The sequence below is a fragment of the Periplaneta americana genome, chromosome 11, assembly GCF_040183065.1.
Source record: "Periplaneta americana isolate PAMFEO1 chromosome 11, P.americana_PAMFEO1_priV1, whole genome shotgun sequence".
In the NCBI taxonomy this organism is placed as follows: domain Eukaryota; kingdom Metazoa; phylum Arthropoda; class Insecta; order Blattodea; family Blattidae; genus Periplaneta; species Periplaneta americana.
Genome location: NC_091127.1, coordinates 478959 through 601926, shown reverse-complemented (window position 1 = coordinate 601926; position 122968 = coordinate 478959). Strand labels below are relative to the sequence as shown.

General features: G+C 36.4%; 4 protein-coding genes and 1 long non-coding RNA gene across 6 annotated transcripts in view; 2 read left to right on the top strand and 3 right to left on the bottom strand.

The window, feature by feature from the left end:
- Positions 1-1392: 1392 nt before the first annotated feature.
- Positions 1393-44670, top strand: LOC138708697 (uncharacterized). 2 transcript variants are annotated; one of them, XM_069838797.1, is made up of 5 exons: positions 1393-1471; positions 5016-5164; positions 33377-33580; positions 39213-39525; positions 43054-44670. In XM_069838797.1, the coding sequence occupies exons 3-5, from the start codon at positions 33406-33408 to the stop codon at positions 44621-44623; spliced, it is 2058 nt and encodes a 685-aa protein (XP_069694898.1). In that variant the 5' UTR covers positions 1393-1471; positions 5016-5164; positions 33377-33405; the 3' UTR covers positions 44624-44670. The 2 variants fall into 2 exon arrangements, with proteins under 2 accessions (XP_069694898.1, XP_069694897.1); XM_069838796.1 differs by lacking the exons at positions 1393-1471; positions 5016-5164 and adding an exon at positions 17110-17298.
- Positions 44671-60130: 15460 nt separating this feature from the next.
- LOC138708700 (probable methyltransferase-like protein 15 homolog) lies at positions 60131-61382 on the bottom strand. The gene has a single exon (XM_069838799.1). It carries the CDS (start codon positions 61380-61382, stop codon positions 60270-60272), a length of 1113 nt encoding a protein of 370 aa, XP_069694900.1. The 3' UTR covers positions 60131-60269.
- Positions 61383-61389: 7 nt separating this feature from the next.
- Positions 61390-67212, bottom strand: LOC138708701 (ubiquinol-cytochrome c reductase complex assembly factor 2). Its single transcript, XM_069838800.1, has 2 exons — positions 67071-67212; positions 61390-61666 (listed from the first exon to the last, which is right to left on the bottom strand). The coding sequence occupies exons 1-2, from the start codon at positions 67139-67141 to the stop codon at positions 61390-61392; spliced, it is 348 nt and encodes a 115-aa protein (XP_069694901.1). The 5' UTR covers positions 67142-67212.
- Positions 67213-71722: 4510 nt separating this feature from the next.
- On the top strand, positions 71723-83750 carry LOC138708581 (uncharacterized). Its single transcript, XM_069838699.1, has 11 exons — positions 71723-71838; positions 72032-72122; positions 74324-74408; positions 74735-74847; positions 76084-76141; positions 77492-77562; positions 77653-77701; positions 79265-79365; positions 80426-80477; positions 81227-81457; positions 83367-83750. Exons 2-11 carry the CDS (start codon positions 72033-72035, stop codon positions 83471-83473), a joined length of 957 nt encoding a protein of 318 aa, XP_069694800.1. The 5' UTR covers positions 71723-71838; position 72032; the 3' UTR covers positions 83474-83750.
- A 7832-nt stretch (positions 83751-91582) lies between these two features.
- LOC138708696 (uncharacterized) overlaps positions 91583-122968 on the bottom strand; it is a 67355-nt gene continuing 35969 nt past the window's right edge. The window contains exons 3-4 of the long non-coding RNA XR_011334751.1: positions 122363-122549; positions 91583-116867 (exon numbers count right to left, since the gene is read on the bottom strand). This is a non-coding gene — a long non-coding RNA (uncharacterized lncRNA). The remainder of the gene's footprint in view (positions 116868-122362; positions 122550-122968) is intronic.

Below are 122968 nucleotides of genomic sequence, written 5' to 3'. Positions count from 1 at the left end.
AAAAATTATCAGGAAACTTGGCTTTATCCACACAAAAGAACGACTCCGTCATCACAGGGATTCGAACGAGGATCCGCTGTTATCATAAGTCAGAGCTCTGTCAACTGACATGCCAAGACGAACTTAGGACTTATTATTACGAATATCCTTCAAATATTTAAATAATATCCTTCACATCTATATTAATACTAAATCTGTAGCCGAAATTTTTCTGGTAATTTTCGCTTTTCCAAAAATAATTGGTCCTAACATGTATAATTAACCATCCTGAAACCGAAAATTGCTTTTTTGAAATTTTTGTTTGTATATCTGTCTGTCTGTCTGGATAATAGTTGAACCGATTTATATGAAAATTGGAATATAAATTAAGTTCGTTGTAACTTAGATTTTAGGATATATAGCATTCAAAATACTTATTTAAAAGGGGGGTTATAAGGGGGGTTGAATTAAATCGAAATATCTCCCTTATTATTAATTTTCATGAAAAATGTTACATAATAAAGGTTTCATTAAAATGATTTCCGATAAGTTTTACTCTATACAAAATTTTGATAGGACTGATATTTACTGAGATAAATGGGTTTTAAAATTAAGATAACAACGCCATCTAAGGCGCTGTAATGAAATAAAAACAAGTGACTTCGTCTATAAGGGGCCTTGGACAACAATCGAAAGCTATTAAACATAGCCTACAGAGACTGTTTCTGTGTTTGTATGAAGTAATATCGGAAGCTAATTAATTACTAAATGATGTCAATATTTATTAAACTATGGTTGCATGTAATAACAATTAAGAAACATGTTAAAGGAATTGTCATTGCACCAAATGAGTGATCTCTGGACCAAAATAATCGCATATTAATTATTTAAATACAATTTAAATTAAGTAACATATTAAACGGTTTATCCTTCTATCAAACACGAATGTTCCCTGGATCAAACGTCCTATTTTAATTACGTAATTACTTTATATTTATTTCTAGCAGGTGCAGCGGAGCGCACGGGTACGGCTAGTATTTAAATAATAATAATTGACAAAAAAAATCTGTAAAATAGGTTAACCGGTACCGTACATCGGAGAATTCGATTTGTTAATAATGGTAATAATAATAATAATAATAATAATAATAATAATAATAATAATAATAAGTATGCAAATACACCACTATCTAATGCAATAAATAAAATAAAAAAGACTATGCGCGGACGAACTCCGGGACCGTATCTGCGTCTATTATTCCCTAACGGGGTTCCTAATGCTCCAAATTCCTGATTGTGAGATTATCTTCCTGCCTCTCACAGCGTGCAGAGGAGCGGAAATCGTCAGTAGCCGGAGAGCTGCTCTGCGGTAGCTGTAACCGCACTATCTTTGCGGAAATACAAGAAGATAGCGCACACACACGCTTGCACGCTGGCAACATGCACAGTGCTCTAGGCTCCACTCCAGAGTGAATCCAGCAAATCACACACGGTGAGTGCAGTACGAAGCTGATCTTTAATGTGCCTTAGCAGTGAATTCAGCAAATCACACACGGTGAGTGCTGTACGAGGCTGATCTTTAATGTGCCTTAGCAGTGAATTCAGCAAATCACACACGGTGAGTGCTGTACGAGGCTGATCTTTAATGTGCCTTAGCAGTGAATTCAGCAAATCACACACGGTGAGTGCAGTACGAGGCTGATCTTTAATGTGCCTTAGCAGTGAATTCAGCAAATCACACACGGTGAGTGCAGTACGAGGCTGATCTTTAATGTGCCTTAGCAGTGAATTCAGCAAATCACACACGGTGAGTGCAGTACGAGGCTGATCTTTAATGTGCCTTAGCAGTGAATTCAGCAAATCACACACGGTGAGTGCAGTACGAAGCTGATCTTTAATGTGCCTTAGCAGTGAATTCAGCAAATCACACACGGTGAGTGCAGTACGAGGCTGATCTTTAATGTGCCTTAGCAGTGAATTCAGCAAATCACACACGGTGAGTGCAGTACGAGGCTGATCTTTAATGTGCCTTAGCAGTGAATTCAGCAAATCACACACGGTGAGTGCAGTACGAGGCTGATCTTTAATGTGCCTTAGCAGTGAATTCAGCAAATCACACACGGTGAGTGCAGTACGAGGCTGATCTTTAATGTGCCTTAGCAGTGAATTCAGCAAATCACACACGGTGAGTGCAGTACGAGGCTGATCTTTAATGTGCCTTAGCAGTGAATTCAGCAAATCACACACGGTGAGTGCAGTACGAAGCTGATCTTTAATCCGCCTTGGCAATGAATTCAACAAATCACACACGGTGAGTGCAGTACGAGGCTGATCTTTAATGTGCCTTAGCAGTGAATTCAGCAAATCACACACGGTGAGTGCAGTACGAAGCTGATCTTTAATCCGCCTTGGCAATGAATTCAACAAATCACACACGGTGAGTGCAGTACGAGGCTGATCTTTAATGTGCCTTGGCAATGAATTCAACAAATCACACACGGTGAGTGCAGTACGAGGCTGATCTTTAATGTGCCTTGGCAATGAATTCAACAAATCACACACGGTGAGTGCAGTACGAGGCTGATCTTTAATCCGCCTTGGCAATGAATTCAACAAATCACACACAGTGAGTGCAGTACGAGGCTGATCTTTAATGTGCCTTAGCAGTGAATTCAGCAAATCACACACGGTGAGTGCAGTACGAGGCTGATCTTTAATGTGCCTTAGCAGTGAATTCAGCAAATCACACACGGTGAGTGCAGTACGAGGCTGATCTTTAATGTGCCTTAGCAGTGAATTCAGCAAATCACACACGGTGAGTGCAGTACGAGGCTGATCTTTAATGTGCCTTAGCAGTGAATTCAGCAAATCACACACGGTGAGTGCAGTACAAAGCTGATCTTTAATGTGCCTTAGCAGTGAATTCAGCAAATCACACACGGTGAGTGCAGTACGAAGCTGATCTTTAATGTGCCTTAGCAGTGAATTCAGCAAATCACACACGGTGAGTGCAGTACGAAGCTGATCTTTAATCCGCCTTGGCAATGAATTCAACAAATCACACACGGTGAGTGCAGTACGAGGCTGATCTTTAATGTGCCTTAGCAGTGAATTCAGCAAATCACACACGGTGAGTGCAGTACGAAGCTGATCTTTAATGTGCCTTAGCAGTGAATTCAGCAAATCACACACGGTGAGTGCAGTACGAAGCTGATCTTTAATGTGCCTTAGCAGTGAATTCAGCAAATCACACACGGTGAGTGCAGTACGAAGCTGATCTTTAATCCGCCTTGGCAATGAATTCAACAAATCACACACGGTGAGTGCAGTACGAGGCTGATCTTTAATGTGCCTTAGCAGTGAATTCAGCAAATCACACACGGTGAGTGCAGTACGAGGCTGATCTTTAATGTGCCTTAGCAGTGAATTCAGCAAATCACACACGGTGAGTGCAGTACAAAGCTGATCTTTAATGTGCCTTAGCAGTGAATTCAGCAAATCACACACGGTGAGTGCAGTACGAGGCTGATCTTTAATGTGCCTTAGCAGTGAATTCAGCAAATCACACACGGTGAGTGCAGTACGAGGCTGATCTTTAATGTGCCTTAGCAGTGAATTCAGCAAATCACACACGGTGAGTGCAGTACAAAGCTGATCTTTAATGTGCCTTGGCAGTGAATTCAGCAAATCACACACGGTGAGTGCAGTACGAAGCTGATCTTTAATCCGCCTTGGCAGTGAATTCAACAAATCACACACAGTGAGTGCAGTACGAGGCTGATCTTTAATCTGCCTTGACAGTTAATCCCCTGAAAGATAGCGGAGATAGTACTTTAAGGTCCATAACATTTACATGGCACATAATATGAAATTTTAAACACGTAGACCTATATTAAAAAATAACACTTCAAATCTAAGCTTTTTGTGTAACACCATAAAAAAAATTCGAAAAATCCAGAAACCTGTTGTCTGAAACAGTTAAGGAGGTGCGTGCCGTGGAAATTAAACTAGATTCGCTACCAGGTTCAGAAGTGCAAGTACTAAGGGACAAATTCCAGAATGTGTTTGGGAAAAACAGTGGATATAAAAAATGTGTAAAGTTGCTCAAATATTGGAGGGTGTGCCTGTAGGTGAAATTGACGGTATATGTGTTGTGACATTCCCCTCTTTAAATATGCACGTCTGACGTCCTGTGATGTGGAAAGATCGTTTTCACGGTATAAGTCGTTGTTCAGAGATAATCGGCATGCATTTGTGATGGAGAATTTGGAAATGACCTTTGTTGTTCACTGCAATTCTCGGCCAACTACTAACTGATACTCAAGTGTGGTTGGTGAGTACCTAGTAACACTTTTTTTTTCAAGGTAAGCAAGGTGTTTTTGTCATATTTAAAAAATACTTTTTTTTATTTTTAGCACATAAAAATAAATATATTTAAATATTTTAGCACATAAAAATCCGCTCCCTAGTAATAATGCCATACGCGGAGAGAATCTGCCTGACCTCAGCATGTCGTAATCTTGGAGGAATCGCATTACAGATTAAGCCTTAACTGAAGTGCGGCATGTCAGGTGAGCAGTTTAGTTTCAGCTGATAGGCCACTTTTATGAAGTGTTACGAATAATAAACTGAACTGTTATGAATTTGTGAATTGTGATAGATCTACTTATTGGAAAAAAATATTCATTTATCGATAAATTGTGGTATTATTATAGGAATGGAGTGAATTGTGTTCGGTGTTGTGAATTATGTGACCAGTACAATCTACAAAATGAATTGTGCTGTGTTATGATAATATATATTATGCTTTCAAGTAGTAGTGTATCGGTTTGGGATAGAATATTATGAAAGAAGTTGCAGGTTCATCTGTAATGAAACATACAACAAATGCGATAAGCCACTTAAAAGTGGGAAAAATATATTACAACACATTAAGACGTACAAAGTAGCTGAAGTGCGTAATTTTCTATTAACTAGGACGTAGGTTATCTGATGTTACGGCCTCAAAATGACAGTGTTATTGAACATGTTATCAGGAAGAAGATAAAATGTGGTAGCCGCAAGCTCTTGCAGACAATATTGTGAATGGAGTTACGACTACTATGGCAGACGATTATTTCGTGATAGCATCTCACCCTTCTGGTTCGAAAGGAATTGGCGTGCTGTTTGCCAGCGACTGAGTTACGTAAGTTCTATGATTTTTATTTAGCCTAACTACCTGAACCTGCCATCATCGCACCCAAAATACAATATACGGTACCGTTTGGCTATTAATAAACCAGACTAATATGCAGACAATGATTTAATAGTGAAGCTTTTTCATACTAATGGCGGTACTTGACTTCGTCATTCACCATATCAAGCCAGTTGTGTTAAAAATTTGCCCAGACCTCAATCATATCATCGCCATCTCTCCATGGATTAGGCGAGTTTTATCCATCCTCTGCAAATGATTTCTCCATCTATCTCTATATTGTTTTATTTTATCATTTATTGGATAAATGCCTAATTCTTCTCTTATTTCTTCATTTTTTATTTTATCCATTATTGTACATCCTTTAGTGGCTCTTAGGTATCTCACTTCTGCCGCATTTATCTTATCCCATTCTTTTTCTTTAATCGCCCATATTTTTACAATTATATGTTAACGTTGGAATCGCCACTGTTTTATAAAATTTTAAACTAATTTCCTTTCTTTGCTTTTCTTTTTAATGTTCTTGCTAATGTTCCACAATTGTTCTGGAATTTACTTACTTTATTATATAGATCTTGATTACATTGATAAGTTATGTTACATCCTAGGTAGTTAAATTTCTATACTTGTTCCAGTACTATATCGCTTATTACTATTTTGGATCTATAGGGGTACTTTCCTTGAAATGCCATTATTTTCGTTTCATTAATTGAAATTATAAGTCCACATTTTTCTAACACATTTCGCAATTCAAAACCATTTTTCTGCAAATTATTTTCTGTTTCTTATATTATAATAATGTCATCAGCGTTGAGTAGCATATTCATTTTATTATTTCTATTTATTCCAATTCCTGAAGGTATTTTCTCATTTGTTTCTCTCAAAATTTCATCCATATATATACCGGTATTTCAACATTGCGGAGACAAACTGCACTCTTGTCTTAGACCACTATTAACTTGCATTGCTTCTGAAAATCGTCCATTTCCTAATCTTATCATTATTTTATATGTTTCATATATATTTTGTAATACTCAAACATAATAATGTTTAATTAATAATTTATAATTTCATATTTATATTTACATACATTTGTATTTATAATGTTTCTACCATAATTTTATTAAGCCTATACTACTTTTAAATGCACGTCCATTTTCAACACTGACTTGCTTGTACTGTGCTATGTGTTACCACGTCCAGAAATGTTACGCACGAATGAACCACCAATAACATATCAGAAACGATCATGTGCGTTTGTTGATAGGAGGTACTATTCTAAGAGCTTGCCACGTTTACAACAATCTGCTAAATATGGCAGTCGAAGTGTTGCCGTGAGAATTGCAGTAGAAAATTGCAGATGTTATCCCTATTGAAGTGGACATAACATAAATAATAAAGTGTTATCTCTAATGAGTCTTTTCACTATACAATGTTTACTAATCCATGTCTGCTGTATTCAACAAACCACAACAACATGTTTAATATCGCCTTTAATGGCCTTCGTTCTAGCAATACTGCATAAGCTTCTGTGCCGAGAAATGTTGCCAACCGGACGGAAATTCCGTCAAAATTGACGGAATTTCAACGTAGCGGACGGGAAAAAAATGGCTCTAACGGGTGACGGATTTTCTGGCGGAAATTACAATTTACATCGTCTTTTGACATTTTTAGCTGCTGTAATTTTTAATTGTTTAATTTTTGGGAGGTTTTACTTTTTATTTGAACAGCCCTGCCAGTTCCGTACTATGTTTAAGAATTCCCTGTTTCAGATTTTCTCGTAATCAAGTCAGATGTTGACGAATGATTATTTTAATCAGAATTGGTAAGTTGTGTTAAAATTTGCATATATATATATATATATATATATATATAAGTGAATGTGGGTATGTATGTATGTTCTCTATACAAATCTACACGCTTTGACCGATATGTGCCAAAGTTTGCACATTTAACCCTCATAACCAGGAGAAAAACATAGGCTACATTAAAATTGTGCAAATGGACGTTAAATTAATTAAACAATAAAAAAATTAAAATAAGTACGATCAAACATTCATGTTTAATATTAAATTGCAATCCTCTATAGTCAATTGTTTTTTATTATTGTCTGTTGTATTCAACATCGACTTTCACGAGGCCATGGAAATTATAACACGAAATTAAATAACATTATTGACACAGCATGAAGGCTAAAATCTAGGCAATTCATACAATATATATCTTTACGCAGTCCAGGACCATATTATGAATTTCTCGATGTAGTTGTAGATAGTGAGCAAGCTGTGTTTTATTCAACTGAATTATTGAATTCTTTGAGACTACAAGGATTTCTACCATATAATTGTTTTAATACTTGATATTGAATCACCAATAGCACTATTGCGAAATATTGACCCACCAAAATCATGCAATGGAACAAGAATTGGTGTGAAAAAACTCATTCAAAACGTAGCAATAGAAGTGACAATATTAACTTGGAAAACGAAACGAGATGTTTTTATCTCACGTACTTCTATGATGCCCACTAACATCCCTTTCGATTTTAAGTAATTGCAATTTCAGTGCGACTAGCATTTGTAATGGTACTTTATTTATAGTTTGGTTTCTTTATTATTTTATTTGTACTTCTGGTGATGTGGAAGAGAAGGCCTGATGGCCTTAATTACGTCAGAATAAATAAATAAACACATATATGTATACACTATATATACATAAAATTAAAACTCATTTGAAAGTAAGGCAAGTGATGAAATGTTTCCTTTCGTTGCCTGATCTGTAATTGTTTAAGTTGAGTTAATCCTTTGAGGCATTTGGTTAAGAAGTTCATTAATTCATGTAAGTGACGCTATGTAAAGATTCATCTTCATGGACGAGGAAAGCTTATTGAAGACAATTCGTTTTGATTGTCTATAGTTGAGATTCTGAGATTTCCGAGAAGTCTAACAACCAGTTTAATTAAATAAAAGAAGCAAAAAGGACAACCCGGGCAACGCCGGGTGCTTTCAGCTAATATATAAGGGTCTTATTTTATTTTATTTTTTTTTTTAATTTTGACGGATTCTGACGGATTTCCAGGTGTTATACTGACGGGGATACAATTTATGTGTTGGCAACACTCGCCGCCGTCGAGAATGCGGCACAGTTCACAGGGCTAACGGCTTCGAAGCTGGGTACCTGGTTCTAATGAAGTGCACTGGTAGCAATATAACATGGGGGCATGAGATAGTTACTCTGCCTGCCATTAAAAATTCACTTCACTAAATCCCCAAGGTAAAAAAAGAGAGAGAATGCGGCACTCTCTGAACAAAACTGTAGAAATATTTGAAGGTATAGAAAACAAGGTATGTGTTACTAGCAACTACCAAGCACACTCGGATGTAGTGCGGCGTGCTGGCCGTCTATCTCACAAAGAAGTATCAGTGCGAGGGATTCCGTATTGTGCTGACCTAGCAGATAGCCTAGGTCCTAGGTCCTCACATTTCGCGGACGAGTAGCCCTTCCTGACAGCTGGGAAATATCACTGGCACCCATTGTCATTTGTGTTAGAGGCCGAGTGAACTTCAGAGCCACAGTGCGACTGGAAAGATTAGATAAAATCTGTAACTTCTTGAACCCGCGATCTCCCGGCTTGCAGCGAAACGCCTTAACCACGACGCTGCCGAGCTTGAAACTCTGTTCATCATTCAGGTAGAATCGGCTCGAGAACAATTGTATGAATAGCTAACGTACATGATTTTACTTTTTAAAGAGATAGCACTCGGCTTTTAGTATTTAATCGGTACTAATGCTACGTTCAATTTTTGTTTAGTGTGTTCATGAATCTGCAGCACACGTCTTCTATCAATTTTATTTTAAAAGCATTTTTCTTCTCATAACAATATTTCCCAATAGAATTAGTTTATCAGTTCTGTATACGCACCGCGCTCGAATGCTACAAAATTTGGTTCACAAATTCTTGTCGAAATATACGTGTGCACATTAGCTGTAATGTACACATGAGAAAGGTGCAGCTTTAAGGCTGTGTGGAAGTCACGGTTGTAAGTTCGGACCCCGCCTAGATATTTGTCCGTGATTTCCTGTGGCTGTCCTTCTGGTGACCTCAGTCATGTTAGATCATAGAAAATTTCCAGACGTGGATTTTGATCAAAGCTCACTCTGAACTGGAAAACAGAGAGCGACAGAGAGACAGGTGGGGGAGTAGAAGAAAGAAATAAAAACAAAGAGAAACAGAAAAAGAAAGAAAAATGCGAATTCTCGCAATTGTATAGTTCAGCAATTGAAACAATTCAGATATCTATTGAAATGCTTAATCTATAAGCTCTAGTTTAGAAATAAACACAGCACGATATTCAGCGATGCACTGTCACTTCGCTAGGAAGAGTAAAGAGCATTTTATTTTTGAAGACAATTGCATTTAACTGTACCATTTACGAAAAAAAAAAAAAAATGAAAATACTTCTTTCCTGGCAATATTGCTACGGGAAACCTGTATTATAATTTTCTATTTTATCTCAGACAGAAAGGCAGTCTTCCTAATTTCTGTATAGGATACATTACTAGTAGAAATGTTTAGTCTATTTCCCTTAATATGAAGTACTGTGATCGTTCACCTCCTCTGAGGCAAGTGGACGTGAAGCCAGCATCTGCTGGTAGGGCTTGGTGCTATATTATTATTATTATTATTATTATTATTATTATTATTATTATTATTATTATTATTACAGTATATGTATATGATAGGTGTGTTAATAATAAGTGACTGCAACATATGACTATGTATTTACTCGTTCTACAATGATGTCAATTGGAACTGAAATGCAGGCTTATGAAGCAATCAGTGGTTACGACATCAGAGCTTGGAGTAAGACCTTTAATATTTCGCAAACTAAAAGAGAGATGCGATAAACATCTATAATACAATCGAAATTTAGATTTTATCGCGGACTGCTTCTTACAAATGTTGCGAACTTTGATTACTTTGCACCTCATGCCTCGTAGTTAGACTTCTTGCCAAATCGTCTAAGTGCAAGCGAGAGATACGGATTTCGGAGAGTGATAAGCATTTCAACATGGCTCTGTATAGAAATATCTTAAAGTTAGGGTCCTTTTTCGTACATTTATGTCGTCTGAATAAGAGGGTCCGTGGTAAAATTCACTGGCAGTTCCTCGCCTATGTAATGTTTGTTCCTTATTAATATTGCGGCTCACACGTACCGTGAGGTTTATTTTAAACAATTTTGCTTATTCACTTTGCGAAGGAGCTGTGATGCTGCAGAGATTTTCATGAAAATGCACTATTTCTGCATGCCACTTAACGAAAAGTTACTTCTTGGCATTATGTCTATTTGCCATTGTGAGTGGTTTCTCCCAACCAGTGTTGCCAACACATAAATTATATCCCCGTCAGTCTAACACCTGGAAATCCGTTAGAATCTGCCAAATTAAAAAATAATAAGACCCACTCAGTATGTCTACATACAAACAGAAAGCAGATTTTACTCGTAACACAACTTACTTACAATCTTGTTTAAAATAATAATTCGCCAACCTCTGACTTGATTATAAGGAAATCTAAAACAGGGGGTTTCTGAACATGGCAGGGCACGGGCAGGGCTGTTCAAAGAAAAAGTAAAATCTCCCAAAAATTATACAATTATAAATGACAGCAGCTAAAAAAGTCAAAAGACAATGTAAATAGTAATTTCCGCCAGAAAATCCGTTACCCGTCAAAGCCATTGTTTTCCCGTCCGCTACGTTGAAATTCCGTCAGTTTTGACGGAATTTCCGTCCAGTTGTCAACAGTGCTCCCAACGTAACGGAAGACTTTTGTACGAGTCGTTCAATCGGGAACGAAGAACACACAAAGCAGAATGTCGATTTATGAGGAATCGACTCTAATCATATTTTCTTTATTTTTTTAAGAAAGATAAAATGATACATGAAATGTTTTCAAACATTTTGTAATGATATAATGTTTGTTTACAGTATGATTAAATGGAGGAATGAGTCTGTATTGTGTATGAATATAGGCCTACACATTATACTATTGCAAAGAAATAGGTTATGGCGTCATACAAATTGCGTTATAAAAGAGGGTACTAACCAAAATGTACGATGCATACAATCATAGAGGCACAGGCTGACATGCCCGAAACCATGTTTTTGTTGTCAAAGAATCTGGAAACGTGTAGTTCCGTGCGATAAAGCAAAGCTTCCTCTTTACTGATGTATATATAATAAGAGAATGAAAAGAAATTATAAGTAACACAAACAAGAACGTATGCTAATCTTCCCTGTCTGCAAGTCCCGGCAGCTTGGGCGTCCGGTTGCTCTCCTCGGTTATTTACTCCATCAAACGTTTAACTTATGAATGGCACTAAATTGATCCAGTGAAAGGACAGATGCATTAATGTCGTGGTACTTCCTGTTCCGTTGACGAGTACTATAAAGGACTAAGACCGATTCTTTTAGTGTCGGGCCTCGAGAAAATCTGTCCCAATACAAAATTCTTCTTCCAGCACAAAATTCCACTTGGACTCGCAACGCTTTGAGCTAATGGCGCATCTATTTAAAGGTAATACAAAGATTGGTAACAAATATTATTAGAAACAGAGATTGTTCGATATAAGTGAACTGAAAATCAAGAAAGGAATTGTAAAAGCGTCAATTTTTAAATGCACTGAATTTAGAATAGTGAATGAGTGTAAGGGAAAGTGCAGGATACAATAATGAGGGAATGTAAGTAAGAGGTATGAAGGTTGTAGGTTATTTTACGACGCTTTATCAACATCTAGGTTATTTAGCGTCTCAATGAGATGGTGATAATGCCGGTGAAATGAGTCCGGGGTCCAACACCGAAAGTTACCCAGCATTTGCTCATATTGGGTTGAGGGAAAACCCCGGAAAAAACCTCAACCAGGTAACTTGCCCCGACCGGGAATCGAACCCGGGCCACCTGGTTTCACGGCCAGACGCGCTAACCGTTACTCCACAGGTGTGGACAAGAGGTATGAATCTGAATTTTATTATAAGAGCGTCTACAAAAAAGGTACAGGCCTATAATTGTGGCACCGAATTCAACATTGAGAGGTCCACATTACATGGATATAATTGTTGACATTAAATATATATCATATATTATATCATATCATATATCATATATCATATATATCATATCATATATTATATCATATCATATCATATATATCACATATATCATATACCATATCATATCATATATTATATCATATCATATCATATATCAAGGGTAATACAAAATTTCTTGAATTCAAAGAAAAAATCGTGAGTATCCTGGACGGCATCCGAGCGACCAGCTCTTTCCGTTTTACAAAAATGCAAAGAAATTACGTAGAGGTCTTGCATACAGCGTTCTGAGTTCAGCACTACATGATCGGAATAGAGTGTTCTTCCAGTACAAAAAAAATGTTCGGTAAGATATTTTATACAGGATTAGGCAACGTTTTTCCGAACTTCTGTGGCGTTAATCAATGATTTGTCATTATCGAATCGAGGAGACAAACTGCCCAATCGGTTGTAATTATATTGGAAGCGTTATTGTCGTAACATAACGACCTGCGCAATTGGCTACAAGACTAACGCAGCTCCCCAGCTGAAAGTTGCCCGTGGTTTATTCGTCTCGAAACGTATGTTTCCTTTCCATATAAATATTTGAACACAAGTGGAAGGATCCACAGGGGAGCAGGACGAGAAAAGTCGGATCGATTTGTTCCTACGTCTAAATGTTGAGGAGGAAGTGATAGTTGAAAAATACATCTTGCGCAAAGAAATAATCTGCAAGTCGTCCTCTTCCGTATAGAACTGGATATATTAGAACTTAATTTTGTGTAAAAGCGCTAAGTCTATAAAACATAAAACAAAATTACGATCCTCAAAAAGACACATATTAGTGAAAATTACGAAAACACGCATTCTTTTTCAATTACGTTTTACGAGCTTCGGAACAAATCATGTGACAGGAATGGAATTACTTTATAGATAATGTGGTTGCATTATTGTACATTATATAATTTAGTGTACACACAAAGAAGAAAATTAACATTTATTTTCTGGATTGCACTTATAATCTTACATAAAACATTTGACTCCTCTTACAAACTGTACGATTTAAATAAACGCATGCTATCAAATTTGCAGAAAATCATATTTAAAAAAAATACTATTCCTACAAAGTATCAATTTCCCGAAGGATAGCACCGCAGCCCTGCTCCTTACCGCTCCTTCTATGTGGGAATGGTGTTTCTATTAGCTATCGTGACTCAACAATGTGGTGCCATCTGTCGATTCAGCCATGTAAGCTCCGGGTCCAGTAAAGTCCCTTCCAGCCCCTGAGATCGTACTGCACGCAATCCAGCTGTACCACTGTAGATGTTATGAGTATTGAAATGGAGACTCATGGCAGAGAACCCCGAGAAAAACCCTCAGCCTTGGCTTTGTCCACCACAAATAAGACTCCGCCATCGTCGGGATTTGAAGCCGGGTCCGCAGTCATCGGAAGCCAATACTCCAATTGAGCTGTCAAGACGGCAATATTTCTAATACCATTTTTATATCTACGAAAATTGGCATTTGAAGGCGATGTAAATTATGATAATGCATGTCAGCTGTGTATAATAAGACTGTTAAGTAGCCTATAATCCCTTATTTTTAAGGTACGTGAACTAATCTCCATGAAAGCAAAATTGTTTTACAACCAGTGACCATTAATCTTTAAGAAGAAAGGGGATTTACAACTAGCAACAGCCAATCCTTTAAGAAAATATCCCTATATGTGCCTGGGTGGCATTCGTGAATCCGACGCCGACAAGTGGGCCATCCTCCCTCAATTGACAAAGCCAGGTCCCATCCTCGAACGAATAGCTTGCCCGGAGTGGCGCACACTGCTAGCCTGTGTTGTATGCCCACATGTCATGCCAGCAGATATTCATGCGAAAAAAAAAAATGTCAGGAACGGAGAGAAAGACAACATCAACAGACTGATTACAAGACTCGGAACAGGAAACACCTACTTCATTCAACCACGTGTGTCGCGATGACAGCTGCATACTACTTGGTACTGAACTGATTAATGTCTTCATAATTTCAGTTTATTATTCTTCCAGACTTCCATGTTACAAATTTATACAAAAATACAGCCATGTTCATAACCTTTGTGCGAGATCGTGCGTATTTGCTTGGTTTCGGCACAAAACCAATCCGCGGAAAGTCTAAAATTCCACATTCAGTATTCCCAACCTAACACACATAACAATTTCCTTCTTCTTACCGCTTAAGTGACATATTGATTTTACTGCTTTAGGCTTCTAACATATTATTTTTAGAGACGTTCAAAATATAGTAATAATTATAAATTGGAAACTTATAACTGCAATTTCACCTAAATTGCAATGTTAATTATTGTTTTTAAATATTTGCAAAAATTAAGTAAACTCTACAACTCCACTAAAGTTACTGCATTCGTGATGCAAGTAACATTAAGGAAGCCGTGAAAAAATAAACAAGATTCCAGATGCCGATGTTATTACTGCAATATGTTATATAAATAATATTGTTAAAATATTAAAATGAAAAATAAATCATTACATAAACCTTACCGTTTGTTTTAAGTTCGCATTTATACACTGGGGGGAAAAAAAGACAGACGTATATCACGGCCTGCTGGAGTATAGTAAACACAGAAAACATTTTAAAGCAACAATGTTGAAGATAGATATTTTTGTTTTGCAAATTTACTGTCATTGAACAGAAACCAAGATGGAGATTTCATTGCAACTAATTAGAAATTCCTCTTCCAGGTATGTAATAAACGATCTTCGCACAAAATAATGTACGATACACGAGCGGTATGTTTTCTTTCAATTCTCAGAAATTAAAAAAGCTCAACTACGTTTCGCTTTTTCAAACCTTTCCTCGAACATGAAAACTTCAACATACCGCTCTTGTAACGCATATTACTATTAACGTCATCCATTGCATTGGATTGCAAAGAATGAGGTCTTTGACGTGCCGGAAAACTCCGATACGGGATACACAGCTTTAGTTCCTCTAGAAATAGTTGCGCTCCGGATTTTTGCGTCCTGAAAAATCGTCGGTTTCAGCGGGTTTGAACTCGAAACTCTTGGGTCTAGAGGCGACCGATTGAAGATATGTCAAGTAATAAAATATTAAAATTTTATCATAACTGTGGGACTATCTATAAAATATATACAAGTGCAGACAAATGACACACATCAAATCCTGCAAAACTATGATCGTATACAAAAAATATTCCTATGAAAGTGAAAACATAGATTTTAGAATCGAATAGTCAAAGAATGCTATACGCTGTCCGTCGGAGTGGTTATGTCGCACCCGGTTCTGCAAAGGCTTTTGGCTGACCTGTCTTAGCTATTTCCTGAAAATATTTTCTGTTTGGAAATGGACGTGTACGTAATATTATAGAACTGTTAAAATAATTTAAAGAAAATGGCCCCGTTAAGTAACTGTTAAGTGACTTTGATGACCTTGCGACATAACCACTCGGGCGGACAATAGATAGAGCAAAAACTTGCCTGTAAGATAATATCAAGAATATAGATATTAGAACTAAATTGAAAGTTAGCAATCTTAACGATATTGTAAAAAAGCTGTACACGAAATTAGCATGAACAAATTAAACAAATACGCACAAGCAGACTGACGAACAACAGGGAACGAAGTATACCGGCGTAGCTCAGGCGACAGGCGCATTTATATATTGATCCGAAGCTGTTTTCGAGTGTGGGTTCGATTCCCGCTTGGACTGATTACCTTTTGGGTTTTTAACGAGGTCTTCCCTACCTATAAGGCGAATGTCCGGTAATCCCATGGTGTATCCTCGGACTCGTCTTTCCAAATTCAATCTCGCTATCACAATCGATTCTAAATAACTTAGTAGTTCATACAGGATCATTAAATAAACGGCTAAAATAAAAGACAGGCTAAAACAAATACGTGAAGAAGTACAACACTAAACTTTGTCCATTTCCACATTAAAGTAAACAGAGATTTTTGATGGGAAGAGTACCTGTGTAAGAGATTCTGTAACCTCATTTACTAGATATTATACTATTTACTATTTATCAAAATAGTTTTGTCATTGGTTATTCTGATTACACAATGACCAGAAACGCAAATTCCTTACATATATAAAACGGTTAACTGTTTCAATACGGGAAATATAGCAATAATAATGAGTGGCGAGACAGCCCATGAAGTGCAGGCTGCTAGCCTCACGGCCACGTGCCTCACCAGAGGTGGACGATCATCCAACTAGAACGTAGCTATCGTGTGCTTAGCACGATCATCCTCCCATCCATTATAGCTGGTTTTCGTAACTGGATTTCGCTACCTATCGTAGCTTCCCAAATTGATCACGATGCTGGGTGGACACCGGCCCCGTACACTGACCGAAATTTCATTAGAAAATCCTTCCCCATGAGAACTCGAACCAGCGCGCGAGTCCTAGGCAGGATGGCGTAGATTACGACGCCACCGCGCGGAATATGACGTTGTACATGAAAGCAAGGTTTAGTGTTATTTAAAAACCCTGCTTTCAAAATGGCGTCACAGCGACTGACAAGGTCAAAAAGGCGCATTAAAATGTATGCAATGTATTTTTTTACATTTCAAAAGGCAAAAAAATATTTTTTTTTGAAAATTCACTGGTTTTGCATCATATTTAACCATCTTCTCTCATTCAGCATGTAGGGCATAATGATAAATTTATATTTAAAAAGTGCGTATGTAACAAAATGAATGGCAGTCGTTGGAATCCCTGGCCACGAAGCCGCGACTCGTCACAGCTTCTGTCGGCTGCCAGAATGAACGTCACTCTCCCCTACGGCGCAGGCGCAGTCGGTATTTCTGCGTCTTGGATGCGACGCAGCGGAGCGTCGGCTGGCGTCTGTTGCACGCTCCCCCCGTTTCTCTCACATCAATACCAGATCTGCGTGCCGTGCGCGAAGGGCACGCGTGCACGATGCTGAGATGTCTGCACAGATGAAACGTCCGTAAGCTGTGATGTCGGGCTGTTACGTGCCGTGCCGGAGCCACAAGCAAACCAGGTAACTACTGAGAGCACTCATTTTCTTTACCGCGATTCGTCCACCCTGAATGACAGTTTTTAACTTATTATTAGCAATGGACATACTTTCAAATAAGAGTACTTTTAGTTTTTAAGGTCAAGCACTAATTAACTGAACTAACTGTCCAGCAATACCGTCACACAAACCACACAAATATTAAAATAATCTAACTACAACTGTTTCGTGAAGTTCATACGTGACGTCAAATTATAAGTAGGCCTATACTAATTATTATTACTAATTGATACTATCTTGTCAACGTCAAAATATAAATCCATAACATATATATCGCAGATAATAATTAGTAGTTTTCATTATTATTATTATTATTATTATTATTATTATTATTATTATTATTATTATTTCACAGCCTTCCTGTTCTTGAATCTTTTAAGAGCATGTCTTCAATTTTATTGCTCGAATTCGATTCCCGCCAGGACAGTGAAGTGGAAATGTTCCTCCCTCCCTAATTTTCTTGCTTTCTGCCTGTCCTTTCATTTTCTTGGGTCACGTTGCGTACAAGAACGGGCAATCGCACGCAATACTTTTGATGTTTAATATTGGATTTGTGGTGAGGAAATATACGTTAATAAAAAGTAACAATATCAAAATAAATCTTAATTCTTCGATAAAATTACAAAAATTGTTCTATTCTATATCTCATTTTTAAATAACTTTTTTAAAGGAATAATGCCTTTCAGTCAGTGTGGGTTTTGTGTACGTTCTGTTTTAATAATTGCGCTTGTTATTAAACATAGCTGAGAATAAGAAGTGAAGTAGGAAATTAAGGGTGATAAATTAGAAGGAGGGATAAGTGAAAATCAAGGGGCGTGAAAGACATAGTTTTAAGAGTAGGTATTAAAGTCACGCGCGATACGTGTGTGTTTTAAGCTGTAAATAGTGTTAAGTAAAGGAGTGCTGGCCCGAATACAGAAACGTGAATGGTCAGCAGGGCCGAATGTGTTGTATCATACCATGTGATTGATTTCATTTATGTCGCGTTTAATTTAATCTAGGGATGTAAAGATAGCAGCATAAGCTTAGCAACATTGTATTCTAGAAACGCATCGTAATGTAATCCTTGTTCTGCAATAGTTTTGCTCAAAACTAAATTTGTTATAGCTCATGTGAAAACAGCAAAGATGACAGCTCAGTGATCTGAACGCATTAACAGCGGACTGAAATAAAAGTTCCTACTATTGTTTGCCAAATAATACTTGACCATCTAGCCAACTTTTTTCTTCTCGTAAACCAACTCTTTGGAATTTCAAAGTGATATCTGAACAAGTAGAAATTTACGATTCGTCACTTACCGCACGTCAAGGATCATATGTGCATTAAACTTTAATTCATATTTTGTGTCATTTAAGTTTCTTTTCTCTCTGAAATTGAGACGTCAACGTCAGCGCTATTTCTTATTTTTCTTTTGCGGTTATTTGCTCCGTGGAACATTCACAGTTTATCTTGTTCCGGTTTCTCGTTGCTTGGGGTACAGATCATAGTGATTATGACTTTCGAATTAGTGCATTTATGGCGAGAGAAATGTATGTCTAGAAACCCGGCTTCAAAATCCTTTTAATAATACACTGAGGTATAATTTATTAATTTTTGGTCAAAAATGACGATTTTCCGTTTTTATCATTAAAATTTGCTGAAGGTCTGAAATAGCCCTCCACCAATTTTCATGCCCACAGAGTTGTCCAATTACCAGTTAGAGTTAGAAGATACTGCAGGTACAGTATTTACTTTCATCTATGTACTTTCAAACTTTTAAACACATTTTTCTCGGCTTAGATATTTTGTACCCGATGGCGGGCTTATGTGAGGGCGGTAATGAACCTCCGGGTTCCTTAAAAGCCGTAAGTAAGATATTTTGTACATTTTCCTTTACTAACATGCTACTCTTTCTATAAATGCCGCAGTAGATGTAGGATTTTGGCGCGTTCTTGACGTGTGCTGAACATTAATTGCCATCAAGATTTCCTTTAGATCTCACATTTTATTTTTATATACTTGCAATTTTTCGGACAATTTTATGCTAGACTGCATTAAATGTTTTTCTTATTTTTTAAGTAAATGAAATGGAAACCCCTGACAGCAAGTTTTGTTTCTGAGAATCTGAAGAATGTATAGACAAAATTTCATATAAAATTTTGAAATTTGTACGAAAACTACCTAACTTATTTTTAGAAAATGCTATTTAAATTTACAAAAATGTTAACAATGCACACATACACACTCACTATTTATTGCAGCAGCACGCGCTTTGTCTCCAGTTTCAATAGCTTAGAAAATGAAATTTCACCTCCGTGTGCCCTTGCAGTTGAAAACTGGGTGAAACACAAGTGTTTTCAGAAGAAGCGAAGTTAAGTGACTTAATTATCTTATCGACGATAATATTAGACAGAAGAAGATAGTTACGCTCTCACTTGCACACAGTGTAGACATGGCTATTTTATAAGGAATGAGGAGGACGAATCCCAGAAAAGTGTGTATTTCATATGCTAGGAAGATGAGCTGAGAAGAAGGTAGAAGTTTTCTTGGAAAAACATTAAAACTTAGTAAGGGTTTCGCATTGTGTTTCAACTTTCAATAGAGGTAGACTAGGTCACTGTCCTCATATCTCCATCTCTTTCTGAAGTGTTTGTGCAGTTTTCCTACGTTACCTGGTTTACAGTTAAATAATAACTGTGCTTTTAAGTAAGCAATTTCCGAGAGAGAAATATTGTCGGAATTTTTAGTATGAATTTGTATTAACTAAATAACAATTAATATCAACTACAACCGATTAATTTTAATCGACTCGATAATTCGATTAAATATTTTTGATCGATTAATCTTACAACAGACATTGATCGATTAATCGATTAAATCCCACAACACTAATTACAACCATTATAAAATTTTAAAGACAAAATGCTTAAATTTAATAAAACAATTGCTGTCCTCATCATAAGAACTGAACAGATAAGAGAACAGAATAAACTACAATTATATGCAATTCCTGAGATATTTCTTACAAACGTAGTTAACAATGCAGATCAGAAAAAAATTAGAATATAGACATAATTTATACGAATACATTATACAGTAGATATGAATATAGAACCAGAATAATGCACTTCAAAGCAACGCATCTTGCAATGGTGGACGACGGAACACGGCCTATTATGTAGTAGTACTAGCAGTAGTAGTAGTAGTAGTAGTAGTAGTAGTAGTAGTAGTAGTAGTAGTAGTAGTAGTAGTAGTAGTAGTAGTAGTAGTAGGTTTATTTTGCCTGGCAGAGTTAAGGCCATGAGGCCTTCTCTTCCACTCAACCAGGTTTCAATAATATACATGAAATACAAAATTAGATTACAAAACAACACAAAAGAAGATACCTTAGAAATTACATAAAATATTATGTGGATGGCGAGGACGATGTAGTGTGAAATTGTATTATTTTAGCAAGTCTAAACTTCGTTCTCGAAAGGTCATGCTGTCACTCGCCTTTTAAAATTAATACTGATAGATAACATTGCGCTGTATTTGCATCATATTCTTAATGCAGACGTAGTCAGGAAAGAGGTTCCGTGCGGCACCATTGAAATGAACTGTCTAAATTTCACATGAGTGAAATCCCATTTTCTCTTGCTGACTAGGTAAATTTCTTTCGACTTTCACCATCATTATTAGCTTTTATGTGTTGGTAGACAATCTGATCAGTTTTCGTGACACGACACATAATAAAATGCGATTTTAAGATTATTTATTATCCAACGTTTGCTCTCTTGCAGGAGGCAACCTCCGTTTTATTGCCTCTGAAATATTTAACGCAACAATTAACGTGTTTCCAACCGACTTGGACACATTATTGAGTCGCTGTAGTCGCATTCATTATGTGAAAACAGATTTAATAAAAAAACGTACTTTATCGTATGTCGTATAACGAATTTTATTATTCTTATCTCCAAATCTTTTTGTTTTTGTCATCCTCGTCGGTCTTATAACATATTAAACTATAAATATGGGAAATGCCTGTTATTATTCGGTTGAGAAGCTTCTATCATTCAGTCTGCTGTCAAAAAATCTGAAAGTTAGAATTTATAAAACAGTTATATTACCGGTTGTTCTTTATGGTTGTGAAACTTGGACTCTCACTTTGAGACAGGAACATAGGTTAAGGGTGTTTGAGAATAAGGTACTTAGGAAAATATTTGGGGCTAAGAGGGATGAAGTTACAGGAGAATGGAGAAAGTTACACAATACAGAACTGCACGCATTGTATTCTTCACCTGACATAATTAGGAACATTAAATCCAGACGTTTGAGATGGACAGGGCATGTAGCACGTATGGGCGAATCCAGAAATGCATATAGAGTGTTAGTTGGGAGGCCGGAGGGAAAAATACCTTTAGGGAGGCTGAGACGTAGATGGGAAGAAAATATTAAAATTGATTTGAGGGAGGTGGGATATGATGATAGAGACTGGATTAATCTTGCTCAGGATAGGGACCGATGGCGGGCTTATGTGAGGACAGCAATGAACCTCCGGGTTCCTTAAAAGCCAGTAAGTATAAACGGTAGCGTAATATTATTTAAAACTCAACTGTCGCGAAACTTTTAAAATATGTAATGAGAAAGTATGCGTCACGTGACTTTTTTTCACTGACAGACTGTGCAGCAATTTCACGACTGTTAGCGTCGCGTACCGATTAACTAAAGAAAACCATAAAGAGGATACGCGTCATGTTCAATCGCTCCAGAATTATAAACTAAATGAGGTAGGAAATTAAGTAGCGCAGGCTACATCCTTAACGTTCAACTACTGCGTTACATCGAAGCACAATGTAAGAGTAGTTCCATCACTAGGCTGCGAAAGTGAACCTTCACGGTAATAAGTAGCTGCAAACGTAAGTGAAACTGATAATCATCATCATAACACTTTTCACGGATTTGGACCAAATGGTTGGTCCGTTCCGGTCTCAGTTGTCCAGCAGTCGTCTCAATGGTTGTCCCTGACGTCTTGTTCCTCAAGGTTGGTAAATTTTCATTATTCTTGGGGGACGATCTCGTGGCATCCATTTGACGTGTTCAAACCAGTTGTTTTTTTAATTTTATCCAGCAATGCAATCCATTTTTATTTCTTGTTATTCTTTTTATTTCTACTTTATCTAAAACATAACAATAACGCACAGAATGCGATGGTGGACTCTTCGTCACTGATTCCGTTTGCAGTTGGACTTTCAAGCAAGAAGGATCGCTCACTATTGGCACAACGATGGACCGGAAAAGCGTGATGGCAGAGTGAAAGAAAGGCAAAACAATTAGAGACGAAGCATCATCATTGCTAATGTAGGCATATCAGCGAAACATGCTTACGTATTGTACGTTATGAAACTGCACGACCTATGAAGAGAAAGCAGCGTGATAGTGCAACAAATGTATTTCTTATACCCATCATGCATTTGGCACGTCATCTGCGTGTTGTGCAGAGCAATTTCTACTGATTTCATATCTGTGAGATAATTAACCTGGCTACAATATAATGCAGCTTTCAATTCCAATAGTTAGTTTTGAGTAAATGCAGGATAAACATTTCAAAGTCGTATGAAAACTCAGGACTACCAAGTATCAGTATGAGCCCTGCAGACTTTGCACTTGAACTCAGTTCTACTGTTTGATAGAGGATCAAATAAAGATTACAAAACTGTCTGCAACGCTAAGTTCAATTTTTGGGATTTACGACTATTATTGTAGGAGTGTGATAATGAATATCACGTTTAATAAAGCGTCATATCAATAATGCATAAACCATAAAACAATTAAATTAATTTAGCATTTGCAAACTCACCAATTGAAACACGACATTAAGATACTTACCATGCATGCCTTACTGGAACAGAGATGTTCATCAAAATTGTAAAATTTACGCAACACATTGTAGCATTATTACAATACGAGAACCTCACTCCTTTCAGATATTTAAGGGGAAGGTACACCTTTCGCTAGCACAAGGTGCAGCAGTGTTTTGGCTCTCGTCTTACGACGTAATGCACCAATTCACATCAGGCGACCGACGGTAGCGTTCGTCAAAGAACTGCCATTTTGTTTGACAGTAGAGGCCTATTTTAACAACAATTCTGAAATTGCTACACAGTGTATATTAACTTGGATCGACATGGAGGAGGCCAGAAGCTCGCACCACTGCAAGACGGTAAGTTCCTTTACAAACACCGCACAGCAATCGTAAACCAGGACGGAGTGAAAAGAAGGTCCCGGTAAGATGTGAAAACCACTTGGATCTGACTGGCGACACTCTGGGACTTGGTGCACTTCTGATCGAGAATCAGGATGTCCACTGTCACTCTTACAAACTCCAAATCGTACAGGAAACGAAGCCCCAAGCGAACAGTTTTGTGTTCTCATAAATTTTAAACACATTGATTATGCCAGACGAAGTTTTGAACAAGCAGAATATTTAATATTAATATTAGAGGAGAAAAATTCGCTCCGGCGCCGGGGATCGAACCCGGATCCTTGGTTCTACGTACCAAGCGCTCTCACCATTGAGCTACGCCGAAGTTCAATCAACAGCACTGGATCGAACTCCTCTCCTCCAGTGTTTTCCCCTTGTGGCCTGACTCCAAGTTGGGCATGTATGTTGACATCTTACATTAAGTCAACTGCCATTATACAAGGAGCGCACTCAGTTGAGTGACTTGGTGGCCGGGATTCCACAGTAATATGCACTGTTGCTCGAAGAATATACGTAACAGAATATATCTGTTATGGTAACAGCTCCTCGTCACTGTCAACAGTCATCGCTGTTTCACAATGTTGCAAGACTTCTTTCTTTCTCAACTATGGATGTTAAACGTGGATATGAACAGTGTGTGGTTTCAACAGGCTGGCGCGATGCATGGGGTTGTTAAAACAGCTTTCCATACAAAGTCATTTCTCAATATGGTGACATCCCTGGCAATCCCAGTCTCCGGATCTCACATTTACTGATTTCTTCTTATGAGTTACCTCAAGCAAGAAGTCTTCCTACCACCATGTTGGAATTGAAGAACTGCATCAGGCGATGTTACGAAGAGTGATGGACAGCTTGCAAGAATGTATGGCGTGGCGTGGCAACCGTTCGCCAGGAGTCATCCTCAAACATTGACAGATAAATGGCATTCCTTTCTCTTGCATTTGACACTTACAAGGAGAGGACACGCTCTGTACATCACCGAATTAAATAAGATTGTGTGAGATGAAAGTACAAGACGTACTGTTTAAAGTCATAACTGGTATAGGTGGCCAATGACCCCTCGTTTTGGAAATATTGGCTATTGTTTGTGACTTACTTCCGTTAGGTGCCTAATAGGGAAGCATGACACTATGTAACAGCGTAGCTCATATGGTTGGATGCTGAGTTGTCATCCAGGCAACCCCAGTTCGAATCCTAATGCCTTCTCATTTTTTAAAACTTGATATTATTATTATTATTATTATTATTATTATTATTATTATTATTATTATTATTATTATTATTATTATTATTATTATAACCAAAAGAACAATTTGGCCCAAGAGTGCAACGTCAAGTAAATGAACTCACTTCTAAATTCGGAAATATATGTGTAACACGTTCTTCATCAGGAAAGCTGACATCTCAAATCCATAAGCAATACCTGGAAAAAGTAATAAAGACATATGTGAAAGAGCAGCCATTTCTTCTAATTCTGGACTCATGGGTAGGGCAGGTAAATCCTTCTTTGTATGATGAAATATTTACAAATGAAGAAAATGAAGTAACGTGCAACCTTAAAGTGATTTCACCCAAATGTGCTGGATGATGCCAGTCCTGTGATGTTTATCTTTTTAGACAGGTGAAGATTTTTTATCAAATATTTGCAAAATAGCTCTCCTTTTACAAACTGGACGACAAATTGCTTCAAGGGAGGATGCCCCCAAAATTCACTCCTTCATTCACTTTCAGTTGTGAGCTCCTATATTCAAAGCCATGTTGAAATATGCCTGGTATGCATCAAAATTAATAAACGAACGACAAGTGTTTGTGAATGTGAAGGATATCTGTTTCGCAGCAGAAGTGCGGAAAAATGTGTGTGACTGTGGACAACCTTCTTTCATTTGCTGTGCATGGTGCAGGAAATATGTATGTATTGTGTGTTTTTATCATATTTATCATAATGAAACATATACAAAATGAAGTGGAATAGAAACAGAGAGGGCAGCAGTGACCTGTCTACGTGAGCAGTATTTCCTTGTTTATCCTTTACAATACAATGTTAGTTAATTAGTAATTTGTTTAAAACACGATGAAGCGTTCAATACATTGAGAAATATGATATATGTAAATAGATTACTGTGATCACACTATTAATCATTCTTAAAAGAAACAAATGTAGGACCAGTTAAGATTCGAACTCAAGTTCCCTGAATAACAACTCAGCACCCAACCATATGAGCTACGCTTTTACACAGTCCAATGCTTCCCTATTAGGCACCTAACGGAAGTATGTCACAAATAATAGCCAATATTTCCAAAACGAGGGGTCATTGGCCACCTATACCAGGTATGACTTTAAAGAGTACTTCTTGTACTTTCATCTTACAAAATCTTATTTCATTCGGTGATATACAGAGCGTGTCCTCTCCTTATGAGAGAAATAAATGGAAGTTGCTCACTTACGCTGAGAGTTTAAAAATGCGATATCAACGCTGCCTCACCTGTATAATTTTATCATATTTCAACTTTTTTTTTTGCTATGTACAAGTATCAAGGTAGTGACAACGAAGAACTTATTTTCTGTGAAAACTTTGCACCCACACAAAAGCAGGAAGCTTTTTTAAGTGCTTAATTCGTAACTGATTATGGCACTGGGTGGACTAACTTCTGATGAGGGTCGAGCAATATGGTGCTTCTGCACGTGTTCGTAAAGTGGCATCACATGCTATTTGGGTACATTGCTTTAACATTGGCTGCTGAAACCATCCCATGTGACTTCAAGACAGTTTTTGACTCAATTAAGATTGTTAATTTTATAAAGGCTGTTGTTTTACCTATGTTGAGTGCTAGCAGATTAAAATCTAGTGTGTTAGTGGAATTGTTAATAAACTTGGTTATTATAGCCCATCATTCGTATACTACTATTAGGCACGACTTGGCCTGTATATAAAATTAATAGTTTATCTGCCTCCTCAAAAATCAGAAATAGGCTTAATTCTGTTTAGAGTGGTAACATGTTTTAATGTTGTAGTTAAACATATTTTTAAAAGCTATAAATCAAATTTAAACGCAGACAGGAGTGTTGCCCAGGGGACGGGTTGTGCTATTTACTAACATTCACTCGACTTCCACTTGGTACTTGTGTGAATGGTGTATATAAAACTTATTACCCGTATGATAAATTTGTAATGTAAAAAATTAGGACTAACGGAGATTCGAACGTACTACAACCAAAGCTATCTGGTTCAGACCCGTGCTTAAGCTACAACGACTCACACTTTAATCTGGCGTATTACGTAGTTTTCTCATTTATCTTCGTTTCGATAAATTTTGTACTCCATTTCGATAGATATAATATTATCAACAGTAATTTCACTAGAGGCTATGATTTATCTAGAGAAAATCAAAACCCGAGTGGGATTTAATTGACTATTACACGATTAGAAGAAAGTATATAAAGATTAGAAGTAACGAAGTACTCCAATACAATAAAATATTAATTGACTTACGAAAATACAACTGTCTTCAAATGTATTATTGTACCGTTTCAACATTACAAATATTACGCTAGATGGCAGTAGTGTTTTATGATTATGTTTTCTTGTTATTAGCTGTGCCAACTAAGGAATCTTCATTGAACTCTGTGGACGGTTACTAGTCAAGAAGGATTTGTTGATTCAGTTTCATTTTTATTAAAACATGGTGCTCTATAAGATAATTGGGATTTGCATTCCACTGCAATCATTCGGATCCCAGTAATCAACGTCACTTGACAGATGATTTTCAATAAATCTTAGTATTAAACAATCTCTGATACGTGACAATCCATAATATCATATAGCAGAAGCTACAGCATAACCTAAATAATATAAACAAGTGTTAGAAAACAATTTTAAAAGAAACAATTATTGAAAGTACAATTTTCAAATTTGAATGTTTTAGTGGTTGGTAGTTCAGCTCATGTTATATTTGACGTGTGCGTAAAAGAAGTGAACTCGTTGATGTACATGGTGTATCCCTCAACTTATTCAGGATTTCCGAATGGTGCTCTTCATATATGACCAGTGATCTTTATTAATTCTTGTTCTTGAATGCCAATGCGAGTCATATTTGAAAGTGCTGTGCATCGACTGGAGAGGTCAGGTCGATGGCATTTAAGTGTGCTTAAATGCCGCAGGCTCTTGTCAGTAGATTTACTGGCATGTAAAAGAACTCCTGCGGGACAAAATTCCGGCACATCCGGCGACGCTGATATAACCTCTGCAGTTGCGAGCGTCGTTAAATAAACCATAACATTTTCGACTGGAGTGGTTTGTAATTTTCTGTTTTTTGACGTCCAGACCAGTGCAGTTTGAAATGTTGGCAAAGAAACAAATGCTAGGGTAGTGATAAAAATAAACATATGCTAGGGACGCGATAAAATTAAACAAATGCTAGGGACGCGATAAAATTGTGCGATAAGCAGCCATGCTTGGTTGAAAGACGTCCTTTCGTACCGTTTTATTGGTCAAAAGTAGTATGACGTAGTAAAAGTGTAATAGTCTGTAGTAATGTCACGAGAGGTCTCAGACCTCGAGTGGCATTTATTAGGACTATTTCGTGAATAAAATAAAAATGTAAATAATATATCCCTAAAATTCGATCACAAAATGTTAATAATTGTATATTTACGAATACTTCACCTATTCAGACATTGTGAAGTTGAAATAGATGAATATCGATAACTGCAATAAAGAAATTCGATGTTATTATTCAGTAATGCCAATTGCGAAAAGCGAAATACAGGTTTAACAATGTTAATTACATGTACTGTACTTTTCTCTTATTATTATAATATAAATACATTTTCATTATCTGCTGAAATCATGATTTAATTTAAAATTTTATAATATAATTACAGTAACCTGATTAATACATTAATTAAACGAAGAATTGTTGAAAACGCAGTTATCTAATCTGAATGAAGGAATGTAATATTTTTCAGTTAGCCTACAATGGACATGGAATTAGAAGATGATGTATTTTATAGGCTACAGTTATAGGTTAGGTTACCTGTGTGAGCAAGACCAGTGTCAGCTGTGCCTTATTTCGACCGTTACTACGTGCTACAGGCAAGCATTTTTTATAGCTCGACAAACGCATTCTCGCTGTAGTGTGTTACGGAACTAAGGCTCCATCTACAGAGTTCAAATTTTCAATCGCTTATGCATGGAACCTGGGAAGAATATTGAAAGAATCAAGTTTAAAACGTACATTCAATTACGATGCATGAAGATTTTGTGTCTACATGGTGCGCCGTTTTGAACGTCGTCTTCACTGCGTAAATATATCATTTAATATTAAATATTAATCATGCATTCATTGCTTTAAAGTTGAAAGAAAAGTTTAACCGTGTAGTTGTATCTTAATGTATTCATGATCATCGATTTACGGAGGAACAGTTGGCGACAATGACTAAACAAAAGACCGACCATGCGATAAATTGATAGCGATAAATCTAGCTGCAAAAATTATCGCAAAGTGTGACTGTGATTGGTTGGAATTTAAAATTGCATTACACTTCATTGGTCGAAAATGAAATGACGTCATATAAACGAAATAGTCAATGTTATTTCTCTTTGTCTCTTCAGAGGCCCTGATGCAGCTAGAATAAGCCCTTCGGTTTATTTTATAACATATTTTAGAACAAAATACAGCACATTTACGTGGTTTAATTGTGTCGGTTTGTGACCTGGAGCTTCAAGGAGACAGGCATGCGCACTGTTCTGTTTCTGTTGTCGCCGGCCCATTCTTTCTGAACCTTATTGTACACGTTTTCGTATGTTTCAAGATAGAATAACATTGTCTTTGTGGACAGAATACGTCTTCAGTGACTGAATTCCTGAGCTGCCGTACCGCAGCTTGCTGTAGGAAAGGAGGCGGACAGTGTTGCATTTTGGGAAACATACCACCTGTGGTTTACAGTATAAATTGTTTATACCGTGACTTACAACGGACATACATAACGTAATTTTTTACGATTTCTTATGTAAGAAGAAAGAAATCGATGACAAGTATTAGAAAATCGTTATCAGCTGTTATTGTTACCAGCATATAAATTACTAGTACGTCCAGTAATGGAATATGGTGCTGCATGTTGGGATCCTTACAGATTAGAACATATTAAGACACTGGAAAAGATTCAAAAACGGGCTCTCAATTGTTGTCGGAAATATTCACCATTAAAATGGGACACACTCACGGACAGGAGAACACGAATTCGATTATACGCACTGTTCAAAACATACAGAGGTGAGCCTGCCTGGAGAGAAATAAAAAATAGGTTGCAGCCGCCAAATTACTCTTCAAGGAACGACCACTCATATAAATTGAGGGAAAGAAGACAGAGGACTGACACTGGAAAGTTTTCTTTTCTCAATCGTATTATCAGGGATTGCAATGCTTTACCTGCAGACTTACTAAAGGCTTTGCCAACAACCAAAAATGTATTTAAAAATAGACTTAAGGACCTTACTAATAGACGGTAATTATACACAGTATTTAAAGGGTGTAAATGATATTTTGTTATTGAAGTGTTGTATCAGTGAAGAATTATGTGTGTCAGTGAAGTCTGTTGTATCAGTGAAGAAGTATGTCGTGTCAGTGAAGTGTGCTGTGTAAGTGAAACGTGTTCCTGTCAGTGAAGCCTTTATAGTTTATAGTGGCAGTGCAAAGAATTTGAACAGTGAAATGTTTTTGAAGTGTTAGTGAAATCAGGATAGAATCAGTGAAATGTGTCGTAGTTCCAGTGCAATGAGTGAGTTGACAGCGAAATGAGTGTAGTGTTGAAATGTACTTGTGCAGATATGAACATATCATACTCGTGGGTTTTAGTTCGAACTTAGGTTTAAGATACAAATTAGCTTTACTTTAAATGTTATTTTAAGTGATGGTGCTTCATTTGATTTAGGATGTTCCCTGTTATTATTATTATTATTATTATTATTATTATTATTATTATTATTATTATTATTATTATTATAAATTATTGTTAGTATTATTATTAGTTGTATGTTTTATTAATTGTGTTTATTATTGTCATTACTGAGTGTAATTAGTTACCACTGCCACCGGTACCGTATATACCCATTGCAGTGTGAATAAATACATACATACCAACAGACTGAACTAATTTCGTCACATTTCCAATGAAAATTTGAATATTCGGATATGAGGACGGCCATGACATGAGTGTACATCCGAACACATTTCATCAGACAGTTACAGATTCTAGGACGTAGTATGTTCAGAGAGAGATGAAACTATGGCATGGCGAGTGCTTCTCCATCAGCCGGGCAATGGTAGACTTTGAACGAGGTGCAACAGTGACGTAGAATCTCAGAATCATAGTGTTCTGCCCAAGGGCAGGTTTTTTACAGCAAGCCCAACATTCTCCAATCTTTCCTCTTACCCGTCTTCCACTTAATCACCGAATACGATCCATACATCTTAATGCCATCACCTTCTTCTGCCCCAAACTTTTCTGTTCACCCCTCAGTAGGCAGTTTCGTCTCAGCCAGTGACCCAGCCAATTCCTTATTTATTTTCCTTAGTTCTTTTTTCAGAGGTCTGCAGAAGATGCTCCCTTTTCTATTAAAAGCTTGCTTTGCCATTGCTATCCACCTTATGAACAGCTCATGTTACTACTTATAGTACACCCCAAGTAGTTGAAGCTGTCCACTTGTTCCGCTGCCTCAGTTTAAACTCGCAGGTTTATCTTCTTTATTTTTGTTCCGATAACCATGATCTTCGTCTTGTTTGCATTTATCTTCATCCCATACTGCTCACAGCTGTCATTTAGCTCCAGTAGCAAATTCCTTAGTATAATATTCTCTTCTAGTAACGCCATATCAGGAAATCTTATGCACTTTATTCTTTTTCCTCCTACTATCACCTCTCGCATGTTCTGAAAATACTTCTTCACTAAATTCTCCAAGTACATGCTGAACATGGTAGGTAATAAAAGGCGTACTTGCTTTACTTCTCTCCCTATTTCACTCCCTTCTGACATTTCTTCTCTTATCCTGACTTTGATTAGTTTCATAAAAAATTACTGAACAGCCTCCCCTTTTTCAATCCACCCAATTTTCTTCAGAATCCCCATAACTTTATTTCAATTCATTCTGTCAAAATGTCCCTTATAGGTCCGCAAATATTGTATACACTTCTTTATTCTTCTCGAGATATTTTTCGCCCATTGTTCCTAGCAGTCCAATTGCATCTCTCGTACCTTTTCTCTTCAAACTCTCCTTCCATCTTAGAAAAACACGTCGTATTCGCAGGAAAATCTTCGCCGAGTGCGATATCAGGCTGATAGTCCTAACTCGTTACATTTCTTGGCATTATTTTTCTTCGGTACTGGCAGCAACACTGTGTCCGTAACATTTTCAGGTCATCCGCATTTCTCATATAGGCTACTGTATTTTGTTGTGTGATAGAACTTCCTTCTTGTCTCCACCCAAGCATTTCACTATTTCAATGAGGATTCCATCAACTCGTGTTGCTTTCCCATACTTCATTTTCCTAAGCGCTAGCTCAACTTCTTCCCTTACGACAGAATAGACTCAACAGAACATCCTTCTTCGTCTCCTGACACGGCTATTCCGTCTTCTACAACTAAGCCATCTGGACGATTAAAATGGTGGAAGAAAAAAATATATTTTTATCTGCCCTCATGAGAATGACTGTTAGACTTTCGCATTACCAAGAGTCGTCTCATTCCTTTTTTTTGGGGGGGGACTGTAGGGGAGACTGTTGTACCTTTAGCATACTGTACCTTTGAACATTTTTTGTTTTTAAATTTTTGCTGCTACCTAGAAGGCTCAAATTAAGTAGATTGCAGAGAAAGCCGCTAAGTAGCTCTGGTCGTAGTTTCAGTTTGATTTATTGCAAACTGTGAGTTCCGTGGACAAAAGAATTTTTTTTAATACCAAAAGTAAACATTTTGTTCATTGCTCTATATTTTCTAACACAAAACCGGATTGTATTTTGTTAATATCTTTCACGTACGGTGTGTTCCCTATCATCTGGTGAGTAATAACATATTTTAATTTCCATGATTTTTTCGAATCTCTAGTTTTGGGAGCCACGTTTGTTTAAGAGTGCACCTTCTTGTACCTTTGAACACAAAACATCATGTGGCATGGGACATGTTCCAGAGTACACGACACTATCGGTTTTTGTTTTTTATATTATTGTAAGATCAAGTCACGAAGTAAGTCTGGAGTTAAGAGGTCCCCAATTGATCCGGATGGCTTGAAGAAAGCTGTTGAAGCAGTTATTGCTCCTCCAGGAAATAAAATCTCAATCAGAGAAGCCTGCTCTGGTTTATGATGGCAAATACGTTTTAAATACAATTGTCAGTTTTTACAGCTATATTCCCACCTACATTCCATGTGTTCCAACTTACAAAAGGATATGTTCCAAGGTACACGAACCTGTTGTATCTTTGAACACATTACATATCAATTCATTTTATTTTTTTCATCCTTGTAAAACAGGAAAATACATACAGGAAGTTATAAAGGTATCTTCAATAATTATTTCAAGCATTTTTCATTTAAAAAATTACATTTCACAAAATTAAAAATAAAATAAAATAAAATGTGAAAAATGTTTAAAGGTACAACAGTCTCCCCTACAAACATACATACATACATACTATACGTAGGCCTACATACACACTATACATACATACACTTTTTCACATAATCTTTTCTTTCAGCATCCGAAGCTACACACGAAGGTATTTTTTCATATACAACGCAACGCGTAATCTGTATTATTTCACTTGGACAGGTGCGGTGGATGAAATCCATGTGATCGCCATGGTCGGACTCGGACTAGGGGCACAGATGAAGCCCTGCCTCCGCGTTGTGGCCCTCATCGCGTGTGTGACCCTGGTGTCCACGTTCTACCTGCTGGGACCCAACCAGCCCATCCAACTTATTCGCTCTCCCATTCTGCCAACCTTCATCGGGGGGAACAACACACTCACACCAGGTAAAACATCAACGAGTCGTTAGACCACATCACTTATTAATCTGGAATGATAGTTGTAACGGATCTATACAATACTTTTATCAAACTGACAGATTAACTATCTCATTATAGATTCAGTTATGAAATGAATGATTTATTTATATATTTATTCATTTATCTAATAAATCATGTATAAACATTTTCTTTTCATTTCTAATCCTGCAAATCGAAGTAGCATCCACTTTCAAAGATATGCACCAAGTGACGTAACGAATACCATTCAGATGAAAAAAGTGCAGCTTAACTTTACTGCGCTGCTCACTTAGTAAAATAATTTACATTTCTACCGACAACAGAATAATTGTTACAATGCAGAAAATGTTAAATTCGTAATGAAGTTGAGCAGGTACTACAAATCGTAGCTCTGATATTAATTATATGAGAACCTTTAAAGAACTCTGGACGTTACATAGACACGAAAGCCAGAATTTATCTATCTTTTCTGTAGGCTGCTCGTAAATACATTTTCCCACAACAGAAAACAGCATAACAAATTTTAGATAGCAAAATAACAAGATAATATTCCTATTTAGAGAACAAGGCAAGCGTTACAAAGAAATCGTGTAACAGACAGACCAGAGAGGGCTGGGACTGCAAGTATGCGTTGCCATGACAACCACTCTTGGCGCTACTATTTTTATACCACGGAAAGGCCGTTCATGGAGGAGACTGAGGTTTTCAAAGTTTCAATGCCTATCATTTCGGGTATTTACATAACTTACTCATGGAGATTAAACTACGCGTCATCGGAAAAAAGGAGATTTAAGGGTCATACATTCCATCTAGAAGGTATCTGCAACACCTCCAGTCTCCTGGAATTCATTGTCAAGGTCATGGATCAGAGAACATGCACAAGGGAATCTTTCCTGATATCGTCTTCCAACTTCATTTGTTAACACATAATTAATTAACGTACATGAACACTCGCAATGCAACAGTATGTAAGTATGTATCCCATTGTAAGCTAAAATTATAGGCCTAACCACAAACACACGACAGCAACTCAGATTCATGTGATAGGTAAGTAGCTGGATGGACGGACGGGCAGACAGACAGACAGACAGACAGACAGACAGACAGGCAGGCAGGCAGGCAGGCAGGCAGGCAGGCAGGCAGGCAGGCAGACAGACAGACAGACAGACAGACAGACAGACAGACAGACAGACAGACAGACAGACAGACAGACAGACAGATAGATAGATAGATAGATAGATAGATAGATAGATAGATAGATAGATAGATAGATAGATAGATAGATAGATAGATAGATAGGAGATTTATTCGTTCCATAATATTCTTACAGTTGCTTCACAGCATAGAATAAAGAACGGGTCCAATGTCCAATTCTTATGTTTAACACATAAAAATGCAAATGTGATGAGTGCCTTGGCCGAGACTGCTAGTGGCATACAGCCTATACTACACAATTATTATTGCTTGCTAACAAAAATGTCACGTTTCGATTTGGAGATAATTCACTCATCCAAAATAAAGAAAAAATTATGACTCCGCAAAAATTAGATTTCAAGATTTTCACGGAAGTATTTTCAGCATCACTGACACCGAAAAAATCGTTCTCACTAGCACACACTCCCAGCAATCTTTCTCTTCCTGTCTCCATAGCGATTTCTTTTAAGCTATTTTAAGTTCATATTCAATATCCAACAATTAATTCAAGCGGAAAAAAATCTGTTTTTTACTAGTTTCTAACATAAAGATATACAGTACTAGGTGGTGCAGCCAGTATCTCCTCGTATTCCTGAGTTTCTGACAAATTAATTATTTGCGTATTTATACCTACAACCAAAAACATCAAATAACAAATTTGGGGCTTAGAAATGTTTGAATAAATTACTTTGCAAGATTAGCGTAACCCTAATCGTTCTGAAAAGAGTCCAAGGAGGGCAGTTTGTTATGTATTTATTCACACTGCAAATGGGTGGCAGTGGTAACTAATTACACTCAATAATGACGATAATAAACACAATTAATAAAAATACAATTAATAATAATAATTACTACTACTACTACTACTAATAATAATAACAATAATAATAATGAGTAATAATAACACTTAAAGTAAATCTAATTTGTATCTTAAACCTAAGTTCGAACTAAAACCCACGAGTATGATATGTTCATACCTGCACAAGTACCTTTCAACACTACACTCATTTCGCTGTCAACTCACTCACTGCACTGGAACTACGACACATTTCACTGATTCTATCCTGATTTCACTAACACTTCAAAAACATTTCACTGTTCAAATACTTTGCACTGCCACTATAAACTATAAAGCTTCACTGACAGAAACACACTTCTTCACTGACACAACACTTCAGTAACAAATATAAATTACACCCTTTAAATAGCGTGTATAATATACTACCGTCTATTAGTAAAGTCCTTAAGCCTATTTTTAAATACATTTTTGGTTATTGGTAAAGCCTTTAGTAAGTCTGCAGGTAAAGCATTCCAGTCCCTGATAGTACGATTGAGAAAAGAGAAGTTTCCTGTGTCCGTCCTCTGTCTCCTTTCCCTCAATTTATATGAGTGGTCGTTCCTTGAAGAGTTTTCCTTGCGTCGTCTCCTCACATATTTATAAAATTCCCCCACCCGTTTTGTTCACCTTCGAAAAGTTTATTCAGATAATTTATTTTCCTGCGCTACCCTCTTCGTATTAAGCAGTTGTTTCGATAGTTTGTGAATTTTGTTTGTTTTGCAAGGCTTTCCTTGCGCTGGCTGTAGGATTTCCTTAGTTTTCTCTTCAGTTTCCGTATGTATTTATTACAATATTTCGGATCGGGATTGTTTGATAAGCGTTTAACCGGGATAAATTTCTGTATTCCTGTTAATATAATCTGCTTGAACTCCGCCCAGCATTCTTCTACACTACTGCCCTTCACTACCCATAATGAGTACTTTTCTCTAAGATAATTTTGGAAGCCTTCTCTGTCCGCTTTGTTATATTGCAAGATATTTTTGTTCTTTTTTCCGCTTTGCTTGTACTTAGCATTCCATAATATTTCAAGAATTACCGCGTCGTGGTCACTAATACCTGGAATCACTTCAATATCTGAGACTATTTCTGAGGGTCTTAAAAGAAATATGTCTAGTAAGGAATCTCCCCTTGTTGCCCTATCTGTTACTTGTATTAAGTTGTGTTTCCAGATGAGTGAGTTTACTACTGACTGAGCTTAACCCATCCCTCCCTCTATTGCACCCTGCCAGTTTACCTGGGGCAAGTTTAGGTCTCCCGCGACGATAACATATTGATTGTGAATGTGTCTAATTTCCAACATATCTCTTATTTTACGTAGTACGTTCAAGCCGTCTGTCTGAGTCCTGTATAAACCGATGATGTGTAATATGTTTCGCGAATAATCATATGCTATGTCTACACCCAACATTTCGAACTCTGAGTCTTTAAAATTTTCAGCGCTCTGCAGGCACTCCTCCCTCTGTTCCTACGTGGTCGCGTCTGTATCTTACATAATCGTTTCTAAATACTTCTGAGTCTGCTACTTCGCTGGAAAGCCATGATTCCGTTTCTATTACGACGTCAGGATTATGCGAATCTACTAGGTTCCCGAATTCAACTGATTTATTATAAACACTTCTACAACTGACCTGCAGCACTACTAAAGACTTACCATTACATGACATAATATTGCTGATCCCTGTTGGTTCCGCTGTGGCCGACGCTACCGCCTCCGTCTCTCCTGTTGCCGTCGCTGTCAATCCCGGTCGTTGCTCCTCTCCGTTGCCGCCGCCCTCGAGAACAGCGCTCCTAGTTCCGTCGCTCCTCTTCGATTTAGATGGACTCCGTCACGTCTCAGGTCCCCGTCACCGATCCACGAATGTTGCTCCCGTTCTATCTGCCACCCAGTCGAATGCCTCATTGATTCGCCCAATCCGAGTCCAGTGAAAATCTCTTCGCCGCACTATCCCGCTGATAATTATCTTTGCCTGGGGGTGCAGCTCCTTCGTCCTTACTGCCAAATCGTACATATGTCCCTTAACGTACCCAAATCGTCGCCTCAGGTCATTGGTCCCCACATGTAATATTACAGTTTTCTTGTCCCTTTTCTCCTGTTGCTCCAATTTGTGTCTCACTTCGTCGGCTCGTATCCCCGGGCAGCACAGCACTTCGAGGTCCTTATTTTCTGTCCCACATGTCGCACCATGGAATCTCCTATCACCAATATCTGCTTCTCTTCGCTCGCCTCCCCGTGTAGTTCCTCGCGTAGTCGCCTGTTCTCTGCTTCCATCTCTCTCAGCCGTTCTTCCGTCTGCTGCAGCTTTCCTTTCAGTTCCGCCATCTCGTTCTTCAGCGACTCAATCTCTGTATCCGTCCCTCATACATTCCCTACACCGCCAGTTCTCCTCAATATGCTGGTCCCTCTTGAGTTCTTGGCAGCTGAAATGAAACCACGTCGAACAGGTGCTGCACAGAAGACCAGACCTCAAATTGTTCCTGCATACTCCACACTTCACAGGTCCTGGGTTCAGTTCCACTCCTCCAATCATCAACAGCATGGCTAGTATCAGGATCACAAACCTGCTCAGTGTCGGTTCTGCACTCCCCTGGCCCGAAGCTGCCGGAATCCACTTCACCGCCCGCGCCGCCCAGGTACCGATCCTCGCCCGGTACACTGCCAGTTCACATCCCAATCTACCTGCTCTCTAAAGGAGCGTACACACTTAGCGAACGAACAACGAACGAATGATGAAGCGAAATTTCGTTGTTCGTTCGCTGATTATCCGCAATAATGGCAGACGAAAATATAATTATAGCAAGTGCAGCCGTTGTTATTATAGGCAGTTTAATAAAAGAAAGTTAAAAAACAAAATGCGATGGTGGCAGATGCCACTCTACGAAAGTCGCAATCAATATAATTTTAAATTTTTAAATTTTGCACGTGTTTGACTCGCCTACTTCACAGCTGAACATCTTTTCAATAGCTTCCCAAATATCATGTTTTCTTACTTTATTGGTGGTAAGTAGAATGCTTGGGATTCCATAAAGTTTCCTGCTCCCTATATGCATTAATAAGATTTATACCAGCGTCTTCCGTCCACTCGTTTCGACATCCTGTTGGTGAAATTGAACTAAGCGCTGCGTTCCGCTATGAACTACAAGCTAGTGGCAAATCTCGTCCACAACGAATACCAACTTCCTTTGATGTACTGACAAACGACGGATCACTTCCGAAGGCAAACCAAACGATTGGTTTGCCTTTGCTGCGACGTACACATGTTCCGATTTCAATCAGCGAATGTGTTCGTTTGTCGTTCGTTCGTTGTTCGTTCGCTAAGTGTGTACGCACCTTAAGACAACCTGCTCTCGAATCAACTGATAGTTATAATCTCATTATGAACACCCGATGCAGTTCCCTATTTCTATCATAAATAGAAAAGTAATAAAAGCGATTACAATACACGAAGACCGAACAGCTACAGCAGTATATTTTATTGAGAATTAATATTATAGAATCTACACAACTACTTAAATCGAATTTGAGTTTTACTAAAAATATTGATATAAAACATCTCTCATGCTCGTGCCCTTACAACAATTTAATTGCAGTTAAGGAAGGCTACTTGGTGTGGAGTCCAAGCTGTCAGATCCCAGACATGGACCCCCATCACGAATCAATCAGGAAACTGCTGAAGCCTGCGGCGTCCATAGTGTGTTCACCATACGGCCCACTCACGTACATCAGCACGCCCACCGCCGCCCACGCCGAGAGCAACTGGAGCGCTGCCTACGTCCTCAAGATCGACCCCGGGATGGTGCCGCACTACGTGCCGGACAAGCAGAACTACACGTGCTGCTACGCCGACGTCACCCGGGCGACGCCTGACACGAAGAACAACCGCACGGTTGACAACAAGTACAAGTAAGTATGATCAACATCAGCTTAGCCTTGGAGTATCACAACATTGCTTGGTAGGAGGTTGTTAACGTTTGTTATTTGTGCTTATAAACACCGCGCCTTGAATTTTGCGGATTTGAAGAAAGTTGGCTGAACACGTGTGAACTGCGCGGCAGAATTTGCAGGAGTTGAGCCATACTTTTTTGCCGCGAAGTGTACCTAGTGTTCTTGACAGCTACGGTACATTATTTTTCAAACGTAATTTGTCTTTGCGCTCATGTGTGAATCGAACAACTTCTTGGTAATGGTCCCTATTCGTGCTGCAGCATCCGACATGCAATGGAGCAATGTTTCCACTTTTGTGTGGTGAGCCAGGCAACTAGCGTTCGATCATAGACAATTATATAGTGATGCATTTATTTATACCAAATAACATGGCATTCCTCCTTAACTGTTTGGAATTCGACTCGTGTTCATGTGTTTTCTAAATCGCGAGAATTTTTTTTTAAGAATCCTATCCCAAAGTTATGACCTTTCTTTGACAAACACTCTGTATAATTATACAGAGCGTTCGCCTACGGATGGGGCCAGGAAAGCGGCCTGCCTGCGGTGTCGCTTGCGAGAATCATCTATCCGTAAGCTTCCGCTTTCTATACTAATAGCATGCACACGAGAATTTTTCTACATAGTACTAACCTTATTATAGGCGAAGTTGGAAGTGATGTCCATCTGAATCCACACATTTCTGGCATCTTTTAATAAAATTATCATTCACACGAATAAGTTCGTCTTCGGTAATTTTCCTAATCTCTCTTGTTATATTCGCCTTCAATTCATCTATGCTGTGAAGATTATTCCTATAGACATTATTTTTTAGAGTTCCCCACAAATAAAAATCGCACACTGTAAGGTCGGGGGAACGTGGCGGCCATAAGTCCTGAGAAATAATAAATACCATTGAGTTTCTCATCATCTGATAACATTTGGAAAAATGGCGCGAGTATTAGAGAGCGATATCTTTGTGCATTTACTGTGTCCTGAAAGAAAATGGGCCCAATAATTCGCTTCGCTGTAACAGCACACCAAACGCCAACCGTTTCGTCATGCAATGGAACCTCATGAATTAAATGGGAATTCTCTATATTTCAATACCTATTGTTTTGTGAGGCAACATGACCTCGTGAATGAAACCACGCCTCATCAGAAAAAATTATTAAATGAGGATCCACAATACTTTGTAAAATCCAATTTCAAAACTGAACTCGTTTTCCATCGTCTCTAGGCCGTAATTCATGCACGATACTCACTCTGTAATACTTTAATTTTAAAAGTTTAGCAGCAGTAAAGACTGATGTTTTTGAAACACTAACTTCCTGTGAAACACATCTTAGAGATTTATGAGAGCGTGTAAATGATGCACTGATTTCATCAATTTTTTCTTCTGTCAATACTCTTCGTTTTCGCTTAGGAATTGTAGCATTTATCGACCCTGTTGTCCTTAATTTGTTAACAAGACGTCTAACAGTTTCTCTACCCTGAATTGGAGCACCCGGATATTTCACTTCAAATTACCTACGCACCTCTCTACATGACTCTGTTTCACATGTGCATCATAGATAAAAACTCTCTGTTCAAGAGTGAATTTTGCATTGTTCACAAATTTTACACACACGCTGAATATTTAAGCAACTGTGTCAAGAAACACTGCAACAGCTGGCTCACAACTGATAACTTGTGAACATTGATTGCGCTTTCCTGGCCCCACCCATAGGCGAACGCTTTGTAATACAGCGGTTCTTGAACTTCGAGTTCGTGGACCCCTTTCATATGATTAGCATTTTGCCTTGCTCCTTAACACATTAACTTCATACTTTTATTTAGAGCCAAGATAATATTTTCATCTATATGATCTATTTACTTTTCACTTTAAAATTATTACAAACTCAAGTTTAGTTTACAAACTTTGCAAAATTGTTGTTGTTGTTGTTGTTTTCTAATGCCAGGCGTTTGACAAAGTCATTTGACCTCTTGCACTCCAATATTTTTCAAAGATATTATCATGACCAGCCACTGAAGCACAGATTTTGAGGTGTTCCGAATCCATTTCTTGGTTTGAGTTGCACAATGGACAGTTAGGGGACTGATATATTCCAATTCTATGCAGGTGTTTGGCCAAACAATCATGGCCTGTTGCCAATCTAAATGCAGCTACAGACGATTTTCGTGATAAATCGGGAATTAACTGTGAATTTTGATGCAGAGAGTTCCATTTTTTCCCTTGGGATTGTGTTATCAAATTTTGTTTGTTGAAGTCTAAGTATGTAGATTTAATAAATCTTTTCACAGAGTAATACGTAGATTTAGTAACAGGTCTGTAAGTAGCAGTGCTGCCCTTCTTTGCTAAAGCATCCGCATTCTCGTTTCCCAGGATTCCACAATGGGAAGGTATCCATTGGAATACAATTCTTTTATTGAGTGATATTAATTGAGAGAGCATTTTAGTTATTTCTGCTGTTTGAGATGAAGGTGTGTGTCTAGAGACTATTGATAGAATAGCTGCTTTGGAGTCTGACAATATAACTGCATTCTTAAATTTATTTATGTGGCATAGAAGATTCCTGAGACTTTCACTTATTGCAATGATTTCTCCATCAAAACTTGTTGTTCCATACCCAAGAGATCTATAAAGTGAGAAGAGACAGCATGTAACACCTGCACCGTCAGTGTATAAATGAAGCCAGTTTTGTGGAGGGTATCTAATATTAATTGTCTCTAAAGACAATTGTTTTAGTATTTCAGTGTTTACTTCTGATTTCAGTATTTCTTCTGTTAAATTTAGATTATATTCCATATTTAATAGAGTTAAAGGGTTTGGTTTAATTTGTAGGTTTTCTTTTAAATTCGGGATATTGATTTTCTGTTTTAATTCTTGAACAATGGATATGAAACTTTGAGTTTTCAATCTACAGAGAGGACTGTATGAATGCCAATTGTTCCCTGGTAATCTAATAAGTTTTTCATATTGAATCAGTGCTTTTTCTTCTATTGTCATTTTGATGCTGTTAATATTAGTGAGGAATCTCATAGAATCTATTGGAGTTGTTCTGATTCCACCAGTAATGAGTCTGAGAGCTTGGTTTTGAACATATTCTATTTCGTTTATGAAAGGTGAAGTAATTAAAATTTCTCCGCAGTATGTTTTGATTTCACTTTGCAAAATTAGATTTGTCAATAATATAAAAAAATTAGCTTACAACATTAATAAAATTAAGATACATTAATTTATTGGTGAGATTTCATAGTACGTACAGTATGTCTACCTTAAACTTTGTACAGAATTTTAGTTCACAATTCTTTGATATACATTACATTCGCATAACAAGAAACGTAATCGGACCTCCCTCTATCTACTTCATGTATGATAAATGGTAAAATGATGGCATGGGAAACATGAGTACCAAGTACTCTCAGGAAAACCTGGCTCAACACAATAGAAAAATACGTACGACGATTACTTGGCATTTCAGCTACTAACAATGAGTTTTGTTTCAGCATAGCCAACTGTGTGATCTTCGCCAAAGAAGTGGTCCTGAAGCCAGAATCAGAATTTATACTAGTCAAGTGCAACATCCAGAAGAAAGACCACACAGCAAAGGAGGTGTACAGCAACATGCATGCCACTGTGCCGATAAAACCCCAAGTAAAACATAAATTGCTGTCAAATCACATGGCTTCAACAGCAGACAGCAAGTTAAACCTCAGTGTTCTCTTCGTAGGCATTGATTCAATGTCTCGCCTCAACCTCATGCGAACGATGCCCAAAACAATCTCACACCTTCAGAGCAGTGGCTGGTTGGAGCTGCAAGGCTACAATAAGGTGGCCGATAACACTTTCCCCAATCTGATGGCCATTCTCACTGGACTTTCATTCGACCAAATAAAGAGCATGTGCTGGCAAACAAAAGATTCGCAACTAGATCTCTGCCCTTACATATGGAACGAGTTCAGCAAAGAGGGTTATATCACGGCTTTCGGAGAGGACGTAACTAAGATGTCAACATTTAATTACCATAAGACTGGGTTTATTAATCCTCCCACCGATTACTACCTCAGACCATACATTCTAGCTGCAGAAAAGAAACTGAAATTAAAGACCAGAGACCAACTAGACATATGTTTGGGCCCAACATCGACCACTGAACACATGCTAAGGTATACTACAGATTTCGCGTCCACTTTCAGACACGCTCTTTATTTCGCCCTTCTTTGGATCAACAATCTTAGTCATAACAACCACAACACACCAGCGGCCATGGACTACAGATTTTTGCAGTTTTTTAACGAACTAGCAGAAATCGGAACTCTTAATAATACGCTTGTGATTTTCCTCAGTGATCACGGTATGCGTTTTGGGAAAATTCGAGAGACTCTTGTAGGATGGTTCGAAGAACGTTTGCCCTTTTTCTACATTTGGATCCCGGAGCAGTTTAGACAAAAATATCCTGAAATGTACAAAAATATTATAACAAACAGGGATAGACTGACCTCACCATACGATGTTCACGAAACCCTCAAAGACATTCTAGTACCAAACCGTGATATTCCAGCAGTAAGAACTTCAAATTTCACACACAATGTAGCTAGCAAAAGTGTTGGGTGCCCGAAGTGTGTGAGTCTCTTTCAGGAAGTCAGTTACAACAGATCTTGCGATGATGCTGGAATAACTCCCCATTGGTGCACATGCAATCAGTATCAAACATTGTCCACTGATGGTGATGCAGTTCAAGAAGCTGCAAAATTTGTGTTAAACGAAATACAAAGTAGACTGCACAATGCAGTAAATAAAACACAAAAATCTAAAAAGTGTGCAGAGCTGCAGCTGCTGCGTACTGTGAACGTGCGTGGCAGAGTGCAGAGCGAATTGAAAAACAAAGACTATATCATGTTGATCGAGACAGTGCCAGGTAATGCACTGTATGAAGCAACTGTTAGAGAATTTGAAGGAAAAGATCACAAATATCAAATACTTGGTATTATCAGTAGGATAAATGCTTACTGGAGTACAAGTACATGTATAAGTGACCCTATTCTTAAAATGTATTGCTATTGTATTAATTCGTAATTTAATTAACATATTCTTATTAAAATATGATATTTAATATGTTCCTATCTCAGCCAACTATGATTGATCTGCCACTTCCTCCTCCCCTCAGCATACGAAGTTGTATCAGAGTTTTATATCAACTGCACCAAAGAGCCTTGTGGAAAAGTAACAAGTGATAGTTATTTGTAGTCCACACGTGTGGAGTAACGGTCAGCGCGTCTGGCCGCGAAACCAGGTGGCCCGGGTTCGATTCCCGGTCGGGGCAAGTTACCTGGTTGAGGTTTTTTCCAAGGTTTCCCTCAACCCAATATGAGCAAATGCTGGGTAACTTTCGGTGCTGGACCCCGGACTCATTTCACCAGCATTATCACCTTCATCTCATTCAGACGCTAAATAACCTAAGCTGTTGATAAAGCGTCGTAAAATAACCTACTAAAATAATATAAAAAAAATAGTTATTTGTAACTTTTTCTCATTTCATGTAGTTCCTATTTGAACACACAACACGGTATTTGAATAACAGCTTTCAGCTTCAGTGAGAAGTTCTTATGAATTTTACACCTACACTTGTCCTTTTAGAAAATAAAGTATCTCTCTGGTACTTTGCCAGCTCCGTACAGAGTTTGAAGGGTGCTCCTATCGTAATATTGTCGTTTCAATTATTTATTTATTCTGGTACAGTTAAGGCCACGAGGCCTTCTCTTCCACACTACCAGAAGTGAAATACACAATGAAACAATGACAAAAATAGTACCTAATATTAATAGTCATACTTTATATAAAAATAATTTTCATGCACATTAACAAGCTTACATAGGCCTATAAAGAAATACTGACTAAACATGATAAATAATTGATTTACAATTCATATCCTAATTCTACTTTATGATAGACCTAAATGACAATTTATACAAACACACAGAATAACCTATAAAAATCGTCTAACGCTCACAAATCAATTTCATGTAAAAGTATGTAATTCTTAATTTTTAATTTAAATTGATTAACCATTCGGCAATCCCTGACCTAACGAGGTAAGAAGTTCCACAGGCAACAAACTGACACTGTGAAAGAGGATGAACAGAAAGAGGTACGGTGACAAGGAATGGATAATAAGGCCTGATGTTAAGTCCGTAACATACAATATTCAAAGTGAGTTCTCAGATATTTTGGGGTAGAAGTGAATAATATTTTAAACAAAACAGTTAAAGAATGTTCTGTCCTACGCTCCTTTAGGCAGACCCATGAAAGAACTTCAAAAGATGGTCAAATTTACGAGTATTGCAGATGAAGTGGACACACACATTATGAACACGTTGTAGTCTTTCAACTAAATTGACAGTTATATTTGTCAAGAGAGAATCGCAGTAATCAAAATGGGGCATCACTACTGATTGAAAAATGTTTCTTTTTATGGAAAGGGGCAGACAATTTCGCAAATGATTTAGAGAGTGGAACAATGAAAATATTTTCTTACAGATGTGAGTTACTTGATTATTTCAGTTTAGATCTCTGTCCAATAATAATCCAAGGTTTTTTTACAGTGTCGCTATAATTAATGGTTTCATCGTTAATTGTACTGAGCAATCACTGTCCCATTACAATTACCTGCGATTTTCCTGGGTTTAACCTCAGTCCAAACTTTTGAGTAGGTAGACAGACAGACAGACAGACAGACAGACAGATAGATAGATAGTCGGATCAATGGATGGACGGAGAGACAGGCAGATACAGATAGATAGATAGATAGATAGGTAGGTAGGTAGGTAGGTAGGTAGGTAGGTAGGTAGGTAGGTAGATAGATAGATAGATAGATAGATAGATAGATAGATAGATAGATAGATAGATAGATAGATAGATAGATAGATAGATAGATAGATAGATAGATAGATAGATAGATAGATAGATAGATAGATAGATAGATAGATAGATAGATAGATAGATAGATAGATAGATAGATAGATAGATAGATAGATAGATAGATAGATAGATAGATAGATAGATAGATAGATAGATAGATAGATAGATAGATAGATAGATAGATATAGTCGGATCAATGGATGGATGGATTGATGGATGGATAGATGGATGGATGTATGAACGGAGAGACAGGCAGATATAGATACAGATAGATAGATAGATAGATAGATAGATAGATAGATAGATAGATAGATAGATAGATAGATAGATAGATAGATAGATAGATAGATAGATAGATAGATAGATAGATAGATAGATAGATAGATAGATAGATAGATAGATAGATAGATAGATAGATAGATAGATAGATAGATAGATAGATAGATAGTCGGATCAATGGATGGATGGATTGATGGATGGATAGATGGATGGATGTATGGACGGAGAGACAGGCAGATATAGATACAGATAGAAGATAGATAGATAGATAGATAGATAGATAGATAGATAGATAGATAGATAGATAGATAGATAGATAGATAGATAGATAGATAGATAGATAGATAGATAGATAGATAGATAGATAGGTAGACAGATAGAGAGGTAGGTAGGTAGGTAGGTAGGTAGGTAGGTAGGCAGACAGATAGAGTTTAGGTCTTCAGTCATTGTGGTCACTGCGTCAGTTAGTTCATCAGGACGAAAGTGTATATAGATCTGTAAATCGTCAGCAAACAAGTGGTATCTGCAGTGCTGTATGGTGTTTGCCACTTCGTTAATATATATCATAAATAGTAGAGGACCTAGCACCAACCCTTGAGGAATTCCAGACTTCGTGATGCGCCATTCAGAAGGGAAATCACCACCTAATGTACACTGCTGGTGGTCACAAGGTAGGATTAAAACCAAGCAACAGCATTATCCGATAAATTCAAGTTTTTCAGTTTACACGAAAGGAGGTCAACAACAACAGTATCAGAGGCCTTGCTGAAGTCAATAAAGTCAGTTTACTGTCACCTGTAGCTTAACGTATATCTTCATAGACTCTTCGTAACGCAATTAGATATTGTACAAACAATATCACAACAAAACAACAACTCTTACTGTAATACTATGTAATTGAACTCTTTCTTGTTATATACGCTTTAACATCTGTGGTCACAGCACGTGTTTTCAGGACCTTTGAGTATATCAGAAGGCATTTTGTTTTAACTATTGTTGAGTTCCTGATTCTATTGTCGTGCTATAGACTGTAACTGATTTTAGATTTCGATTAATGTTTATGATATTGATGACTGAGGCGGTGATGAATCATGGTACATAAATTTCCAATCTAGCATTTGCCTTTGTGACCGAGGAAAAACATGAAAAACCCCAATCAGATTGGTCTCCCACGGGGTTTGAACCCAGGACCTCTCGAATGGGAATTTCAAACATTACCGTCTGAGCCAACTTACTTGGTAATTAAACTCTTATTGGATTCTTCCTGAAAGGATTAATTTTTGTTCTAAGATAAAAAACATCTCCTCCTGTCTGCTATCCCATCAACAGATTATTTTCGAAGCTTTAGCAATGACATATCATTGTTTATTGCTTTACCAGCTGTTGTGATATTGCTAGTCACTAATATTTAAATTTTTGCTGCCACCAGTTTCACAGCACAGGCCACAGCGAGGAACATAATTATTATTTTAAGAACCCTACACAAATCTTAAACTGTTGCTTTTGTTTTCTAGTCGTAAGCATCTTCATTCAGAGTTTATTTTAGAATTTCGTTTCTTTTTTCTCATGAGGGGCTTATTCTTTCCTTTCATAATTCTAAATTTCATTATCTTCCCAGAAAAGAAAAACTCAGAAGTACACATTCATGTTTATTTAACTAGCCCCACGATACGGAACAGAACACCAGAAATTAACATCACATGCAAAAGAACAATAATAATAATAATAATAATAATAATAATAATAATAATAATAATAATAATAATAATAATAAAGAATTGGATTGAAGGATTCGCCGAAAAATAAACGCATAACATACCTGTTTGAGTTCCTTAACAAATTAAACATTTTTCAAGTTACTTACAAGAAAATAAAACTGCTCTAATTAGATAATGCATCAACAGTCCCCATAACGACACTTTCATTGTATTTAATGATTTGTAGTCAGTGTGTGAAGGTGCTGTACTAGAGTTTCTTTCTTTCTTTTTTTTTTTTTTTAATGTTGAATGACGCTGAATATAATATTAATGATTCATGTTCTCAGAAAGTTGGTGTAATATAATCCAACTGTTATTCTGAACATTATGTTATACCTCAGTCACTATAGGCAAGATAAAAGTTTTTTTTAATGCAGAGGCACTTGAAGTACGAGTACAATTCACTCGCCCAATAACAATGAAAACATACAACATACGAAAAAAAGCAAAGCAGTGTGAGCCATTTGGAACATTAGTTTCTCCCTTGCCTCCCAGTACAGGACAAGTAAACTTATCCCCTATGCACGCCACAGAGGTGCTTGAAGGGTATGAAAAAGGAGCTCTTCACTAGAATGAGGTCATGTGCACCGACCATAGTTTATCCCCAGGAAAAACCAGGCACTAGGAGGCTGAGTGAATCTCGAAGCTGTTCTACAAGTTTTGGACACGAGAAAACGCCACTGAACGCAAGACCTTTCAGTCCATAGTCAGTTACTCTACCAACTGAGCTACCAGCCACCCAAAGTTTCTGTAAACAAAAACTTATGTCATGATTATTAAGGTGTGAATATTTTAAACAAAGTGTTCACGTAAGGATTATTTTTGTTTTCATATAATTTCTGCAAAGGACATACTGCAATCTGATCCAGATCTAAAGCAGTATGGCCTGAGAAGCTCCAGGCAGAATGCACCACTACTCGGCATTAAGATCGTTGTTACATGCTTGGACAAACACTGAAATTAATAAGTAATATCCTACTACACTTTAAGACAGTAATTTTAGAAGTATAGAGGAGAAAATCTTATTTTTTAATATCAGCGACCTTTATTTTAGAAGCTGTTAAATATGGTCTTGCATTTTACTCTGAGCACTCTTATAAAGCACATTTTGTATCTGTGCAAGGACATATCTTCTAAGTTCTTTTAACTTTATTAGATTAATGTTATAGATGTATGTATGATATATTAGGAAACGAAATATGTTTAATAATTGTCCATTTAAGGATATACTCATCTATGTTCCTTGTTCTCTCTGATACTGCACAATTCTTGTCTCTCTGATATGCAGACATAACAAAAACATTCTCCCTCTCTCGTCTCTTTTATCACAGTTAGATCTTCCTTCATGCTTTGTGCATTATAATAGCTATGTGTTAATTAATTAAATCAATGACAAATGAGGGAGTTACTAATAATGAGAAAAAAAATTTCTATGCAGTTTCTCACAAAAATAATTCATGTAAATTAAAAAAATATTCGGGCTAAGAAGTGTCAGATCTTAACTTTTGAAACATGATGTGTACATGACCAATCACTCATCTAGAAAATATTACGAGACGAGAAGGCACAAATCGACAGGTACTCTGATGTTATTGCCATTTCAAAAAGACTCTAAGGACAAAATTCTATGCAAATATTCCACTTTATGGTCACTGAAAAATGTAGGTTTGAAGCTTATAAAAAAAAGAATAAGAAGACAGAATTGGAAGATGAGGAATGTTAGAATACAAGGGTATGGAAATTGTGAACTGAAAGATGATGACAGCAGCTATAAATAGGATATAACATTACTTAGGTATACAGAAGTTCAACATCTGAGGCAAATCTCCTGAAGAGCAAAAGCTGGCCAATGTACTATGTTGGTAATGAACTAATGATTCAACCCCTATATGAAGAGAGACCACTCGGCGGCCTCTAGTTTCAGATATATAATCTTAAAAAAAACACAGGGTGGATTCAAACTGGTGAAATTTTTTACGCTTTTGGTATGATCACATCCTAAGCAATAAACTGTACAAATATTGAAGTCCTGCATCAACTGGATCATGCTCAAATCACTGTCTGTATCTGAAATTAGAAGCCGCCGAGTGGTGCCTGCATACAGATAGCGATATTCAGTATAATTTACTGTAAGAAAAGGAGCTAAATCGCATATGCCAGCAGAAAAAGAAGATTATGATGATGACAATACACTTCATGGCAAAAAGAATGGGCCGCCGATAATTAAGAACTTCTAAATACATAACATTGCATATGCTTGTCTCGTCAAAGCTGACATTCACTAGATAACATAATTAAATCATTTAAATTTGCTGTATAAGCTATTGTTTAAGAGTCTGAAATATGTCATAAAATCGAATAGAGAATTGATTCTAGATATATCAGGCCTCTAAAGAAAGAAATAATAATAATAAAATTGATAAATACAAAATCAATTGAAACGAACATGAACTGGAAACCACGTATTATGCTGATGTGGTACTAGTTCATGGTTCGAGGTTCGAGTCTCTGACAATCTTAATTTTTTAAATGACAAATTTTCCCCATCGCACGTTTCGAAAAGCTAGATTTATGTGGCGACGTCTCTTACATCATATGCCCGAACTTTAGTAAATAATAAGCACTCTCTCTCCCAAGCAATACTCCTGTCTAAAAAAACAATCTGTCTCGGCACTATGACAGACACGCGAAAACTCCGTCAACAAATCACTGCCCTGGTTCACGTTGTGCATCGAGAGCAGCCAGAATGGTTGGAGTCCTATGATACACTCCCATACAATGGCTCCCTTCTTACCATCAAGACTGTCAGTTCTGTAATATTGTGATATAACTCCATACAATGCCTCCCTTCTTACCACCAAGACTGTCAGTTCTGTAATATTGTGATATAACTCCATACAATGCCTCCCTTCTTACCACCAAGACTGTCAGTTCTGTAATATTGTGATATAACTCCATACAATGCCTCCCTTCTTACCACTTAGACTGCCAGTCCTATGATGTGCCTCCATATAATGGCTCTCGTCTTACCACCTAGACTGCCAGTTCTGTGATATAGCCTACCTCCATACAATGGCTCACATAAGAGAAAAAGCAGCCGCCGCAATCAGAGGCATCTATGAAATAGAAAACATCATACAGCTATCCCTTAACACAGAATTTTGCTATTTCAGGCCAAGATAATCCCAATAATCAGCTACGGGACTGAATTAATATGGTAAAAGTTCACGCTTTACACCGGATAGTTATAAAGTAAAGTCACAGTCTACTATATACAGTCGCGAAGCTCAATATGTAGTAAAAATGCAAACATGGATAGTTGCCCACCACTAGGATCTCTACTATCACCTCATCATCGCAGATCTCTCTCCTAGCAGCCGACAAAATATGTTATACTTTCGTTGTCGTGTTCTTTTGGAAAAATTAACACCTTCCTTCCATTATTGAAATATTAAATGCATAAAGTTAATTTATTATTTTAATGAAGTATATTAAATTCCACCATAAACTCGAAGATACCTGCAAGAAATAAGTTAATATAATTTTTGGGTAATTTCCTAGAAGACGGGCAAAATCCAACATGGCTGACGAAAACTACCAAAACGTTCTGCCAACTATGAAGTTCAAATGTCACCAGACATCACAAAATCAAAGATGGAAAATCAAACATATATTCATATTTTTAAAGAAGAACAAGCCCTTCAAAAAATGAAAATATGTTTAATTTTTCATCTTTGATTTTTATGCAGTTTGGTGGGATTCGAACTTCATACTTGGTAGTACTTTTCTGGCAGTTTTCGTCCTCACTTTACCCCCACAAATCACTAAAACACAAAACAAAACAATAATTTATCACCTCATCAAACAAAATTCAATCCTCATTGACGTCTTCAATGACAACCACTTACTTCACTTCCATTATGACACAGGCTTTAAGGCAATCTAAACTTAAACCATGCAGCCAACAAAGAACTAAACCAACACTTTGTCGTACAGTCAAGTTCACATAAATAACCATGTATTGACACAAAATGAAATTCTCTTTGAACTCTTATTACACCTTAACTTGTACGGAAAATTCAGTAAATAATTCCTTGGAACCATAGCAACAGTTTTCTCCTCAACAATCGACACAATTCTTATTCACCAGCGAAAGAATAAACTAAAATCGACACAAAATTTAGTACTCTGTTCTATATTCACACATCTTTCACAGATATCATAAAATGACAAACTTTCAATAACTTTGGCCATCAAACACAATATAACACCACTCACGTCAAACAACCAAGAACAACTTACTGACGTCATTATCCATTCAAAATTAACGAAAATTCTAGAACAAATGATGACAATCAAATCGAAGGAAAATCACAAAATGACAAACTTCCAATAGCTTTAGCCATCAAAACAGTATAACACCACTCACGTCAAACAACCAAGAACAACTGACAACGTTATTACCCATTCAAAATTAACAAAAATTCAAGAACAAATGACAACTATAACCAATCAAATTGAACAACATCACGGCGACACCTCGTATAAAAACCTAGAACTAACAAATAAAAGTCACTAAAAATCACTAACATTTAACTCTAAAGTAAAAAAGTTGGTAATACTTAATACATCCAACCAGGTGCCCGTCTTCTATGAATTTACCAATTTTTGTTTGTGCAAAACGAACTGAAATTTACTATAATAGCTTCACTCATTTAAGATTATAGCGATAATTAACTATGAAACCAATAAATATTAATTTGCATTTCTCTTTACAACAATAATAATGGAAATATGAATTAATGGAGTAACTTACGCGTACCGGTACTTGTAGTGTAGGCTTACGTAGTTAACAAAGTGGGATGAGGTTAAGCAATAATAATCACACCAGAATTGGAAATAAAACGTGATCAATAAATTTTATTGTAACAGACTTTTTCTACGTCTCTAGTAAAGCAACAAATAAAAATAACAACAAAATTAACAGCTATAATTAAAAACATATCCTTTGAAGAAAAAAGTAGGCCTAAGCAATAATAATCCCACCAGAATTGAAAATAAAACGTGATCAATAAATTTCATTAAAACAAACTTAATTTTTCTAAGTCTCTAGTAAAATAACACATAAAAATAATAACAAAATTAATAGCTACAATTAAAAATATATCCTCTGAAAAAAAAAAAAAGTAGACCTAACCTTTATTTCTCTGGAAATTTAGCAGCCTAAGTGACAGAACTTTAACCTGTATCTAATGTCCTTTCGGTTAGACTGAAACATTTCATTGTGAAATTTAAGGATATAATGTATTCTAACAGTCACAAAGAACTTCAAATTAACAGTTTTGTTCCTGCACAGCATTCTTGTGGAAACCCAGGAACCTTTCTGAATCTTTCGGAAATCGGAAAAAGAATAACTCTGGCCTCTTTCTCTTACTGTTGCTACAATTTATAGCACTACAAACGTCTCCTCCTTGTCCCATATTATTATTCCATTAACATTTTCATTATAACCAATAACGAACATTTCACAAGCATCAATGTGAAATACGCAACGAGCTAGCACTCGATAGATATACGACACAGTCCAAAGTCGACCATGGACAGTCTATTGTTTCTAGTTGCTAACCGCTTGGAGCGCTTTATCACGAGATTTGCAAAAAAAACACCTCAAGCTTCGCGACTGTATATAGTAGACTGTGGTCAAGTCCCGATTCCTAGAAAGAGCACTCGGTGTACCAAAATCAGCCCCATCTAGATCAGTCTACGAACTTGCCAGGGAGTCCTTCTTCATAAAGGACCTGAAATTCAAGCTATTTCTGCTATCTATGTGTGAAGGGAAGAACTACTGCGGTTTAAGAATTTCGAAAAGAAAAATCTGGCAAGACTTCTATAGAACGGATCCAATGGTAAATAGAGAATGGACAGAAGAAAACAAAGATCTCAGATTTCTAATCAATAAATTAGCTATTCATGGATTCCACCACAATATATGCAAGAACACAAAATATCATGAATCAGGAAGTGAACGTATACGTTCGTTCTGCAACAGATTGTGCCGCAGTGTCACCACAGTCTAGTATATACAGTCACGAAGCTCAATACGTAGTAAATATGCAAACATTAGATAGTTGCTCACCACTAGGATCGCTAATATCGGCTCATTACATGGAATGCAAAATAGTACCGGCACAGTCTATTGTTTCTAGCACCCTCAAAACTCAACCTTCGTGACTGTATATAGTAAACTGTGGTGTCACCATGTGTCAGAACCGCGTAATGGACTGCAGCAAAGATGAGAAAACTCACTGCACAATTGTGTGTGTGTGCAGTTCTACAATTATTAAACCTACTATACCAACTATAACACATAAGCTATTATATCAAATAACCTACCTAAAGCGAGTCTACGTTATTCTCTCGGTAGAACGGAAGTGCGCTGAGGTTTTGCAGTATTCTTTCGTTTTTCAAATATGCTGTTCCTTAGAGGTCTCGCAGTCGGATACTAATGCAGCTCTAGAAAACAAATAAGTCAATGTTAATCATAAGTTAAGACTGCTATGGGGCATCCCTGCTGTGTAATTCTAATGATAAGTGCAACATAATTCACTAAATTAATCAGCCATTTCAAACCTGTATAATATTAATGAACACTTTGCTCCACTTCAACGCGTTCTGCCAAGTTTCGCTCACTTCATATCACTTTCAAGAATGTCAAAGCCACATTCTTCAGTATATCTCTTTATGTCCACCCCAGATGTTATTCCAGTATAAAATAAAACTCATTATTCATTAATAATCATTCCAAACTCGCTATTAAGCAAATGTATGAATATTATGGCACGAATTTCTCACACATTTCAAAATCAAATTGTTTCCAAGATCTAACACCTGTAGGCAGTGATATCAGATTGTCTTCTATTAATTTCCCTTTTGTAAGTAATATTTCCCTCTACTTCTCGTATCTACAGTGTCGCCAATTCAGTGGTTTTTCCCGCTAGAACTAGCGTTTTTCGGCGTTAGTTTAGCGGGTAAAATTTATGAAATTTGTATAGCTGATACCAGCCTTGAGCTGATACAGGGATTTAGCGGGTATTTTTAGCACGCACAGCGGCAAAATAATATAATTTTACATACAGCGGATTTTTAAGAATCTCCCAGTTGTCCCAGTACGTGGGCGCAGAATGGCTTAAAGAGACCTCGCTAGCGAGAAATGATCATCCGTACTCTGCCTTCATGCAGAGAGTATTTTTTTCTGATTGTAGTAATCATTCGTTGGGGGGGGGGGGGGGAAGATAGTACAGGTTATGTATTTAAGTATGTTACAAACAGTGTACGGATACCACTATGTTGAATCTTCAGATGACGACGAAATGAATGAACATATTTTGTTAATGAAAAGAAAAAGTAGGGCTAAAATTAAAGCCAAAAATATCTGGAAATCACATTGTATCTCCCGGAGATAAGGGAGAGTTTCGGTCACTGATTTAGATAGGTTTAGGAGTTATCTCAGCTTGAACAGACCTCAGTTTTTTGCCATTCATATGATGATAGGATTCTACAACAGTCTATGGGTAGTATATAGTCACAAAGCTCGAGTTATTGGGGGGGGGGGGGTAGGCCTACTAGGAACAAGGGCCTGTGCCGGTACTATTTCGCATTGTCTATGATGAAGCGATCCTAGTGGTTATAGGCACCCAACAAGAAAACTCAGTGCGCAGAAACCAGCGGGCATGACTGTCTCGCGCAGATGACGTATGCTCCCGTTCTCAGCATGCTCTCAAGCCTACTGCAGAGGGGGTAAGAGGGGTATATCATGCGCGGCGCGAGTTCGAGCTGAGTTTCGCTTGTAGGATACCTATAGCAACTATCTATGGCTGCATATTCGCTACGTATTGAGCTTCGTGACTTCATGTACTAGACTGTGATTCTACTCTATGTTCTGGTTAAAATTATATAAACTGTTAAAGCATATAGATACATTATTTCAAATGTTATAATTAATACTACTAAATCTCATCAAAATAAAATGTAGTCCTATTTATTGTAAGATCATCCGACATTAATCTCCAGATTTCGTGTTTTTATAGTTTTCATCCCGTGTATCGTATAAAATAGGTCTACAGGTGACATCGTAATACAAGTTCGGCAAGTTTCTGACTGCAATTATCAGCCATCTTTCCCCACTGTCAATAAAAAAAAATAAAAAATAATTCATCGCCATCTGTGATATCTTTTTCTACATTCAATCGTCATAAAGAGTATAAATGTCAAACATCTTTGATAAATGTGTCAAGAAAATTTGCTGAGCTACTGATCCCAGCGAGAAATTCGCTCGAGGTTTTCACCTTGAACAAGAATCTCTTCCAGTGTGTGGACGTCCATTTGAATCCATGTTATCAATGAATTTTCTCGCAACACATTTCTTGCTAGCAAGATCTCAAGTGTGTAACGGGCCTGAGTCATTCTTCCCATTTTAGCTGTATCTCTCAAACTACATCAAAACTAATTTCATATACCTTTGGTTTAATCAATCAGATTCATTATCACTGGGAAGTATATCATTTTACTTTACAAAGAATAGCAGGCCAGTTCATTTATTGCTGACATGATGGGTTAGTTCATTTCCCACAACCAGCAATGAATAGAATGCTGAAACAGCTAAAATGATTTTCTATAAATAATTTTACTTAGGATATATATTATACGATTTTACAACTCTGGTATAGAATGTCTTATTTTCAGTATCTCAACAATGGATTCCCCACAACAGCGTCTACTGTTGAAAATACGTGGTCAATAAATACGCATTGATTGAACATATTATTATGCTAACGTTTTAATGTGGTCGAAATTATGTCCAGCATTTATTAGTATCTAACACACTATAAAATGTCATATTCTTACCAACAATCCGTAATGACCTGAAATAGTTACTACTTTACTCCCACAAGAAAAAACCGCTGATCGCCTTGACATTGTTAATTGTTTTTTCTCATTGAAACCCAAAGAAACGAGTCCAAGAAAAAGCATGGCATAAAATCCATTCAGAGGGAAGTATTTTAAAAAAAGAGAAATTTTTTTAAAAGTTTACACTTCGTATTATTACGTTACTTTCAATGTTAAATCTTTCGTGGAGTATGTTTCATTATTAAGAAAAATATCTTATATTCTGCCTGGAAAATAAATCTGAAAAATCATTATTTAAACATCTAATGAACTTAGTCTGTAGCATTTGCTGCACAAGCCACTAGTTGTTTTATAATCCTGATGTACGAAAGAATAGTATATAAAACACGTTTTTGAATAGTATATAAAACACGTTTTTAATGTTATACAGTTATTGCATTCCTCAAAATTAGATTAACTGGCTTTGCTTGTTCCCTAAACTTTGACTCATGCAATAAAGTATACATTAGAAACTAGTTTCATAATATACTATTATAGAAACAAACTTTTGATGTAAGTGAAATATTTTCCTCAATTTCCACACTAAATTCTAATGAATTGTGCACTCTATTTTTCTTATCCATAAACAAAGCAACATAACTGTAATGGAAGATATCACTGTCAATTTAAAGTAACACAAAATCCTACAACAATAACATTTTCAGGAGGCACCAACTGAGCTAGTATGCATAAGTAATTCAATTCACTTTGCGCTAAAGGCAATGTTAGTTACAAACCTTACTTTTCTGTGATATACGAGTAATCACAAAGCAGTTTGTATTAGTTCTTCAAATATATCACATAATAATTTCAACAATACAGAATTACGGTACAAAGAATGTTTAAAATCATTGTCAGCTTTTAAATACAAATGGAGTGGGCTATTTTACAACTTTTCGTGAGCTTCAACTAAATCAAGATTATCAACTGGAGCTTCATAATATGTGAAGACGTTGATAGTATCTCCTGTAACAATGAAATATATTCAATACTGAAGTGAAGTTCATAATCTGAAGAAAAATATATTGCACTGAAGACTACAGATTAAGGCTGCTATGAGTATTCTGATATGTATCATTTTATAAAAGGAACCCTCTGCACGAACATAATTTGTAGTTTTTCGTTTCTAAAATTTCCATGAACCAGTTCTCTCAAGAAAAAAAAGTCAGAGTATTTTAGGAGATTTAGTATAACATTTCAATATGTTACTATTATGTGAGAGGGTAATTTGTACCCTTTGAAGGGGATGTCCCCTCCACTGGACATCACCTAAACTATACAATGACCTGACTTCTCAACTGACAAGCACATGGTTTGTTACTCAAGTTTCTACCTAAAGTTAAAGTATGTGGGTCTATTTTATTCATAAACACAATAATTGAACTGTTACATATGTACAGTACTTGTAATAAAGTGGAAGTTTCCTCTTCAGTTTTAGGATTCTTAAGTAACTTATCTACAATTTTATAAAAACATAAAATTACTTAGTCACACGTTAAAAAGTGTTAAAATTAAAAAAAAAAAAAGGTGTATACCTTCGACAGACTGCCCGTTTCGACGTGATGAAGACGTAACATCACATCGAAACGGGCCATCTGTCGAAGGTATACGTATTTTTTTTTAATTTTAACACTTTTTAACATGTGACTAAGTAATTTTATGTTTTTAACAAAGTGTAACGTGAACTTTAATCAATACAATTTTTTGTGCTCTGTCTGTATTTATCAGTTTAGAAATTTGTACTTGAGTGACTAACACTTCAAAACTTATAAAATTAACAATGGATCGACAATCTACTTGATGACCTCATCTAAGTGACAAACTGCACAATGCTGTATTTTCCTGGTTTGTCGCATAAGCACCAGGAATACATCCCTTAGCTGCTTGATGCTGAACTACATTTAGCATTTATATATATTTAGGTGCACAGCCATTTGATGCATAACTTTGGAGTCTCAGATTCGAGCAATGGCACTTACATTTTTATTTAATAATAAGGTTATTCGTGGATAACCTGCTAACACCTTAAAACTTAGTTTTGAGATATTTGAATTTAAAAGATTCTCCCTGTCAAGAATGTCATTTGTGGACTTAGAATATTTAACTATCTTCACAAGTAGGGACTGGTTAGAAATATTACTAAGCGGCTTCTCCCACATTATACAGCAAAAAATTCTGTACTTAGAAATGTTATAAACTAATTTTTTCTGAAAAGTGAAGTTAACATGTTTTCCTTGTAAGCCCAAGATATTTAAAGGAAAGGTGTCAAAAATGTGTGTGCACTTAATTTATCCTCCAGTGTAACGAGTGACATCAAAACCTTAATTTTTAAGAAACTGACACTTACCCATTGATACATAATGTCAAACATACCCAGATATACTGCAACTCTGTAAGCTGCATCAAGTAGAGGATTTGCAAACTAACATCGTTTTCCAGCAAAATGCAGCACTCAACATTGCAGTATGATATACTGGAGACTGTCTCCAGACACTGGACTGGACGGAGTAGACCAACATCTGGGCATCTCAAGAACTCAATTGGGCTTTGTAAAGGATTTGATTTCACAACACAAATTCCAAATTAAACATGTAGACGACGCAGTTAACTAGTAATGCTTGCAAAGCAATTGACAGGAACTGGAATACAAGTCGAATATTTCACAAATGACGAATGGTGCTCATGATGAGCCATGTCAGCTGTATTATTTGTTATTTCTGTACATTTTACACTTTCTGTAAAAAAAAAAAGTTACATTCAAATGAAATAGATCCATCAACTTGGGAAAATCCAATACTTCTATTTACATCAGTAATACAATCCTATGTATCTCCTACTTTAATGGCAGCTCTCAGTTTTGCTGATCGACTTCTTGGGTTGGTTTGCACTTCCTCAGCACTTGGTGTAAGAACATGCTTGTGAATGGGTTTCCAATTTGAATGCAGTAAGCTGTCAACATCTTCTTTATCATACCAAAGGGAAGAATCAGTGTACTGGAGAGGAAGTGGGTTTATAGCATTGTCAATAACATTTCCTTTTAAGTGACGTTTAACGATGCGATCTTCCAATGAATGAAATGTTAATGTCACTATTTTACCACCAATCTTCAGGTAGTTTTGAGCTACTATCATGCCATAATTCAATTCATTTATTTCATTGTTTACAAATATTCTAAGTGCCTGAAATGTCTTCGTTGCAGAGTGGGCATGTCTTTGCAGTTTGTCCAACCTCTGTTCATTAGAACAAACCGTTGCTACAAGATCACCCAACTCAGCAGTAGTTTCAAGTTTTTTGAAAGTATATTTGGTTTCTACGATAGCTCTTGCTATTTTCTTAGCTTTTTTCTCTTCTCCATACACTTTGAGAATTCTGACTAGATCCTCTTCGTCTACATGCATCAAAACATCTGCAGCAGTGGGCTGATCTGGAAAGCGATTCCCATCCATTCTCATATCTAACGGTCCATTTTTACTAACAGAGAACCCTCTTTCGGCTTCGTCAAACTGCATGGAAGAACAGCCACAATCAAGCAGTACACCGTCAACACTGTTCTTCTTAATTCCATGATATCTCAACAGTTCGGGTAACTCGCTAAACCTTCCAAGCAATGGTACAACTTGTCCAGGATATTCAGCTGCAAGTTTTTTCGCAATCGAATAAGCTATCGGATCACGATCTAAAACAAGTAGTTTAATATCAGGGACCGATTCCAGCATAACCTTACTATGTCCCCCTGCACCAAAAGTCATATCAATAAATACTTCACGGGACTTGGGTTCAAAACACTTCATTACTTCATTAATCATTACTGGGACATGCAATGGTGATTCTTTCACTGAATCAGTTTTCTGACTGTAACATTTTGTACAAACCACAAAACTTGGCTGCGAATAGATGTATTTGAAATTACAAATTCTTTTCAAAACCATAGCCATTGTGACATTAGTTAGTCTTCTTATAAAACAACTTTGAAAAAAAGCCTTGCTCCGACTGCTTCAGCTCTTCCAGGAATTCTGTTGAAAGAAGTGCTTTACATTCATCTGCAGTTAATCCAGAAGCACAAGAATTGGATTTCCTTTGATACATTTGCCCGTATTCATTATCTGACAAGCGTTTTAAACTAGCATAGACTTTATTACATTCTTCCTCATTGACCTGATTTATTTCTCCTGCTTTAAACGCCTCCTTCACCTGCTGCCGGAGATGTTGTCCAAGATCCCTGAAACATGCAATAAATAAAAATATAATTGTTACATAGTGGCATTTACTGTAATCTGTATGTATTCTTGTTAACATACATTTTTAAAACAGCACCTTTTAAATCAAGTGTATAGGTTGTTTTCACTGTTTTATATTTCCAGATATACATCAACATATTTATTTTTCGACAAATCTTGGCATTTTACCATGTTACAAGTTCCTACCCTCGCCTATCTAAGGGCCGTATCCATAAACAAGACTTTGGATGAAGACTTTCCAAAAAGTCGACTTTTGTAGTGAAGTTTACTTTGTTGAAAGTCCTCTTCATAGACAATACTTCTGAGAGTTGGACTTTGACTTCGGTAAGTCGAGATTTGACGACCTTGTTCTAATGTTGGCAATCAAAATCACTGCCTTGTAAAGGAATTAAATTAACAGATAGTTGAAATAGAGTAGGCATTGCCACAATCATAACCATCTTTTGAGACACAAATTAATGAAACAATTAAACATCGGTACATGTTAACCAATTGTTAGCCGTTCTTGCAGCTTTACATAAAAATAATTATTCGTGGGTTTAGTGTGAAACTAAAGTAAGTAATAAATTGATATTTTTAGATCTTTACACCAATAGATAATAATTTGTTCTTCTACTTGGTCACAAAAAATCATAACTCAGTTCCAAACAGTCTTAATGTAATTACAAACCATATGGTATAATTCATCTGAAATAGTATTGCCTGCTAAGAATTTTGTTGTGAATAAAACATCGATTGTAATTACGTTAGGTTCACATTTAGCCCTCGAATTATTTCATTATAAAATAATTTTATTCTGAAAATATGGAAGATAAGATGCCACTAATGACAGACTACTTAAAAATTAATTTAAATCAATAGGCCTACTCAGAAAACATTATTATGACGATCGCAGGATTAAAAATTAACTGCATATCCAACTCTAAAACATATTCTCTGTAGAATTAAATAGTCAAATTAATATTAAGCCATCAATTACCTGCAGCGTAAAATCGCGATGAAATAAGAAATTCAATTATTGATAGAATAGTAATCCTTTTTGACTATTATTTGGTTTCTGTAATATTTACTATTTCCATTATATGTGGTTAGGGTATGTATATTGTTTTTCTTTAACATTTCGTTCCAGTATATTTAGTTGGTATGGCAGTGTTATCGAATGATGTGAGTCTCGTATTATATGGAACATGTTTAATTATCTTCACTATATCAATATTATTTTTCACCATAAATTATGCAAGTTGTCCGAAATGTTTAATTATAAAATTGTACAGTACCAGAAAAAGTAACAGGGCAACGCTTGGAGGCAGTTTCACACAATAATGTTCATAAGGAGATTTGACACGCCACTCAGACGCATGGCTTTCATCTCGTCTGAGTAGCTCAGATGGTTGGTGAAAGGAAGCAGGTTTGACTCACCCCAATGAGTTCCCCCCCCCCCCTGAACAACGTTAAACTGTAGTTTTACAATCTTAGGACCGATCTTTCAGTTTTTTTAACAAAAAATGGAATAATTACTGCCCAACTCCTATGTGTTGTGGTATTATTTTTAGGCTTGCCTTTGAAGTATTGTTACAAGTGTTGGCAGTAGAAAATTCAGCTGCATCTTTTCGCCATTTTCGCATATAGGCTATATTTATTTTTTCAGGTTTTGGGACACAGATTATGCAGAGGGAGCTATTACATGTCTGGCGAGGACAAAGTGGTTTTGCTGAACAAGTTTGATTACATACAATTACAGTACAATTGTAAAAATTGGTAAAAATTTAACTGTTATATTGTAAAATTTTGACTTGTTCCACATCTTAAAGCTTCATTGCTCATATAAGATCTATGGAATATAATAAATGAAATGAAATTAAAAGAAAATGGTGCTGTCCAGGCCCCCGAACACCCAATGTCCAGAAATTTGCACTTACACCTTGAGCAAACATACGTACAGTATAGGTCGCACCAGGGATTTTGGCAGATGGATTTCCTTAATGTGGACTGGAGAGCGAGTCCTCACCGCTGCAAGATCGGCTGTTATCTCTGTCGCAGTGGAATGGGTAGGACATAAGAGTAAACATGCACGCCCGAGTATTTGTGCACTCTGGACAGTCACCTCCAAAAACTAAACAAATATTACAGTGGTCTATATGTATCTTTGGTATTCCCAAGAAACTTGTTCGATTAATTAAAATGTGTCTCAATGAAACTTACAGCAGAGTCCGTATAGGCCAGTTTCTATCTGATGCTTTTCGAATTCACTGCGGGCTAAAGCAAGGAGATGCACTATCACCTTTACTTTTTAACTTCGCTCTAGAATATGCCATTAGGAAAGTTCAGGATAACAAAGAGGGTTTGAAATTGAACGGGTTACATAAGCTTTTTGTCATGCAGATGACGTGAATATGTTAGGAAAAACTCCACAAACGATTAGGGAAAACACGGAAATTTTACTTGAAGCAAATAAAGCGATAGGTTTGGTAGTAAATCCCGAAAAGACAAAGTATATGATTATGTCTCGTGACCAGAATATTGTACGAAATGGAAATATAATCTGTTATATATATGTATATGGAAATATGTTAATCCTTAGTCAATAGATAAGACTGAGTTTTACGAAATACGAACATTAAGGGATGGAAAATGGGAGGCAGTAATGATCAAAATAATTATACCGATTTATTTTTTTTTAACCAGCAGACATGCAGCCTTTAAATTTAAAACAAAGATTCACTCATAAAATTGGGTTAGACTATTCATCTCATTTCTCAGAATTGTTTCTAAAATGTATAAGGAAAGTAAAAAAATTCAATTTCATGCAGGCTACTCCCTTTAAATAACTTCATTTTTTTTTTTTTTTTTTACTTCTGAGTAGAGAGGAGAGAGAAAGAAGTCGACGGTTTTAAAAATTCACTAAACTATATTTAACTAGAGACGTAAAATTTAAAATGAAGGTTACTCTCTACAATATTGGTTAAACATTCTTAGATTTTTTAAATACCATATCCTAAGGTACTGATGAAAAGGCAGAAGGGAGTGAGAAATCTCATGTCATCCGATCTCGATGAAAGTCGATATCTGGGGATCTATGCGATCACAGAATACGAACAAGGTATTATTTAGTCCGACTTTGTCCCTATAGTGGTGGAGTGGGACAAAAATGGGTGAAAAATTAAATTAGATATCTTAGGGATTTTCGAGACGAAAATTACGAATAATACAATTTGTGCGAATTCAATATGGCAGTTTCAGTACTATGAATTATATTTAAAAAAATTAAACATCGGATATCGCACAGGTAACACATGTACAGTATTTAAGGGGGTATGTAACACCTTTTGATAGTAGGCCTATACATTTAGTAAAATCCAAAGTGTAATTTCTACATATTCTGAATGAATGTTGTGCTGGAATTTAATATAGTCATCAGCCAATACCTCTAGATTAATAAACAACTTTTTAGAATCCATAAAATACAGTATTTATTTTTCAATTGGTGCAATTTGTGCAGGGAAAATTGGTTTCTCCGATATTTTGTACGATTTCGAATATTTTAAAATGCTTTCTTCTCTGTTCTATTCACAATGTGCGTGTGAAGAAATTATTGCCCTTGTAATATCCATTACCATCCTATTTATTATACTCTTATATAAATCTAACTTCCGCAACATACAAATTATATTTTGATTCTTAAGAAGAATCGCAATTTTATTAACTTGAATTGTCGCACCACCAGTAGACGATCCCTAGATTATTACTGGACAGATCTTGTATATTGATCTGGTAAGGGTAGGATTTTATATATATATATGCGCAATGCAATGCTTTTTCCTTTTAATTAAGAATTAATTTAATTTAGAAAATGTAGGAGACGTATTAAATCACTGCGAATGGAAGTCATTTACATTTATTAAAGGTATTCTTTGAGTAGGACTGTACCGTGGTGTGTTTCATAATAAGGATAATTGATATGAGCTGCTGTTATGAAAATATGAACGACTCAGAATGTTATCGCATCTCATTCTCGCAGCTTACACAAACAATATTGGCTCTCCTACTGGAAATGTCATCGAGGTCATCTGCCAAAATCGGTGCCTCCGACCATACTTAAATTACATGTCTCATCAGTACGTGCACTTATGGAGGCGATACATTCGTTATTACGTACCATAGGTGAATAATTCTAGATTATTATGTGGACAATATCGGAGGCCACAAAGTAAAACCAGTACGGCTAAACTAGCGAATAGGTATTTCCTTTCGTATTCCGCTTATTCACCAACTGTTTCTTCAGTCTTACCCAATATAACCTGTGACATTACGAAAGTTTCACGCTAGTGTAAGGCCTACACTGGAATTTTTACGTTATGTTTTGTTATCTTAGATAAATTAGCTTTGATTTAGTCTTTTGTATCTCTTGCACTTATACGAATCAGTGATAGGTTGGGTTACGTTAGTTTAGACTTTTTGGTATGCCTTGCAGATATACTCAAAATTGTCTAAGAATGTGTCCCTTCTTGCTGTCCGCTTTCCTTTGGTAACGCTATTGTAAAGATTTACCCGAAGGTTAGGTTAGCATAGCTTAGAAGACGTCAAGTCCTTCTATCCCAAACTATTTCACACAATCCGCCTTCAGTGTAAAACTAGCGAAAGGGAAGTTCAAGTGATTTTGGAAGTAAAAATAGTAATTCTGGTGATTATTGTGAAGGACACGTCACCCAAATACTTCCTGTTTACTAGATCGTTGTCCTGCTTGCTTCAGTTCAAACCTCCAGCTCGTAACCTGTTTTACGGGTTTTTAGGTTATCTGCATCACCAGGTTTCATGCAATATTTCAACATTTTCCGGCAAGTTTATCAATAGCTAATTTAATTATTTTTACAATTCTCGTTCTTTTGTCGAATGCGCACCATCATGCTTACGAAAAGCCAATTTTAAGTGCCAATAATTTATTTTGTGTGCACAAGGTTGGAATTTTGGAGTAAGAGGAAAAGGAAGGTATCCATGTCCTGAAATTTATCCCATTATCCCGATGATATGATAAGATGATCATGATTATGTGGCGCCAAGAGAGGTCTTGGTATACCGAGGTCTTAAATCTAAACTTAATCTAAATCTCAGACCGTAGGCAAACACAGGAATAATCCCATTTAAGGGGAAAAATTCCTGTGCTCTAACCGGGAATTAAACCCGAGCAGGACTGTAGCAGAAGCCCTGACCACTAGACCACGAGGCTGGTCTGAGAAGAAGAAACAAAATATTATACATTTGTATTCGTAATACTTGGAATCACGTTTGAGAAGAATGTAGGCCTAATACATTGCCTTTCAACCTCTATTATGCCAAGGTAACGATGTCATACGTCTATAAGGGCACGAGATTTTACAATATACATACCTGCCTATTTTAGTTGTATCAGCAGGCCAATTTTCTAACAGGTGTAAAAACTGTTTATAACTTTTGGCCATAACTTAATTCGACATCCAAATTTATAACCATACTTCACCTCACGTCCAGTTTAACAACATTGTTGCCAACTACAGTCACTTCATTGCCAACTGTTGTGGCAAAGAGTCCATAGCAAAGAGGACAGAATATTCTATTTCTATATTCTGTACTTTTTGGTTTATAGTAGAGGAATCTGCGTAACCACGTAGTCTACTATCTGAATTCCTGATAAGAAATATGTTAAAATAAACAAAAGGGTGGAGTTTTACCACCTCCCATACCATAGTACAAATCATGCGTGTTCTCCTATTGACTTGGCCATCTATTGTAACCGAACTCGGCCGACTAAAGGCTGGTTCACAATAAACCTGGAACGGTAACGACGAGAACGAGAACGGAAATATTGTTACAATAAATGTATTTAAATGTGAACATTTACAATCAACTATTGTAAATACTCACATTTAAATATATTTATTTTAACATTATTTCCGTTCTCGTTCTCGTCTCCGTTCCCAGTTTATTGTGAACCAGCCTTAACAACTCGTCCGTCTACTGTCCGTCCAATATTCTTTTGAGAATATTAACTTCATAATTATGTAGATGAAATTATTGAGGATCATCAGTGTGGTTTTAGGCGTAATAGATCGACTATTGATCAGATTTTTTGTATTCGACAGATATTGGAGAAAAAATAGGAGTATAAGAGTACAGTACATCAGTTATTCATAGATTTCAAAAAGACATATGACTCTGTTAAGAGAGAACTTTATATAACATTCTTATTGAATTTGGTATTCCCAAGAAACTAGTTCGATTAATTAAAATGTGCATCAGTGAAACTTACAGCAGAGTCCGTATAGTCCAGTTTCTATCGGATGCTTTTCGAATTCACTGCGGGCTAAAGCAGGGAGATGCACTATCACCTTACTTTTTAACTTTGCTCTAGAACAGTGGTCAGCACTCGCTGAAATGGGTAGAGTGCATGGAGGGTAAGGAAATATGCTTCGTTGTGCACAAGGGATAGGGAGCAACCACGAATGCACGCTAGGACAGTGTCTTGTCCGGGGGAAAGAGACACTAGCCTGAGAGTGCAATGTTCTGATAGTCGCTGCTCTAGAATATGCCATTAGGAAAGTTCAGGATAACAGAGAAGGTTTGGAATTGAACGGATTACATCATCTTCTTGTCTATGCGGATGACGTGAATATGTTAGGAGAAAATCCACAAACGATTAGGAAAACACGAAAATTTTACTTGAAGCAAGTAAAGAGACAGATTTGGAAGTAAATCCCGAAAAGACAAAGTATATGATTATGTCTCGTGACCAGAATATTGTACGAAATGGACATACAAAAATTGGAAATTTATCCTTCGAAAAGGTGGAAAAATTCAAATATCTTGGAGCAACAGTAACAAATATAAATGACACTCGGGAAGAAATTAAACGCAGAATAAATATGGGAAATGCCTGTTATTATTCGGTTGAAAAGCTTTTGTCATCCAGTCTGCTCTCAAAAAATCTGAAATTTAGAATTTATAAAACAGTTACATTACCGGTTGTTCTGTATGGTTGTGAAACTTGGATTCTCACTTTGAGAGAGGAACAGAGATTAAGGGTGTTTGAGAATAAGGTTCTTACGAAAAAAAATTGAGGCTAAGAGGGATGAAGTTACAGGGGAATGGAGAAAGTTACACAACGCAGAACTGCAAGCATTGTATTCTTCACCTGACATAACTATTACGAACATTAACTCCAGACGTTTGAGATGGGCAGGGCATGTAGCACGTATGGGCGAATCCAGAAATGCATCCTATAGAGTGTTAGTTGGGAGGCCGGAGGGAAAAGATCTTTGGGGAGGCCGAGACGTAGATGGAAGGATAATATTATAATGGATTTAAGGGAGGTGGGAAATGATGATAGAGACTGGATTAATCTTGCACAGGAGAGGACCCGATGACGGGCTTATTTGAGAGCGGCAATGAACCTCCGAGTTCCTTAAAAGCCATTTGTATGTATGTATGTAATAAGAATAAGCAGGTAGCACGAGGGAATAACAACTGGTAACTGACAGCCGAAACGTCGGCTTCAAATGACGATCGATCGGCTCCTTTGCCGGTCGTCCGGTATACGGCTGCATACGGCCTAACAACTATTCGGCCGTTCACGGGTCCAGTGGACGGCTAGGCTTAGCGTTGATATAGCTATGCTATAGATCACACAAAGTGGTATGGGCAAAACCACAATATTATCTTCCCTTAAATTACAGATTATCTTGGGCCACCTTGAACCGTGGTTTCGCGATTGGAGGAACAAGGTCAATGTTGATAAATGCTATGCCCACATCTTTTCCTTAGGACCTAGGCTCTACAGACCACCACCACCCACACTGTTTGGACAACAGATGCTGTTGATGATTTTAAATATACGACCATATTCTAGACACTGTTAAAAAGGTGAACGGAATTATGGTTAAACTGATGGTTTGGGGGTAGGACTTACCACATGCTGCACCTACAACGTCCTGCATCTCCAGGTGGTCGAGAACCAGGCAGAGAGTTGAGTTCATTGCCCGACTGTGCACAGGGCTGCAAGACAATCCCAACCCCTCATTTCTGTACAATGCGGGAGCGGAGGAGGCAAGTTAGGGAAGACAGGAAAGCTGGCATGATGCCCGGACTGTTTGATCCTCCTTGTTTAAATGTCATTAGCATGTTACTGACAACCAGGATCCTACCCACTACGGGGCTGGCTCAGTCCATGGTTCGCCTTGCATCCAGCATTACAGGCGATGTTATCAGCGACTGATAACTCAATCGTCAGAACGAGAGTAACAATCATGCCCCCCCCCCCGGTCTCTTACATAGCCAGGACTCAGTCTGGTTCTGCCAGGGAATCTAATCATCTTTTTCAGGCAAATTCTCCGCATTTATTAGAGTCGAATCTAATGGGCTAATTGGCTCGGTCTTCTAAATTCAGATCACTCATCCTGTCTGCGGCCAAGACACTAAGACAAATGTCCTTGAATAAATGGGCCACGAACCTGTTACCCACCAGTATACATTTCGAATTTCAAAACTTTGTCGTTCACTAAACTTCATCTCGCTACGGTAAACGCGCCTCGTAACTTGGTTTGACGGTAGGGCTTCTGCTGGGCTGGGTTGCTGCGGAGGGAACGACAATAATATTCTCTGTCTTGGTTATTATCAGGCCAACTAACCTTCTATTAGTTGACGAGATTTTCGACATTTTCTCCTGCAAAATTAATTCAATTCCCTTCAGTGGGATGGCGTAAATAAAGTGAGACAAATGATCTTTAGGTCAGGAGCTCACATATAAATTATTATCAAGCCCAAGAGCCCTTCAAGGACGCGATAAATTTATCTTGTACCTTTAATTGCTTTTTCTTCCTATTCCCACTCATTCAGTCGTCCCTGGCACGCTGAGATCAGTACGCCCTCGACACTGACGATGTCTACCGCCAGTAGACCGGCCTCTTAGTCCGGAAAACTCTAACCCCACTTTTTTAAGTTAAAATTTTTATAGTAAGTATTGAAATATCAAATAATACAAAAGCATTCAAACACAGTTTACATAATCACACGAGAAATTCCAAGAAACACTTGAAGGATAATATCACTTGGTACACGCTAAGTCGTATGCGAAACAAATGTATTATACTTTTTTTTTTTGCGAAGGAGGGACCCGAAGGCTTGCACCACTCTGCCTGAGGCTTATTGTGCTTACCACTCCTGGTGGTCCTCAAATAATACAGAACTGTTTTCCTGAGTCGGGTTTCTACTACAGCGTTTTTCTGGTCAACTTACTGTTACGAGAAGCGCAGAGCCTCTGACCAATGAGGCAACAGGTTGCTTAAAGTGTTTTTTATTTTAGTAGGTTATTTTACGACGTTTTATCAACATCTTAGGTTATTTAGCGTCTGAATGAGATGAAGGTGATAATGCCGGTGAAATGAGTTCGGGGTTAAGCACCGAAAGTTACCCAACATTTGCTCATATCGGGTTGAGGGAAAACCCCGGAAAAACCTCAACCAGGTAACTCGTCCCGACCGGGAATCGAACCCGTGCCACCTGGTTTACAGTGTTTGCGTGTAGCTATTACAAAGAGCTTGTTTCATTAATCTGTTTTAGAATTATCGCCGCTTTGTGTGAGCAACTGTTGCCTATTTTATTATGTAAATAGTTATTATTGTTTTTTCGATTAGCATGTTGCAAGGACGCGTGTTGCGAACCTTAATGCTTCTTCACTCACTCCACACGATGCCTCTCTTCCATTCTCTGTCTAATTAGGTCTATTTGATGGGGTAGATTTGGACTATTGCATTTCAGAATCTAATGGTTAAACTTCAGAAATTGGGAATTCTTGATAGATTAAATACGTTTTTAAGTTGAGTCGTAAGTTAAAAGAGTGCGCCAGCGGGTTTCAGTGTCGTTCACTTAAGACACTGCCTGCTGGATCACATCCCATGGCTGCTTACACTGCCTGCCACCTAGCGGCAAAGAAATTTTGATCGAGCAGCGTTGTTGAGCAGGCAGTGACTTACGCAATAAAATAAATGAATTTAGGCTCGTACAACCGAATAAACAGCATTGTTGGGGTGATTGAAAACAGAAACTGCTTGCCTTTGGTAGATAAATATTATACGGGATCAATTTCTTTCCATCAATATAGCTTAGAAATTAACTTGATTTTAAAGTAAGTATAACAATAAATAGAAACGCTTTACAATAATTACATAATTTTGTTGTTGTTCTGAAGTGACCATATGAGACGTGTTTTCAGTGGTTTCAGCCTGTTTTTACATATTTATACCGAAACATGACAGTTCTTGCTCGTAGTATTCAATAATGATGTCTAATGGTGTAACTATTAATGTTAACACAAACAGAATGGACGTGATACTTCAACGCCACGGTGCAAAGAGAGTTTATCCAGTGCCCGAGGGACTTAGAGAATTGTGTACTGATATCTCGAGGGAGGTAAGACTCATGCATTATGTATATATGCTACAAAATATTTACAATAACTTTCAATAGATACGGCACTTCTTTAAATTTTTTATTAAATTCCAATAGGATTTTATATTAGAATTACGAGAATTTAATCTGAGATAATATAAAGGTATCCAAACTTACTTTTAGAAATGGTATTTTGTTTTCAGACATTAGGTGAAATGGTGTAGAAACCATAGGCCTATGAGATTATTATAAATACGTTACTCGTAAAAAAAAAAGTTTGTGTAATTACAGAATTCAGCTGCGTTGTGTGACTTCTGAAGGGCGGGAAGTAATAATAATAATAATAATAATAATAATAATAATAATAATAATAATAATAATAATAATAATAATAATAATTACATAATAGTCATATTATCGAATTAGCGTACATAAATCTTACCAGTTCTGTCCACCAATTTTGCGCTGTAATAAAGTCAATTACATCATAATGGAAAGGGGGCATGGATTAGTGATGGGAGAAGGAATATTTTTGCAAGAAATTTTCTGAATTACATTTTCCGCAAAAATTTTCCGCTTGTTGAAATTGTTGCTTTCTTCCTTCTCTTGCTTACAGCACATGCATTACTAATTCAGTGTCTTCATTAGCCACCAGCTTACCAAACGTAAGTCGTCTGACTTTACTGACTCCAAAACAGCGCCATTGTTAAGTTTGTTCACCACAACATTCATATGATTAAGGAACGGGAACAAGCTCTGAAAATATTCTGAAAACTTTACTGATCTGATCTAAATTTCCACAACGCTATGGGGTTGTTGTTTGGTCAACAGGTCCGAAGACAGTCCTGAACATCACAAGTGACACCAAGAAAGCACCATTTATGAGGCAACTAGGCCAGGAGATAATGCGGTAGGGTGGCCAGTTCCTTTCCTCCTGCTATAGGGTCCATGCGTGCATATTATTTTAAAATAATAATAATTAGTTATTGTTGACTGGAAAACATTACTGCGGTATAATATTGGAAAAAACTGAAGAGCGAAGAGGGAAAAAGAAAATTTGAAGTAAATTTTCAAGAGAAAGCCGCTACAATAGAATTCACACCTGAAAATAGTAATGAGTACTGTATTGATTTAAAAAGCTGTATACACAGAACAGTAGAAGAAACAATAGAATACTGAGAAGACATGAGAATTAAGAAACCTTGGGTCGTAGGGAAAATGTTGGAGAAGATGAAGGAAAGGAGAAAATGGAAAAAACATCAATACAGAAGAAGGTACACTACAGAAAACTTAACAGCGAACTTAGAATGGAAACTGATAAGGCGAAGGAAGACTGGATGAAAGAGAAATGTAAAGAAATAGAAGATATAGAGAGAAATGAATGATAAGCTGTTCGCTACATGCTGCTGTTGAACGAAATAACGCACAAAGTAGCCACGGCGACGCTTTCAATTGCTGCATGTGCTATAATAATTTTTATTGGATGCTTCGTTTGCTTACGTAGAGTTGAAAGAAACCTTTAAGTGCATCTACACGGTTCAACTTTAAGCATTCAGGCAATACTTGCAAGAGTGAACGAAACGCATTCAATTGTGCTTGCTTTTTTCCACTAAAAATAAGAACACTCCTTTTTGATAGCACGATAGGCTTGCCGATGGAGTATGAAAGTCATTTTTTACGAGTATTTATTTTTTGAATTGTTGAGTCAGTTACAACAGACAGGTGCACCAAGACCTTGCTGGTCCCTATTAGTCGGTAAGGTATACAAGTCCAGTAAAAATGTTTAGTAGCCTCCCTATGGATATAAAAAATCGAACTCGAAACATAAGATTATTTAGAGCCAAATTAAAGAAGTACCTAATATCTCATGCCTTCTATTCTCTAGGTGACTTTATGAGATTCAACAACGCTTCACGAATATTTCTGTCATGTATTAAGTATCGATAGTAACCCCTTGTGTTGTACTAGTATATTGTAAAACTCTTGTGTAAATATTTCAAGTAGACTGTGTATTTTTTTACATGTTTCGTATTCTACCTGTGAAGCGATGTACGAATACCATGGAATGTAAATAAACACAATACAATAAATACCAACTGACGATACAAAATCAAGCGACGTTGATCATGAGCTTCTCCTCTGCACTCCAGACTATGTCTACTGCATTTCTCTGCGCAGATATTTTCCAAGACATAAAATCGTTCTTCGAAATTTGTTTTCAGGTACTGCGGAGTCAACCTACAAACATGTATCAGTTTATTGCTGACTATCTCGATGCTCTCTTACACACACGAGAGACTGCAAGAGGTCAGTTTTTTCATTCTTCAATGTCTTTATTTTTATAGATTTTTACGTACGGTATTTTACGTTTTATAAATAATTTACTCCTAATTTGCGTGTAACATAGAATACAATTTTTACGCGTAATTGAACAACCCTGGCTGGAACTCACTGTACAAAATGTTGCTGTTTTATTTGACTTATTAAAAACAACAACTGAATAGATTAAAGTGGACTTAATGCTGTCAGCAAACAGCTAGATACATTAAGAAGATTGACTGATTTGACTAATTAAAACTAGATATAAATGCATTATTAATCAATGTAATTAATTCGGACTTCTTATGAAACAGTGGCTGCTCGGATCCTAAGTGGCATTTTGGATCAAACTGTGACTTACGAAGCTGAATGGAAATTAAGGGGACTTACCACGGACGAAGTTACCAATGCTGCAACCGTCATTCAGGTTTGAACTGACTTACCTTATTTAATAACAATCTTTTGCATATGAGTTTTTAGGCTTTCACGGTGACTATGATTGGAATGAGGTTTTTGAGTAATCCGCCGTATCCTGGAACTTGACATTCCCAACGTTTTGGAACTACGTACAGGTTCCATCACCGGGAAGGTCGCTTACTGGTCCATCAAGAATTAAAGAGGTCAGCACACACTCCTGCAGGCTGACTATATTATGTCCTTTTTGACCGCCACAAAATCTATACAATTTTTTTCTCAGGATCAAAATGTCATTGGAATTTTTTGTCCTATTTTCCATCATGACATTTTAATCTGGTGGAACAAAATGACCTGATTGAGAAGAGGCAGGTAGGAGGCTAAACAAGCTCTCAAATGCATAAAAGAAGATGAAAATGAGAAGTCAGTCACTAGATAATAGGCAAAGGTAATAAAAATAGACTTTCCTGAGATGATTTTCGTGAGTGTAGTGTAGTATAGAAGAATTAATGTTGTTTTATTGCACAATTGTTCGTATGTTAATAGTACATTATGCAACGAGCCTATAATGATAGTAATTAAGACGCAAGTATGTTTGTTTATGAAACGAGCGCAAGCGAGTTTCGTAATTTTCATATGAGCGTCTTAATTACCATTATAAGCAAGTTTCATACGACTTTTTATGCTCGACCATATTTCTAACTTGAAATCATTCAGAAGTATTCATCTTATTCGTATCTAACTGAAAAGCGGAAGTGACCTGGAGCATAGCTCGTAAATTGTGAGATGTGCGCAGACGTAAAGTATTGATTTTTTCCGAGGAACAATAATGTCATTGACCTTGATATAATCTAGAGAATAACATGAACTAATTTTGATATAACCTGGAAATTGATTTAGAATTGAAAAACGAGATGACAAATTGAATTTATTTGAATATTATTTACAATTAACGCTAATTATTATAGTAACAGAACATAACGTTCTGCGACAGTATTGGATTTCCAGCCTGCGTGACTTTTCGCTAATTGTCTGTCGATTGCATATCCGAGAATAATCGAAAACCTGAACTTTAATGAATAGGTGTACTTTAATGACAAGCATTAAAGGACTGCTACCAGGTGTATAATTACTACATTTCGGCATGGTCGAGCATAAAGTAATTTATTATTTACGTCGCCAGTGTTATTTTAACAAAATCAGATTAAGTTTTTCATATGTTAGAGAGATATCTGCTGTTTGTTTTCAGGCTGCATTTCGGGGCTATATCACAAGGAAGTCACTGAAGTTAAGACCCCGGCCACCAGGTAGTGCTGAATTGAATACTTCTATAATATTTACATATTTCCTATTAACATTATCGTTCTTAATGATCTCATAATTTCCATATCGATAATGGGGTTAACGTTTCTCTTTAAATTACAAGCGAAAGTAAAATGTATTATTAAGAAATTTTATACTGAATTCTATCTCTTACCATTTGCAAACATTACAGCACATTATTGATTTAAGAGATCTTTGCCTATAATAATTTTTCAAGATGGAGAACTCTTCCACGGGCCTAGCTACTAGTAATTTCGTAACTCAAAAACAGACATAAAACTTCCGTATTACTCTATGCTTCAAAAGATCAACAGATGGATTATTACATGATAATGGTGATGGATATCAAGAACATAAAATATGTTTAAATGCATGTATATATTTTATTATATATGCATTTATCTACAGTACCTGGTCACATCAATAGAATCATCTAGAAATTTCCAAATACTTTACTTTATTTCTACATCTACTGAAATTTTATATATAAAAATACAACTATACTGTATCGTTTAAATTGGTATTAAGTATGAATTAAATTGTTAAGTAATGACGATTCTCTCGATACTCCTTTATTGTATTATAGTATTCGTATAAGCTCTCGCTAATTTATAATATTTAAAACACCGGGTATGAAATAAGCGGGCGTAAAGCAGACAAGGGAGACAAAATTCTCCAATCCTATTATATATATATTTTTTTTCATTTATATTGATTCCTTGATATGACCGACAAAGAAGGAAACCCCAAGGGGTTCAAACTGGGAATAAGAGAATTCCACATTTATCGTCAACTGTCTTTAAACGTCAAGCGAAAGCACACTAGACAGAAAATTACATAAAATTTGTGTCAGCACAGCTTTAGATCAATGCAGAACATTGAGTCAATGCTAAACGGATGTAAAGGGACCGAGGGGATGTTTTTTGTTTAGCTAAACTAGAAGACAAAGCCAGTTAAAAACAAAAACAGTTAGGCACATGAGGACATCTTTTCCGTGCCTGATCTTCAGCTGTTTTAAATTGTGTTAATCTTGGCTAAGAAGGTCATTAATTCATGTGACGCTATGTAAAGATTCATCTATAGGACTAGGAAAGCTTAGTAAAGACAGTAATTCGTTTTGGTTTTCTATAGTTGAGATGCCGAGATCTCCTTAAGCCAAGAAGTAACGCCGGGTGCTTTTAGCTAGCAGGCCTAACCCTACAAAAATAAAAGGAAACTGTCATTTTAATGAGAATGTAATTGCAATACAGTAGAATGAAAACGTGACTATAAAAATATTATTAATCACAATGTTTGTTCCGAATATCTGCTACAGTAGTATTTCATTTTAACAGCAATCTATGACATCATTGCAAAATGTGGAGTAGACACTGAAACAGCTGTTCGGGCCTGCACAATTATCCAGGTGAGTTTCTACTTTCATCAGTATCGGAAATCATAAGACAATATGTGAAGTTTGTTTTCTAATAGTAATGTTTTATTTGTGTCTTTACAGTCAGCAATTCGAGGATATCAAGCCAGAAAAACATATGAAGCCCACAAAGGTAAGCTTTCTTCTCAACTGCATTTAAAAATGTGACAACTTGGTACTTAGGCAAGCAGAAATATTACTTCAGTATTTTCTTGGTTTAGTTCTTATATTTTAACGTCCTTATTAAATTACAGAATGAAAACTATAGCGATAATGAAGTACTGAAGGAATAAAAATGGAGGAGGAATCAAAGTACTCATAGCACCTTCGTCCACCAAAGTTCTCACAGAATATGTCGGGAATCGAGCCCTGACCTCTTTGCTGACTGAGCTACTAAATCTTCACTTCTCGTTTAATCTGAGCACAGACATGGCAGTTTAACCTCTTCGAACCCGGGACCTTGCCCGGCCCCGGAACAATTTTTCCCTCGACATTATTCAAATCAACTTTACAGGGAGTTATACCTGAAAACTTGATTTGCAAAATACACGTCACTGTTCGTTAACAGACAAAAACCACAATTTAAGTGAATCAGAGTTAGTGTGCACTCAATGTTGGTTGCTTGACGGTTGTCATCCCACTTTGAGGTCTGTGGATATAGAGGGAAAAATTCGATCGGTGTCTGGTAGAGTTCCCGGGTAGCTCAGTTGGTAGAGCGTTGGCACGTTTAACCAAAGGTCCCGGGTTCGATGCTCGGCCCCGGAACAATTTTTCCCTCGACATTATTCAAATCACCTTTACAGGGACTTATACCTGAAAGCTTGATTTGCACAAGGGTTGTATATTACACATTGACGAGGAAGTCGTTCAGTAAGTTTCGGCTGACTGGACTCTTGTCTTCTTATGTGATTGAAAGATGACGTGATGCTCTTTGTTTGGCATGTGGAAATTATTTAGTTACAAAGAGAAGTAGTGTCAAACGCCTGAAATTAATAGTCGATCTACAGAATGATATATTCACAGTTTGTCGTTTTTATTGACATTAGTTCATAAATATTCAAACCTTCAAGTTGATTTATCTCAATACTATCTTTTTGCACTTAGTACCGTTTCCTTGTAAGTCCACGATATATTCTTAATATTAATAGTTTCGGCAGTATATTATGTAGTATCAATTTTGTAGTCTGAATGAGATGAAGGTGAGAATGCCAGCGAAACAAGTCCAGGGTCCAGCGCCGAAAGTTACCCAGCATTTACTTTTATAGGGTTGAGGGAAAACCCCGCAAAAATCTCAACCACGTAACTTGTCCCAACCAGGATTTGAACCCTGGCCCGCTCGTTTCAAAACCAAAACAAACCAAAGCAAAGCAAAGCAAACAAAAAGAAAACATAACAGAAAAAAAACAAAAGACATGACACAAGAGACAACAAAAACAAAAGATAAAAACACAAAGCAGAATGAATGAATAAATAAAGAAATAAAAATTAATATAAATAATTAAATTAGTAAACAAATAAACAATTAATTAATTAATTAACATCGCATTACATTTTTTCTTTCTCTTTTAAAATGATTTAACAATACGATATTGGAATAGACTTATTCTTTAAAATAAGAAAATTGAAACTCAAATTTGTTTGCCAATTTATTATTACAAAATGCTCTTTAAAACAATGTAGATGGATTTGTTCGCAGTTAAAAAAGAAACAAAGGAAACAGAAGCATATCTCGATAAAATCCTGCTGGATATGAATGTAACGTGGGATGAAGCGAATGCTGCAGCTACTCGCATACAGGTGACTAAAATGATTGTTGCTGTATAATAAAATGGTTTCAGAAATATACTATGATTCATTAATGTTGTCATACTTCACATGCGGTATAATTACAAAAACATCTTTTTCGTTGTGGATAGTAATGATTCAGAGATCATTTACCCCTTTAAATATATTCCAATGATTAATCAGCCAATTAATTAATTCCCGTTGTCAGTTATCCAGAGCCAGATAGTCTAGCACTGCTCCTCAGCTTACGTCACCCCATATCATAATGTGATTTGTAAATTATTTTCATTAATGAATTTAGTTCGACATAACATTTTTAAAATCTCTTACTGGCGCCTTGTAAACGTAAAAGAAAATACAATTTACGCACCAATTTCAATCCCACAGATTTCAATATCTTTTGCACTACAGATATCAGGTAGAGAAATTCATTGATTAAAGTTCACGTTAACACTTTGTTTGTTAAAAACATAAAATTACTTAGTCACACGTTAAAAAGTGTTAAAATTTTACAGACGGCCCGTTTCGACGTGATGTCACGTCTTCCTCAGTGTCTCCTGAACTACTGGTGATCTTGAATTCTGCGATGTGCATTTGTCGATCGTAGGGGTGGGGGTGTGTTGCTCTTATGGTGGGGGCTGGTTGTTTGTGTGTTATGACGTATCATGACGTCGAATAATGTGTGGGTATTGAACTGTAATTGCGTGTTAAGTATATGTTTTGGGTATGTTATTGTATGTTTATATATTTCGAGCAACACACCCCCACCCCTACGATCGACAAATGCACATCGCAGAATTCAAGATCACCAGTAGTTCAAGAGACACTGAGGAAGACGTGACATAACGTCGAAACGGGCCGTCTGTCAAAGGTATATACTTTTTTTTTTTTTAATTTTAACACTTTTTAAAGTATGACTAAGTAATTTTATGTTTTTAGAGAAATTTACTAAATAACAGATTATCACAAAATAATATAGGCATAGTAGTTTCTTAACACAATTGTTATTATGATTAATTTTAAGCGTTGATTTTATTAAATATATATTAGATCCTCACCTCTTTCATTGCAGCGCATGTTCAGAAAGGGACGTTCAACCCCTGAAGTGCAAGAGAAGCCACCAGGTATTTCCTCTCATACATTCAGTAAATTTTGGAATAAAAACTGTAAACTCATAAAACTTTCAGTCCAGTAATAATTCTGACCACTAGAGGGTCAGCAGTTTGTGGGCATCGTGTGCTTTATTTTAGTTTAAATTTAACTCAGAGTGATTATAAACAATGTACACAAAAATTCTATTTTAGAAATGGATATATTAAACACAGAATAAATATGGAAAATGACTGTTATTATTCGGTTCAGAAGCTTTTGTCATCTAGTCTGCTGTCAAAAAATCTGAAAGTTAGAATTTATAAAACACTTATACTACCGGTTATTCCGTATGGTCGTGAAACTTGGACTCTCACTTTGAGAGAAGAACAGAGGTTAAGGGTGTTTGAGAATAAGGTTCTTAGGAAAATATTTGGGGCTAAGAGGGATGAAGTTACAGGAGAATGGAGAAAGTTACACAACACAGAGCTGCACGCATTGTATTCTTCACCTGACATAATTAGGAACATTAAATCCAGACGTTTGAGATGGGCAGGGCATGTAGCACGTATGGGCGAATCCAGAAATGCACTTAGAGTGTTAGTTGGGAGGCCGGAGGGAAAAAGACCTTTAGGGAGGCCGAGACGTAGATGGGAGGATAATATTAAAATGGATTTGAGAGATGTGAGATATGATAGAGATGTGAGGGCGGCAATAAAAGCCATTTGTAAGTAAGCGCTATAACGTCATTAATTTTCTGATAAAACATTACATGAATTCACAGGAGAGCCGCAAGAAGGAAAGCGATATCTATTGAGCCTGCTTGAGACGAAAGACACGGTGGAAGCATCGGCTGGTCCATTTGGACTAACACAGGAGGAAGTGACACAGTTTGCCGAAGATATCGTTGATTCTATAGTGTTTGAAGCTTCACGCTCTGATGCAGAAGAAGCTGTGGAAGTAGCTGGATCTATTGTTGATACTTTGGTAATAAATGCAGCAGTATACAAACCAGGTACTGTATATTGATTTCAGTTATATGTGATAGGCCATTGCATAATATTTAATTGTCGATGTGAAAGTTGTAATGTTAATTGGTTAACGTCACCTTAACCACAAAGGCGATACAGTAAAGCAGAGAGATAATAATGAGAGAGGAAATCGACGTTTTTGAAGAAAATTCATCTGTTAACTGGGAAACATGATTCTAGCCATTATAAACGTTTATAGAATTTGTTATTCTGTAGTAATACTATAGTAGTTGGGTCATTCCGTGGAAAACAGTAGATTGAAAACCTGAAAAATTCAGAATTTGTTCATTTTTTTAAATATTTTATACTCCTTGGGGTAAACATATCATACACGTAATATTACCCAAAATTCAGCCATTTTTCGCATCACTTCAAATATTACACTTTCAGTATACATGCCCATACTAATTATTTTCTCCTGGATATTTGAATGATCAGAAAAAAGTTTTCAGGTAAGGTTAGTAAGAACTTAAACAGACATCACTACCCTTCATATCGGCAGCATATGTGTAGGTTTGTTGTAAAAAATGAAAAAATAATATTTGTAACTCAAAATCAAATATTTTAATTTTAATGAACAAATTATGAAAATTAGATGGCATATTTTCTTGCACATGTTCAAGCTGCATAATGGAGTCTCAATAACTACGTCTGCGAAAAATAAAAACTTATGATTAAAATTAAAATTCGTGAATCCTTTTTTTATATTGCCCTGCTGCACCATCACAGAAGTAATAGATTTGTTTGATTTTGGGGAATTTCAGTAAGTTTCTTCTGGAAAAGATGAAAACCCGCACTATCGTGAGTTAAATAACCTGATATCATGTTGAAACTGATCAGGAAGAGAAAAAAAGGAATTGGCTGGGTCACTGGCTGAGAAGAAACTGCCTACTGAAGGATGCACTGGAAGGAATGGTGAACGGGAGAAAAGTTCGGGGCAGAAGAAGATATCAGATGATAGACGACATTAACATTTATGGATCATATACGGAGACTAAGGGGAAGACAGAAAATAGGAAAGATTGGACAATGTTGGGTTTGCAGTGAAAGACCTGCCCTTGGGCAGATAACTATGAATGAATGAATTGGAAAGCAACTATGTGACAAATCACCATTACGTGCATTTTATAGTAAGAGACAATTAATAGGTGTAAGCTTGAATGACAACCCTGTAGTTGTCACCAATAACGATAACTTCTCACTTTAAACAGTCAAATTACAACAATAAACAAAAATTAGACGGCCATTACACAGTTCAGTAACGCTAGCAATGCAGCCTGCACCCCATACCGCGGTATTTACTTTGAAGTGATAGCAGTGCAAGCGATGACAGTCTTTACGCACGAATAACTGCATCACAGATTGTTTATTACTAACGACCTTTCAAAAACTTGAATGCCAAATCTTCATGTAGGAAGAAAACCCTAATGTAAAAAAAGTTTGATTCGAAATTATCAGTATATTTGTAATTTGTTGTCAATTTTCACCTTTGTTCTATTCATTCTTATGAACTTATTGAAAATTCAAAGAAATTTTATTTATCTTCGTAATGATACCCCATTTCTTTTCTTACGACCAAGCATGCGCTAATTGTTCAATTTAAAAAGTATCTTGCATGTGCAATAGCATAATGTTTCTCTCTAAGCTATAGCTAACCGTTTAATGATACAAATCCTAAATTCTGCCATTTCGTCATTTATTAGGCCTATTAGGATAATCATACTGTACACTAGAATATAAAGAAAAAAAAACATCGGAGATATAGCCCTTCCTAATTGCAACATTTTGTATAGAATGGCGTAATTACGATGTATTAAAATTCGTACTTTTCATTATAGTTCTATGTTAGATAAAATAGTTAATAATGTTATCTTTCTGTTTTTCACTCTCAAGATAAAACCAACATATCTGAGGATGAATCAGAAGATTATTCAAAATCTCGCAAAATGGAAGAAGAAAAAGAAGAAAGAATGTCTGGAAGAGATTCCATCACCTCCTAAAGTCCGTGGTAAAATTTAAGAATTGGTACACAAATGTATACAAATCAACCAGGTCAAAACTATTTTTCTCTAACAAAAAATTTGAACAGAATGTTATTTAAATAATATTAAGATTCGTTTGAATGGAAGTGTCAGACTTTTCTTTGAGTATCTATATTTTAAACTAATTCTAAGTTGAAATTAACAAGAGTTGGATGATGAGTCATCACTGAATAAAAATATATTCTAACAAAAGATGCTCGGAGGTGTTAAACAGTATTGTATTTTGCACTTCTGTCACATTCAATAAACACGTGTCAGAGATGATGAGCCACTGAATAAGAATCCAACAATGAGGAGCATATTAATTAATTCATTCTCCTGGCGCCACAGCCCATGAAGGATCCTGGCCTCTCCAATCTTTCTTGCCCTCAGCACGCCTCCTCCAATTAGGAGCCCATTGCACCATTCAATTTTGCAACTTCGCAACATTTTACTGTTTACTTTCCAACTTTTGAAACGTGAAAAATATTTCTGTCCCTCCACGAACTAGAGACTGCCTTGCACTTTTCATTTCATTGTGCAAAGTCTTCGTGTATCAGCAGTCACTGCAACTCTATGTTGTTGAGCTCCATTTCCTAGCCATTGAATACATATGAATAATTTATTATCCTTTAGATGAGAGACAAAATTCTTCTGTTTTTTTTTTATTCTAAAATAGGTTCAATTTTTTTAAATTTCGTTTAATATTCACCATGCCCCATAACATTTAGTCATATTACATGGTTTACAGCAACTTCTTTATCACTTATGTGTTCATTGGAGTCCCATTGTACTTTGCTTCACTGTTCCGTGAGTTTGTTGATATTCACTGTTGGATGTTCACTATCACTAATTTCAGTTAATGAAACTAGTTCTATTTACATATACACTTTTAGTAATTATAATTATAGTATTATACTCGGTGAGTATGTATACTCATGTTACAAAACTGAGACATATTTTTACAATTGTTCGAAGTCTATACTGTTAATACAGTGCACAAATGACCTCAAACGCTCTTTTATGACGTCACTGTAGTTTATTGGCCAATTTCTTCCACTCCTTGTTGCTGCCTTGAAGGCACTGCGCCGTTGGTTCAAGATTTGACAGGCCCGCAGATGATCGACTGTTTGGTTCAGTTCTTTCAAGACGTAATCTGCTTCAGTTGGTAATTCGAGAACATTCACAGAATTGAGACAAACTTAGGTTATGGAAATTTATCCTGTTTTCATGTGTCTCCTTTATGGCTTCTTCTTTACTTCATTGGCCTAATTATAAATTTTCTCTTCCTATTACATTTTCTTCTCTAAATTATTTTGAACGTAAAGCAAAAATGTAGGCCTAGTGAATATGATTAATTCAACCTTAATAGCAAATATACGTCTTGCAAAAATCGCATTCTGTTTTCAGCATATGACTTTGCACTTTTCAAAATAATTGTATTGGTAGAACAAAAGTAATAATATATTTAAAAGGTTGTCCATTGTGCAACTCAAACCAAGAAATGGATTCGGAACACCTCAAAATCTGTGCCTCAGTGGCTGGCCATGATAATATCTTTGAAAAATATTGGAGTGCAAGAGGTCAAATGACTTCATTGTCAAACGCCTGGCATTAGAAAACAACAACAACATATTTAAAAGGTTTCCTCTACTTTACACTTTGCGAACCAGTTTTGAAAAGTTTAATGGTTGAATATGCTCTCCATTAAATTCTTACCGCCGATGTAGCGAGAGAGCGTGGACTGACTACATAGTTTTTGGTTTTATCTTCAACTGTAAGGCGAATGTCATGTAATCCTCGTCCTTATTTCGTAAAATATATGTCGTCATCAACCGATGTGTCGCGAATAATCCGCTGGCTTGCCGCGAGCAAATGAAAATAGTAAAGGTTGTCGCAGGAAAAATTGGAAAAGTAAAAGTGAAAAGAGCAGTAAAAGAAAGTGAGTCCACAGCTACCCACATGCGAGCGTGGAAAGATAAAATGTACGCAGTATAATTATGTATAATAGGACCTATTAGGAATCAGTTCTATAGGCCATTTTGCAGCATAAAATGTCATGTGAATATGGGTCCGATAATCAACCGTTAAGGATTGAATCCTACGAAAATAACAGTAGTTTTGAGCAGAACTAGGAATTATTCACTTAAAACACACAGAAATATTAATTTGAAATACTGTTTTAATTATAAGATGAACATGCCTAAGATTGGAAGTTGATTTTCAAATATCTCTGCAATGCACTTGTCGACCTGGTTGGCGAGTTGGTATAGCACTGGCCTTCTATGCCCAAGGTTGCGGGTTCGATCCCGGGACATGTCGATGGCATTTAAGTGTGCTTAATTGCGACAGGCTCGTGTTAGTAGATTTACTGGCATGTAAAAGAACTCCTGCGGGACAAAATTCCGGCACATCCGGCGACGCTGATATAACCTCTGCAGTTGCGAGCGTCGTTAAATAAAACATAACATTTGTTTTAACATTTTCTTCAATGCACTTGGCCGCACGGATGTGAATGGCGCGCACGGTTGTCCCTGATAAGCGCAGTTGATGATCACCAGACTTATCTTCCCCTTCTCTCCCGTACTTCAAGTCAAAACGCAATCCTCCATTTAGTTTACGCTCATCTGTTTTTTATTATGTCCAAAGCCTGATTCACAATATGTTTGGATTTTTACTAATAATAATCGGTCCCATGTTCCTATGACATTTTATGCTCAGAATGGCCTCTAGAACTGATTCCTTAAACGCGTGTCATTAGTCGTGAATCACCCTGTATGAATGCAGTTTCTCTTGATTACGATGCATGTTCTTGAACATCACGTCAAGATTAGTTTTAATTGTATTACTGTGACTCACAGCCTACTGATGTTGAAATCATGCCGACAATTGTACCGTTTGCGCTCCATTGAAAGATCACGTGGTTGATATTGTGTCAAACAGATAAACTATGTTAAGAACGTCGCTCATGCCACGAACTATCTGACTGCAGCTGTCTGTGAGAAATGACCTAACTTACATTTTCATGGATTACGAAAGTCTCCACAACAGTGGAAAGCTACGAAATTGTGAAATAGTTGAAACTGCAACAGTGAAGGTGGACATGCTGCTTTCAAATAACCTGGATATGACGAAATACAAAATTATGTTGCATGACGCGTTCAAATTCAAATTTAAAAATAACCTTGGACTCAACCCCAGCAGACATTTCGAGTTTGAAATAGCCTATATTCCCATTACACAATGTAATGATTGTCAATATAAATTTGTCCTCAGAGACAACGGAAGAATGTTCATTTTCGAGCACGTGAAAGAAATTTGCGTAATCTGTTATTTTGGTAGTAGGGATTAAAATATTGTGTTGTATTGGAATTTAACATTAAAATAATAATTAAGTTAGTAATTAAATAATGAATTGGAGATTTATCCTTCGAAGAGGTGGAAAAATTCAAATATCTGGGAGCAACAGTAACAAATATAAATGACACTCGGGAGGAAATTAAACGCAGAATAAGGATGGGAAATGCGTGTTATTATTCGGTTGAGAAGCTCTTATCATCCAGTCTGCTGTCAAAAATCTGAAAGTTAGAATTTATAAAACAGTTATATTACCGGTTGTTCTTTATGGTTGTGAAACTTGGACTCTCACTTTGAGAGAGGAACATAGGTTAAGGGTGTTTGAGAATAAGGTGCTTAGGAAAATATATGGGGCTAAGAGGGATGAAGTTACAGGAGAATGGAGAAAGTTACACAACACAGAACTGCACGCACTGTATTCTTCACCTGACATAATTAGGAACATTAAATCCAGACGTTTGAGATGGGCAGGGCATGTAGCACGTATGGGCGAATCCAGAAATGCATATAGAGTGTTAGTTGGGAGGCCGGAGGAAAAAAGACCTTTAGGGAGGCCGAGACGTAGATGGGAGGATAATATTAAAATGGATTTGAGGGAGGTGGAATATGATGGTAGAGACTGGATTAATCTTGCACAGGATAGGGACCGATGGCGGGCTTATGTGAGGGCGGCAATGAACCTCCGGATTCCTTAAAAGCCATTTGTAAGTAAGTAAGTAAGTAATTAAATAGTGACAAGTAAATCATTATACACTTAAATTGAGTTAAAATTGTCATTTTCGGTAATTCTGAGCCTATATTTAAAAAACAAATTTAGATAAAAATATCTAAAACATTTTCACATGTTTTACGCGTTTCAGTAACTACGGTATAAATCTTTTCCCTCCACATTGCTGTCAGTCTTTGTTCGTAATCCCTCTGACGTACCCAGGCCATTGTAACCTTCTTTCTTCCATTTCGTGTGCCTTAACTTTCGTCTTTACTGTTTCATTACTTAGGCTATTCTAATTAAACACTTCTGGAAGATTGTTCATAATCACCATCCTGAAAGTGCTACGTGCATGTGACAGCATATTTCCAACTGACGGTACTCGCCCACTTAAACTGCGCAATGAAGGTTGCTTACCCATGTGAACAACTGCAATCGAGTTGGCCCAACTTGAAACGTTACACACGACAGGCAACTCTACTTGGTCAGCTGTCGGGAGACGCTATGGAAAGACCGTGGAATCTACAAAAATTTATAGGAAGGATTCCGATTATATGAAAATGCATGGAAATGTTGTTGTTGTTTTCTAATGCCAGGCGCTTGACAATGAAGTCATTTGACCTCTTGCACTCCAATATTTTTCAAAGATATTATCATGGTGAGCCACTGAAGCACAGATTTTGAGGTGTTCCGAATCCATTTCTTGGTTTGAGTTGCACAATGGGCAGTTAGGGGACTGATATATTCCAATTCTATGCAGGTGTTTAGCCAAACAATCATGGCCTGTTGCCAATCAAAATGCAGCTACAGACGATTTTCGTGATAAATCGGGAATTAACTGTGGATTATGATGCAGAGTTCCATTGTTTCCCTTGTGATTGTGTTATCAAATTTTGTTTGTTGAAGTCTAAGTATGTAGATTTAATAAATCTTTTCACAGGGTAATACGTAGAAATGTCTGATATGGACTATGAGTGCACCTATAAAAGATCAAGGAAACGCAGAAACAGACATTGACGTCCTTCTGATCATTTCAAGAACTAGAATATTTTTTCTTTCAATCTTGACGATCCAGACGAGGCCACTCAGTGCCACTAGTGGCTCGTTAGTGGCGCTGGGAATGCGCGTTTGAAGCGCTGCTTAATACACTAAATTTTTGTAGAGAATTTTCCACTCTTCCAGTGAACATGAATAATTGGACATAGAGGGAGATATACTATTTTTTGCTGTCGAAACAATAGGCTCCTGGTGTAAAGAAGCAAAAGACCTAGTTTCCGAAATTGACTGTTACTGGAGACCCTCACCGCACCAATTACCTACGGCAACGAATAGGAACAGCCATCCAACGTGGAAATGCAGCCAGCATTTTGGGATCCTCTGCAGACGCCAATCCTCTGAATGAGATTTTCTTCATTTGAATGTCTGAAAGAAAGACAAGGGTGAAGTACGAAGCCCCGGCTCACGGCAAGAATCTTTCCAGACTCCTAAAATTATTTTTAATGTTTTAACATCTGTTAACATTCAAATCCAAAGGTTCTAGTAGTGAAGGAAGTTGTGTTACTATAAGAATTAACCAGCTATGAGTTGAAATACTTATATTTTGTAGTCTTAAAATGTTTATTCACTCTCGTATTTGTTTGGCAACTTTGCTCACACAGATAAAGAATACAAGTAAAATTGAAGAAGAGTCTGGGTCCATCCATTGAGTTAGGAAAGACAGAATCGAGGACTATTTCACACTTTATTTGATGATTTACATCAGGACTATAGAAAGATTTTTTATCGCTTGTTCAAGAAATCATTTCAAGAACTTCTAGCAGGAATGATCAATTAAATTTGAAAAAAGGCGCCTGGCTGTATACTGTCGTGGCGGTGTAACGAATTGGTGGCCCAACAGTTGTCCGTTAGCAGCGCCACAGACGAGCCACTAAAATAGTGACGTGGCCCGTCTGAAACCTACTAGGCTTTGTAATTCAATTCCACGTATCGCAACGGGAACCGCCACCAGCGGCGGAGCCAACCACTATTGTGTGGCTGTGGCTGCGTCTGAAGGCCCTTATTTATATCCATTACTCATAGGCGTCAGCGCTTCTAAAAGTAACCTCGTCTGAAGGGACTCTGGCTCCTTTAGTAAGGCCTAAGTCGCGTACCAAATCATTCAATTCTGACTGACTAAAATAATGTGGATTTTCATCTCCCAAATGTGGCGAAAAATGTACAACTTCTTTTTCTTCTTCTATGCTGGAGATAAAGTTTCACTCACTCTCTGGTAACGTTGTTGGTGGTTTCGGAATAGGAACATCCAAACAAATATGCAGACATACATCTAATGCCTGCTCAATGATTCCGGTTTCACATATTACGGATAGATGGCAGGACTGTGACCCATTTTCTAGTTGCGAGCCACGCTGCAGATGATGTTTATCTGTGGAGAGTCATGTTGTCTACTGAGTGAGTGTGTATGGAATGAGTGACATGATGAAGAGGAAACCCGGTGCCGGCACGTAACCTACTCCTGTCGAATAGCACCAAGGGGGCCGCCAGGCTTAACGTCCCCATCCGACGGGGACATATGCTTTCTCTTCATATGCACTGCGGAGAGATTCGAAGCACAATCTAGTGATTACATGAAAATTTCTGACCTCGCCGGGCATCGAACCGGGCCGGCTAGTCTGGAGACAGACTACGTGCTGTAGGGATCATCATACAGATTTTGTTGCTCACGCCCAATATCTTGAATACCAAATGACACAAGAAAACGAATCGCCGTGCGCGAGGTCTGAGATCTAACACGGAAGTATTACATCCGACATGCATTAGGCTGAGCCACTGAAACTCCTGACAAAGCAGTCATGTCTCTTACATAACAAAAGCTATTCGGTTTATTCTAGATCACAGGCAGGCAAAATGTGTGCTGCAACACAAAACAAACTCTGTGATCGCCGTGAAGTCAGGCTACCCGCCAAGTGCTGAATTTCTCGTTCTCCCCACCTCGTCATTTGTCATGCAGGCTGCATCAATTGCTCCTTACATTTGGTCCGCCTCTGTACCACTAGAAGTTGTCATTTTAACGACATAAGACTGCACACCGGCACGATGCGATGGGTTGATGAAGGATACTAAATAGTCAACATGTGGGGTAGGTGCATGTTGGAAGAGAAAATTTCATTCATGATAGTTTATTGCCATTGCGAGAAAAAATGACGGGAAAGGAGGCGACTGCTTGTCGTGAGACGAACCTGCCCAAAATGTGAGATTTACAAAAATTGGTATACAGTATCATTATATGAAAGTAACAATTCGCCATGAGAAAACGTTAAACTAGGTTTTATGTAAGTATTGTATGCAGTGGATTTAATAGTTAAATCAGTGTGCTCTGGTATTCTTAATTGTAAAACAAAAATGTACGTGATAATGCAAAAACTAATATAATTTTTGTTATCAGGACGTCCGATTTGACTCATGTTACATAAAATGTTGCATTCCGCAAAATCTTCGCCGACCTGTCTTATTATGCAAAGGAACACTGTGGTTTTTTTATTGGGTTATTTTACGACTCTGTATCAACATCTAGGTTATTTAGCGTCTGAATGAAATGAAGGTGATAATGCCGGTGAAATGTGTCCGGGGTTCAGCACCGAAAGTTACCCAGCATTTGCTCGTATTGGGTTGAGGGGAAAACCCCGGAAAAAAACCTCAACCAGGTAACTTGCCCCGACCAGGATTCGAACCCGGGCCACCTGGTTTCGCGGCCAGACGCGCTGACCGTTACTCCACAGGTGTGGACGGCAGAGATCACGATGGGGTCTCTGCAAACAGGAGGGGCTCGAGTAAAATTGTGAAGAATCATCCTATCCTTGTCGGTATCACAATATACGACTGTATCATAGTGAAGCCATTTTTACATAAAAGGTAACAGTATTTACTTACCTGTCTGCTGGGAACTCATGAACAGTTAGCATAAGATCTTCAGTTGGCCTACATTGTTAATACTGGATCGACATTTATTTAAAGAAAAGAGCTAGAACTTTAAGATACTTTATTATTTACTTTCACAGCCATATAGCATGCCTCAACTATACATATCTACAGATAGTTTTCATAATAAATGGCTCAAGGTGTATGTATATATAAACAGTGTTAACAAATATGAATATATAAATATATAATATAAAATAATATCTTATAATAACACATATTAACAAGTTATAACAAGTTAGTGACTTTAGCAAAGGTGTGCATTAGGAGTGAAATCCACTGACGGCTACAACTAGACATTCCAAGCAACTCGTTCATCTATCCTAACGGAAGATACAGTTCACAGTCACCATGTGGCTCCCAACGTTACGTATGTCTTAAGAATAAGTTCTGAACACATTTTCTGTAAAATGCATACAAATTAAACTAATATATGTAAATGTTGCCAATTGCCATTTCCCAATAAAAACTGCTGGAAACGTCTTCGTAAATCACACGGAAACGATGACTAAGTGTGAACTGATTTCGTCAATTGAATCTCTTTTCTTCTTATTTTCGTATCTTAGCTGTGGGGCTACTGCAAATATCTTAATCAACAGCTATTGGAAATGATCACGAGTATCTTTCACACGAAGACTCCTTTAAAATATTTTAGGCATAGAAAAAGTTCAAACCCCTCTTCAAAAATTTTATTTTAGTTTCACAGTTTACTTTTACTACTACATTACCTTCAAGGATGAAAATGCTTCAGAGGAGAAGAATTGTGGAAGGATACCGTTTCCTCCCAAAAGAAGTAGAAGCAACACTTGCATTACAAATATCTTGCATAGCACTTATACAAAGTAGAAATTTTCGATTTAGTTAAATGCATTTATTGTGGCAAAACTGATTCAACTATGAACAAGATACCAAGATACCAGGAAGTAAATGCATTGGAAACATAAGCCCGATTCTACTGAAAACAGGCCACTCTGCCAATAACTATGTCATTGAATAACGTATTTAAGTTTCAAATGTCAAAGCTCAAGAAGTGCCAAAGTTTTCCATTTGCAGATTTTGATGGGCTATGATTCTTTATAAAACTCTCACAGGACAGAAAATGATACAACGATGAATCTAAAACATTGCAGTTCAAAATAATGGGCTGAATGTATTACAGACTAACCACAAAACTCAGCATCTCCACTTCTCTCAGGTTATTTTCAGATTCATGTGGCTCTCAGAATTAACATTTTGCAATGATGACTACGCATATTGGTTATCTAGAAGGTTCTACAGTTAAAAAATAGCATCTTTTTCCTTAGCCTATAAGCTTCCGAATCATATATTTGATATGCTAAAAAGAACTTAGGAAACATGACCTTCTTGCTAATATTGCCGTGCTGAAGTTCCTAATGTAAAATGAAATTTTATTGAACTGGTTTAAGACTTCCACAACTCTTGCTATGTCACCGTTAACTTCTCAAGCATTGAAATTATGAAAATGTTGTTATTGGTTCCATAATAATTAATTAACATTGTCCTGCCTGAACTCTAACAAATGGCTTAATTAACTCCGAAGGGAATATATAATCGAGGGAAATCTTCATAAAACTCGGTTATGTACAAGGACTGTCTTTTAAAAGACACCATCGTGATGAAATTTATTTTTTCGAAAAATTATTATACATATTGGCACTTAAATTGGAATATCTGACGGTATTTTGAACATTACTATTGTCATACAATATCACTGAAAAAATAAATAAATTTTGTTCCATCTGCATTGTCCACGTCTGCCTTCTAATGCTGTGCAAAATAGTAACTTTGTAAATTGTTTACTTACTTAATGTTAACTGAAGAAGCTACTTACTATTTACTTTTATCGATAAGCTAACAAATATAATATATTGTAGTTCTGCATCTCACTGAGACAATGATATATTAATTCATCGTGTAGAGTTTGCATATCGATATTTACTTACAAGTCCGTCCACAATACTCTCATTACCGGAGAATTAAATATGTATCATTCATTATGACATTAACAAACTTAGTAGTAATTTTAAAAATTGGCAGCATTTTCATATACAAACAAGATATGAACATTTCAGTAAGATACACAGTTGTAATGCGTGGACATTGTTACGTGCTCCACTACTAAGATGTCCACTTCACTTACTTTTTCTCTTTATTTAATATTCCACAAGGACTTTTAATTCAAACACAATTGTTACAAATTTTAAATCACAAGCACAATGAAGATTTATTATTACTCATTATGTGACTAAAATAGTTGATCCCATAAGATTTCATTTCTCTTTTTTACTATTTAACCAAATCTAGAAGCATCTCTTCATGAAGGCAGTACAGCCAACGAGATTTCATTGCGATATTCTACAAACCACTCTGCGATTCAAATTAGCTGTTTAACTTGAATGCAATATGTTGGCACGCCAGTAATTGTGCACAGCTATCAGATCTGTTTTGGCACCATCCAATATTAATTGAATATGGTTCTCATTAAGAATATAATTTATTTTTCATATGCTCTAGGCAATGAAACATGATCACAAACACATACATTTCTCATCATATAGCCTGGTCAAGTATTTCGTATTTTATTTAATTCATATAGAAATGAAAACATATGAAAACTGATTTTTATGGCTTTAAAATAAGAATAAATAATTCTTTGTTGCTATTATATTTACAATTAGAGAGAATATCTCTGTGTCTTTGCTGCATAAAATTAATTCGAACTTGGTATTATGTTGATAACATTTAAGAAGTGTGTTATTTATGTTTGCTAATGTTCAGTTATGTACTTACACTTGAAAATAATTCCTCTCATACAAAATAATCTCGTAAGTAGTGTATGTTAAAAAACAACACAATATTTAAATTGCTAAGTTTAATTTGAAATAAATATTTATCTGAAACATTATTTCTTTCAATTAGTAAACTAATTAACTTCAGTAACAATATTTTTGCAACTATACCATAAAATAGAAAAATATTTATTGTTATAAAGTTAATATCTACAGTTTTATGAGCTAACACAGTTTAGGAATTACAGAAACTAATCATTTATAGAAAATGTAAGTTTTGCAAATGAAATTTCGAACAATTAAACATAAATTCATAAATTTAGTACACGTTTTATTATTAAGCAATGAAAGATGTCACCTAGCTTTTATTATAAATTTTCTCGTCATGTTTTTAAATTAAATATTACTATATGCGGCACTGACATGTATTTTGACTTCTATGTTATATTTTAGCCACATTTTATTTCATTCAAATCACAGAGGAAATATAAATAAATCGTGGGATATCATGTCTATTAGCTAGATACTTTAAAAGTAATTTATGCACAAAAATACTGTATTGCAGCTGTGGTTTTCAAGCCCTCAGCATAGTCTGAAGAAATTAAAAAAGAGAGAACAGGGAAATTTCTGCTAAGCTAGAATGTGAGGACGTAATGAAAACTTTTGCTAAGCTAGAAAGATAGTTTGTACCACTGCAATAAGTAATTAAATTTTACCATTTCTCAATTCATTTCCAACAGCAATGAACTATAGATGAGAAATATTTCTGGTTATGAACAGCTTCCTATATTGGTACTCTGTTTGGACCATTCAGTGGTTTTCACATGAAGTGAGCAAGAAAAGGTCAGCACACAAATGCTCAAGCAGCACTAAGATAACCCTCAGCAGATTGGCCTCCATTCTACATTCATTTCTAAGAAAGACCATTTCATCACCTTCCCAGTAATAAACAGCTGGATATAACAAGAGCTATATTACGGTTTACCATTCAGTGTATTTTAAATGTCCTCAATCGATGTCCATAATTTGGGATAAATTAAATTACAATATAATGAAGGGATGTTGTGAGACAGAAGAATCTGAAATCCGGAAGAGCGACTTCGCGACAATGAAAGAATCTCGAGGGTACGAACTCCGAGCCTGTCAGCCATTTCTCTCACCTCGGAGAAGACTTACCAATGAAAGAAGATTCGTTCACTGCTGCAGAATGTCAACAGCTTGTTTGTTCAATAATAAGATACACTTTCGCGATTTTCTTTTTGTATACTCAGGAGAACAAAACACAGTATTACTGTATACCGGCACATTAAGAAGTAATGGCTAGATGATCACAAAAGCCATTCCCGGCACCAATATTTAGTTTCAAGTGGGCCTATAGTAATAAATCACCCTTAGAAGGAGGGACAATTTAGAGGGCTTTGCAACTTCTGAATGTACCAACACTTCAAACAATTATATACTTGAAGATGTAGGCTATTGGAATAAACCAAGAAAATTTTGCATTAAAATTACTGAAAATAATGAAATGGAAATAATTAATTTTTGTACGTATTACTCGACCTAGGCGTAATGTGGACTATCGCGATGACGCAGTACAAATGGCGCTCCGGGCTGCACTGGCCTCGGTCGAGTAATAGTGATATTAATGTAAATGCATTGATGATATTTCATTATAGGTCTAATAAATTATCCATACAACATACCGTGTGCTGCGTAAATATAAATAATTACTTTATAAATAGTAACATAACATTTAAATGAAATATATGATAGAATATTTAAAAATAAATCATAAATTAACATGTAGTGAGTTATAATAACGACTTTCATCCGTCAAATCGATGCTACAACAGCGCTCCATTGAACACTGTAAGTTACTTTTATTCTGATCGACTTACAAAACGCTAAAATAATTAGCTTATAGGCCTACGTGACATTTAATTTGGAACAATTAGAAAAACGTTAAATTAAATTCATTTTCAACTTATACAAATTAAAGCCTCAATTGCTTAACGAGACGAGACAAACTACACAAACCGAACACAAGAATAACTGAATCCTTTAAATGAAATGAGCTGTTACAACTGAGACGAATGTTAACGACTATAGCGTGGAGCTTTGACCATCGGCGTTCAGAACTAGACGAAACAACAGCAGCCAAATCAATCAAATCTGTTCTGAAAATGAAATCTAGCCACGTGGGCAAGCCTATGTAAACATGTTTATTTAGAGTACAAGAAATATCATCCCTTAAAAATATCATACTGATTGAATTTAATAAAAATGTTAAATCCAACATATTTCTTATTGCAGTCCCAACATGAAAGCTAAGTAAATTCGTAAAACCCAATACACACCGAAGTCTGTGTTTCAATGATAACACACTATGTCTACCGACGTGGACATTCAAATTAACAACTCACAAGCTCTTAGTTGCTTACGTCACAAGGACAGAACGTTTTCGAATATAGTGCGAGTAATGTAGACATAAAAAGTTTGTAGCTAAACAAAAGATTTATACATTATTGTGATGGCGAGCAATTAAACTAACATGCAATATTTAGGAAGACATGCACGCGTTGAGTTTTCAGATCAGAACGTGAAAGTCAGTCGGAAGATCGGGAAAAGGAAGTCAATGAAGTAAGCGAAGTGGATGGACCACCTTGCTTACTGGAATAACTGTCAAGACTTCGTTTCCCAACTTTCCTTCTATGATCGGAAGCGTGAAGTCTAGAATGCGGACTCTGGGGCAAATGCCTATTTTATTCCTCGGGTTATAATCGAAAATTATATAATAGGTTTGTTCCAGCACGGTTCAGAATCGATTCTGCTCATGCGCAGTAGTCCAATGTGTGTTCCAACAAGACTAGAATGTGCTTCAGAACGCGTTCGGAACGAGTGAAATTGGTTCTCGATTAAGAGCAGAACTGGGAATTCTGAACCATTGACGCATGCGCAGATGGTTTAATCTGAAGTTATGGTTAAAATGCTTCGAGACTAGGCAGGTTAAAATAAAAAAACTGTCGATCATGGGTGATTTGGGATGTGATAGTGATATATTTTATGATGAATTAAGTTCAGAAGATGAATATCATTTTAATATGAGAAGAAACTCCGAAGGCTTTACAGAACAGTTCAAGAATCGTTCCAACAACGTAAAATCCACAACTAGTTCTGACACCGTACACAACTGGCGCATGCGTCGAAAGAAGTTGCGTATTAGTTCTGAACAAACCTCTCATGTCACCGTTTCATGGTGAATGGAAGTTTCTGAAGCACTTTTCTATTGTCCTGTAGTGCACTATTACGAGGTTTACTGCCTATTTTCACCTATTTACCCTAAAACGGACTATTTTCACTTATTTTTCTTATAATTTTGTATGTTTTTTTTATTCGAAACGTTTTCGCATTTTTTTGAAATCAAAGAATATGATGTATGCAGTTTTTTCCTGAAGATATGTAGCTGCTTTTTGAATTCAATCATTCACTTGTTTATACCAGCTTTCGCAATATATGTAGAATAAATATGTCGAGAAAGAGATAATCATTGACAGAATACAGCAAAATTAAAAATAAACACTTGCACTTTATAATGCAGAATAAAGTGTAACGTAGCTTTAATATCCTTTAATGAACTGCAATGTCCCTGCTTACTAAACCGCTGAGCTACACAGATTCGTTATTGCAGTAGATTGTGTATAAATATCGGTGTAAAAAAACAGACAGTGTCAAAACACAACAATTAACAACTAGCACAGAACAACAGGAAAAGCGATATATGATTGCACTTCATTATTTATATCATTTATTTTCTTCAATATTTTGACAGAAGGAAGTCATGAGTTGAGTCGAAAAAAAATAGACCGTAGTTGATTGACTGAATTGAATTAGGCCTGTTCTAAAATGTTTGTAATAGTAACCTCAGTTTGTAATATTGTAACTAGAAGCAGGAACAAAGAATTATACAAAATGATTACTACGAATCGAAGAAACAGTAATGGAACGGAGAGACCAGCAGTAACACTTCATTTCGTAAAATATATTTATAAAAAGTTTGTTACATCATGAATGATCTGCCATTGAGATTAAAGCAAGAAGCACGCTGATAGACATCTTTAATTCTGGCCAATGTTGCCAACAGAAGTGTACAGAAAGTCGCCAAACAGTAGTTCAAAAGTAGCTAGGTTCCTTATTATCAATACAGAAAGTTTTATTTTTTTTGGCTAGGGGGTGATAAGCGTTAAATCCTTATTTAAGCAACAGAGAAGTTAAAACAAATTGTCGCCAAGAAAGAGTTCAAAGTCGCCAGATTTAGCAACACATCAGCACTCATTCACTGCTGACAACAATCTGCTGTTAAACTCTTTGGTTAGGATAGTGTGGGGATTCCAGACGTCACGCCAGTGAATTTTGCGGGACACATATTTATACTACTTTTCAAATATTCCCATTAAATATGCTTATTGTAATATCAATAGTCGTTCAACGCTTGTAATGCCATTTATTTATTAAGTCAACCTTAATGGACAATTAACAAATGAAGTCTCAAACATTATGCTCAAGTTCCTTTGCTAAACATGGACGCGTTTACAATCACGGTGAGTTCCTCGTTCTGAAATCTGACGTCATATCGCAATTATTATTATGCAATAAAAGTCACTCAATACAATACAGTGTTGCTTTCCACAATCTTTCGGACAATCCTATTACCAGCATATTTTAGTGTACCGTACCTAAATGTAGTTACATCAAATGGTCCACCAAAGCCTACCGTTGGAATAATTGACGATTATACAGAAATTCGTAGCAACGACATGTTTTTTAATGGGACACTCTTTATTTCATTCCATGAATCTGTTGCACTCTTCATCTTGGTTTAAGCATGAAGCACCGGTACCATAGCTTTGCATTCAGATCATTAAAAAAACAAAAACAATTTCAAGATCACGTGTACATTTTTAGCTATTGTATGGAAAATATAGTTGAAAAGGTAAATTTTTACACAAATATGAGGAATTTTATGATGTTTTTATGGCAACAAAATAATTGTTTCGTAGGATTTGACTGTTTGTTACTGAAATACGGTACAACATGTTTTCAAGCGATGAATGTTTATTTATGGAGAATATACGAACAATATATTTTCAGAAGATAGTTGCAGTATATCTTGAGCGTTATCCAGAACTAAAATAGCCTTCTAAAATACTTCCATCAGACTTCAACAAAATAAAGAATTGCCAAATAACAAATAATCAGGACGTAAGACGAAAATGACTTGGGATGATGGTTCAGTATCGTGTTGGCGTATAGCACACAGGTGATCGTAACAAATATGGTATATGGTGTGAAGCATAAATTGCAGTCACCCAAGCTGCATTTAGTACAGATTATGAGAGACGATTGAATTCTGCTTTTGAAGTAAAGGTTAAAATAGATCATGGTTCAAAGTTTTATGAACTGTAAGAGGCCATTGCAGAGGTCTTTCCAATGCGATTTTCGACATGTGATATTACGCGTCTTCTTGAACCGATGCGAACCTATGAACCTTTATATCTCACTGCAAATATATGTGAAAGGTTCATCTTGTATTTTCAACGTTTCAAGAATTTATGAAAAAAAATGTTTCTTTGCAGTAGGTGACTCATAAAGTGAAGGGTAACAAATATATTTACTACCTGATTCTTCCACTAGGATATGGTGCTTTCCGATTTTGGTTTTTCTGTAACTTTTTGAAAAGAACAATGTTTTGTCTTGCTTACCATCCAAATAAATGCTCTGGAAATTTTTTTCTCAATTTCCTGTTTATGCACAGCAATGCGAATTTTCTTCACTTCTCGTTCAATTTCACTTTTGTCTATGAATTTGCTTTCCTAATCTTTAAGGACCAGCTCTAGATCTTCTAAGACTGCACATGCAATCGCTGCCACTTTCCGACAGAAATATCTTCTTCAATTTTGATTATTAGCAGAGGAATTCTCATCTGCTAGGTACATTTCAGCCTTGGTGTAGATTCCAGTGGATATTTCCAAGTGAATTCCGAATGTTGTCTCATATCGTCCAGTTTTAGTTTCATTGGCCTTTTTTCTCTTCCCTGCTTTCAATACATTCTTGACTTCATTACGATTATTTACTGCCTTTCCTGTTATGGATCGAAGCATATTTGCATCGCACCACTTTATACGTACAGCAGGCTCTTCACTTCCTTCGCAATGAAGAATCACACGCACAGTCCACTACAAGCAACGGCCTAAAGGCAACCGACGAACTGAAAGCAGAAAACGAGACAAAGGGTCGACAAGTGTTTCACCCTCCCATACCCCTCACTCGCACAGAAGGACTTTATACTGTATTGCCAGTTTGAAAATATCTACTCGGTCGTATATGTATTTTAAGTTAATTTTTATAATAATACAAAATATAATTTAATTCAGTTTTTAATAATAATTTGTATAAAACTTCGAAGCCACTGCGCCCCAGTGAAAATTTAATCTACAGCTCTGATTTTTGTGCTTGATTATTAGGTGAAACGACAACTTTTTCAGCTCATTTCACTTCGATACGCCCTAATGTGCAGTAACACGAGCGGACCATTTTTTCGATGCGTCTTGATCTTCGCCGAACTTGCATGCTTTTAGTTTGTTCGTATCCCTCTGACGTCATACACCATCAGACCTAAACATTTAATAAACTAGTTCAATATTTTGTCGTCATACAAAAGTTCAAATGGCAGTGTCGGAAGTTGTGTAACTTACTGTTAAATCATTATAGTAAAGGTATTTAGATGTTAAACATTCCATTGGCTCTAATAATGCGATTTCTTTGGCACGATGTCGGCTTAAGAACTACAGCTGACCTAGCTTATACAAAAATCAGTATTTGATCCACATTGAGTAACAATGTGATAAAAAAAGGATGTAATATAAAGAAGTTATTCAAACAACCGCAGGAAGATAATTCATAAATAAACAACAAATTATTTATAATCACTTAAGGTGACAAGACTTCGCGCTTCTCCGCAGATCCGTCAGCAGCAGGCTGTTGCTGGCTGCCACTGATTTCACAGAGAAACGTCCTCCACGCCAGCCGGTAACTTGCAGGCGTTTTGAATTCTCTCTCTCTCGGATTGGCGGACGTTCAACGGATTTTTACACATTATTGCTGAATGACTGTATGAGTGAAATATTTAGACCAATACATTTTCAACGATGATTATAACAGATTTGGTCCCAATAGATCTACGAACTATATTTGTATCCTCAAAATTCTATTTTTCTGGTCCCACAACACATTATCATTATATTTAATATCATAATCTATAATCAATATTATATTCCACAATATGGTACAAATAATTGGCGAAGAAATTTTGTTTTGTTTTGAAGGGATATCGTTAAATTACTGAAAACATCTCTCAACGTGAAGAGAATACGCATTCAATACAAATATTAAATTAACAGATATAATGAAATCAAAATGCTTATAACTTACAAGTTAATAACCGGCCACCCTGCTGATAATAAAATTCAACAAGACTGAAATTAAATTAAAAGTGGCCTATAAATAATTATTCATTTTTGACGTGAAATAAATGTTTATGATTGTACGTAGATTTTGAAAATAGAAAACAAACCTGAATAAAAATTTAATGAAATAATCAATATGAGAAAATATTCTTGATTTTACATAAGTTACGTTACATTTTTATGTAATGCAAGTTAAAAAATGACTATGGTCCTCCACGTAATTATATTCGTGTTTCTATATTCTCTTTACACAAATATGTCATTTGTATTGAGATATGATTGTATGATTAGGCCTAATTCTAAAATTATTATCAATGCAGTCTTTCAAAATGGCAAGAAAAGTAAAGGCAAATATCACATTTCTGGATACTTCAAAAGCATTTTATGATTTTGGGTATAGACATATTGAAAGAACTTTAAATTTCATGGGAAATTTAAAAAAGTCATGCAACTTGACAAACACAAAATTATCCTTGCGATAGGAGAAAAAAGATCACAACCAATTGTTGCCGCCATAAACTTTGTGCATCAAGAAATGTGCTATCCCAATTAATTTGGATAGAAATTATCAAGAGACGTAAACACTGGTGCATATCGGCGAAAGATAGTTCTCTTTCATAATTGTGATTAAATATAATCTTCACTGCTGTGTACCTAATCACATTCACAGCTACTGTCTGTCAGTTTTCACCTTGAACTAGACATTTCTTCAAATTTTATATTTCGAACATGCGAGTTTGAGCTTGGTATAATATTCACTCTCAATTTGATAGCGTCTTCAAAGTTATACTCCCTTTCTTAATAACTCATAATTCTTTCTTTCTTTGCGTCAAGAGCCGAGAAACTCAGGAAATGGCATTTACTTCGAAAAGTGTGCAGTATTCAAACCTTAACTACTCCTGTAGTAAGAACTGTTACCGATATAAAGGGTGCGGCATATCATCTTCCCTAATTTAAAGTTTAAATAAAAAACAAATGTATCAAAATGGGAAACTTTATTAATATGAATGGTATCTTAACAGTGGGAATTTTTCATTTTTTGAATAACGTTTCTCTCAAGTGGTGTCCTTCACTATCAATGCATTGTTGAATGCGACTTCGGAAATTCTGCATCACTCTAACTAGCATTTCGTGAGGAATAAGACCAATTTTTTCCTGTATTGCATGTCTTAGGTCTGGCAAAGTCCTCGGCCGATGTTTGAACACCTCAGCCTTAAGTTGCCCCCATAGAAAAAAATCGCAGGGTGCAAGATCTGGTGATCGTGCTGGCCAGGGGACGTCGCCACGTGAAGAAATTAAGCGTCCGGGAAACATCTGAGTAGCGACAACGGAATTACCACTTACCAGAAACGATACCACAGCGTAAGAACGTTCTTCACCCGTCCACGGCATAGTTGGAATTCGTTACAGATTACAATTTGCACTAATTGAATGTCTATTCCGTGTATTCATTGTCCTATTCAATTCTTGTTGTTTTGCGCATGTCATTTGATATCGCTATGGCAACGCATGTAAACCTAAATTTCCCACTGTTTGGACACCATTCATATGAAGACAGTTTCCTTATTTTGATCCATCTGTTTTTTATTTAAACTCTAAATTAAGGAGGATGTTTTGCCGCACCCTTTACGTCGAATAACTTCAATATTGTTTATGAATGTAGACGTTAGTGTCTTGGAATGTTCGAACATGAGACAGACAACAGAGACATCATGAATTTCGTCTTATTTTCCTATGAAAGTTGACTAATCGTAATATCTCTGCTAAAATCCTTAGGCTTTAAAACATGAAGGACTGGGAGTTGAGTTGAGGACAGCGAACATTTTTCTAACAAGGCGGGATAAACAAGACAGCATAGTGAACGTCGGACTTCATGGTCCTGGACAAAACATCTCTAACTGGCGCTGGAATTAAGTAAGATCGGCACTCGCAACAAACTGCATTAATATTGATCACATAGTGTGATTGGCTAAGGCAGCCGTGGCGAAAATGTGACTCACGAGCACATTGTGGCTTGCAATGATAGCTGTACATTTCTCTTGCTTCCTACCTCCCCCAACCCCCACCCTCTCACTCACTGGAGTCAAACTCCGTTCCATTTGTCTCTGACCTGCGAGTGGCGTATTGTCGCAATGTCTCTCTCGAAACCATGTACCTCTACAAAAACGGAAGTTTCAAGTAGGATGGGAGGACGCATTTTTTTTTTCTTTGCTGTCAATGTGATGAGAATATCAAATGTATATTGCGAGGAAAACGGATGTATAACATAAAACGGCATTATACTACATGTTACTCATGAAACATTAAAAGGTTAAGTATTATCATCATCATCATCATCATCATCATCATCATCATCATCATCACCATCTCTGTACGTCGACCCTTTTTCAGCAGATGTACGAATAATGCGGTTAGCTCTTCAATTTAAACTCACAGATTTACAATGTGATGTCAAATGAAAGCTAGATGTAAGGACTTGACAAATGTTGAACTTTCAAATCTTTGCCAAAAAATAAATATCCGAAGCTTCGTTCTTTCGCTTGCTCTGTTGAAGCCATGTTCGCTACAACTTACGTTTGTGAAAAATTACTTTCAACAATGAAAATAGTAAAAACCAAATTTAGATCACGACTGACAGACAAATACCTTCGTGATCAACTACGACTGGCAGTAAGTGACATAATTCCTGATTTCGAAACTCTGTCACAGAGACATTCTGAAGACAGTTAATTTTAGGTTGTGATATTGTTCATTTATTGTTCATTTCTTTCTTCGTTACACATACTAAACATTAGTTTGTAACTTTATACTAAAATTATATTTAAATGCTTGACATAAGGAAAATCCGTTAATAAGTCAGACAGTTGCTTCACCTCCCCTTCGGGTGTCCGCCTCCCCCCATAGGTGCTATGCACGTTGCAAGTTACACAGTGGCTTGGCGCACGATCACATTTTCGCCACGGCTGAGCTAAGGTACCTCATGTAATGTAACTCAACCCTTTTTATTATGAGGCCCCCTTTTCCTCACTTCACTGGCCTAATACTGTATGTAAAACCTCTCAACTAGGAGACCTCGGCCCTTGGGGGGGGGGGGCAAAGATCAATGAAATGGATGAAATGTCTATTTTCTACATTTTTAAGCTAGAGACTCACTTCTTTTCTATGCACCAACTTCTTGTTATTAGTGTTAATGTCTCCAAGCTTCATTAGTATAAATTTATTACTTTTTTAATTATCATTTTTTTTTTTAACTTTTGACTTTTTCAAAAATGTATTTACCTATAAAATATAAGTTATAGGCCTGAAATAAAATTGTACAGCGTCTTTGACATCCATATAATTTATCAGCCGAGCCACAATTTGAATTTTGATTGTGTAAGTGCGTGTAAGTCAGTTAGAAATAGATTTTCTTTAGTGCCCGAATAATACAGTTTGTTTTTTTACTGTTTACAATATTTTCTTCATACAAAAAGCCTCTGTAGCTTTGTTAACCACACTTTTCAGAATCTGCAGTAAAATTTGAATTGCTTAGTGTGATATTTGCTGTAGTCTATAGTGCAACATTTGAATGTGAATAAATGCAGCAAAATAAAAGTATTGAAAATGACTTTAAAATATCGATTTTCTGTCACGAGAACCTTTTTGTAATTGTGAAATATTGACTAATATATAAACGAAAGATCAATGGTTATTCTTTCTGGGAAAATCGAAAATGTGTTCTTTTCTCGATAAAGGACCAAAGTTTCACTCATGTCCTTCCTTAATGGGGGCCGGGAACAAAATAATTTATTATTATTATTTTTTCTCATCATCATTATTATTTACTTATAAATGGCTTTTAGAGAACCCGCAGATTCATTGCCGCCCTCACATAAATCCGCCATCGGTCCCTATCCTGAGCAAGATTAATCCAGTCCTTACATCATATCCCACCTCCCTCAAATCATTATTATTAGTTTGTCCCCCCCCCCGTCACTGATATACAGTAAGGCATGCGCAGTACCTACCAATCCTTCAAGATATACCTACCTCATTACCTCGCTACATTTTTCATCAAATCTTCATTGTTTATAGACAAAGAATTTGTTAATGATCCGCTCAATAGATTAAATATTGATAAACCTATTTTTATTTTACTTTTGCTTTCTCAAATTTTGAGGTTTCCCGTAGGCAAAGCATGCCAGATAATAATAATAATAATAATAATAATAATAATAATAATAATAATAATAATAATAATAAACATCTCCAGTAAAGATTTTTTTGCCTATGTTGTATGGACTAGAATTCAATATTCGTATGCATTTATCCATTAACCATTTACCCATATGTGAAGAGTTCCAGCTCTTAGCTACGAGATTATAAATAAAGTGATATAATTGCTATAGGCCAACTTTCAGACGAAACAAAACTGCGACAGATAATGTATCGTAAATAGAGTGAGAGAAAATCTAATGGGACTTAACAACAGTTGACAAATGACCTACGGAGGCAATGATCCACACTGCAAATTCTATGTCCATCAATAAATTACTTCAAATTTATAAAAGTAGTCCAATGTATTAAAATAGTTTATTGTAAAAAACTGGTTAAATAATTATATGAAAATTATATTTAATGAGAAAATACTGCATCCACCAACACAGGATATGCATCTGTGCATGTATATACAGGCTACAAAGTCAAATTAACAGTATAGCTCGGTTTCGTCCATCTTTCTTACCCATGCTATTTAATTCACATGTAATACTTCATAGTTTTTAATTTACAAATCTTAATTTATATTATTAAATCCATATATACACAGGTCCCATAATATCATCCACAACTGTCTTTTATATGTATTTGAAAATTTGTATAAGGTGTCCGAAAAGTCCCCCACATTAGGACAAATCATAATACCGTCATTTCCCGTAACTATGGTCCTGGAACACAACTGTGGTCCATTCAAGTTTTATACACCACAACGTAGTACCTCGTTTATCTATATTTTTGCTGTACTGTAGTTTGAAGTCAAGCCTTTGCAGCTATCTACGAACGGTCTATGTTACTTCTACAATGTTCTTTGAATGGTTGTATCGTGGACCATAGTTACGGGTCATGGCTGTATGTGTTTACACGTGCTCATCTCCGTATCCATTCATATCGACATATAACAAGTTTGTCAGCAACTGTGTCAAATCTGCAGATTAGGAACGATAACTTTTCACGTTGAATCGTCGCAGAGATCCCGTCGAATGGATTCCACGCTCGCCGGACTTTGCTTTCTGTGGCTACGTTAAACCTTGGGTCTACAACGCCAAGAGCATCTGCGCCGTAAGATCGATTATCACGTGACTTCGTGATTCCTATTTTAAACAGCATACGGCTTCATGTGGATCACGTACTGTATAGGACACACTGTGAATATTCCTATGGTGTGGGACTTTTCGGACATTCTATATTCATACGAGTAAACACGTACATATGTTCCAATAACTATAATCTCATTTTATACCTATATATTCATTTTAGATCATCAATTAGAAGCAAAACATGCTTTCGATTATTATGAAACATTTTCAACTGACTTAAGTCTATATTGATATAGGCTACATTTTGAATTCAGTAATTGATGTCAGTGCAATTCATAATTTCAGAAGAAAAGTATATCGATGTAATTATTTGTTCACGAAAGAGACCAGTTCAAATATACATTATTTAATTTTTCAACTCAAATAATATCAAACTGTAAGCAATATTGGATAACCGGTGTACGGACCCTTATGTAAATGATTGTCTTCATATTGTTATTTTAAACAACATTCCAAATTAAACGTATAGCTATACGTTGGAAAATTTCAATATGCAACATTTCATACACAATGTAATACAGCTTTATGTCTATTATACAAGACTTGCATCAATACCATTTAAACACAGCCTACTATATACAGTCGCGAAGCTTGAGGTGTTTTTTTGCAAATCTCGTGATAAAGCGCTCCAAGCGGTTAGCAACTAGAAACAATAGACTGTCCATGGTCGACTTTGGACTGTGTCGTATTTCTATCGAGTGCTAGCTCGTTGCGTATTTAATATTGATGCTTGTGAAATGTTCGTTATTGGTTGTAATGAAAATGTTAATGGCTAAAATATAATATTTGGAATAATAATATGGGACAAGGAGGAGACGTTTGTAGTGCTATAAATTTTAGCAACAATAAGAGAAAGAAGCCAGAGTTATCCTTTGTCCGATTTCCGAAATATTCAGAAAGGTTCCTGGGTTTCCACAAGAATGCTGTGCAGAAACAAAACTCTTAATTTTGAAGTTCTTTGTGACTGTTAGAATACATTATATCCTTAAATTTCACAATGAAATGTTTCAGTCTAACCGAAAGGACATTAGATACCGGTTAAAGTTCTGTCACTTAGGCTGCTAAATTTCCAGAGAAATAAAGGTTAGGTCTACTTTTTTTTTCAGAGGATATATTTTTAATTGTAGCTATTAATTTCGTTATTATTTTTATGTGTTATGTTACTAAAGACGTAGAAAAATTAAGTTTGTTTTAATGAAATTTATTGATCACGTTTTATTTTCAATTCTGGTGGGATTATTATTGCTCAGGCCTATTTTTTTCAAAGGATGTGTTTTTAATTATAGCTGTTAATTTTGTTGTTATTTTTATTTGTTGCTTTACTAGAGACGTAGAAAAAGTCTGTTACAATAAAATTTATTGAACACGTTTTATTTCCAATTCTGGTGTGATTATTATTGCTTAACCTCATCCCACTTTGTTAACTACGTAAGCCTACACTACAAGTACCGGTACGCGTAAGTTACTCCATTAATTCATATTTCCATTATTATTGTTGTAAAGGGAAATGCAAATTAATATTTATTGGTTTCATAGTTAATTATCGCTATAATCTTGAATGAGTGAAGCTATTATAGTAAATTTCAGTTCGTTTTGCACAAACAAAAATTATATTACTTATTTCTTGCAGGTATCTTCGAGTTTATGGTGGAATTTAATATACTTCATTAAAATAATAAATTAACTTTATGCATTTAGTATTTCAATAATGGAAGGAAGGTGTTAATTTTTCCAAAAGAACAGGACAACGAAAGTGTAACATACTGTATTTTGTCGTCTGCTAGGAGAGAGATCTGCGATGATGAGGCGATAGTAGCGATCCTAGTGGTGGGCAACTACCCATGTTTGCATTTTTATTACATATTGAGCTTCGCGACTGTATATAGTAGACTGTGATTTAAAGTGTTAAGTTTTTTCTGCCACTTGAAGCAAAAATGAGTTATGGTATGTATTTTCTGCTGTTACATTTTCTTCAGAGTACCGGCAGTTCATTATATTTTTGCCGTTTCTCTGAACTACTTACAACTAAGAAGACATAATCAAGTTTCGATTATGCAGAACAGAACATAATATTCAGTACGTACAGAAGCAGAGAATGTGCATGCAAAGGTTTCAAGAAAACGTGCCTGATGAACAGGAATTTAGAGAGTCCAAGTACAGCTTGGGAATCAATGTTAACTTTTATTTTTCAATTTGTAATTAATTACTCACACATCAATAGATTGAGAGTGGAATAACATACTAATAAACTTGTCTCGATATAAAAGATAACCCTCCACTCTTAATAGTTGCATAGATAATTCTGTATTGCAATTCTAACAATTTTCATTTCTGAAGAAACATAATGAGGACATTTTAAAAGCAGTGGTCCCCATTTGTGGCGCATAGGATAAACCCAGGACTCCATTTATTGAACTTTGTGGAACTATTTAATTTAATAAAACGTCAAATACTGTATTTACACTCAGCTCAGGGACGGATTCAGAACTCATAATAGTCCTGAAAAATTGTATAGTTTACATTTTATATTTCCCAAGTATCTCGTAAGTTTAGGAGTAGAAAATTTCATGCAAACTGGGAAAAAGAGAGTAGATGATGTAAAATGTCATTGACAGCAAAGCTCTGTGCCTTCATTTCCATACAACTTGGACCACGGCCTATCAGAATTCGAAATTCTGGTGGTCTCGCTTTCACGAACTCAACACGATAACAATAGTAATTATAATATAGATAAGCTGGTGCTTTCGCAATAAACATCTTTAACTACAACATATTTATTGGCTATATTCGGTGGATTTCGTTTAAAGCTGATAAAAATGTATTGTGTAGGTATCAGTTCTACACACTTGTAAGTTATACTACGAGAGATCTAGCTTATTAAAAAACACACCATCGTGTACAATGGTCAAATTCACGTTCTTATTAATTATATGAACAATATCATGCAAAATTCATTGTATTTGTCCAGGCCCAAAACTTCGTTTTCTTCCTTTCTTTTTCTTGTATGATATATAAATTGAATAATATCATAAATGAGTTACTGTATATTACAGTATCAACAATATGCTTCTGGACAACTTACCATTTTATGTGGGTGAGCTTTCCAGACATTTTAACTGGACGTAAGACGTATTTTCCCTCTCTGCATATAAAATACAAAAAATAAATACATAAATACAATGCCGGAAACCAAGAATATTCCTCAGTAGCACTTAAAACACTAATATACTATTCAAAATTATTGATCGGAGTTTGTTCGTATTCAGGGTCATTCCATGAAATCGAGGACAAAAGCACTGAATTTTAAAGTCATTTTGTCTGAAACTTCCATATTTCTTTCTTTCATCGCAATGAGGAATCCAAAACCACCAGATTTAGCGGGAAACCGCTGACATTGGCAACCCTGCATGTTTGTTGCTTTGAGAATGAGAACGACACCGCGAGCCCATTCGTAGACGGATTGGTAATCGGCCTTTGATATAGCGAAAGTCTTTCATTCGCTTTGGGCTTGTTCAAATGCCGTATCATGACATTTTTTTCGGAAACAATATTTATATGATAAAAATTTTAAGTACCGATTTTTAATATGATTTTTTTTTCCTTCACTCGTAACAAAATTCGCGACTGTTTCTCAGGCAATTCGGGCAAAAAAATGCAGCTCCCTAATTGCAACTTCTCTGTACATAACGTTACGGGTGTTACGCTGGGCTTCCGGCCAGTAAAATTACTGAGCGCTACTGAATTGCAGGATGTCTGATGAGTTTACTGCCCAACATCTAAGCTTGGATAACAACCAGCTATTCAAAAAATGTGACAGCAGTAGGCTATATAAAACAATGGGAAAACGAAGAGTTCTTGCACTGTTCCAATATACACATCTCATGCCATGTTAAAATATCTACAAACTCACCCTATCTGTATGTACTAGTATTCGTATAAAAATCTAACATTAAATATTGCTATATACAGCACTTCTATCACATGTACTGATCGCAGGCGTGGCGTTTTGCTTCTCGGCGCCTGGGCCGCACTCGTACGTTAACCCCGCTTGTATAAAAATCGTACCTTACAGAAGATGCTGGAAATGTCGTCCTCCCTCGGTTAAACAGGTGTTGTATCAGGAAACACATTCTGATCGACACGATTAAGTTCGACCACTGTAATGTTTCTCATTTCATTTGTTCTACCGGTATATACGATATTTAAGCTCACAATAATTGAAATGCTCGATTTAAGAACAAGAGTAGACAAAGTGTGTGTGGTTTTTTCATCGGCGACTCAAAGTTTAATCGTTCCACAGCTCGTGTTCTTTACAGACGAGGCGTGATTCCATGTGAACAACCAAAACACTCGCTATTGGTGTTCTGAAAATTCACATTGTGCACAAGAAATCCCTCTTCATGGTAGGAAAGTTAGAGTTTGGTGTGCTGTTAGCGCAAGACGAATAATAGGTTCGGTTTTTTACGAGTAGAACATACTTTGTCTTTCTTCATTGTTCTTAAATCGAGCATTTTAATTATTGTGAGGTTAAATATCGTATACTGTATACCGGTGAACAAATGAACTCAGAAACATTACAGTGGCCGAACTTAATCGTGTCGATCACAATATGTTTCCCGATACAACACCTGTTTAGCCGAGGGAGGACGACATTTCCAGCATCTCCTATACGGTACGATTTTATAAGTTTTAAGTAGTGGGGATAACGTACGAGTGTGGTTGGCTGCGACATGCCCAGCTGCCAAAACAAGACCCCGCGCAGTGGTCAGTGTGCGCGTAGGAGCCCTGTAGTAGAACTTCAGTTGGTCAACTTAGAAAGCATAATCCTGATCACTTCAGATTCATTGTCAATTACAATGCAAAATTAAAGAAATGAGGTCACACACCATACAATATCTGAATCTCTTACATGTTAATATATGTGTACCATAGGACCTAATCCACATAAATTCTGAAGATAAAATATTAAAAGAAAGAACTACATAGGAATCATGCTTGTGCCAGTACACTTCCTGCAGATGGATTATAACTATAATATATGGCAAATTTAATAATCAGAATACAGTGAGGAAATCAACACTGATTATTCAAAATGACAATCACAAGTGTTCTGTAAGTATGTGTGTACACATATATAAAATTGGTATTGTTATATATACAATATAGGGTAGTGTGGCGTATCATGTAATATGGGGTCTATGAAATTACTGGTATGCTTCAAACATACGACTTCATTATGTCACTTAACACCATTTGATTGCCGTAGAACCCGGATTTTATGTACTAGAAGTTAATAGTATAGTACCTGAGCGGATGTGACGTAGGTTAGAACCGTTTTGAGGCTTTGGTCACAACACACTGAAATCCAACAAAGAGAACGAGCCTGTTAACGGCTCAGACCATTTCACTGAACTGCGAGCAGACTCACACACCTGGTCATGTTTGGAAAATGGCAACATATAAAAGAGAACAGCCACTACTATCTCCACTGTCGAAAATGTATTTTTGGCAACGACCGCTAGATGGATATAATCCTGCAAGCTATTACTCTATGAAATTCCAACAGGGTTATAACGTGACTTTTTTAGCGGTCGCTAGATGGCAGTTGATGAAAGTTGTTGTCTTGATCAGTCTGTTACATATGATCAGGGCTACTGCTTTCAAACACAGCGCCAGTGCTTGCTTGCTCGTTTATAACTATATCTATTTACTTTTAGTAAATAGAATTCCGGATACTAGTCTCGATATGAAACTAAAATCAAAGTTCTTCAAAACCAGAAGACCAATCCACACATTACAACAACATTTCAAGTATGATTCTCTTAGAAATTATCCTTTAATATTATTTTACTTAAAAATAAAACCAAGAGTTCTTTTCTCTCCAAGACAAAACATAACATGATAATAATATAACATTAACTTCAGTGAAAGTACTCTTCATGCACAATTACCTGACAATTCTGCAGTAATTCTTGTTTTAATATTGATTTCCATTCCCGTTATTTTCCATTCACTGATATCCGAAGCTCATGAAGTCCTTCAATGAATCGTTACGAAATTTACAACACACACTATTAACAATCGAGGAAGCCTTTTCAATCTCAAGTGCGTACCATGCTATGCCAACAAACACTGAACTGGGCCACACCCAAAGTTCCACTATACAAATATAGCTACATATTCAAATTAAAGGTACAAATTTATAGTAAAATTAGGATATATTATGTCAATGTATATGAGAGTAATATACTAGAATAAGTGTGTATGATGAATAGAGTACAGGGTAGAAAATTCATGTATAAGGAATGAACTGTTTGCAATGTTGGGTAGATATAAATATAGTGACACACAAATGTAACCATAATTAATGTCAACTGCAATGCCATAATGAGAGCGATAAATCATCCCCACTTTAGACTTTGAATTTGAATTATTATTAAACGACTTATAAAAATTTCTGGATGTAATCCCAGTTTCTATCTGGACCTCTTATTCACTATATTTCAGGAAGACCATGATATTTCCATGCAATAAACACTTGTCGTGACTAATTTATGCCAGAAAATATTAAGTTTTTCTGCTTGTGCCAAATGTATTATTAAATATTCATTTTAATTATTTATGGAAATAGAATAATATGTATCTTTTCTACCATTTTCTCTCTGAATTTTAAATACAGAATTCATATAAGCAAGACACATAATTTATTGTGACATTGTATAAATAGTTACGATATTATTTCATCTTGTATATGAGATCGTTCATAAAGGATGTAGCAGACATTCTTGAAAGTTTTTCCTAAAGCGTTTTCCCTAAGACATTTTTCCGAATCTTTAACTTTAAAATATCTAAAATTCTAATTTTCTAAAGCGTTTTTCCTAATGAATAATTTCCTAAACATTAAATAAATATTCAAAGTTTCTAAACCAATTTCCTCAAGGGAGAAGATGGATGAAAATTTGGCAAGTTTTGGTCAAAAATCGCATTTTTCGTTTTCTGCAGAAGCATAATGCCTACTTTACACTCTGAACCGTACAGTGGTTGCGTCATTAATTAACCATCTGTTACAAGGTTGCGCGCATTGCGTTGAAAATGCATGCAAACTGTTAAACTCATTTTCCTGTATTTTTTCTGCGGCCACATTGCTAACAGTTCCACAAGTTTTATGCTAAGAATCTGAAATTTTTTATTGCGTGTTCTTTAAGGTATATTTAACAGAGTTGTGTTGGCACTTTCTTAAAAAAAAAGAAAGGTACAAACCTTCTTACGTTTCTATAGACAAGACATTCCATAAGTTGATTAAAAGTTGTTAATTTATCTGTTTGAATTCATCATCACATTTGAAAATGATTGTTAGTAAGAGCGATTTAGGAAGAATGGTTTAGAAACTTATGCTTTTCAAATTTTATTTTAGGAAAAACCTAAATTAGGAAAAATGCATTAGGAAAAACGTTAACTATTCCTAGCAGAATATCCAAAGCATATAAAATATGTATAGTTGCATGTACGATGATCGTAACAAGAGAGAACATTCAGTATCGGTAATAACTTAGCATATTTGCTATGAAGTATACTCCATGTTTTTACAATAATACCCAACAATGCATCTCTAACAAGTCGAAATGGTGAAATTCCATGATTATACATGGGGAAAATGTGTTAAAGCATGATTTATTGAATTGGATATGTTGATTGGTTTGAAAAATGAGGTATTCCAACATAATGCAATCCAACATGGTGAATTATAAAATATGAAAAGATTTACACAAAACGACATTAGGTAGAATTTTAGAAAAGCTATCTAACATCTCACAAAAAGAAACAGACCCTCAATAGCCTGACATTCATGTTCTATTATGACTTTATGGTATCAAAACCTTATAAATGTAATTTTCCAAACAGAATAATAGTTATTCCGATTTCAAGATTATAAAGTAGCAAGATACATTGTATTACAAAAATTGTCAGACATCAAGCACATGAAAATCCATAACTTTTCAGAGGACTGCACTCAACAACATGGCAGGATACAATCTCCATCAACCAGTAACGAAGACGTTGTGCAACACGATACCCGTAAAAATTATGGTGGCAGTTCACGTAAGAAACTTTCATAATGTGAAATAAAAATATGTGAATACTGTAATCTTTTCAAATGAATCCAAAACACGTGTGTTTCTCTTCGAACATGGAGAATCTGAATGAATGTCATCATTACTTGCATTCTTCAAAGTAATAATAATAATAATAATAATAATAATAATAATAATAATAATAATAATAATAATAATAATCATAATAATAATGTAATTTTACCATGGTGGCCATTATTATCAACAATGAAGGGCGACAGGCAGACAATAATGCCTGTAAGTAACAATGAATTCATATTCTGAAGCTTAAAGAAATTTAGTTAATCTCACGCTGGTAGTTAAAATATTTTTATGGTGTAAATTACATCTGACCTACTGGTACTGAATTCGTGTATGGCTGTAGGCATTACAATTCACAAGGATTACTGTACCCTGCCATCATCGCAAAATATGTATAGACTATAATTATCTTCCTCAGCATCATAACTCTCTAAAATAATGATAAACTTGACTAATAATAATGAGATATTATAATTTGTTAAGAACGTATTTAGACAAGTTATATTTCAGCATTTCCATGTACTTTAAACCAGTTGCTTCTCCCGCGTTTCTAGAGAGGGACTGTCTGACATCGCTTTTTTTCTCAGGTTAATTATCAGAAAGCAGTCTTGTTACGATGAAGCTTAGAAGTCGTCTCTAATCTCACTCAAGACTGACGAAACTAACTTCTATGGGTAATAGGATTTGAAATGAATTTCATAATTATTGTTTATTTGTTATGAGTAATGTAATGTAAACAATTTTATTTTCATACACAACATTAATCTTCATTCCATCAATTTTTTCAGTTATAGAAAATATTAATCTACCGCAGAAATAATCGCCTGTCCGTGCTGCATGCATTCAGTTCCCATTGCACCATATTGTGTGTCAGCTCGAGAACAGAAACGTAACAACTGAAATTTACACAGATACTGCAATTTCTTACGATATGTTACGGAGTAACATTGATATTTTCTGAATAGCAATCCCGAAAAGTCATTCACATTCCCTCACTAAAATATAAACTATGATAAAAATAAAGTATTTTGTTATAAACACCTTCCTTGTACCTATTTTGCATGCGAGTTATTTTAAACTCTAGGAAGAGTTTACACGCAAATGCCAAAAATTAAATAAACTTGTAAAAATTCGCAACTAGTATGAAATCAGTCGACATTTTTAACATTATTATTAGCCAAGTTTTCATCCTCTATAACACAGAAGCCATGTCCATTACCAATATAAATCAGTTTAGCAAAAAATAGCTTTGAGTGTTATATTGCAGAATTATTTCATAGAAATAGGTCAACAGACATTCCTCACAGAGGGAGACCTTATTAAGTGACCCAGAATTATGTAGTATTGTCAAGCTAATTGAGTTGTCTTATTGGTTGTAGTTGGTGCTGATTTGGCATTAAAGCAAGTAGAAAATAAACCAAGTGGCTTCCTTCGGTAGTGTCGCCAGGCACGGCTGCAAGTGCTGCACCAGTTGATATGTGGGTGCAACCTGCACAGGCAACACACATGTCAGCATGTTCAACTGAACTTGAGAAATACGCAGACAACCTTCATTTACACTACTTTATGATCAATTTGTCTTCCTCTTGCTAATATTACAGTGTGGATCACTTTTAGTACAGTCATTTCCCATAACTATGGTCCAAAACGCATTATGTATTACTTAGTCCCCCAAGAGTTCGGTGTTTGTCATTTGAAGCGCCACTGTGATGGAATTACGTTCCCCATAGTGTGCTTCCATCTACCATTACACGTGGCAATGATATGGATGCTTACCAAGGCCAATGTGCATCGTTCTATTGAATGCGTGAAGACGCGAAATCATTCAGTTTGTGATTATCTGTTTTATTAAGCTCTCTCTAAGTTATAGATATATGATTGTTTGTACAATTAAACCTGACTATATACTGTTTATTTTCACGTAATAATTAGACTATAGTCCCGTCGCTCTTATTTCCGGCAGCCAATCACGTTACAGGTCGGCTACATTTAAACGAGTGCGTCTTGTGATTCGCTAATGATTACGTTATGCATTTCCTAAGGCTCGATAAATACTTAATGTAATCGCCCGCCATTTTGGCTCTTTCGTTGGCGTTCGCAGAAAGCACACGAGGACGTTATTTGCCGCTCAATTATTTGCTGAATTACAGTGCGTTTGATTTAATATCATAGGAGCTACGACATGATAATGTTTAACGGTGTGGCAGTTAGATCCCTCGTCCGGTAGCTCGGCAACGAAAGAACAAAAATAGCGAACGATACTGCCTACCTAGAGTTTATAGAGCCTTCACTTCCTAAGACGTAAGCAAAGAGGAGGAGTCACGCCGGGAATAAGAGCGTCGCGACTATAGCAATGGTTAAGGACTCTACGTGAAAAATGTTTAACCTCATGGCTAGAAGTCAGTCCTCAACTATGTACCACAATTGTTCGTGGACCATAGCTGTATTTCATTTTGAGACATTTGTTTTAATAAAATGTGATCAATGTGATTATTTACTTCTGCAAATACGGTATCTCAGTATATTCTAAAACACCATTTAACATTATGGTCCAGTAAACAAAGAAGCAGGCTGTTCCAGCATCAATGGTACTAGCATTAATGATGGTCCAGTAAAAGCAAAACTCCAGGGTAGAAAGAAAACAACCGTCCCTGTAAGCGATGAAATTGAATTGGATACAGATTATGATGTTTCCAGTGTTCTCTCCATATTTACAGACAGTGAGTCAGATGTGGAAAAGAAGACGAAATATGTTAAATTAATGCTAAGGACACATAATTTTGTGGTAGTTACTTATGAAGAGGAATTGTGGCCAGGGAAAGTTTTGAAAGTGAAGAACAGTGGAGCTGTTGTTTCACGTATGGCAAGAAGCGGCAATTACTGAGATGGCGAGAAGTGGAAGACATTTTATTCTATAGAAAGGAAAACATAATAAAACAAACTGAAGACCCCAAATGCGTCTCGAAGAAGAGATGTCTATTTTCAATTTCAGAATTACGAGAGAAGTGGAGATTCAAAGGATCCGAATAGACCTACTGAATGTAGTTCCCAGTATGGTAAATAAATATTATCAGTGAATTTATGTGCATAATTATTTTGATAAGAATGTGTTAGTTTAATATGATGCCGAACTTTTGTTCCTTAATATAGCCTACACTCACCAGCAAAAAACACCGGGCCACCTACATTTTCTTTAACATTTTTTAAAATTGCAGGATTTTTTAAAATAATAATTGTAGGCGTGCTTTAGTCATTCATTTATTTTGTGATACGTAACAATGTAATACTGAATACGTAATAGCCAACAATCATCTGAAAACAAGATTCATTCTTCTTGCAATATTGTGTCTAAACTTCTCGTACTCATTTCAAGCTAAACTGAAGAAGTCTACAGAGTGGTAAGCTCTTTTGAGGCAGTATTGGATACTTCATTGTGTATGAATTTCGATAAGTCCTACCGATTCAGCGAAAGTGGTTGCATTGATAGAAGATGGGAATCGTCGGCATTATGTGGCAGCAGTTCTTGGGATTCCTCGATCGACCGTACAACGGGTGTACCATCGCTTTAGAGAGACAGGAGGTTATTCCAGGAAACCCGGTTCAGGGAGAAAACGAGTAACTTCGGCTCGTGACAACTATTTTATTGTCCTAAACACATTAAGAGATCGCCATTCCACAGCTGTTGAGACCAGAAGAGTCCTCCAGGAAATAAGACAAGTTAACGTGAGTGAGAGAACTGTAAGAAGGCGTCTGGATGAATGTGGGCTGAAATTCAGCTAAAGGCCCAGAATTGCTCCAGCAACATCATGTTAAACGATTACACTTTGCTCACAATCATGCTATTTGAAACCTGAGGGGTGGCGACGAGTGCTCTTCACAGATGAATCGAGATTTAGTTTACAGATGGACGTGAAAGAGTGTGGAGAAGAGAAAGAGAACGTTTTTCTCCATGTTCCTTCAGTTCACGTGTCAGTTTCCAAGGTGGATCAGTAATGGTATGGGGTGGCATTTCGTATGAAGCTCACACAGAACTTGTTTTCATTAATGGAGGTGCTTTGACTGCTCCAAGATACATCGAAGAGGGCTAATTGAATATGTGGTACCATGTGCCCCACTTACTGGTGAAAAGTTCCTGTTAATGCATGACAATGCTCGCCCTCATGCTACAAGAATCGTGGATGAGTTCCTTCACGACGTTGAATTGAATAGGATGGCATGGCCAGCAAGAAGTCCCGATATAAACCCTATTGAGCATGCGTGGAACATGCTAGGGAAACGAGTTAGAAGTCGTCTACCTCCTCACAGCAACTTACAGCAGCTCCGAAATGTTCTAAGTAAAGAATGGAATAGAATCGATCAGACGGTCATGCAGAATCTGATCGAAGGGTTGAATCAGCGATTGGTAGCAGTCATACAGTCACGGGGAGGCAATACCCGCTATTAGCAACATCTGGGTGGCCACAAAATCAGTTGAACATTTGGAAGAAAACTGATACAATTTGTAAGTTTTTACACCTTTTAATTATATCCATTGTTTGGCGTTGAAAATAATAACACAAATCATAATAAAAAAAAAAGTTTTTTTTTTTTGTCTGGGAAGCAATGTTTTCTTCATTTCATAATGGGTTTTCTGATTCTCATATAAAAAAAAATTAGAAACTTTAGGTGGCCCGGTTTTTTTTTTTCGGCGGTGATTGTAGTTGTTCATTAACGCAGGAAAATGACTTTCAGATTTCAATTGTTTGTGTGTATTTATGCAATGTGTACGTTATATCAATGTCCAGTTTTAGAGATGCAACAAGTGTTGATTTGTCGTCTGTGATGCCGGTAGTTCATGTGATGAGTGGAGATGATTGCACAATTGAGAAACTCTACGACAAATTAAGAGACTAATTAGGCACTTTGTAATAAAAGTACTGAAAGAACATGGGGTGGCTGTAATAGTGAATTGGAGTTAAAGGCAAAGTAAAACCTCTTAAGTTCATAAAATGTAGTGAGTCTAAAGCATTCGCACCCGTACTTCAAACCGATGTGGTTCAAAATTCAATGGAAACAATGGAATGTCGTCAAATGTTGAACTGTGATTCAAAAGCATGAATTAATGTGGATTCCTTCAGTCACATGTCTAATCTTACAATAACATTCATTAACTAGATTCCCTCGATGTGGTTTAACTTTAGCTCATAGCAAAATCACTTACATGAATTACATTTTGGATACTTTAAATGACGGACAGCAGCGGTTTTCAAACTGTGGGGCACGCCGGCGCCGTAAGTGGACGAGGTGGGGGGCGCCAAATTAATGAACAAGACAAGAAATTTTTATTTCAAATTTAAAATATAATCAAAACGAAAGCATTGCAATAAAACATTTCTAAGGCATAATGACTAATATGTGCCAGCTTTGAAGTACACTGCTTGTTCAAGTTTGTTTCTATATTTAGGCTTTAGATGGCCTTACTGTCAAATGGATTTATTACCCAGTTCCAGTCACACAATTTAATGTCTTCTTCTCCGAAAAAGTATTTGTGGAAATTAGTGCCCAAGGTTTCTAAATGACCCTCCACTGCCTTTAGCGACACTTTTTATCATTTTCTTCCGTCAAGTAACTCTGGATAAATTCACACGTTATGGAAAACGTCTCAAGGCAGTTCTGTTTTAATTTGTTCTTCCATAACTGTATTTTCTTATAAAAAGCGTTCACCCTTTCACTTAAATATGCTTGTATTATTTCCCTGAAGTTGAGGATTAAGTGATTTAAGTTTATCGAATGTGCCTGCTAAGTAGGAGCGCTCCATTAAAGTAACTTGTCGTAGAATTCTTCCACATGCTTATGATCCTCCTCGCTATTTCATTTCTCAGCTCGTAGAGTCGCTTGAACACCTCACCGCGTAACAACCATCAGGATGAAAAGAAATTATTTATCTAAATTAAAAATGATTAATAATTACTTTCTTTTATCAAGATCAGCCAAAAAATACAGAGCGTTCGCCTACGGGTGAGGCCAGGAAAGCAACATAGGCCTATGTGAAACAGTCATGTAGAGAGGTGCGCAGGCAATTTGAAGTGAAATATCCGGGTGCTCCAATTCAGGGTAGAGAAACTGTTAGACGTCTTGTTAACAAATTAAGGACAACAGGGTCGATAAATGCTACAATTCCTAAGCGAAAACGAAGAGTATTGACGGAAGAAAAAATTGATGAAACCAGTGCATCACTTACACGCTCTCCTAATAAATCTCTAAGACGTGTTTCACAGGAAGTTAGTGTTTCAAAAACATCAGTCTTTACTGCTGCTAAACTTTTAAAATTAAAACCCTACAGAGTATAGTATAGAAAGCGGAAGCTTACGGATAGACGATTCCCGCAAGCGACACCGCAGGCAGGCCGCTTTCCTGGCCCCACCCGTAGGCGAACGCCCTGTAGTAAGCAATACATGTGTTAAGTGCACAACAGAATGTCGGAAATGGAGAAAACTGGACTTCGTCTCGTCTTCTGTAACTTTCCCTCGATTGTGTTACAATGCACTTACCACGCTTGTATCTGTTAGGTACGTGTCTGGATTCTAGATATCCATTTTATAAACATCTAAGGATAAAGAAGAAGCTAAAATAAACTACGGAATACAGAGATCATAAACCACGTGATTAGTTGTGATAAATACATTTTCATACAAAATCTGAACAATATATTCCTTCAGCCAATGCTTTAGGAGAAATTAATTTTACGTAAACGACAATATATAAATAATTAAAGTCTGAACGAATTCCACCTACAGAAGATATTTCCCTTTATTGAAATATTAACTATAAAAACTCCCGATCAAAGATTATTGGTTAGGTAACTATTTGTTCATAAAAGCGTAAACAGCCTACTTAACAAATAAGAGCTCTAGAAAGTATCTCTGCAAGATATTGTGAACAAAACTTCATTATAAATTGAAATACTTTGTACACAAATTAAGAATCGGTCAGATGTTGTCTTACCTTGCATACTTCTTGTGTCTCATTGACATTTCCATGCAATGAGAGTTCCTGTTAGAATAAGAGAAAAGACCGAACTGGGAGCGATGCACTGAGCTGTGTTAAGGTCCAGAAGGCCACCCGTGGGTCTGGGTTCATCTAGGCACTCGAATTCGCAGCATCTCTCTCCTGCTCTGAACCTCTTGCAGTACTGCGAAACAAATAATGGCATGATAAGCGAACCATGCACTCGTGTAAAATACCACACTTTATTATACACATCCCTTATACGTATAAGTTCAAGTGGTTGATAAGATCTGATATTCTTACTGTGCTTCAGATGACACGTCATAACGCTGACCTATAAGTTCAAGTATTTCTCACGGGACGGTAATGAGCTACCAGAGAACTTCCAGCAGGACTACACAGACCAGGCACGTCAAGGTTACGAATTGTGCTCTTTGCGAGCGCTGTGGTGTTGTACAGGACATCATTTTATTTTTCTTCACTTTTTATTGTACCAGAGTTTTTTAATGTACTTCAGTCCCATCCCTTCTACTAATGAAGTTCCAACTGTCATCCACACAGAACCAAGGCCACATATAGTAAACAGTAGACTTACTGAGTTAG

Coding starts and splice junctions, on each gene's coding strand:
- LOC138708701 (XM_069838800.1), bottom strand. CDS start 67,141: ATGGCCAAAAGTTATAAACAGTTTTTACACCTGTTAGAAAATTGGCCT. Junction 61,667..67,070: donor GATACAACTAAAATAGGCAG/GTATGTATATTG, acceptor TGCATGTTTCAG/GGATCTTGGACAACATCTCC.
- LOC138708697 (XM_069838797.1), top strand. CDS start 33,406: ATGGTCGGACTCGGACTAGGGGCACAGATGAAGCCCTGCCTCCGCGTT. Junction 33,581..39,212: donor GAACAACACACTCACACCAG/GTAAAACATCAA, acceptor ATTTAATTGCAG/TTAAGGAAGGCTACTTGGTG. Junction 39,526..43,053: donor ACGGTTGACAACAAGTACAA/GTAAGTATGATC, acceptor GTTTTGTTTCAG/CATAGCCAACTGTGTGATCT.
- LOC138708700 (XM_069838799.1), bottom strand. CDS start 61,382: ATGGCTATGGTTTTGAAAAGAATTTGTAATTTCAAATACATCTATTCG.
- LOC138708581 (XM_069838699.1), top strand. CDS start 72,033: ATGGACGTGATACTTCAACGCCACGGTGCAAAGAGAGTTTATCCAGTG. Junction 76,142..77,491: donor GTTAAGACCCCGGCCACCAG/GTAGTGCTGAAT, acceptor TCATTTTAACAG/CAATCTATGACATCATTGCA. Junction 77,702..79,264: donor AACATATGAAGCCCACAAAG/GTAAGCTTTCTT, acceptor ATTTGTTCGCAG/TTAAAAAAGAAACAAAGGAA.